This window comes from Rhipicephalus sanguineus, chromosome 9 (assembly GCF_013339695.2).
Source record: "Rhipicephalus sanguineus isolate Rsan-2018 chromosome 9, BIME_Rsan_1.4, whole genome shotgun sequence".
NCBI classification, from domain to species: domain Eukaryota; kingdom Metazoa; phylum Arthropoda; class Arachnida; order Ixodida; family Ixodidae; genus Rhipicephalus; species Rhipicephalus sanguineus.
Window position 1 is genome coordinate 20,568,000 of NC_051184.2, and position 111,698 is coordinate 20,679,697.

Sequence of the window (111,698 nt, forward strand, 5' to 3'; positions counted from 1 at the left end):
CCCATGTGTAGGGTAGCCAACCGGCTTTCCTAAGCGGGTTAACCTCCCTGCCTTTCCGTCTCTACTATTCTTTTTCTAATAAACGTTATTCTATGTTCCTTGTGAATTTAGTCTTTTTTTTAGATATTGTTTTGAGTCGCGAATATTATGGTCAAAATTAAAACAATATTTTTGACGCTTACAAGCTTCCGATTTACAATACGCGAGAGAGCGAGAAAGTTTTTTTTTACTAACTGAGAGGGTAAGCATAGAGGATTCAAATGTTCAAGTAATATACTATGAGATACGAAACAGACACCAAAGTGGGAAAACGCGCACTAGCACACAAACTGAGGAACGCTGGCGACAGTGCGCGCATGAATGAACGACGGGAAAAGTGGAGTTGTGTATAATAAGCGCAATAGCAATAAACGAAATGCGCGTTACAGTTTCCCTGGTGGCGCAAGCTCGCATCGTGCAATGCAAAAGAAGAAAAAGCAAACGGTACTTTTTGAAATGTAATCTACTTTGAGCCAAAAAAAAAAAGAAGCATTATATAAACAGCGAATGGTCGAGACCAATTACTAAAACCTGGATATATGAAATTTTCGTCTATTACAACACTTATTGTAACAGCCCCATGGAAACTGAGCGTAAAAAACACAGCCCTGTACGAAGCGCATAACAAATCTTCGTCCGTATCGAACAGGCGTAACCCCTTGAAAATTAAGAAAAGCTACAGCGCTGTATATAATGCGCACGTCAAATTTTGTCGGCAGTCGTACCCTCCCTTTGGAAATCGAACAGAACACTATATAGCATTATACAACGTGTATATCGAATTTTCATCTACAACGAACAGTTGAACCTTGCCTTGAAAATTTCATGCAAAAGTACAGCACTGCAGTACATACAACACGTACACATAACTTTAAGTCATTTCGAGCAGTTCTAAGATCACCTTGGAAATCCCACGGAATATCACAGCACTGTACAACTCATATATAAAAAACGTGTACACCGTCACTTTCAATATGTCGAACACTGAGCCGCGCTGCAACCCTAAATGCTTTTATCCTAACGGTACTGCGATTATCTATCGCTTCGATGGAAATATTCATGCGAAAAAACTAAAATAGGACAAGTAAGCCTTAGAATACGAAAATTGTATAGACCGTGGCCTGTAAGGCATCTTCAGCATAAGGCAAACGTATTATTAAAGGGGCCCTGCAACACATTTTCAAGTAACCATCGAACGGCTTCATTAAAGGAATCTATTGCCTCACGAATCAACCGCCGCAAAACTTTTTGGAATCCACCAACTCGAGCAGAGTTGCAGAGATTTGTCGCACGCTGTAATTGCTCTCTCTCTTCTCTCGTCCCGACGAGCGCGCCGGAAACTAAGCAGGGAGGGATGGCACAGGACAAAGAAGTTACGCCACGCGCACGTCATGAAGTTGAACACTTTTTTTGTAGCGTTAGCTACACTGGCCTAGCCGAGCCAGTTTCGCGCGGCTCCTCAAGAGCCGTGCTGCGCATGCGCGAGGATCAGTGATGTCACACAGCTGGTGCATCGGAGCCGGCACCTCCCGCGCACTCCGCCGCTTCCGCGCGCGACTCGCTGCCGCCAGTCTGCGCTTTCCAGAGGAGTGACGTCGTAGCCGTGGCAGACGTATTGGCGCCGGCGCGCGCGCAGCTATTCGCATTCGCTGTGCAGTCGCCGTCTGACACTGCTCTGGAGCCGCTTGATAGCGCCTCTGACTGGCGCTTACCAGTGTGGTTTAGCCATGGAGAAGGAGAGCGCAAATGCTGCTCAACGGCGCAGAAGAGCGGGGAAGCTTAACTCATCGGATCCCGAAGTAGTTGCCTGGCAAAATAAATATACATGTGCCACATAATATGTATACCGTGTGCGTGTCATTGGAGCAGCAGTAAGCATGATAATCAAGCTAATCCTAGACAATCAGGAAAGCTAAGAACAATCAGCTGAACCTTTGCTAACGCTTCGTTATCCAGGCATAGCCGAGCTTAGCCACGGCAATTTTTTTTCCTCTGAACTAGCGGCTTACTTTCAGTGTGATCGCGAACGCGCGCGCGGGCACGTGGCGGCCAGGGGCGTAGCCAGGGGGGGGGGGGACAACGGCGCGTGCCCCCTTTTTTTTCTGCCATGCGATACACAGCACAAAATGACACTCGGCCCCACTTACCTGCCCGGACCCCTCGTAGGCTCAACGGCGTGCCCCCCCCCCCCCCCCCGAAAAAATTTCTGCCTACGCCACTGGTGGCGGCCTCCCGCGGCAGACACGGTGACTGTGCAGCTGGCGATGCTCAAATCAGCCAATGGCCGTGAATATGGGTATGTGCCTCCGTCATTTGGGTTTATGACATCATTTGTCGAGAGAAGAGGGAACGATTTCTAGCTGACTTGGAGAATTAACTGCGAATTCCAGGCCGCGTGCTGCGCTGTAATGATTACCCGGCGTGTTCTCAGGAGTCTCGACTACCGATCAGCAGTGTTTTCTGACCACGCGGAAAAATTGTTGCAGGGCCCCTTTAAAATACTTCTAAGCGGGCACAGAGTTGGACAAGCGCTTGTGACAAGCAGTCATGCAACGTTATGTCTCCAGTGACACGTTATACTCTGCGTCGTGGAAGCACCTTGTGGAGGAGGAGGAGGAGGAGGAGAGGTTGAGGAAAGGAAAAGGCGCAACTTCTGCAACCCTAATTGGGAGCACGGCTCAGCGCCACACCTTGAACAGAGGTGTGCCTCTGTGAACTTAGGTGTGCCTCTGTGAACTTAGGTGTGCCTCTGTGAACTTTTCAGTGAAATTTGAACTCTGGTCACAAACTCTCAATTTCACTGTTATCTTTTTTTACTTCGTTTTCGTATTTACGGCCTTATAAAAATTAACAACATACAACCACTGATGCTTCGACGACAGAAGGCGAGACCTCAATTCGTTAAACTACTTTACACAGACAATTTGTCCTTTGAACCAAGATATCTATCGCAGCTATTAGTTATTGACCATAACTACACGTAACCGCAGGCATGGTGCATTAGAACCTTACTCTGCAAGAGAGAGACCATAGATATTCTTTTTTTTCCTAGAACTATAGCCGAGTGAAATTGCATAATTGAATCCACATCATAATCTTGCATGGTTCTGTTTTGTTTTGCCGGTGTTATTTTCATTTTATATACCCTTTGTCACCCTCCCTGCTTGAACCACGCGTTTGCCGTATTCGATAGATAAAATAAATAAATATTTATTTATTTGCTTATATTAGGGTGATGACTTTTTTTTATTTCAGTATTTTTCGCTGCACAACAAATAAATTGAAATAGCCGAGGTATTTTTTACCGCTACCTCTCCACAGCAACCCATGCATAACAGAAACAGATATTGGTAGTGACAAAGTGATTATGTTGTCTTGACAGGTACTATCAAACAAGGCGTTGAATCTCAAGGGAATTGCATGACATTGAAAAATACGAGCAAGGTGTGTGTTTGAAAATTCGGATGGTTGGCAGGCGCAGCAAGGATCTGCAATGGCGGATTCCATTTAATAAGGTTCACTAACACAGCCGTGCAATCCGGTAAACCTCAGATAAATAAATAGTCGCCGTTCATCGAAGCGTACAACTTAGATCTCACATAGTTTCATATCGTCATATTTTTGAAAAATATTGAATGCTGGAGTTCTACGTGCCAAATCTACGATATAGTTCTTTCTTTAGCTCGGCTGGAAAGTGGTGGAAATTGGAAGTGGCTTATGAGACAGGAAATGCTTAAAGGGACGGACAACTGGGCAGAACGTGCGACTAGATCCTGGTAGAAATGAAAAGACCATGAAATATAGTGACAGATTCCAGCACCATTTTCGCGTTGTCAGTAGGATTTATATTTTTAAATCGTGCTTAAAAGTAACAAGAACCGGTATGTCGCGCAGCCTATAGCCGAAGAGGCTTGAAGCAGGATTATGAAGACGGTCACTTTGCTGTACGTAGTCTGATGCTGTCATGCGCGCCATAACTGGTCCTCAATGTTAGAGGATGTATGTTATTATCTATCCCCGCTCTGTTCTGTGCTGCCTGCGAGGTAAAAGGAGTTGCACGGTGAGAAGCGGCGTTGCCTCGCGGCCGCCAGAAGCCCATGTCCAGCCGCGGCGCATGCGCGCGGAGTGCATGCATACGCAGTAAACCACCGCGCTCGAACACAAACCGCTCTCGCGCTCACTGTTTGCAGCATGTGTTGCCAATATTCGCCGCAGAGAGAAAAATTCTCGTTAAAAATGTGCGACGGTGTTTTCCACGTTACCATTTCGTGGCCAGATACTCTGACCAGTTAGCTTTCCGTTGCGCTAAAGAAAATAGGTGCCCTAAACATTGGTTGTCAGTCCATATAACCGAAAGTCGCCTGTGCTAGACAGCAACATATGCATGGCTAGAAAACAATTCGTGCAGCTACGCACGTATTAGTGGTGTGAAGACAGATAGCAACGCAGCTGGTGACCTTCCCTCTCCTCACCTTCACTTCCCTTTCCCATTCATATACTATACTATACAAGACTTTACTCTCTCCCCTCCTCCTTCCCTCCTCGCCCTCACATCAGTACCCTCACTTCCCTTTCCCACTCCCTTGTTATAACGTACTATACATGGATATACATTGCTCTACCCTCTCCCCTCCTCATTTACCTCCTCCTTACCCTTACTTCCATTTCCCACCCCCTTGATACTATACGTGGCTATATGCTATGCTTCCACTCCGCTATGCACAGCCGGGCCGAGTTTTCTGCGTTCGTCGGCCACGGACAGAACTCAAGCATAAACCCAAGGGGATTTTACAGATCCGCTGCTAAAAAACAGGAAATGTTGGCAAATAAAGTTTCGCTTTGAAGAAGTCATAACGAGGTCAAATCGGGGCTCCAGATTAATGAAATCCGTTATAATATCGCCCGCCAGCATAGGTCGGCAAACTCACTCAAGAGCCGACTCACTCAGACTACAAGATCTAGCCCTGAGTCTGAGTGAGTCCGCGTGAGTAACATATTGGTGAGTTCGAGTCCGAATGAGTGTGGTTGAGGAAAATTTTGGTGAGTCTGAGTCCGAGTGAGCCCCTAAGAGCAAAATATATTTCTTGAGAGAGTCTGAGTGAGCTTCACATATTTTGCCGACCTTTGCCCGCCAGTCATGGTAACGCTGCTTCCATGTTATTTGCCGCTTCCTCATTAGTGTTTTCCTGTATCGACATTCCTAGCCGCTAGACATGGTCATGAAAGAGGATGGTGAGGGCACAAGCCGAACGAATAGAACGCTCCAGGTTACCATACCTGAACGGCGCTAAATTATGCCGCGTGCCGGCCTCCGATACTTATCGCCGCTCGCGGCATAAAGGATAGACGGCCCGCATCAAGTGGTACCGTACAAATTCACGTATCCAGCCTTCTCAGCCGGCACTGTGTACATTTAAGGACAAGAGCTAAACGCTAAAACCGGAAAAAGATATGTCCCTTTCACATATTTTGCACTTCCAATGAGCGTGAACCCCCGCAAGTACGTATCATTGACCCCGCGGAAGAGGGCTTCGTTAACGGTCTTCTATACAGCACACGGTGCTCTAACTCGTCAGACAATTTTTCTCAACACACAATTATAATGTTCCGCGGTGGCTTACCACTCTCCCATTGCACATAGTACTCTAAATTGTCAACCATTGCTCTTAAAGGGACCGACAACTGCCCAGAACATGAAGTGAGATGACTCCACTGATGGAAAGATTGTCCGTCGCATTGACTCGAACCAACCCTTTTTTTTTTTCGTGAGAGATGGATTCATATTTTTATTTCTTAATTGAAATTCGCGAAAAATGAACTGTGGCGCCTCTGGCGGCAAAAACATGAACGATCCGATGAACCCGGCCACGTGTCCGTTGATTGCTGTATACGCGGTCGACGATTTTTTTTTTGTTAGTATTGAAATATTGTTCGTTTCTTCATATTAAAAAGTATTACTCCATAAAAATGTACATATAGGCTTGCGTTAGTAGTATGCATTAAAGTGGCGCTGCCTTCGCGGGACGTAATTATCCCATGCTTGTCAGCGCGTACTGAGCAACGTTTCAGCGTGCTCATGCAACCGTGCACGCAGTTTCCGCAGGTCGCTAAGATTGTGGAGCGACATAGTTGTCTACACTTCGTCTCAGAAATGACGCGCGCTGCTACTCGGCGCGGCAGCGCATATGCGCAGTGATGTTTTCGATGACTTGGCTTGGCTCGTGCATCTAGAGGGTAACGATGTCGGGACAAGCCACCCATGACACAGGCGCAGGCAACCTTGGACGCATGTGCACAAAACGCGGTACAGATACAGGGAAGGTGTATAATGTCACATCGTCTCATTGTAACAGCTTGTTATTTTCAAAAATAGTTGAGAAGCTATAAATAAAGGTGGTTAAGCATATATTCACAGGAACTCTTGCGAAAGCCGAACAACGATAGCTTTCACAAATCGCGAGAAGGGCTGGCGGCATCGCTATCAATTCTCAGCGTTGCTGGAGGAAAGGTGCGTCCGTGTTTAAAGCCTTTCAGATCGAGAAATACTGCTTGTAAAATAACTACGTGCTTTTGGGAGTGACTACTGAAGCTACAAACACTGCGAAGGGTGAGCTTTCTGTCGCGCCGTAAAAAAAAATGTGTCGAGAAAAATCAGTTGTCGGTCCCTTTAACACTGCAGTATCCATTATATCAACTATATTATTTAGTTGCTGCTTTCATTGTTTCATGTAGAAACAGCTGCACACTGATAGCTCTCACGCGATGTCAAGGACGCGCAACTATTTAATATACTGGTTACTACAACATGTCGACTGCAATGACGTCAACACAACGTACTGACCGCTGCGGTTAACCTGCGCTTCAATGTGGCAAAGATGCGACAGGAGCGTTATTGGCTTTTGTGAAAGAATAGCGACAGAACCCGTCTGCGACATGATAATATTCGCGGGAAGTCGCGAACCGACAGGCATCCGCCGTGCTGGTAAAACAGCATGGCGGCTTCGATGACGTCAGCGCAAGCCATTATTACCTCTCCCATAATCAAAGCACTATTTCTCTAAATAGTCACGTTAAAGAGACAGGGCGTGCAAACACGGACACAAGAGAAAAATAGAAGTCGAGACACCACAAACGCCGTTTGCGGTGTCTCGATTTCTTTCTTGTGTCCGTGTTTGCACGCCAGCTGTCTCTTTAAGGGGGTATGGTATAGGTAAACAGGTTGTCCTGGTTTCAGCTTTATATATCAGGAACTGTACATATTTTGTTGTGAAACTTTGCATGCTCAATAAAAGAACTTGTGGCCTTCAGTCAGTGCAGTTTTGACCCTGTAGCTTTTCTTACTTGCTTCCGGCTGAGCACTAAATTTCAGACTGGTGCACAAAATTAAATGTACCTTTTCTTAAAAACCAAAAGCAGTATGACCGTGAAATTTTGCACACTTATTCAACATGATATTGCTATTAATCCCAATCTATAAAAATGGGCTCATACATTTATCTCACAACATAAAAAAACATTGTCCTCACTTGTCACGTGCCGTGTGGGAGACTTTCCAATGAATCTTTTTTTTCTTAATCATAACTTAAAGTTTTTCAAATGTTAGGTTCAGACAATTTAGAAGAAATTTAGGTGCAATCTGAGAGAGTTTGGGCGCGATCGGTCGGATAGTTTTCCAGAAAATGTACATATAGTTTGTAAAATTTTCAAAAAACTTATCGTAAGAAAAACACGATATTACGTTTAAAAACACGCGCGGAACGTGCTAACAAAGTACAGCAATATTTACGCTAAAAAAGCATTTTGGTGAAAAAATTTGCGATCAAAAAGTATGAAAATAGCAGGAAGTGAATATATTAAACCGATATAGCCATAGTTATTATTTTTAAAAATGCATACGCGCAGAAACAATGACGGAAAAGAGCCCGCGTATCCATTAGGTGGCGCGGTCTTTGCCTTAATTTTAAAGGGCCTAGAGCACTCCAACGCGTTCGCCAATGCATGATTTTGCTCCTCAGAGTGTGTATTATTTTTTAGTAATGAAATAAAAAAAATCACTTTTTCGGTAGATGTGCCCTATCATACGCCCTTAACATGAATCCTTACCAACTAGCTCAGCTCTCTGCTATTCTAAGCTCTAAATAGCTCCTTTGGTGTCATGCAGGGCTGCAACAGTCGAAATAGGATTTGGAGCAATTCTTGGAGCAGCAAAATGTTGCTCTTGGAGCACAAAAATTCAAATTTGGAGCAGGTTACGAAAAAAAAACCTGAATTTTTAGCTCGAAATCCCAAATTTGGAGCAGTATAACAAAGAAGTCTTATTTTTAGAAAAGACAACAAAAATATGTAAAAACCATTCAACATCAGCTAATTCGTGCACAGTGCACGTGAACACTGCTATTTCAATATAAGCAGTGTATAGAGCCAACCCACAGTGCGAACAATGACTAAGTCCACATTAGCATTTGCAGGAGCTGTCGAATAATTCGACGAGCACTGGAAATGCCAATGTGGACCTGCGAACCTGGCAACCTGGAAATTTGGGAGATTCGTCAAGCAGGAGCAAGTGGGGGTAGCGAAAAAAGAAAACTGGCATACGCTTTTGTCTGTTGTTTCTCAAGGCCGCAGAAACGCCATACACAGCTGCTCCAAATGATTGCCAATAATTTTGTAGACGTCAGCGATCATACTAGTACTCGTGATTACACGGCGCGTGCACGAATGAGTCATTAAGGAACAAAATGTGCTGTGTCCCTGACAGTTAGTACTAATAGCCCCTTCTAAATCTCAGTATGCTTTTTCGCAAGACACCAGTGTACTGCGGCAAAAGTGGCTTAAAAATTTGCAGTGGCTTAGCTAGGCTATGCCAGGATATATGTAGCGTTAGCAAAGGTTCAGCTGATTATTCTTAGCTTTCCAGATTGTCTAGGATTATTAGCCTTCTTCTGTTCATTCTTTGTACGCTGAACCGCTAATTGCCAGGCAACTACTTCGGGATCCGATGAGATAAGCTTCTCACCTCTTCTGCGCCGTTGAGCAGCATTTGCGCTCTCCTTCTCCATGGCGTTACCCACCTGCAAACGCCAGTCAGAGGCGTTATCACGCGGCTCCAGCGCTGTCAGACGGCGACTGCACAGCGAAGTCGAATAGCTGCGCGCGCGCTGGCGCCAGTGTGTCTACTATAGCTACGACGTCACTCTTCTCGAATGCGCAGACCAGCAGCGGCGAGTCGCGCGCTGCGGTGGCGGAGAGCGCGTGAGATCGCGGTGGCGGAGAGAGCGCGGTGGCGGAGAGCGGTGAGCCAGCTGTGTGACATCACTGAACCTTGCGCATGCGCAGCACGGCTCATGAGGATCCACGCGAAATCGGCTCCGGCTAGGCAAGTGTAGCCAACGCTACAAAAGCGTTCTGCACGCATTAAAACAAACACCAGGAAATTTGAGAACTACTGTCCTTTTCTATTGCTATAGCAACAATATGGACACTCTCGACGAGTTTTTGCCGTCATCTCCCGTATAAAGTCCAAGAGAGAGAGAAAGAGTTTTATTTGAAGGCAGAGAGGTCGGCCTGAGCTAGTGCGCTCTAGCCTGCTACTCTGCACAGGGGAAAAGGGAAAGGGGGAAAAAGGAGTGATGAGGGGTGATGATGGGGAAAGGAAGAGATATGCGTATATACAATAATACAATAACCACGTGACATATTGGTTTCTCTATAGTCTTGTGTCCAGTTCACAGCCTTGATAGCAGTTGGTGACTGTGTCTGGTCGCACATAGCTGACAAAAATTGATAACATATCCCTGTGCATAGTATGTTCTACCGCGGGTAAAAGCGCGCGAATGCGGGCGACGAACGCGGCTGAAGCAGATATCAAACGAGCCAGTCCATCTCCATCGCTCGGAGGGCGTATGCGATAACACCACTCCGCTCGGGAAGCCTGCCATCAAAGCATAGAGGAAACGCCCCGCCCGTCTTGAACGAGCATGAAAAGACGCGAGAGGGGGCGGAGGGGGGGGGGGCTGTCGCTCGAGTAGCAACTTTGAACTTTATTTCTAAGGCCGCGGTCGCGATCGCTCGCGCGCGCGCGCGCTATCTCGGCAGACATGAGCGGGCGGCTCGTATATCCTGCTACGTGCTGCGCTCTCAATGCGAAGACACTGTGCAGAAAGAGCATCTTTCCCTGGAGCGGCCGTATTCTCTTACACCAACGTTTTGTAGCGTTACTCGAGATCGGATACAAAAGAGTTTGCTGCCAGCCTCACTTTGTATAACATTACAATTTGTTGCTATCGCATTCATTGCTTCGTCCTTGCGGTGAAACCGAGTTTATTTTTTTTTCTTTCGCGAGGGATTAGGGTTAGGGTCTGCGCGTTTGTATTGGATGACGATGCCCACACTGCAGATGACCAACGCGGCCTCCACTTCTTGCTGAAATTTGCGCAACTCAGAAAATTTTAAGTTGGTCGGGCATTTAGGCGCAGCGTGACGCAATTTTAACCAATTTCACGGTGTTGGCTCAGCTTGGCGCAAAAATAAGGAATTGTATCAAATTGGCGCAATTGGCGCAGCTGTTGCACCCCTGGTCATGGGAGATAGTGTCAAGAAAATAGCAGCCATAAGCAATGTGATTTGTTATATCCACGGATGGACAAAAGAAAGCCAGGTAGAAGGTAGTGACCCAAAGTAGACGAAAGAGAAGCTTTAATAGAGGGCGTGAGGCGGAAGACAGTTTCTGCTGCTGTCAGCCATGAAATGTTGCAAGTGATAATAAAAATATTTTTTAGCGCAAAAGCGTTTCTTCGCTAGGTTGGCGGACGCCGGCTGGGTGCGGCGAAAGCGCGCACCCAGCCGGCGTCCGCCAAAACCGCGTCCGGAAAGCACGACTTCTCCGAGCGTAAATAACGCCTTGCAGACACTTCATTCCCCCTCACATTCAGATTCATTTTACCTTACTGCCTTTCACGGTTCTCCCAATACTTGAGTATCTCCCTCTCTCTCCACACTCGACGTACCTGTTTTTATTGTCGATAAAAGTGATGCTACACTCTAGGGAAAAAAAAAAAGGTCACTTGACTCTTTTTGGTGAGTCCTGACCTGGCACGTATATGACTCTCTTTAAACAGACGCCTGAACTGGCTTAGGATATCACTATACTCTCGTCGGAGAGTCGAGTGACCCACAAGAGAGTTAACGTGACTCTCTAAAGAGGGTCATATACGCGGCAAGTCAGGACTCACCGAAAGGAGTAACACGTGCTTTTTTTTCCCCAGAGTGTATTTTCTGCCCTCTAGCTGTCAATTCGCATATTTGATTCCACTGCCAGACCAAGCTCCCAACAACCCGTTGGCCAAAAAAAAAACAGTCATTAAATACGCCATCTTTACAATTGCAAAGGTGCGCGACATACGAAATATGAGAACTTACAGCCAAAGTCTTCAAAATATCTCACGAAAAACCTCGACACCAGTCCCGTTCCTCCAATTTTCGATGAACGTAAGCGTGGGGGAGGCGAAAGCGCCATGCCTCCGACGAAATAGAAATTTCGCGGTATTTGTCATCGAAACGGTTCCCTGCCCGAACTCCACGTGTGGCGACGATATATCCCGATGACAATAAGAGAAAAATGGTAATGACCGTATCCCGTTCTCCCTTTCTTAAAACAGTCACGAAGCTACACCCGCCCGCCCTTCTCATCACATACACCGTAGAGCGACCACCTGCCCGCCTTGTCGGTCACGTGACAGCTCTCCTCCCTCCCTCCCCCTAGCGGCGGCCGCCGCAAACACGCCGACACGTTCTCCGTTGCGGCCGGCGAAGATACGAAGCAAAAGAGAAGCAGATTCTCGACTCCGCCGCAGATTCGGGCGGGCTGCCACGATCGCATTGTCGTGGGGAGGCCAAGCGCGCGAGTGCACAAAGTATAATCGCAAACGAAAGCCTCCTGCCACCGCAACGACACGACCAAAGAACGAACGGCGGCGTCCGCTAGGGCGCGCTTCGCGCGCTGTCCATGGAAATCAGCTGTCAGCCGCAAGCGGCGAGTTCTTTTTTTTTACCGTGGCACGGTCCGCGGGTGGATTACCAATTTAAATGCAAAAGGTTTCTTCGGCGCGCCCGCCTATAAGCTCGGCGACGGCGACGACACTATGCCGCCGGCCTGCCACGTTATTTATGTGCGCGGCGTGCGTTCGCCTTCTGTCCTTAGCCAGGCTAGCACCAAACTCTCCCGCCTACTAGCTGCAGTTCCTCCGCGCCCGAGTCGTCGTCGTAATTCGGTCGGAACAAAAGCGTCACGCGCCGGTGTGCGCGTCCGCGAGGAATAAAAGAAGGCCTCTCTCTCGATCCGATGGGCGCGGCGTCGACAGACATGCGGCTTCATCGTCGCGCCAAGTGTATTATGCGGACATGCTTCTTTCGAAAAGCGGATTATTTATCGCGCCCGGCTGCGCCCATTTACGTACATATAAGGTGCCTCATCTCAAGCGGTCGTGGCGAATCGTCAAGAAGCATTTATTCCTCCTATAGTCTGAGATTCGGTTTCGCGCCGAGTATTTTTACGGGCACGGAATATCGTATACGTACACCGTAAGGTCTGGTATATATATATATGCGGGCATCGGAATTGATTCGAGAGAGAGGGTACTAACAGGAGACATTCATTTATCTTCAAGTTATGGAATACGATGCAGGTGACGCGTGCTTTGGTGGTCAACTATAATTTATTTTCTTGCGACAGCAATTATATGGACACTCGAGGCGCATATTAGCCGTCGCCGTCATGTTCCGTATAAAGTCCAAATCTACAACACCTCCCCGCGCGTCGTGTGTTCTATGTGCGAGCGAAAGCTTGCGGGGGCTGCATGCAGACGGGCGCGGCTCTAGCAGACACTGGCGTAAATCATGGGGGGGGTCAGGGGGTCCTGACCCCCCTTGTGTTCAGGCTTGGGGTGACGCCCCCTGCAAGTGTCCCCTTCTTCAGATTTATTTTTTAAACATCATATTTAAACTGCTTGACGTGAAGTATAGCGCTCTTAACTTTTTTTTAATACCGGTTTATTTCGTAGTACGTGTGTACCTGTGTTCAATACTCGTCAGCTCTGTAAAGCTGTATTTAAATTGTAACTACCATTCGATCGGTTTTCAAGAACACTCAATAGCACAATGCAATTACGTGAGGCGTGAACACATGCTCGTTTCTTATTTTCTTAAAATATTATTTCTAAGCATGCTTTTTTAAATTTTGTATAATTAAATATGAAACCTAGATTTATAAAAGCACAATGGCCACCGTGGCCAGGAAAGCGTGTGTGTCCCCCCCCCCCCCCTTGTGGTTTTTCTGGATTTACGCCACTGCTAGCAGAGATGGAACGCGACGGCCGGCTACGTCGGGCGATGGAGCATGACCGGTGAGGGAGGAGGGCTGCCTCGATCGGGCAGCAACTGCGAACTTTGATCAAAAGGGCGTGGTCACGCGTGCTATTTCGACAGACACCAGTAGACGGCCCCCAGCCTTGTACTTGCTGTGCCCACACCGCTTACTTTGCGTTGAGGCACGATTGACAGCACGAAAACCGCTTTTCTCCCTGGAACGGCCGTACTCCCATACGCCAGCTTTTTGTAGAATTACGTGAGATTTGAACCTAAAGCGCTCAGCTGCCATTCCAATTTGTTGTTATCGTATTCACTGACTTGCCCTTGCGGCAAAGTTTTTCTTTAGGGTATAGCTAGAGCGTCGAGAGAGCTTACCACAATGTGCGAAATATTTCGGCCAGTGTCATTTTGTTCCAAGAAGGGTCCATTCATATGGGGCACTTATCTTCTGCGGAGGTAAATGGAGCTAGGCTTTTTAATGAATACTGAAGATGCATGCCCGGCAGCAAGCTTAGAACATGCTACTCGAGATTGGTATGACGAGAACTGAAGCGATACTTATAATTGAGAAAGATGTTTGTTAGTTAGGTTGGCGGAAGCGCTTCCCCAAAAGGCGTCCGCAAAAACCATGCCCGGAAAGCGAATTACCTCTCCCACCGGAACTGAAGCCCAGCTGGCTGCTCCTCAGCGACACTCGGTGCGCGCTCCACTGCCGCAGAAACCTCCTGCAGCCGCGGCATAGGAGAGGGGAATCCCCGTAGCACAAAGGGAGGTACCGACTCGAAGGGTTCACATATCGCGGCCACCGACGTAACGTCTACAAAGGGAGCGCGCCCTTGTCCGGCGTATCAGTTGGCCTTCAACGCCACTCGGCAACACCACTTTGCCGCACCCCTCCGTAACAACAACCTTGCCAAGTGAAGCGCTTTCGTGCCCTCATTTCATAAAATATACTTAGGAATCCTCTGCAAATCTTGGTTTACTTACTGAAAGCATCTCAAGGACCCCGTGCACAGGGTTTTACAAGATGGGTGAAAAACAAACAATTCAGTTGTCGAAAAGTAACTCAACGCCGACATTGAAGTGAACAGTGCTGACTTGAAGGACGACGTCCGAGAAAACTTGTTCCAGTCGATACACAAAGTGCGAGACACATGCAGAAATATATAAAACAGACCACAACATTAAACAAACCAAAGTATTGCAGTGAGACCAGTGACTCAACTAAGACTAAAGGTGCCTTCGTCGCATGAAATCGTTTTGGAATATATCCCGTGAGAAAGAAAAGGCTAAAAAAAGAACACTCCCATTCACTCCTCCTCCTCCTCCTCTTCCTACTACTGCTACTACTACTACTACTACTACTACTACTACTACTACTACTACTACTAAATGAAAGAAGAGATATGGTTCGAGGGGCCGTCTCTTTTTTAGACACAACCAATCAAATCAAACTACTACCTAATACGTTACCTAAGAAAAAGGTTCGGGATTCAGTCAGGCACACCTGCACTGGAAGTGGACGCTCTACCTCTCTGCTAGTACTGCTAGAAGTAGTACTGTCACTACTACTGCCACTAGCACTACTGCTACTATTGCTACTACTGCCACAACAACAACAACTACTACTACTACAACTACTACTACTACCACTACTACTACCACTACTACTACTACTACTACTACTAAGCGAGAGAAGAGGTATGGTTTGAGGGGCCGTTTCTTTTTAGACACAACCAATCAAATCAAACTACTACTACTATTAATCAAGACGAGGCAGAAGCGAGGGTCTGCCTCGCAGTGGCGCAGCCAGGGGGGGGGGGGGCACACCGGGCCCGTGCCCCCCCCCTTGATTTTTTTTTTGCCATGGCATACAGAGCTCAAAATCACACTCGATCACATTTGCCTGCCCGACTCCCAATTCAGATCAAGTAGGTGCCCCCCCCCCCGCAAAAAATTTCTGGCCACGCCCCTGCTGCCTCGCTTCTGCCTGAACTGAAAGCTGAACAGAACTGAGCAAGTTTCAATTACCGAGCCGCCACGGCAGATATACAGAACATAAATAATCAAATCACATAAAACCTCTGACATTATTTTGACTCACCAGAGTTGAGATTACGGACCGATATTCGAGGAACCAAACCTTGACCTTCGTAATCTCTTCTAGTAATCCACGCATTGCCTCGTGGTTAACGAAAACCTAGAAATAAAAAAAATAGTTATCCTACCAAATAAATCTAACCTAGCTGCTTTCAATTTAAACAGCCGGTTCTTTGAACACAGAGGCGTGCGCAGGGTTCTACATTAGAGAGAGAGAGGGGGGAAGGGGGGGGGGGGCAAGTTTCAATGCGACAACCTTCCTACCTCCGCTGGTCGAGTACGAAAGAAAACAGGCTTCTCATTGGATGAAAAATATGGTCTCCGGCTTTTTGGAAGTAAAGGCAGGAATTAAACAGTTCCTGGTTTGCAACATCAGTGGGACTCGGCAACCATTATCTTCGAAAACCTGCGTGGTCATAACCCTGTATATTAATTAAACAGTGACGGCGCAATTCTGACTGAATAAAGGTATGTGGATGACATGGCGCCCCCTTTAGGTCATTAGGGAGGGGTGCCTCATGCCCCCCCCCCACCACCTCCCCCCGTGAGCACGCCTATGCTTGAACGCGATTTATATGAGCCACGAGTATACAGTAACTTACGTTTTGTCGTCTGCGTCGTCGAAGTCCGCTGCTGGAAAGCAGTTCAGTTTCGTCAGCCATGCTCTTTGTCTAAAGAGCTCAAGTATCTGCGATGAACAGGGGGGAAAGGCGGTCACGTTCAATCAATACACAATTTCGCTTAACACAGTTCGCTTCCGTTAGGACTCACCTGGAAAACTGCTTCCTTTTCACGTCCTTGTCGACAAACTGTGGCCCGGATGCGAAGTAAAAAAGAAAATGCCGCTACCGCTTGAAGACGTATTCTAGGGCGAGCAGTTATAGTAATAAAAACTAACAGTACGCTGGGGTGTTACGCGACAAAACCACGATATGATTCTAATGAACGCCGTAGTAAGGACTCCGGGAAATTTGGTCATCTGGCGTTCTTTAACGTGCACTGACATCGCACAGCACACGGGCCTCTTGCATTTCGCCTCCATCGGAATGCGACCGCCACGGCTGGGATCGAAAACACAACTTCGGGTCAGCAGCCAAGCCACTCGGCGAACTCCTCGGAAGATCACTTTCAGAAACATTGGCGGGAGATTTCGCGAGAATCGGAATTCGTCGACCACACGCAACAATGACAAGTCTTTTTCAAAAAATTAAATGCTGCGTATTTTAAGTGCCAAACCCACGATATGATTGCGAGGCACGGCGTGGCGAGAAACTTCGGATTAATTCTGCCACCCGGGATTATTTTTTTCCCGCATCTAAATCCAAGTAGACAGTTTTATTTTTTTTTACTTCGTCCCCATAAAAATGCTGCCTGGAATCGAACCCGCGTCCTCGAGCTTGGAGGCGCAACATCTTAGCCGCAAAGCTACCATGGCGGAGCTACCATATAGATGCAGACTTCACATCTGCGCAGAAAACGACGGCAACGCAAAAAAAGTCACAGTTTCGCCGTAAGGGCGAAGCAATGAATGCGATAGCAAGAAATTGGAATGTCACACGAAGAACAAGCAGCTCGATACTTGCAGTGCGCTGCTGAAGCACAAAGAATGACGCCCGACAAGAACGCACAGGTATACACAGGACAGGCGTGAACTAACAACTGTCACAGTTGTTACGTCTTTGTGCTTGAGCAACACTCTGCAAGTGTCGACAATGGAGAATCAGACGCTGTTAGATATTTCTTTTTCTTTAAAAATGCAGCGCGTAGAGTGACCCCTCTGCGTCTCCTGCCACACGGGGGCGTCTGACGCAAGGCGTGCCCAGTGTCATTTGTTTTTTTGTTCCACATCACGAGTGGCTACAGAAAAGGGCCACTTTGCCGTGCGCGTCTCAAGGGCTATTTTCAAATTGAAAGAATATGTAGCAGCGTTGGTGTAATTGAAAACATGCTCAAGCTCCTCCGAGATATGCTATCACCAGCGGTAAATGATGTATATAAACAGCACGCCGTTATTTCGGTTTGTGGTTGAATTTGAAGAAAAATGTTTTTGCGCTTGGCAAAAAAAAAGCCTTTTTCTTGAAACTCAACCACAAGCCATGCATGCGCCGGCGAAATAACGGCAAGCTATTTATATACATCATCTACCGCTGGTGGTAGCATAGGCGTGTCGACTGTTTTGACATTGCTGCAGTTGTGTCTATTATTGTATTAAGTGTCGGCTGTTGATACTTGTGCCGTGTTACGAAACCGGTAATAAAGAAAAAATGGCTTGAGGTTCAGTTGTCTACCGCAGCGCGATGGGGAGCGAGGGGTCGCTGGTTCGAATCCCCGGTCAAGTGCTTGAGAACTTTTTTCATCTGCTTTATTTTATTTAAAGTTATAATCCGCCGAGAGTGTCCATATAATTGCTGTCCCAATAAAATTTCTAAGGATGAGGGACGATAGGAATTCATTGGAGAATTTTTTGGACCCATAGAAGCATATGGTATTCATATGTGCATACATAACAGACGTACAGAAGGGCGTGAGAATTTAGGCTCCCCACCTTAAATAAAATGCTACAAAGCAAGCTTTTAGTCTTTTTGCCCCCAGTGAAATGCGGCCACCGTGCACTGGGTCGAACCAGCGACCTCGATCTGATTAAAGCACCACGACCACGGCGAAAGTAAGGGGCGACGAAAAGCAAACAATTGGTGAAGCTTGCGCTAGGTAGCGCAAGGCTTGAAATAGCGAAACTGGACGATTCTGAAGTCTAATACGATTTATTCTAGCTTGTTGCTAGGCTTTAGCTAGGTTAGTCACGACACGTATGCCCAAACTCCAGAACCGAGCATGCGTAGCTTTCATAGAACGACCCTTTCTTTATCTCTCCTTTTTTCTCCCTCACTCTTTCTCTGCATCTTTCTTTCTAGCTTTCCTTCTATCCTTTTATTTCTTTATTCATATTATTTATCTCATTTTTTCTCCCTCAGTAAACCAGTGGTGAGTAGTGGGAGTTGCCCAATATTTGTGGCACATAGCCGTGAGGACAGCCATTTCTTCGGCTAACTGTTGCCTACTTCATTTTCAGTGGATAAGTGGTGAGTAGTGGCATTTACCCAATTTCTGTGCACATTTGCTGGGCTAACTGTTGCTAAGGAGTCCTATTTCTTTGGATAGTTGGAATAGCATACTGCATTCGCATACTTTCAGATGCGTCCCAAAATATAGTATACTAACTGTTGCCTTCTTCATTTTTATTTGCCAATGGTGAGTGGTGGGATTTACCCAATTTCTATGGCACATTTGTTGGGCTAACAGTTGTTCAGGGGTGCTTTTTCTTGCGCTAGTTACAATAGCATACTGTATTTGCATACTCTCAAGCGTATCCAAAAATAGAGCATACTAACTGTTACCTTCTTCATTTTTATTGTACCAGTGGTGAGTAGTGCGATTTACCCAATATCTTTGGCAAACATTTGTTGGGTAACTGTTGCTCAGGGGTACTTTTTCTTGGGCTAGTTGGAATAGCATACTGCATTTGCATACTGTCAAGCACGTCCAAAAATACAGTATGCTAATTGTTGCCTTCTTCATCTTTAGTGGGCCAGTGGTGAGTAGTTAGTTTTACCCAATTTCTGTGGTACATCTGTTGGTCTCTCTGTTGCTCAAGGGTGCTTTTTCTTCGACTAGTTGGAATAGCATACTGTATTTGCATACTGTCGAGCACATCCGAAAATACAGTATGCTAACTGTTGCCTTCTTCATATTTAGCGGGCCAGTGGGGGGTAGGCGGATTTACCCAATATCTTTCACATTTGTTGGGCTAACTGTTGCTCAGGGGTGCTTTTTCTTGGGCTAGTTGGAATAGCAAACTGTATTTGCCCACTGTCAAGCACGTCCAAAAATAGTGTGCTAACTGTTGCCTTCATTTTTAGCGGGCCAGTGGTGAGTAGTGCAACTTACCCAACTTTTTGGCACATTTGTTGGGCTAACAGTTGTCCAGGGGTGCTTTTACTTGCGCTAGTTGGAATAGCATACTGTATTTCCATACTGTCAAGCACATCCGAAAATATAGTATGCTAACTGCTGCCTTCTTCATTTTTAGTAAACCAGTGCATGTAAGTAGTGGGATTTACCCAATTTCTATGGCACGTTTGTTCGGCTAACTGTTGCTCAGGGGTGCTTCTCCTTGGGCTAGTTGAAATAGCATACTGCATTTGGACACTGTCAAGCACGTCCAAAAATACAGTATGCGAACTGTTGCCTTCCTCATTATTAGCGGGCCAGTGGTGAGTAGTGGAATTTACCCAATTTCTGTGGTACATTTGTTGGTCTATCTGTTGCTCAGGGATGCTTTTTCTTCGACTAGTTGGAATAGCATACTGTATTTGCATACTGTCGAGCACGTCCGAAAATACAAATGCTAACTGCTGCCTTCTTCATATTTAGCGGGCCAGTGGAGAGTAGTGGGATTTACCCAATATCTTTTTCACATTTGTTGGGCTAACTGTTGCTCAGGAGTGCTTTTTCTTGGGCTAGCTGGAATAGCATACTGTATTTGCATACTGTCAAGGACGTCCAAAAATACAGTATGCTAACTGTTGCCTTATTCATTTTTAGCGGGCGAGTGGTGAGTAGTTGGATTTCCCCGATTTCAGTGGTACATTGTTGGGCTATCTGTTGCTCAGGGGTGCTTTTTCTTCGGCCAGTTGGAATAGCATACTGTATTTGCATACTGTCGAGCACGTCCAAAAATACAGTACGCTAACTGTTGCCTTCCTCACTTTTAGCGGGCGAATGGTGAGTAGTTGGATTTCCCCGATTTCTGTGGTACATTTGTTGGGTTGTCTGTTGCTCAGGTGTGCTTTTTCTTCGGCTATTGGGAATTGCATCCAGTATTTGCATATTGTCAAGTGCGCCCAAAAATACAGTATACTAACTCTTGCCTTCTTCATTTTAGTGGACCAGTGGTGAGTAGTACGGTTTACCCATTTTTTGGTACATTGTTGGGCTAACAGTTCTTCAGGGTGCTTTTTCTTGGGCTAGTTGGTATAGCATACTATCAAGCACGTCCTAAAATACACTATGCTAATTGTTGCATTCTTCATATTTAGTGAGCCAGTGGTGAGTAGTGGGATTTACCCAATATCTTTTTCACATTTGCTGGGCTAACTTTTGCTCAGGGGTGCTTTTTGCTGCGCTAGTTGGAATAACATAGTGTATTTGCATACTGTCAAGGACGTCCAAAAATACAGTATGCTAACAGTTGCCCTCTTAATTTTTAGCGGGCCAGTGGTGAGTATTTGGTTTTACCCAATTTCTGTGGTACATTTGTAGGCCTACCTGTTGCTCAGGCGTGCTTTTTCTTCGACTAGTTGGAATAGCATATTGTATTTGCATACTGTCAAGCACATCCACATATACAGTATGCTAACTCCAGCCTTCTTCATGTTTAAAGGACAAGTGGTGAGTAGTGGGGTTGGCCCAATTTCTGAGGTACATTTGTTGGGCTAACCGTTGCTCACGGGTGCTTTTCTTCTGCAGCTAATTGGAATAGCATACTGTATTTGCATGCTGTCATGCACGTCCAAAAATACAGTATGCTAACTGTTGCCTTCATTTTTAGTGGACTACTGCCTGCTGAGTAGTGGGATTTACCCAATTACATTGGCACATTATTTGGGCAAACTGTTGCTCAGCGGTACTTTTCTTCTTGGGCTAGATGGAATAGCACACTGTATTTGCATACTGTCAAGCACGTCCAAAAATACAGTATGCTAATTGTTGCCTTCTTCATATTTAGCGGGCCAGTGGTGAGTAGTTGGTTTTACCCAATACCATTGGCACATTTGTTGGGTAACTGTTGCTCAGGGGTGCTTTTTCTAGGGCTAGTTGGAATAGCATACTGTATTTGCATACTGTCAAGCACGTCCAAAAATACAGTATGCTAATTGTTACCTTCTTCATTATTAGCGGGCCAGTGGTGAGTGGTTGGTTTTACCCAATTTCATGGGTACATCTGTTGGTCTCTCTGTTGCTCAAGGGTGCTTTTTCTTGGACTAGTTGGAATAGCATACTGTATTTGCATACTGTCAAGCACATCCGAAAATACAGTATGCTAACTGTTGCCTTCTTCATATTTAGCGGGCCAGTGGTGGGTAGTGGGATTTACCCAATATCTTTTCACATTTGTTGGGCTAACTGTTGCTCAGGGGTGCTTTTTGCTGGGCTAGTTGGAATAGCATACTGTATTTGCATATTGTGAAGCACGCCCAAAAATACAGTATACAAACTCTTTCCTTCTTCATTTTAGTATACCAGTGGTGAGTAGTAGGATTTACCCATTTTTTGGTATATTTGTTGGGCTAACAGTTCTTCAGGGTGCTTTTTCTTGGGCTAGTTGGAATAGCATACTGTCAAGCACGTCCAAAAACACACTATGCTAATTGTTGCATTCTTCATATTTAGCAGGCCAGTTGTGAGTAGTGGGATTTACCCAATATCTTTGGCACATTTGTTGGGTAACTGTTGTTCAGGGGTTCCTTTTCTTGGGCTAGTTGGAATAGCATACTGTTTTTGCATACTGTCAAGCACGTCCAAAAACACAGTATGCTAATTGTTGCATTCTTCATATTTAGCAGGCCAGTTGTGAGTAGTGGGATTTACCTAATATCTTTGGCACATTTGTTGGGTAACTGTTGTTCAGGGGTTCCTTTTCTTGGGCTAGTTGGAATAGCATACTGTTTTTGCATACTGTCAAGCACGTCCAAAAATACAGTATGCTAATTGTTGCCTTCTTCATTATTAGCGGGCCAGTGGTGAGTGGTTGGTTTTACCCAATTTCTGTGGTACATCTGTTGGTCTCTCTGTTGCTCAAGGGTGCTTTTTTTCTGACTAGTTGGAATAGCATACTGTATTTGCATACTGTCAAGCACATCCGAAAATACAGTATGCTAACTGTTGCCTTCTTCATATTTAGCGGGCCAGTGGTGAGCACTTGGTTTTACCCATTTTCTGTGGTACATTTGTTGGGCTAACTGTTCCTCAGGGGTGCTTTTTCTTGGGCTCGTTGGAATAGCATACTGTATTTGCATATTGTCAAATGCATCAAAAAATACAGTATACTAACTCTTGCCTTCTTCATTTAGGTGGACCAGTGGTGAGTAGTTGGATCTACCCAATTTCTGTGGTATATTGTTGGGCTGTCTGTTGCTCAGGTGTGCTTTTTCTTCGGCTATTGGGAATAGCATCCTGTATTTGCATATTGTCAAGTGCGCCCAAAAATACAGTATACTAACTCTTGCCTTCTTCATTTTAGTAGACCAGTGGTGAGTAGTAGGGTTTACCCATTTTTTGGTACATTGTTGGGCTAACAGTTCTTCAAGGTGCTTTTTCTTGGGCTAGTTGGAATAGCATACTGTCAAGCACGTCCAAAAATACAGTATGCTCATTGTTGCATTCTTCATATTTAGTGAGCCAGTGGTGAGTACTGGGATTTACCCAACATTTTTGGCACATTTGTTGGGCAACTGTTGTTCAGGGGTGCTTTTTCTTGGGCTAGTTGGAATAGCATACTGTATTTGCATACTGTCAAGCACATCCGAAAATACAGCATGCTAACTGTTGCCTTCTTCATATTTAGCGGGCCAGTGGTGGGTAGTGGGATTTACCCAATATCTTTTTCACATTTGTTGGGCTAGCTGTTGCTCATGGGTGCTTTTTGCAGTTGGAATAGCAATATGTATTTGCATACTGTCAAGGACGTCCAAAAATACAGTATGCTAACTGATGCCTTCTTCATTTTTAGCGGGCCAGTGGTGAGTAGTTGGTTTTACCCAATTTCTGTGGTACATTTGTTGGTCTACCTGTTGCTCAAGGGTGCTTTTTCTTCGACTAGTTGGAATAGCATACTGTATTTGCATACTGTCAAGCACATCCGAAAATACAGTATGCTAACTGTTGCCTTCTTCATATTTAGCGGGCCAGTGGTGGGTAGTGGGATTTACCCAATGTCTTTTTCACATTTGTTGGGCTAACTGTTGCTCAGGGGTGCTTTTTCTTCGACTACTTGGAATAGCATATTGTATTTGCATACTGTCAAGCACGTCCAAATATACAGTATGCTAACTCCAGCCTTCTTCATGTTTAAAGGACCAGTGGTGAGTAGTGGGGTTGACCCAATTACTGTGGTACATTTGTTGGGCTCACCGTTGCTCACGGGTGCTTTTCTTCTGGAGCTAGTTGGAATAGCATACTGTATTTGCATGCTGTCATGCACGTCCAAAAATACATATGCTAACTGTTGCCTTCATTTTTAGTGGACCACTGCCTGGTGAGTAGTGGGATTTACCCAATTACATTGGCACATTATTTGGGCAAACTGTTGTTCAGGGGTGCTCTTTCTTGGGCTAGTTGGAATAGCATACTGTATTTCCATACTGTCAAGCACGTCCAAATATACAGTATGCTAACTCCAGCCTTCTTCATGTTTACAGGACCAGTGGTGAGTAGTGGGGTTGACCCCATTACTGTGGTACATTTGTTGGGCTCACCGTTGCTCACGGGTGCTTTTCTTCTGGAGCTAGTTGGAATAGCATACTGTATTTGCATGCTGTCATGCACGTCCAAAAATACATATGCTAACTGTTGCCTTCATTTTTAGTGGACCACTGCCTGGTGAGTAGTGGGATTTACCCAATGTCTTTTTCACATTTGTTGGGCAACTGTTCCTCAGGGGTGCTTTTTCTTCGACTAGTTGGAATAGCTAATGTATTTGCATACTGTCAAGCACGTCCAAATATACAGTATGCTAAGTCCAGCCTTCTTCATGTTTAAAGGACCAGTGGTGAGTAGTGGGGTTGACCCAATTTCTGTGGTACATTTGTTGGGCTCACCGTTGCTCACGGGTGCTTTTCTTCTGGAGCTAGTTGGAATAGCATATTGTATTTGCATGCTGTCATGCACATCCAAAAATACATATGCTAACTGTTGCCTTCATTTTTAGTGGACAACTGCCTGGTGAGTAGTGGGATTTACCCAATTACATTGGCACATTATTTGGGCAAACTGTTGCTCAGCGGTACTTTTCTTCTTGGGCTGGATGGAATAGCACACTGTATTTGCATACTGTCAAGCACGTCCAAAAATACAGTACGCTAATTGTTGCCTTCTTCATTATTAGCGGGCCAGTGGTGAGTGGTTGGTTTTACCCAATTTCATGGGTACATCTGTTGGTCTTCTGTTGCTCAAGGGTGCTTTTTCTTGGACTAGTTGGAATAGCATACTGTATTTGCATACTGTCAAGCACGTCCAAAAATACAGTATGCTAATTGTCGCCTTCTTCATTTTTATTGGGCCAGTGGTGAGTAGTTAGTCCTACCCAATTTCTGTGGTACATCTGTTGGTCTCTCCCTTGCTCAAGGGTGCTTTTTCTTCGACTAGTTGGAATAGCATACTGTATTTGCATACTGTCGAGCACATCCGAAAATACAGTATGCTAACTGTTGCCTTCTACATATTTAGCGGGCCAGTGGTGGGTAGTGGGATTTACCCAATATCTTTTTCACATTTGTTGGGCTAACTGTTGCTCAGGGGTGCTTTTTGCTGGGCTAGTTGGAATAGCATAGTGTATTTGCATACTGTCAAGGACGTTCAAAAATACAGTATGCTAACTGTTGCCCTCTTTATTTTTAGTGGGCCAGTGGTGAGTAGTGGGATTTACCCAATATCTTTGGCACATTTCTTGGGTAACTGTTGTTCAGGGGTTCTTTTTCTTGGGCTAGTTGGAATAGCATACTGTATTTGCATACTGTCAAGCACGTCCAAAAATACAGTATGCTAATTGCTGCCTTCTTCATTATAAGCGGGCCAGTGGTGAGAGGTTGGTTTTACCCAATTTCTGTGGTACATCTCTTGGTCTCTCTGTTGCTCAAGGGTGCTTTTTCTCTGACTAGTTGGAATAGCATACTGTATTTGCATACTGTCAAGCACCTCCGAAAATACAGTATGCTAACTGTTGCCTTGTTCATATTTAGCGGGCCAGTGATGGGTAGTGGGATTTACCCAATATCTTTTTTCGCGTTTGTTGGGCTAACTGTTGCTCAGGGGTGCTTTTTCCTGGGCTAGTTGGAATAGCATAGTGTATTTGCATACTGTCAAGGACGTCCAAAAATACAGTATGCTAACCGTTGCCTTCTTCATTTTTAGCGGGCCAGTGGTGAGTAGTTGGTTTTACCCAATTTCTGTGGTACATTTGTTGGGCTAACTGTTCCTCAGGGGTGCTTTTTCTTGCGCTAGTTGGAATAGCATACTGTATTTACATACTGTCGAGCACATCCGAAAATACAGTATGCTAACTGTTGCCTTCTTCATATTTAGCGGGCCATTGGTGGGTAGTGGGATTTACCCAATATCTTTTTCACATTTGTTGGACTAACTGTTGCTCAGGGGTGCTTTTTGCTGGGCTAGTTGGAATAGCATAGTGTATTTGCATACTGTCAAGGACGTCCAAAAATACAGTATGCTAACTGTTGCCCTCTTCATTTTTAGTGGGCCAGTGGTGAGTAGTGGGATTTACCCAATATCTTTGGCACATTTCTTGGGTAACTGTTGTTCAGGGGTTCTTTTTCTTGGGCTAGTTGGAATAGCATACTGTATTTGCATACTGTCAAGCACGTCCAAAAATACAGTATGCTAATTGCTGCCTTCTTCATTATAAGCGGGCCAGTGGTGAGTGGTTGGTTTTACCCAATTTCTGTGGTACATCTCTTGGTCTCTCTGTTGCTCAAGGGTGCTTTTTCTCTGACTAGTTGGAATAGCATACTGTATTTGCATACTGTCAAGCACCTCCGAAAATACAGTATGCTAACTGTTGCCTTCTTCATATTTAGCGGGCCAGTGATGGGTAGTGGGATTTACCCAATATCTTTTTTCGTGTTTGTTGGGCTAACTGTTGCTCAGGGGTGCTTTTTCCTGGGCTAGTTGGAATAGCATAGTGTATTTGCATACTGTCAAGGACGTCCAAAAATACAGTATGCTAACCGTTGCCTTCATTTTTAGGGGGCCAGTGGTGAGTAGTTGGTTTTACCCAATTTCTGTGGTACATTTGTTGGGCTAACTGTTCCTCAGGGGTGCTTTTTCTTGGGCTAGTTGGAATAGCTTACCGTATTTGCATATTGTCAAGCGGATAAAAAAAATACAGTATACTAACTCTTGCCTTCTTCATTTAGGTGGACCAGTGGTGAGTAGTTGGATCTACCCAATTTCTGTGGTACATTGTTGGGCTATCTGTTGCTCAGGGGTGCTTTTTCTTCGGCCAGTTGGAATAGCATACTGTATTTGCATACTGTCGAGCACGTCCAAAAATACAGTACGCTAACTCTTGCCTTCTTCATTTTTAGCGGGCGAGTGGTGAGTAGTTGGATTTCCCCGCTTTCTGTGGTACATTTGTTGGGCTGTCTGTTGCTCAGGTGTGCTTTTTCTTCGGCTATTGGGAATAGCATCCTGTATTTGCATATTGTCAAGTCCGTCCAAAAATACAGTATACTAACTCTTGCCTTCTTCATTTTAGTAGACCAGTGGTGAGTAGTAGGGTTTACCCATTTTTTGGTACATTGTTGGGCTAACAGTTCTTCAGGGTGCTTTTTCTTGGGCTAGTTGGAATAGCATACTGTCAAGCACGTCCAAAAATACAGTATGCTAATTGTTGCATTCTTAATATTTAGCGAGCCAGTGGTGAGTAGTGGGATTTACCCAATATCTTTGGCACATTTGTTGGGTAACTGTTGCTCAGGGGTGCTTTTTCTGGGGCTAGTTGGAATAGCATACTCTAATAGCATACTGTGGGCTACGGACTAGTCAAGCCGCCTATAGGCAGTTTTTTTCCGTTGTCCTCCATCTGTAAAGTACACGGTGGAAATAAAGATTTGATTTAATTTGATATTTGCATACTGTCAAGCACGTCCAAAAATACAGTATGCTAATTGTTGCCTTCTTCATTATTAGCGGGCCAGTGGTGAGTGGTTGGTTTTACCCAATATCTTTTTTCGCGTTTGTTGGGCTAACTGTTGCTCAGGGGTGCTTTTTCCTGGGCTAGTTGGAATAGCATACTGTATTTGCATACTGTCAAGGACGTCCTAAAATACAGTATGCTAACCGTTGCCTTCTTCATTTTTAGCGGGCCAGTGGTGAGTACTTGGTTTTACCCATTTTCTGTGGTACATTTGTTGGGCTAACTGTTCCTCAGGGGTGCTTTTTCTTGGGCTAGTTGGAATAGCATCCTGTATTTGCATATTGTCAAGTGCGCCCAAAAATACAGTATACTAACTCTTGCCTTCTTCATTTTAGTAGACCAGTGGTGAGTAGTAGGGTTTACCCATTTTTTGGTACATTGTTGGGCTAACAGTTCTTCAAGGTGCTTTTTGTTGGACTAATTGAAATAGCATACTGTCAAGCACGTCCAAAAATACAGTATGCTCATTGTTGCATTCTTCATATTTAGTGAGCCAGTGGTGAGTACTGGGATTTACCCAATATCTTTGGCACATTTGTTGGGTAACTGTTGCTCAAGGGTGCTTTTTCTTCGACTAGTTGGAATAGCATACTGTATTTGCATACTGTCAAGCACATCCGAAAATACAGTATGCTAACTGTTGCCTTCTTCATACTTAGCGGGCCAGTGGTGGGTAGTGGGATTTACCCAATGTCTTTTTCACATTTGTTGGGCTAACTGTTGCTCAGGGGTGCTTTTTCATCGACTAGTTGGAATAGCATATTGTATTTGCATGCTGTCAAGCACGTCCAAATATACAGTATGCTAACTCCAGCCTTCTTCATGTTTAAAGGACCAGTGGTGAGTAGTGGGGTTGACCCAATTACTGTGGTACATTTTTTGGGCTCACCGTTGCTCACGGGTGCTTTTCTTCTGGAGCTAGTTGGAATAGCATACTGTATTTGCATGCTGTCATGCACGTCCAAGAATACATATGCTAACTGTTGCCTTCATTTTTAGTGGACCACTGCCTGGTGAGTAGTGGGATTTACCCAATTACATTGGCACATTATTTGGGCAAACTGTTGTTCAGGGGTGCTTTTTCTTGGGCTAGTTGGAATAGCATACTGTATTTCCATACTGTCAAGCACGTCCAAATATACAGTATGCTAACTCCAGCCTTCTTCATGTTTAAAGGACCAGTGGTGAGTAGTGGGGTTGACCCAATTACTGTGGTACATTTGTTGGGCTCACCGTTGCTCACGGGTGCTTTTCTTCTGGAGCTAGTTGGAATAGCATACTGTATTTGCATGCTGTCATGCACGTCCAAAAATACATATGCTAACTGTTGCCTTCATTTTTAGTGGACCACTGCCTGGTGAGTAGTGGGATTTACCCAATGTCTTTTTCACATTTGTTGGGCTAACTGTTCCTCAGGGGTGCTTTTTCTTCAACTAGTTGGAATAGCTAATGTATTTGCATACTGTCAAGCACGTCCCAATATACAGTATGCTAAGTCCAGCCTTCTTCATGTTTAAAGGACCAGTGGTGAGTAGTGGGGTTGACCCAATTTCTGTGGTACATTTGTTGGGCTCACCATTGCTCACGGGTGCTTTTCTTCTGGAGCTAGTTGGAATAGCATACTGTATTTGCATGCTGTCATGCACGTCCAAAAATACATATGCTAACTGTTGCCTTCATTTTTAGTGGACCACTGCCTGGTGAGTAGTGGGATTTACCCAATTACATTGGCACATTATTTGGGCAAACTGTTGCTCAGCGGTACTTTTCTTCTTGGGCTGGATGGAATAGCACACTGTATTTGCATACTGTCAAGCACGTCCAAAAATACAGTATGCTAATTGTTGTATTCTTCATATTTAGCGGGCCAGTGGTGAGTACTGGGATTTACCCAATATCTTTGGCACATTTCTTGGGTAACTGTTGTTCAGGGGTGCTTTTTCTTGGGCTAGTTGGAATAGCATACTGTATTTGCATACTGTCAAGCACGTCCAAAAATACAGTATGCCAATTGTTGCCTTCTTCATTATTAGCGGGCCAGTGGTGAGTGGTTGGTTTTACCCAATTTCATGGGTACATCTGTTGGTCTTCTGTTGCTCAAGGGTGCTTTTTCTTGGACTAGTTGGAATAGCATACTGTATTTGCATACTGTCAAGCACGTCCAAAAATACAGTATGCTAATTGTCGCCTTCTTCATTTTTATTGGGCCAGTGGTAAGTAGTTAGTTCTACCCAATTTCTGTGGTACATCTGTTGGTCTCTCTCTTGCTCAAGGGTGCTTTTTCTTCGACTAGTTGGAATAGCATACTGTATTTGCATACTGTCGAGCACATCCGAAAATACAGTATGCTAACTGTTGCCTTCTTCATATTTACCGGGCCATTGGTGGGTAGTGGGATTTACCCAATATCTTTTTCACATTTGTTGGGCTAACTGTTGCTCAGGGGTGCTTTTTGCTGGGCTAGTTGGAATAGCATAGTGTATTTGCATACTGTCAAGGACGTCCAAAAATACAGTATGCTAACTGTTGCCCGCTTCATTTTTAGTGGGCCAGTGGTGAGTAGTGGGATTTACCCAATATCTTTGGCACATTTCTTGGGTAACTGTTGTTCAGGGGTTCTTTTTCTTGGGCTAGTTGGAATAGCATACTGTATTTGCATACTGTCAAGCACGTCCAAAAATACAGTATGCCAATTGTTGCCTTCTTCATTATTAGCGGGCCAGTGGTGAGTGGTTGGTTTTACCCAATTTCATGGGTACATCTGTTGGTCTTCTGTTGCTCAAGGGTGCTTTTTCTTGGACTAGTTGGAATAGCATACTGTATTTGCATACTGCCAAGCACGTCCAAAAATACAGTATGCTAATTGTCGCCTTCTTCATTTTTATTGGGCCAGTGGTGAGTAGTTAGTTCTACCCAATTTCTGTGGTACATCTGTTGGTCTCTCTCTTGCTCAAGGGTGCTTTTTCTTCGACTAGTTGGAATAGCATACTGTATTTGCATACTGTCGAGCACATCCGAAAATACAGTATGCTAACTGTTGCCTTCTTCATATTTAGCGGGCCATTGGTGGGTAGTGGGATTTACCCAATATCTTTTTTCGCGTTTGTTGGGCTAACAGTTGCTCAGGGGTGCTTTTTCCTGGGCTAGTTGGAATAGCATAGTGTATTTGCATACTGTCAAGGACGTCCAAAAATACAGTATGCTAACCGTTGCCTTCTTCATTTTTAGCGGGCCAGTGGTGAGTAGTTGGTTTTACCCAATTTCTGTGGTACATTTGTTGGGCTAACTGTTCCTCAGGGGTGCTTTTTCTCGGGCTAGATGGAATAGCATACCGTATTTGCATATTGTCAAGCGCATCAAAAAATACAGTATACTAACCCTTGCCTTATTCATTTAGGTGGACCAGTGGTGAGTAGTTGGATCTACCCAATTTCTGTGGTACATTGTTGGGCTATCTGTTGCTCAGGGGTGCTTTTTCTTCGGCCAGTTGGAATAGCATACTGTATTTGCATACTGTCGAGCACGTCCAAAAATACAGTACGCTAACTGTTGCCTTCTTCATTTTTAGCGGGCGAGTGGTGAGTAGTTGGATTTCCCCGCTTTCTGTGGTACATTTGTTGGGCTGTCTGTTGCTCAGGTGTGCTTTTTCTTCGGCTATTGGCAATAGCATCCTGTATTTGCATATTGTCAAGTCCGTCCAAAAATACAGTATACTAACTCTTGCCTTCTTCATTTTAGTAGACCAGTGGTGAGTAGTAGGGTTTACCCATTTTTTGGTACATTGTTGGGCTAACAGTTCTTCAGGGTGCTTTTTCTTGGGCTAGTTGGAATAGCATACTGTCAAGCACGTCCAAAAATACAGTATGCTAATTGTTGCATTCTTCATATTTAGCGAGCCAGTGGTGAGTAGTGGGATTTACCCAATATCTTTGGCACATTTGTTGGGTAACTGTTGCTCAGGGGTATTTTTCTGGGGCTAGTTGGAATAGCATACTGTAATAGCATACTGTGGGCTACGGACTAGTCAAGCCGCCTATAGGCAGCTTTTTTTCCGTTGTCCTCCATCTGTAAAGTACACGATGGAAATAAAGATTTGATTTAATTTGATATTTGCATACTGTCAAGCACGTCCAAAAATACAGTATGCTAATTGTTGCCTTCATTTTTAGTGGGCCTGTGGTTAGTAGTTAGTTTTACCCAATTTCTGTGGTACATCTGTTGGTGTCTCTGTTGCTCAAGGGTGCTTTTTCTTCGGCTAGTTGGAATAGCATACTGTATTTGCATACTGTCAAGCACATCCGAAATTACAGTATGCTAACTGTTGCCTTCTCCATATTTAGCGGGCCAGTGGTGGGTGGTGGGATTCACCCAATATCTTTTTCACATTTGTTGGGCTAACTGTTGCTCAGGGGTGCTTTTTCTTCGACTAGATGGAATAGCATATTGTATTTGCATACTGTCAAGGACGTCCAAATATACAGTATGCTAACTCCAGCCTTCTTCATGTTTAAAGGACCAGTGGTGAGTAGTGCGGTTGACCCCATTTCTGTGGTAGATTTGTTGGGCTAACCGTTGCTCACGGGTGCTTTTCTTCTGGAGCCAGTTGGAATAGCATACTGTATTTGCATGCTGTTATGCACGTCCAAAAATACATATGCTAACTGTTACCTTCATTTTTAGTGGACCACTGCCTGGTGATAGTAGGATTTACCCAATTACATTGGCACATTATTTGGGCAAACTGTTGCTCAGCGGTACTTTTCTTGGGCTAGATGGAATAGCACACTGTATTTGCATACTGTCAAGCACGTCCAAAAATACAGTATGCTAATTGTTGCCTTCTTCATATTTAGTGGGCCAGTGGTGAGTAGTTGGTTTTACCCAGTATATTTGGCACATTTGTTGGGTAACTGTTGCTCAGGGGTGCTTTTTCTGGGCTAGTTGGAATAGCATACTGTATTTGCATATTGTCAAGCGCGCCCAAAAATACAGTATACTAACTCTTGCCTTCTTCATTTTAGTAGACCAGTAGTGAGTAGTAGGATTTACCCATTTTTTGGCATATTTGTTGGGCTAAAAGTTCTTCAGGGTGCTTTTTCTTGGGCTAGATGGAATAGCACTGTCAAGCACGTCCAAAAATACAGTATGCTAATTGTTGCATTTTTCATATTTAGCGGGCCAGTGGTGAGTAGTGGGATTTACCCAATATCTATGGCACATTTGTTGGGTAACTGTTGTTCAGGGGTGCTTCTTCTTGCGCTAGGGTGAATAGCATACTGTATTTGCATACTGTCAAGCACGTCCAAAAATACAGTATGCTAGTTGTTGCCTTCTTCATTTTTAGCGGGCCAGTGCTGAGTGGTTGGTTTTACCCAATTTCTGTGGTACATCTGTTGGTCTCTCTGTTGCTCAAGGGTGCTTTTTCTTGGACTAGTTGGAATAGCATACTGTATTTGCATACTGTCAAGCACATCCGAAAATACAGTATGCTAACTGTTGCCTTCTTCATATTTAGCGGGCCAGTGGTGGGTAGTGGGATTTACCCAATATCTTTTTCACACTTTTTGGTCTACCTGTTGCTCAGGGGTGCTTTTCCTTCGACTAGTTGGAATAGCATATTGTATTTGCATACTGTCAAGCACGTCCAAATATGCAGTATGCTAACTCCAGCCTTCTTCATGTTTAAAGGACCAGTGGTGAGTAGTGGGGTTGACCCAATTTTTGTGCTACATTTGTTGGGCTAACTGTTGCTCACGGGCGCTTTTCTTCTGGAGCTAGTTGGAATAGCATACTGTATTTGCATGCTGTCATGCACGTCCAAAAATACACTATGCTAACTGTTGCCTTCATTTTTAGTGGACCACTGCATGGTGAGTAGTGGGATTTACCCAATTACATTGGCACATTATTTGGGCTAACTGTTGCTCAGGGGTACTTTTCTTTTTGGGCTAGTTGGAATAGCACACTGTATTTGCATACTGTCAAGCACGTCCAAAAATACAGTATGCTAATTGTTGCCTTCTTCATATTTAGCGGGCCAGTGGTGAGTAGGTTTTACCCAATATCTTTGGAACACTTGTTGGGTAACTGTTGCTCAGGGGTGCTTTTTCTAGGGTAGTTGGAACAGCATACTGTATTTGCATATTGTCAAGCGCGCCCAAAAATACAGTATACTAACTCTTTCCTTCTTCATTTTAGTAGACCAGTGGTGAGTAGTAGGATTTACCCATTTTTTTGGTATATTTGTTGGGCTAACAGTTCTTCAGGGTGCTTTTTCTTGGGCTAGTTGGAATAGCATACTGTCAAGCACGTCCAAAAATACAGTATGCTAATTGTTGCATTCTTCATATTTAGCGGGCCAGTGGTGAGTAGTGGGATTTACCCAATATCTTTGGCACATTTGTTGGGTAACTGTTGTTCCGGTGTGCTTTTTCTTGGGCTAGTTGGAATAGCATACTGTATTTGCATACTGTCATGCACGCCCAAAAATACAGTATGCTAACCGTTGCCTTCTTGATTATTAGCGGGCCAGAGGTGAGTGGTTGGTTTTACCCAATTTCTGTGGTACATCTGTTGGTGTCTCTGTTGCTCTAGGGTGCTTTTTCTTTGAGTAGTTGGAATAGCATACTGTATTTGCATACTGCCAAGCACATCCGAAAACACAGTATGCTAACTGTTGCCTTCTTCATATTTAGCGGGCCAGTGATGGGTAGTGGGATTTACCCAATATCTTTTTTCAAGTTTGTTGGGCTAACTGTTGCTCAGGGGTGCTTTTTCCTGGGCTAGTTGGAATAGCATAGTGTATTTGCATACTGTCAATGACGTCCAAAAATACAGTATGCTAACCGTTTCCTTCTTCATTTTTAGCGGGCCAGTGGTGAGTAGTTGGTTTTACCCAATTTTTGTGGCACATTTGTTGGGCTAACTGTTGCTGAGGGGTGCTTTTTATTGGGCTAGTTGGAATAGCATACTGTATTTGCATATTGTCAAGCGCATCAGAAAATACAGTATACTAACTCTTGCCTTCTTCATTTAGGTGGACCAGTGGTGAGTAGTTGGATCTACCCAATTTCTGTGGTACATTGTTGGGCTATCTGTTGCTCAGGGGTGCTTTTTCTTCGGCCAGTTGGAATAGCATACTGTATTTGCATACTGTCAAGCACATCCAGAAATACAGTACGCTAACTGTTGCCTGCTTCATTTTTAGCGGGCGAGTGGTGAGTAGTTGGATTTCCCCGATTTCTGTGGTACATTTGTTGGGCTGTCGGTTGCTCAGGTGTGCTTTTTCGTTGGCTATTGGGAATAGCATCCTGTATTTGCATATTGTCAAGTGCGCCCAAAAATACAGTATACTAACGCTTGCCTTCTTCATTTGAGTAGACCAGTGGTGAGTAGTAGGATTTACCCATTTTTTGGTACATTGTTGGGCTAACAGTCCTTCAGGGTGCTTTTTCTTGGGCTAGTTGGAATAGCATACTGTCAAGCACGTCCAAAAATACAGTATGCTAATTGTTGCACTCTTCATATTTAGCGAGCCAGTGGTGAGTAGTGGGATTTACCCAATAACTTTGGCACATTTGTTGGGTAACTGTTGCTCAGGGGTGCTTTTTCTTGGGCTAGTTGGAATAGCATACTGTATTTGCATACTGTCAAGCACGTCCAAAAATACAGTATGCTAATTGTTGACTTCTTCATTTTCAGTGGGCCAGTGGTGAGTAGTTCGTATTACCCAATTTCTGTGGCACATCTGTTGGTCTCTCTGTTGCTCAAGGGTGCTTTTTCTTCGACTAGTTGGGATAGCATACTGTATTTGCATACTGTCAAGCACGTCCAAATATACAGTATGCTAACTCCAGCCTTCTTCATGTTTAAAGAACCAGTGGTGAGTAGTGGGGTTGACCCAATTTCTGTGGTACATTTGTTGGGCTAACCGTTGCTCACGGGTGCTTTTCTTCTGGAGCTAGTTGGAATAGCCTACTGTATTTGCATGCTGCCATGCACGTCCAAAAATACAGTATGCTAACTGTTGCCTTCATTTTTAGTGGACCACTGCCTGGTGAGTAGTGGGATTTACCCAATTACATTGGCACATTATTTGGGCAAACTGTTGCTCAGCGGTACTTTTCTTCTTGGGCTAGATGGAATAGTACACTGTATTTGCATACTGTCAAACACGTCCAAAAATACAGTATGCTAATTGTTGCCTTCTTCATATTTAGCGGGCCTGTGGTGAGTAGTTGGTTTTACCCAATAACTTTGGCACATTTGTTGGGTGACTGTTGCTCAGGGGCGCTTTTTCTAGGGCAAGTTGGAATAGCATACTGTATTTGCATATTGTCAAGCGCGCCCAAAAATACAGTATACTAACTCTTGCCTTCTTCATTTTAGTAGGCCAGTGGTGAGTAGTAGGATTTACACATTTTTGGTATATTTGTTGGGCTAACAGTTCTTCAGGGTGTTTTTTGTTGGGCTAGTTGGAATAACATACTGTCAAGCACGTCCAAAAATACAGTGTGCTAATTGTTGCATTCTTCATATTTAGTGGGCCAGTGGTGAGTAGTGGGATTTACCCAATATTTTTGGCACATTTGTTGGGCAACTGTTGTTCAGGGGTGCTTTTTCTTGGGCTAGTTGGAATAGCATACTGTATTTGCATACTGTCAAGCACATCCGAAAATACAGCATGCTAACTGTTGCCATCTTCATATTTAGCGGGCCAGTGGTGGGTAGTGGGATTTACCCAATATCTTTTTCACATTTGTTGGGCTAGCTGTTGCTTATGGGTGCTTTTTGCAGTTGGAATAGCAATGTGTATTTGCATACTGTCAAGGACGTCCAAAAATACAGTATGCTAACTGATGCCTTCTTCATTTTTAGCGGGCCAGTGGTGAGTAGTTGGTTTTACCCAATTTCTGTGGTACATTTGTTGGTCTACCTGTTGCTCAGGGGTGCTTTTCCTTCGACTAGTTGGAATAGCATATTGTATTTGCATACTGTCAAGCACGTCCAAAAATACAGTATGCTAACTCCAGCCTCCTTATTTAGCGGGTCAGTGGTGAGTAGTGGGATTTATCCAATTTCAGTGATGCTACCGAGTACTTCTGATTGGAGCAATTTTTGGAGCAGCAAAATTTCCGTTTTGGAGCACTTTGGAGCAGCAAAATTTTCATCTTGGAGCACTTTGGAGCAGATAATTTTGCATCTGGGAGCACTCTGCAGCAGCGAATTTTACATCCTGGAGTGCACTACAGAAGCACATTGCAATAACATTCAAGCACCGGAATATTACTATGGGGCTCTTATGAAGGCTAGAAATATTTCGATTCATTGCAAATCTCATGGAAAAAATCATCTCAGAACTCCATACTTCACTCGCTAATGAAAAAATAAGGGCTCATGCAGTTGAGTGTTCTGAATTAACCTCTTCGGCGATTATTTTCGACACTAGCAAATAAACAGAATACCAGATCAATAAGATTGCGCTTTATGAAATAACACTCTGAATACATCTATGTGGTTATCAGCAGACATTGTAGACAAACGCAGTGATGTACAGCAGTGCCTCACTGCCAAAGAGCCACACTGTCCCTAATGAATTCCCCTAAGAAAACTCCTAGGCGAAAGTCAGGTTCTTTTTCTTCTCGATCGACGGGTTGATCCTCTCCTCCCTCTCTGCAAGCTTTAATTTTGCACCTCACCTGGTTTTGCGCTAGCTCCGTGATCGGCAGACCGATTACGGAAGCAGTGTAAAGCGACGATGTCATGCGATGGCGTCATCACATGACATCACGATATATGACGCCATGATGACGTCACAAGTTTTGACGATCTATGACGTGATCATGACGCCATCACATGATGATTATCTTTTGCATCAATCGACTGACGCCGCCGACAGTCAATTTTCGTGTTTGATAAAGCATCTGAGGCTTTCGCATTAATATTGCGTATTGAACGTTAACAACCTGGCCTTACATACCAAACTGTCCTCCACCATGTCACCTCCTTGCCATGCACGAAACGGCTTCGCTTATCATCCACTTCACAGAATGAAATGGCTCCTCAACTTTTTAAAAATGTTTGTTGTGATAACAATTATATGGACACTCTCCGCGGATTTTTTCCGTCGCCATTGCCGTAATTTTCTGTATAAAGACCAAATTAATAACATCACCACGCGCATTCTAGCAGCGGGTAAAAGCTCGCGAGCGCTGGCGACGAACGCGGCTGAAGCGGCGATTAAACTAGCCGGCCGTCTGTCTCCGTCGCACGGACAGCGCATGAGATAACATCTTCCCGCGTGCGGGCCTGCCGTCGATTGCTCATCAAACAGAGAGGAAACGCCCCGCCCGTCTTTCGTAAGGTGCATGAAAGGACGCCAGGCGAGCGGAAGGGGGAAGAGGGGGGGGGGGGACCGCATCGTTCGAAGGGCGCAGTCGCTTGCGCGCGCGCTATCTCGAGGCATCAGGAGGCGGCTCGTAAACTTGCTGCGCTCTCAACGCTTACTTTGTGTTTAGAGAACTCAGAGCAAGAAAACGCTTCGGTTCCTGGAGCGGCCATAGTCCCTTAAAGGGACACTAAAGAGCAAAACGATTTTTCTCGCATTAGTAAAGTAGTCTTCCACGATACCAAAAACACCACGCTTGCTGCGAGAAGACGCTTCATAAGCGAGAAAACGCGCAAAAAGAAAATACAGGTGGCGACGCCACCTTCGAATTCCCGCACCATTTGCCGTGACATCACATATTTTTGACGGTGCCTGCTTGGGCCTACGTAATTCCTAATCGTTTAAATCGAAGTACATTGTTCTCTTAGGAGGCCAGTGACTTGACATAACGAGTTTGTGGAACTTTCGTCGAGCCAGTGGCGCCAAAATACGTTAAATGCTTTTTGAAACCTTTTACGTCACGAATTACAAAGTTCGGCGCGAAATTAAAAATGAAACTTTGAACTGGTTTTCTCCTCTAATAATAAACCTATGGTGGTGAAATAAACTACACAAGAGTTCTCTGAGCACACTTTATCAATATAAACCAATTCATTGTTTCTCTTTCGTGTCCCTTTAAACCAGTGTTTTGTTGAGTTACGCGAGATCGGATCCGAAAGAGTTAGCTGCTAGCCTTACTTCGTTTAACAATACAATTTGTCGGTATCGCATTCATTGCTTCGCCCTTAAGCGAAACTGAGTTCTTTTAACCGTCAGCTATTGACCCCCGAAAGCGAGGGGCGGACGTGTAACATGGGGTAGCCGCTTCACCGTGGGCCGTCAGCGACGGGCCCGCTACTGACAGCTGCGCACTTGCGGCTGCTCCGACCAGGAGATATGCTTTTATTAATGAGATGTCATATTTAAAATGCAAGCAAAAAAATCACAGCATATCCACGGAGTGAATGATGATGAGTGGGCGAAGCTGCGGAGGTTCATCGGTAAACCGTGAATCTTCCGTGAATTCTGCCCAGTACATCATCACCGACGTGAGATCGGGCGCGTTTATACTAAAGGTTCGATGAGTTATAACGACTTGCAGCTCACTTTAATTTTACATGTACGCTGTGAATTTTCATTGTTTAGAAAACCATTGCCTTAGAAAACATCTGGCGTCTTTCGTTAAGCAGCTGGCGTCTTTTCGTTTTGCTTTAGAAACATCTGGCGTTCTTTCGTTTTGCTTTTACAAAACATCTCGCGTCTTTCGTTGGTTTATTTCATCAATCAACGGCGTTTTGAACAAAATTTTTATTGTTTAATCACGCACAGGAGAAATCTCACCAGGCACTACCTTGGAGGTAAACAATGGCTGCTAATGGGAATGAGAGATAGAAGAAGTCGGCTTTTAGCTAACACTTACACTTCTACTTCTACTAACGTTTCCTACTGGAACATGCCAATGACTGCTAATGGGGAATGAGAGACAGAAGAATTCGGCTTTTAGTTAACGCGCACGCTGCGAATTTTTTATTGTTCAACAACGCACAGGAAAAATCTCCCACCGGCACCACCTTGGAGGTCAAAGCGTAAGACTGGTTACGCACTACGACTACGACTACGACTACGAGGGACGAACGGGTGCCGCCTTAAGGAGCTTCGCCCCTAAAATTCGAATTGGAACCCTAGCACGTGAGCTCGAAAGGACAGGGCCACTTAGGGGGTATTTACTGCAGAGTGATTACAAACTCGGACGTGCTGGTATAAGAAATTACGAAAAAGCTCTTCCGAATGAAGATCCATGGATAAAGTACATCTGAGTTAAAGTGTGAACGCGTTTCCACCGTTCGCGTGCTCTTCAATAGACGCGAAGCAAGGAAAATTCGATATTGTCCCATATATCTATTGCGAGCGATCCCAGATTTCATTCCGCGATGTCCGGAAACAGAAGATGACAGACATTTTAGCAGCACACATGTAGTTATTACTGAACATTGCTTTCCTTACGTGCCGTGCGACGCTTGAAACGAGCTATCAGCAGCGTTTCTATAGAACAGACGACGTCCGCCGATGAATCGCCGTCGCACTTTCTCGCTACCGAGAGGCCTCGACGTCACGAGCCTCTGCGGAGAGCGCGTTTTGCTGTCGAGCCGACTTGCAGAACAGAAGCTGCGTCGGCACCGTGCATGGCATCGTGGCTTATTTGGGACGCACGCGCGAGCGCTATTTATTCAGCGGAATAATTCTTGGTCCATGGTTGCGACTTTGGCAGCCCCAAGATCAAGCTGCACATGTTCTGACGCGCCGGCTGTGCGATTGCCGGTGATAGACGCCCCCAAATCCAAGACTTTGGCGCAATTTGGCGCAATTTTCGTCGATATTATCAGGATGGCGCAGTAAATACAATTTGGCGCACTTTGGCGCAGTTGGCGCAGGAGTGGAATCACTGCAATTTCTTTAGAATATTTGCTGCGCTAACTGTTGCTCACGAGCGCTTTTCCTTGGGCTAGTTGGAATAGCATACTGTATTTGCATACTGTCTAGCGCGCCAAAAAATACAGCACACTAACTGTTGCCTTCTTCATTTTCAGTGGACCAGTGGTGAGTAGTGGGATTTACCCAATTTCTCTGGCACATTTTTGGGCTAAATGTTGCTCAGAAGTGGTATTACTTGGGCTAGTTGGAATATTATACTGTATTTGCATACTGTCAAGCGCATTCAGAAATACAGTATACGAACCGTTGCCTTCATTTTATTACCCAATTTCTGTGGCACATACCCGTTTATGATGATGATAGTTTTCTGGGTCGAATCTCAAGGAACGATTTGCTAAAAGCTTCGCTATTAAATATGTACAAAACACATCTATAAAATGCGGATACAAGCTAGAGATGGTTAAACAAACCCCAACATTACACAAATGTCACGCGATACCTAGTCAAACAAAAATTTAAGAAAGAAAGACCCGTACCCCATCTACAACCCGTGAAATATAAAATATCCCTCTAGACTACCTGCACATTTCAACCGTGCAAAAACACCCCGCTGTGTCAAAGATTGCCAAAAGCTCTACTCTGACTTCGTGTCAGTCACCAATTGTTACTCCTCTGCCCTCACCAACAGTCCGTTTCAGCCAACATTCATAAAACTTGTTATAGAACGTTTATAGAACTGGTTCTAGAAACATTGGTTTCAACCCTAGCTGCCATGCAGTGCCATCTTCCATTTCCGTGAAGCCACCTCGCACACCGAAATTCGCGTATAACCCGCAACCCGACTTTAGCTCCGAATTGTCCTATTTCTTTGTGCGGATTATACGCTAGAAAACACGGTTATCGTCAGCAAGAGTCGCCACATACCGGATAGCGACGTATTCAGTCTCAAAACAAAAAAAATGCGGAAAATTTTCACTAAGTTGCGCAAAGCTTGGCACAGCGATGCTCGCTGTTCCTTTGCTCGTCATGGTCCAGCACGGGAGTCACAACGCCGCCGGCGATTGGATCCAGCGTGCTTGGCCGAAGCGGCAGCGAAGAAACGGTGGCAGGGTGGATCCGGAATACACGCAAAGCTTGCCACTCTGTGGGTGCGTTCCAATACTCACCGTAGACAGCTAAATAGACAACTAAGTGGTCAGTGGCCATCTTAAGTCCCATTCCAATTCTCACGTATACATATAGCCGGCAAAATATACAGCTTCGAGAAGACAGCATCGGAAAAAAAAACGATGCAGGCTACTTTGCTGTTCAAGCAAGATGGTGGCCTCAGCGAAATGCTTGCGTAGCTCGGATCTCGCCGGTATGGTCGTCTGTACACCAGTAGGCGCTTTTCCATGCGCTCAATGTAAGCTACGTTAATTTTTTCATAGGTCTGAACACGAAAGAGGATAAAGAAAGAACATTTACGTTTGTTTTTCTTAGCTTTCTCTTCTCGACGCGAGGTAGCATCCCGTCGCGTAGACGTCTTCTAGACGCGTTCCATTTATCGGACAACATGAGCTCGATGCTGTCTTCTAGGCTGCCAGCGTAGACTGTCTACGATGTTTTACAGAAGTGGAACACAGCCTGTGTTGAAATCGCTGTCCCTGAGCCACAGTGTAAGAAACTGTGGCGGTTGTACGGCGACGACTCGGCCGCGGCTGCTTCTCGGCGCGGCGGAGGCTTGGCGGTTGCTGTGGCAACGGCGCAGCAGGGTTTTTTTTTTTTAGATGCGAAAGCAGCTCTTTTACTAGCCTGTGTAACGCTGTCACTCCGTCCGCACAAACGCGAGGCAACGCGCTTCCCTCGGCGCAGGTGTTGGAGCGGTGCCAAGTAGGTCACGCCGCAGCTGGGCGTTGACGTCACGCTCCCCTCGCGCGCTTCCCTCGCAGGTGCGCGCGTACGTCCTCTCTCTCCCTCACCCGCCGGAGCGCCCGCAGCTGCCGGCTCCAACGCCCGTTCGCCTCCCGTGTCTGCGTTCCAAACAAACGTTTACACCAGTAAACGCTACACCGAGTTTCGCTTCAAACGAATCTTTCAGCGCTCACCGCAACACCCGCGTTAGCGCCGTTCAACCCGTGACGCCACCCGTGCGCAACGCTGCTGCTTCGCATTCCATCAGGGTTCCCTTCGGAGAGATGGTCCAATTTTTTTTTGTTAACGGACATCTTACTGCCAGCTTTGACAGCTTCGCTGTTAAAAATAATTATTTCGTCCAACATCGGCAGCTACGCTTATTACTATACAGGGAATGAGTGTCGTACGGTAAGGTGATGGCCACAACGCTTAACAGTTCAATGATATGAACACAGCAGAGGGGGGAGCCATGGGCTACTAATAAGTGACGTAAATTTAAGGACGCGGGTACAGTTACTTAGGTTCCTCTCTTTCTTTTTGTCCACTTACTCCTCTACCAGCCCCATTGAGTCACCATATATATATATATATAAGCACTTAATAATAATAATAATAATCCCACAGCAAAAGACAATGTCCCCATGATGCGTATAAAGGATGCGCGTTTTATTATCGTTTTCGTAAACGTACCGAATACGTAATTGCTGCCGTCTCACGGTACAAATGCGCTACGAAATCAACTAATTCCCCGACGTCACTGGGTAATTCTTAACGCGACCACAGAGCACCCTACAAAGCCATAGGTGCTACAACGTACAGCCAGGCTGTAAAGCGATCAGGAGATTTAATAATAATAATAATAATAATAATAATAATAATAATAATAATAATAATAATAATAATAATAATAATAATAATAATAATATTATGTTGCGATTTAGCGTTAAATACGAGAAGTGCGTCAGCTTCAATTACCTCTGATCATCTTAAATTACAATTACAACCAGGGTCGGCCAGCATTGAGGGTGTTATATGTGAGCAAAGACGGCAGGACAGCCACAAATAACTGGTCGGCTTCACACAAACTCGTGCACTTCTGTACGATTTTTTTTAACGCACTAAAATGAAACACAACCACACACACACACACACACACTTAAGCACGCACGCAAATGAAAACAATCTCGTATTAGTAAGCTGTCCATTCACAGCATCAAAAGGCCCTCTCTTGCCGCGGGAAGACGCTTGCTAAGCGAGAAAACACGCGAAAAGAAAATGCAGGTAGCTACGCCACGCACTTTGAAATTCGTGCGTTAGCTCGCTGTGACGTCATAGATATTGACAGCGTCGAGGACTAAATAACTGTTTCTCGGTAAAAATAATTACGCTGTGTTCTAAGGGAGCCACATCGAGTTTCAGAAAATTGTATTAATGCTGCCAAAATACGTAAAAAAAACGGCTTTGAAAAATTCGTGTCTAACACTGACATTGAGATGCGGTACGAAATTCAGATATCAATCCTTGCCCATTTTCACTTGCAATAATGAACCTTATGCAAACGACCATGGGAATTCTCCACGAATTTCTTCTGCCTGAACGCTTCTCAGCAGAAAGCCTTTTTTTTTTTTTTTTGGGGGGGGGGGGGGGCGTATCTAGGGACGTTATCCGTACCATTGCCATGCATTGTCCGCGCCTGACCTTTCTCACCATTTTCTTTGATGAAGCAGCAAAATGAACTACCCCGGAAATGCTGCAGTGTCATATGGCGCGCGGCATCATAAAATGAACAAAAAAAAACATGGCGCCCGCTAGAATTTGCTGGCGCGAATTGGCGGGAATTTGAGTGCTGTGTCATACGGTCGTCGCTACGTGGAACTTAATCCGGAGAACACTTTATCGTTAAAAGGGTATTATTTTCTTGTGCGCGCACCGTCCGTGAAACGACAACGCGCTGCGAGTCGCGAAACCATTCAAAACAGTCTAACGTCCGCGACTCACTGAACGCGCAAGCGACAACACAGCCCTAAAACTCTTTCTCCACGGAGGCGGACCGACGTTAATTGGGCAACCTACGGCTCAAATATGCTCTCAGACATAACCTATACACATGTTTTCAACGCAACGAAGTTTCTCGCACACTCAACCTGCGATATTTGCTCGAAGACAATAAGAACAATCAGATCAGCGCGACTCGTGCGCGCACTCACGATCGGTCGTACTGCATCGGAGTTCGTCGCTCCCGCAGAGTAGTCTCTTCCGTCAGTGCTCCGTTCTTCGCGAGCGTAGCATCATCACATTTCAAACGTGCACGATGAACAAACACTTAAAAATAACGGCAGCGTAACGCTCGAAATGACAGCCGGCAGCAAGACCACTGGAGGGGCATCGACAAAAGGCGGGAATAGCAAGGAATCGGTGGCTTACTTGCGCACGCGCAGGCAGAGGCTGTCCGTCACCGCGCGCGCCGTATCGTAGTAAAAGCGATTGCGTCACGCCGTCATTTTCCTGTAGATTATCGCGTTATCTTCAACTGAGTTGTTGAGCTGGCGAGGAGATAGCACGTTTTAACGACTACTGGGCCAGTAGCCGTAGTATAATGACGCATCGAAATGTTGTTAAACGGCGACGTAACGCAGTCGCCGCGGAAGTACGCGTCAGTTCCGGTTTCGGGTTCCGTTTATGAAATCCGAAACTGGAACAGTACGCTGTCACTGCGTTGTACGGTAAATGTATGTCATCGTTTTTTCCGTGAGCTTAGGCTTCATGTCTTAGTTTACTGGGCTGCATGCCGGAAAAGAAATAAAACGGAGGAAGGGGGGGGGGGGGGCACGTGTGTTTGCCAAGAACATAACTTTAATAATCTGGAGTTTTACGTGAATATGAGGCACGCCGTAGTGGAGGGCTCCAGAAATTTTGACCATCTGGTGTTCTTTAACGTGCACTGACATCGCACCATACACGGGCCTCTAGCATTTCGCCTCCATCTAAACATAAAGCCGCCATGGCTGGAACTGAACCCGCGACCTTCGGTGTAAGCAGCGGAGCACCGTAACCACTGTACCACCGAGGCCGAAAGAATAGCCTCTGTCGCATCTCCTCGCGAGTGCGCTTCGTCGTCTGCCGAGCCATGTAATAATACTGGTGTCACACGGTTACTTTTGATCGCGATCGAACCTGAACCTGATCGAATTTCTCGAACGTGATCGACACCTATACGCAAGCTGCAGTGGGGAGCAAACCACTGCTGGAAATTTTGATCCCGAAGCGGGCTTAATCGCGATGAGCAATTTATCTGTGACACCGGTATAGAACACAAAAACTATAGAGTGAATATAGTCTATAAAATCACTCTGGATGACTGAATGATATGAGCCTCTAAGGCCGCTGGCGGTAGTGTCTTATATTTATCATTACTTAGTCGCAAAAAAAAAAACTATCACATAAATTTAAAGGAATTTAGGATAACAGAAAGGAAGGAAATTCTGCACAACACGCTGCTCAGAGGACAATCGAAGAAAAGTCGACTGGCATTGTACCATGTATGTAGCACGAAGTTAGGGAACGTTGAAAAGGCGGTGTTTAAACGCGCGCTGACGCATTCTACGTTGCTGCATGTAACCAAATGAATGACGACGACACAATTCTCTCCGTTCGTCATTTCGTCCCCGAAATTTTTGTCCATTCTTATGATCCCTGGCGTAAGACGATGCGAGACAACCGCTGCCTACCCAGTAACACTGCCAAGTTATTGGGTATTGGGGTGACCCGACCTCCTCCCTCCTACTTTGTTAATACTATGTACGCCAACGACAATGAGCTCATTGTCGTTCCTGTGGGTGTAAACCGTTGTTTAATCGCACGCATATCATCTTCAGGCACGTTGACCAAAGGTCTCGTGAAATCATAGAAGCCTTTCACATTAAGTACAACAATGATGTTTGCATTTCCACCCCATCCATCTGTCTGCATGACTGCGAATTTAGCCTGCTTGAAAGAAGTGACAATTATCTGTAATGCGATGATGCGCGCGCAGTCGGATTACGTGTATTTATTCTTTTCTGCTCAATAAACCCAACAGTTGTTAGTCCAGCGCCTGTCCTGTGTGGTCCTCATTCTCGTGTCTTCGTCTTTTTGCGCTGTTTAAACAATGAAGTTAAACCAACTAGCCCAATTTTACACACTGTAGCATTAGGAGTGTTCGGACGCCATTATCGTCAGAAATCTGCGTGGCCACAACCATAGGCGTGCGCAGGGTTCCCCATTAAGAGGTGGGGGCGGGGGCGGGGGCTGTCACCACAGCCCCCGCCCCCGTTGGTCGAGTCCGAAAGAAAGCGAGGCCATCAATGGATGCAAAAATGAAAATGGGGCGATGATGTTGTTCTCACAAAGGCCTGCCATTGGTCCCCGGCTTTCCAAAGTAAAGGAAAGGTGGCAAGTAAACAGCTCTTTGAATGCAACATGAAGGGTACTCGGGTGCCATCATCTTCACAAAACATGCGTATCCAATACCCTGCGCATTAAATAATGACGTAAAAAATAATGACGCGAAAGGTAAAAAGGTATATGGGGCAGAATTGGCGCCCCCATTTAGATGATTAAGGGAGGCGTACATCTTTTTGACTTCACTAAAACGAGTGCGCAATGCGCAGCAGAAATGGTGCTGGAAAACCTTCAGAAAGCGCGCGCTCGCCCCCCGTTTCCAGCAAACAGAAAGAACGAGCACTGAGCGTCACGCGATCTAACGCTCGGTGCTCTTTTTCAGTACCCAACAGGAGGAGGATTTAGGGGTTGCGACATTATGCTCCCGATGCCGGCAAGGATAAAAAAAAAATGACGCCGCGAGCATAATAATGATGAAGGTTGGGGTTTAACGTCCCAAAACCACGATACGATTATCAGGGACGCCGTATTAGAGGGCTCCGGAAATTTCGACCACCTTGGGTTCTTTAACATGCACCTACATCTAAGCACACGGGCCTCAAGCATTTTCGCCTTCATCGAAAGTGCAGGGCGATGGCGACCCCCCCCCCCCCCTCCTAGTCGCTAAACAGTGGACAGACTAAAATCCTCTACTAGGGGACGCCACGTCAGCCCACGCATATGTTCACTTAGGCGCGCCTGTCCTACCATTGTTTATTGGTCAAGGTTGTGCCTATAGTGTACTAAGGGTTTTGACAGCAATGGCAGCCGAGGGCTGTGTTGTATTCCAAGAACGGTTCACTTCCCCTTTAGCCCTGGAAAGCCGGTGATCAGGTAAGGCGTTGTGAGCAGCACTTCATTTGTTCATTTTAATGTTCGCATCCATTGCGAAGCTTTTTTTTTTCGGACTCGTCCAATGAAGGGGGGGGGGGGGGGCGAGTCCGCCCCCCCCCCCCCTCCTCTGGCTACGCCAATGTGCCCGCGGACGAACACGTATATACTTCTATTGTCAGTGAACTTACCTTTGCAGCGGGAAGGAACAAAGACGGCCGGGCCTCGGCTCTCAGGGGATGTCCCCTAACGCCGACGCCGAATTGCGACATGCAATTGTGACGCATAGGTCAACATGGCGTCGGTAACATACGGCAAATTCGATGCGCTGCAACCACTGGATCTGCTCGCATGTCGCCTTGCAACACATCGCCACAGCTTTTTCCCCAAAGCTTTTTTCGCGTTTTTGGTTTTGTGTGTGTGAACCCCATGCGCCAAAGCTAGCTTTCTTTCTTGTTATGGTTTTTATCTTTGACCTGATAGTTGTTTATCACATTTGTTTTTGCCTTTTTGGTGTACGATAAAACATGGCCGCTTTCTGAAAGTAAACTTCAGTTTGATGTAAGCGCTCGTCTTGTCTTGTTCTTCTTGTGTATCTTGTGTGTATTGCGATTGCAAGTGCCAGCAATCACTATATTTGCAGCCAACAAAGCAACTAGGGTCATTCACGGTGCTAGAGAGAAGAAACTTCGAGATACATACCGGAGGATCGCGCAGTTCACGCCAACATATGGAGCGTGTTGTAGCACAAGCAGACGACGCTCGCTATCCTCCGAAAGTTTGCAAGCGTAGTATTAAATTGTGATTATGCATTTTGAGACAAATTATAAAGTATGTCAAGCATTACGAACGACCTTTGTTGGCAACTAAGTTGAAAATATTATTCATGACGTCAGTGAGAGCCAATCAGATCGGTCGCCTGTGTGACGTCGCTCACCCACTGGAAGTTTCAGGGGCTTTAACCGCTTTAACTGGAGCGGTTAAATGGGGGGGGGGGGGTGCGGTTAAAAAACTGTTTTGTGTGAGCCGTTGCGTTCTGTAGCGATGATGCTCATGTGAACGGCTCAACGCAATTTGTACATCGTCAAAACCGTTTCGGGGGCCCTCTAAACATTGAGAATGCTTCACGCACTAATATGTGGCTTTAATTTGCTCATAAAATTTAATTCAGTGTTTTGCTCGTGTTTGAAATTTACCGCGTAAGAGAAAAAAAAAAAGTTTAGCCTAGCACCGCCATCTGTTGTTTATCACAGTCACTACACCACACAAAGCATTAGCCTCCAAGATTGTGTACGTTGATCTGCGCGCCACTAGATTGCTAAATTCCGAAGTTTACAACGTGGCCTCAGAGATTGGGCCGCACAAACAAGCTGCCGACCCCACGTGCGACGTTTGTGCATTGGATGGCACAATCTTTCGCAGTTTACCAGTAAATGAGCTCCCAATCGCACGCACAGCCATTCCGGATATTACGGGATTCCTAAATTGTCAAATTACACCACCCCACGTGCCACGTTTGTGCATTGTATGACACAATCTTTCGCCGTTTACAAGGTACGTGCACACTGGCGGGAAGCATGCCGCGGCGGCGTCCCGCCCGTCGGCGCCTCCGCGCGGCAAGCAGCAACACGCTGTCCACATTGCCGGCGCGAGAATCACGAGACAAGAACGGGCATGTCGAGGAGCGCGCACCCGCCGGCTTGCTGCCGGCTCGCGATTTCTCCCAGAAAGACGGAGAGGAGCTGCGCGGGTGAGGAGAACATGGTCTAGTTGCTATGACGACAGCCCGTGTGAGAAGGAAGAGGAGGTAAAGCAGGCGCTGATTGGTGGTTTGCTTGCGCGGCAGCCGGCGGTAGCGGCGAAAATAGGTCCCCGAGCGATCGAGTCGGCGGGAGAAAGGTTTTGACGCTCCGCGGGAGAAAGAGAGAAAAGCGGCATCGAGCGAGCGGTGAGCGGCGGGCGGGAGAGTGCCGCGCCGCCAGTGTGTTCGTACCCTAAATGAGCTCCCAATCGCACGCACAGCCATCCCGGACATTACGGGATTCCTAAATTGTCAAATTACATCAGCTCCTCAATGATAAATAATTGCTTGGGTTTTACGTGCCTAAAGCGCGATATGATTGCCGGGTAAGTCGTAGTGGGGGACTCCGAATTAATTTTGACCACGAAGGTCTTTAACGTGCACCTAAATTAAACCGCGCCGTGGCAGATGATCGAACCCGCGTCCTCGTGATTAGCAGCATGACACCTTACCTTCCGGGTTCCATGGCTGGTGAGTTCCTAACTCAATTAGGCATTTCGTCAGACGGTTTTCAACAATCCCAGCTAGCTGGCAACGTAGCAGAATATTTGCCTTAGATATCTCTACAACAGCCACAGAGGAAGGGAAGATTACGACAGCAATAAAAGAGATAAATGATGATTAAATAGGTCGTATAGCTTAGAAGTCAGGGTATTACGTGAGAACACAGAACAATTAAAATAAGCAACAGCTGATATTAACGCGTATGACTGTCCATGTGTCTATATATATTCTCCTAAAGCAGCTGATATGCGATTGAATCCTCACATTACACATATGAAACCATGTACTAGTAGAGCAGTTCACTCAGGCTGCACATGAACAATGACGTCTAATCAGAAAATGGCCATATGCTTTCTCGCCATAGGCTTTCTGAAGATAGTCTTCAAGAGGAATTAGATTAGACATGGAGTTCCAGTCATGGCTGCTAAATGTAGTAGTTATTCCTCAGCCCCATGCATTTCTTTTTTAATTGCCACATACAGTGCAGCTAGACAAGATCTCGGCAACATTCTTAATTATTGTGCATACTAATTTCGTAATCTTATCTTTCAAATTGCGCATAAGGTGCGTTTTTGACTACTTTACATCAGCATATAGGACAGCACCCTCAAGTCTTTTTGAAAAAGCAGTATTTTACAGCTACGTCACCCGCCAGATATATCCTGCCAAAATCTGCACCACAGCTTCCATCAAACCCTCGCACAGCTTTCAAATACCACGCTCCTTGCTACTGCTAAGTGCCTTGTAAATATTTACGGGTACCTAGTACCATCAGAATATACAAAAGCGCAAACAGGAAAGTAACCGGAACACCATTTCAGAATAACTACAGTATGGGAGTGTGAGTGTCAATCTGTGTTTTCATATATGGGGTGGCCACACGTAGAGATTTCGTGGCCCAAATCTGGTCACCACTGGTGTAGCCAGTGGGAGGTTGGGGTTTCAAACCACACCGAGATATTTCAGTTTTGCATGTGCATATATACAAACACATACAAATGTATGCACAAACATATATAAAGTATGGTACCCCCCCCCCCCCCCCTAGAAAAGATTTTATGGCTACGCCACAGCAGGTCACTCTTACAAACATCGATAAATGTACAAACTCATTAGTCCATGCTACTTGCTTTCGACTTATTTCCATTTTAGTTTGTTCCAACACACTCATTGAATGTTCACCTACCTTGTTGTTGAAACACAACAGTCTCAACATTGTCAAAGCCCCTGCCGAGCGCTGCAGTATGGGGTTGTCAAAATGTCACCATGGAACACTAATGCAGTGCGAATTAGATGAGAACACAGGAAGAGCGTGTAAATACGTACATGGCGCAAACTTTCGACAACATTCTTTTTCATGTGCCATGCTTTGCTCACGTCACACCTCAAAGAACAGATTCGTAAGCGTAATCACTTGTATACAACTATGAGTGTCAGCATTTTCCTTTGCTGTGCTTGTTTCGAAATTGCTAACACTGGCAGTTTGTAGTATACGGTTTATTACGTGTAAACCTGTTTCGAGATATGCAGCGCAGAATCGAGAAACAAATACAGATGGCAGCTGGAAAAGAAAATTGTTTCAAGTCAGCACCACGTCTGTGTTTACGTATTCTTCTCGTGTCCTCATTTTGTTCGTGCTGCATTGTGCAGTATTCCACAAAGCCTTTAGCTCTGGGCCACACTGGCAGAGTTCTTCAGCTCTGTTCCGATGAAGTCAGCCAAGGACTGCAGGTACTCATGCCAGTGGTTTGAGTCAGCCACTTGTCATTGGGGCGATTGATGAAATAAAAGTTCAGGGGCCCCTGCCCTATCGCGAAAATTGGTGCAAGCGAAGTTTGGTGTGTGCATGTGCCAGACATACTACGTTTTTCTATCACGTTGCGCAATATTCCCTCCTAACTGTTTCCTTCCATGCCGGGAATCGGACCTTAATCCACGTGCTTAGCAGTGCAACACTTCAGTTGCTACAGGTAACAACGGTGGTCATGTGTTCATATCCAGGCAACAGTGTGGCAAAATAAAATGACAAGTCACCTCGATGAAAGATCAGATTGCCATCTCAGAAATGGCTCATCAACGACAAGCCCACTATTGAGAGGGCGTCAATTATTAGAAAACTGCGCATTCAAATACGCATGTGACCTGCACACCTTCAAGGACCGCATTTCTGCACACTTGACGGCACCGGGTTGATCGCGAACGCTGCCGCCACTGAAATCTGCAAGTTATAAATGCTTAAAAATCCTCAGGTATTTATGTACCAATCATGGAATGGTACGATTATGAGTCAAGCTGCAGTGAGAGACTGCGGATTAAATTTTACCCTCCAAGATACTTTACTACGCCCCTAAATCTAAGCACACGAGTGTTACTTCATTTTGTCTGCCACTGAAATGCACCCGTCGCAGCTGGGGAATGAATCTGCGACTTAGCTCTTAGCAGTGCATTACCATGGTCACTAGCCAAACCACAGTGGCAGATGAGGGACTGGCAAGATGAGAGGATTGGTACAGTGGTGGAACGGATTGGAATACGTAGGTCAGCAGTCTCACAGTATGGCCTTGTAGCTAGTGAGGTCCTATTGGTACTGTCATCAAATTTACTCGCTTTGATGTCAGTGCAAGCAGCCTATGTGACGACAGCTAAACGCGTCAATCGTGCGATCACTTCAAGGGTGAAGCAAGCACAGGTGGGTGTCCCTCTGTGAAAACTAGCAGAAGCTTGTTGTGCGTTCGCTTCAACAGTGAAAATCTACGAAGATCCTTTACAGAGATGTCTCTTGTTAACTTATCAGTCCACATTGGCTTGGCAATATTCTTTAGCGCTATTTGAAGGGCTCACAGTGTGTGTCCTCCTAGTGTTATTCTTATTGCATCGACTCTTGTGCTTTAATTTCACGCATACCAAATGTCTGACGTGACCAAAAAGCGTCAAGACACCATCACCAGGCGTGCGATGTAATTGGTAATTGAGTGCACCACACTAAATGCCTTTTGCTCTGGAAGTTGTCTTCTGAGCCAGCATGCAGCTTGATGCACCCAAACGTAACATACCAAAGAATGTGGAGGTGCTTTTAAGCCCTATGCACTTACTCCACACTTGCAGGCTGTTATTAGAAACAATAATTTCCCAAGTCAAGAAGACAGCAGCATTGGCTGGTTCACATCTCAAAGAAAAAAACATGACAACCACAGAAAATCGGCTTGAGGTTTCAGACATAGGGTTGCTGTGTTTATCCAAAAGCGCAGTTTATTCAGGTGCCACTTACACAGTGCAAAAAATGACTACACAAGGCCACAACACAAGCCTGCCAAGGTACACCATGTGCACCTTCAGCAGATTCAACTAACGGCTCTCAAATCAACCCTTGTCCTTGTCTACAATACTCTTTGGAAAACAACAGTAGAGCAACATTACCACAGCACTAACCTACTGTCAACACAGTATAAAAATACTTTTGTTCTGCACAAGCTGCGTTGAATGGTGAGCTATGTTAAAACATGCCTGCAATCCGAGAACGCTGGGAGCAAACGGTTCTGACTTATTACAGACTGCTTTTGCATTTGTCACTCGAACTTTCTGTTGTGTTATGTATTGTCCCATATGAACACGATCTTACGCTTTGTTGCACATTAAATTGCAGAAAATATGTACATGAGGTAGTTTTCAAAAAGAATGCTTATCACAGATCACGATTGCTTTTGGAGCTTTCCACAGCATAATCTTGAGTAAAAGAAATTAGAGTAGAATGGCACACAGTCTTTAAATTGTGCTTTTAAAAAATGCCGGCTCTGTAAAAAACTCACTACCGTACGTGTCTTCATGACAAGGTGACAAAAGATTTGTGTAAAACATCGCAATGCAAAAAATACGTAGCTATACTAATATGTACGTATACTACGTAAACTATTACCTATCACAGATCTTGAGGTACGGCCTCATTTTCATCAACTAGTGTATGCTCTCAGCTACAAACACAAGCAACACAAGCGGCAAAATAGCACCTCTACTCTGCCAACTCAAGCATGTGAGGCAATACGTAACGCTTGAAAAAAAATGTCGCCCTTTCGACCACCTCACCGAAGTATTCCTGCGAGAAAGTGACGCTCAGCGTCATGTTTTCCGTGCTGCTTACGTACACAAAGACTTCAGTCGAAGGAAGCTCCACGACCCCCATCTGAACCTGCGTTTGACAGAAATATCGGCTGTTTTGCTTCAGCTGCATTCTGCCCCCGTGACAAACGACCTCAGTCTCCACGAACCTTTCCAAACTTCTCGGGCACTTCACCTCGAGCAGCCTCGGAGAGCAACACTTGCACGTGATGATGGCGTCAGGACTCGCGCCAATAAACGGCTTGCCCCGAAGAATGGATAGGCCGCAGTCGTGAAGTTGAAGGCCTTTGTGATGTGTGTTCTGGTTTCTGTATGCCTCTTTCGCAATTGGCTCAAGAGTGATGCCTCTCTGCATGTCCTCGGTCATCACGCGAGTTTCCCTCATGAGCAGCCTGAGTAACGGCCGCAAGTCGTGAGGGCCAGCCTTTGTCCGAATCGTGTTAACGCGTGTAAACACGCTGTATGCAACTGATGCGGTGATCATGCCGACGCGATGCTCCAACCAAAGCTCGCTGCCGCTCTGCTCTCTGGTGGCACGTTCGATTGTCTCAACGTCCTCGTGACAGTGCTGCTCGCAGAGTTTTTTGAATATGAGCTCCACCGACAGCTCTTTCTTGGCTTGCTTTGCCGTGTCTGCAATGGCACGGATTGCAGCTTTCAGTGTGTTTGGTGTAGCTCTGGGTTGAGATTCTTCTTTTGATTGTTGCCTCCTTTGTACACCTGAAGTGCAGTGAAAAATAACGATGAAATGTGCAAAAATTTAAGTAACGTTGTTGCAGAAACCTGCCTCAACATATCTCTATCTGAACCTAATTGCCACCACCATTGCAAATAACACTGTCATCATCAATGTCATAATTTATGCTCACTGCAGGAAAAAGGACTCTTCAAGAAATCTCCAACTGACCCCAGTTTTGTGCCAGCTCACCAAAACCTTCCTATGCCTCTGAAATTTCAACACCATTTAACATGCAGCCATTCTTCATTGCATTTCTCTTTCACACTATAGCTGACAAGCAGATGAGAGTGGACGACTTGCCCACAAAAACAGCAAAAAGGCTGCGAAATAACAGAGACTGTCAGGGGCGTAGCCAAGGGGGGGGGGGGTTGGGGGGGTTCAAACCCCCCCCCAAAATTTTTCAGTTTTGCTTGTTTATATAGGCATGCACACGTACAAACGCACGCACGAACATACATAAAGTATGGTTGAACCCCCCCTGAAAAAAATTTCTGGCTACGCCCCTGGAGACTGTCACACGGTCACTCAAATCCACGTGACATAAATTCAGCATAACATCTCAATGTAAACTGGAACCTGCACTATCTGCATGACTGTTGCCAAACATGGACTCACACAATCACTACTGTTGCATTACAAGTTGAATGACCATCACCAGTGCAGCCCGTTGTAACAGTCGACATTCACTGACACTGCAGCTTTTCCAGTAGCCAACTCCTTAATGCATTTAATGTTTCCACGACAAGGAAATGGCACTTGTGAGAACTGTTCCCAGCTGTCTACAGGTATCTGTCATACCCTGTCCATTTGCATTAACTTAGCCCCGTAGTAAACAACAAAAGCATTGTCCCAGAAAGATATCATTGGAGATATAAAGCTTCAGTTGCCTTCCAAGCCTTGTCAAAGTCTTCTCAAAGCCTTTTAAAAATGCAGGCATGCTGGTTGAACTTGGAAAATCTGAAGCACTGTTTTAACAGACCTCACAGTGGATATATACATAACTAGATAAGCACTGATATCCAATTTCAGTTGACCCCGAGAGCTGAATTACAGATGGGTTACTGCCTTTGTGTTTGATCGAGATCTTGATTAATTCAAAGCATTCATTTTTGAGAAATTGAATGATGCATAGCTTTTACGGTAAACATTCATAAATAGCATTTATAAACTAGAATATCACCAAGCACGGGACAGGATTGACACCACATCTGTGAAGGTGCAAAACCAACTCCCCATGGTGTCATTACTGCTCATGATTCGTAAGTGCCGGTACTACTAAGAAGCTAAATAATTCATCCGCATTTGAACAAGGCAGGAAATCAAGTGCAGCCACTTTTTCCTTTTGCATACTCCTACAAAAGAACTCCTACGAAAGAACTCGCTGAATCGAACTCTACAAGTCAGTGCTATGTGAAGGCATCTGACATCCTGCATGCAGCCACAATCCACTGAAACAACACCACCTGACAGCACATGGTTCTGCAACTGCTGGCGCAACACATCCCAACACAAATGATCCAAGTTGACTTGGCTACCCAAGCTAGTCTTCAATTCTGATTGTTTCGCCGAATGAGAGACCGGTTGGCACAGAACTAGTGTAGCGGGCTTTTCGTAATCGTAGTTCATCACTCAAGTCAGACATCTTAATTATCACTAATACTACTTACATTCAGGGGCATGTTTCGTGGGCACTGGAGGGGTGGACTTGTGCAAATGGTTTCGGAGAGGCCTCCTTGAGATATCCGCCACACTTGGGGCATCGTCAATCGTGAGCTGCATGAAAAGGTTTATGCTTGTAAGTGCTCCAAGACTAATTCAAGTAGATGTTAATCAAAGCTCTGTCACCCTACAGGTGCCCACTAGTATTGTGAACTTGCGTACAGTGCAGACAAAGACATGGGCACAGAAAGAACCAAGAAGATGACCACTGACTTCTAGTGGATACACAGATATCCACTTCAGCGGCAATATGTACAACTGTAGACATCAACTGCAGAGGCTCGTCGCACGTCACGGCTTGAAATGCGATGTGCACATTTGTGCACGCTTCCCGAGTGGACAATTGGCACTAATTTAACGTCACTGTGCTGTGTGTATTGCTGCACAGAATAACTTTGCTAAGGACACCACCACGTTTGACGAGCCACTCGACGTGCCCTGTTCCGGAAGCCACACAAATTTTTTTTTTGTTTCCTCGGAATATGATCGAAAATCGATTGCGCATTTCGAGCCTGAGAGTTGATTATTTTTATGCAAAAATAGAACATGAGTGACTTCAGGATAAATAGCTATTTAAATACACATTAATTATTATTAATTACTGAAAAAAGGCACAAATAAACATTTTACCACCTCCTCTTTCTTGCAATAGAATGTCAAGCACCTTTCAACAAAGTTGTGTAAATCTGACAAATTTACAGAGAGTCCATCATAATTCCTGCCTCAAGGATTCATATATAACCCTGCACACAATGTAATGAATGCCACCAGCCAACACACGATAGCCAACTTAAGTGTGCACCGAAACTAAAAAAAAAAAAAACGAAACGCAACCATCCTGAGAAGGATGAGGGTGAATGTGCTATCTCAAGAATGCCATCACTTTATCGGTTAAAGGGGTACTGACGCCAATTTTCGAAGCTGAGTTTACTCTGTCATACAAATCTCCTGCATACAGAGACGGCTCTGAGCAAATGTGAAGCTCAATAAATGCTAATAAGATATCTTATTTTGATATTAAAGTCAATTTTCCCATGGTGCACCCACTGACATCGACACTAGCGTGAAGTCAGGCTACAGTGTCAATTCTAATGACTTCACGCGCCAGTATGGCTAGTTGTGATGATGTCGGGCGCCAGAACCAGTGTGTCAGAACAGAACGAAAACTGAAATCGAAAAACGAAAAAAACATTATTTTTGACTGGAATGAAAACGTAACCGAAACTTTATCTATTATTTCGTTCCAGAGTGAAACCAAAATTTTTGTATCGTTTTTGGGTTCACGGGAAAACTTGGCCATCCGGAACAACAGAGGTCACGCAACGTGAGCAATAATGCATATCTCAGGGCACAGTATTAGCGCATACCTCAGGCAGGAATTCCAAAGTAAAGATGTATTGAAATTGTGCGAATAAATGAAAAACAGTGGCAACCAGAGACGTTTATATTAACGCAAGTGGGCTTTCATGTGCCTGTCATGCAGGCCAACCTGGAGAGGGCATTCTCGGCGTTGAAGTTTGTCTTACAAAACAGCGGTCTCGCACATTAGAGAGTATGCTCGATGACATGCTGCTTCTGAGGTTGTGCTCACTCGCTTGACACAAAGCATAGTGCCAGGTCAAAATATTCGTAACTGACTTTTGAGAGAATAATTACTACGACTTAAGGGTACTGGTGGCTAGTTGGTAGGAATTCGTGGTATAGTTACTTCTGCTCTGAAGAACGTGGGAATAACGTGTTTTACCCCTGTCCTTTCTTATGAGCAGCGCAAGTAACTATATCGCAAATCCAGTGTTTTTTATCATAACTTTAAATTTTTGCATACAAATAAAAACTGTTATGAACTGTTACGGAACATTTTTTTTTCGTTCAGGGACAAAAATGGAACAGACCTAAAACCGAAACGAAAAACATTTCGTTCCGACACCCTGACCAAAACATAAAAAATGGCCGCTTGCACGTCACCAAAAACATTAAACTTGTGCGTCACCAACGGAGCCACGCAGCGGAGCGGCTGTGGAAACGTCGCAATATCTTGCGCGAGCACGCGACAAGAAGCTCATAAAGTGTCGTGACGTCAGGGTACAGTAGGAACCGAAACTAGCTTTTAAGAACATGTTGTAATTGATTTTACAGGGTGCACTCACGTTTACCAGTACATTTTCTAGGCTCTTGAGGACCTGGTCTTTCATTTGACGCAAAAAAAAACAACTGAAAATTTTCGTGTTAGTAGTACCTCTTTAATCCATATGATGGCTTAGTAACCGAGTCGCCTTCAGCAATTGCAGCAGCTTCGATGATAATTCTAGTGCTATCATTAGGACGCCTAGCCAGGATACTGGCTCCCTCAAAGAATGGGACACAGCTGCAGTGTGCACGGTGGGTACCAAGAAACCTTTGTTGCCCTTTTTGCATTTATATTGCTGCGTTCTTGACAATGACCTGTCTGTCCCGCCTAAGTCAGACCGCAGTGTGCCTGGCGTGAGACAGACAGGTATTGTGAAAGAGTAATTCACTAATATGTAAGAAAAAGCTTCTTTCTCTTTAGCATACCTTTAGAACCATATTCTGGTGACAGGTCTTGACGAAGCCAATGAGAGAAGCCTGAAATCAGTGCCAATCAGCAATTCCTTTCAATTGGCTCTGTACTTTTTTCTTAATATTGACTGGCTATGAGCAGCTAACTCTGGCAATTAAGCAGCCAGAGCACCAGTCCAACAACTAAGAGGGAAAGAAAAATAATATTGCAATAGGATTGTCGCATTACTCTGGCCTAGAGAGCAATGACGGTGACATACGTACCAAGGCATGTATGTCTATATGCAAAGAGAGCTTTCAATGCATACATATTATTTTTGCGACCTTGCTTTATGAGACTGCACACGTTATCTCTTTTATCATGCTTTCACTTTCGCACAAAACAAGCAAACGTTCTCAAATTGCTATCATGTCACGAGTGCAGCAGACAGCATGACAGGCTAATAGTACAAGTATGCAATGCATGCAGCACGTTCTCAAATTGTTCCATAATTCTTTCTCTCTATCAAGTCATCGTAACATTCCAGAACACACAATGATGATTTGTGAATAGACGGTCGATTGTTGAATAATTCATTCGATCTAGTGATTTATGGCCATGTGATCAGCACTTGCAACCACTGGAGCTAAGTTGTTGTTTTCTTTTGAAGGCACAGGGTTGCCCGACAAAAAGAGCTTCCATCTGCAACAATCTGCCACGTCTGACCGAGCATTATTGGCGACCGACTGTTGCGACAAACAAATTTAGTTTCAAAATAACCAGGAATGTTCGTCTCAGCAGGCAGTATCTCGTGACATTGTCATCAATATGATGCGTCTAGTGGCTCCTCGGGCTCTCTGTGACAATTTGCTGGTAATGCGAGTATCGTCACATAAAATACGTTCACGTGATGCAACACAAGTTAGTGCAGAGGTTCGTTCTTTCCTCTCCTTCCTCACTCATCACCGCGTGGTTATGCATCTGCACCTAAATCCAAATGTGCAGTGTTTTTGCATTAAAATGTGGTCATCAACAGCCACGTACAGAATCTGTGACCTCGTGCCCAGCAGCAGAATGCCATCGACAGTGAACCAGTTTAACACCTGCCAGTGTCGTAAATCGAGAAAATTCACAAGGGGGGACATACCTGACCATGGCAGCCATTTTGTTTTTATATATACGTTTTACTTTTAATCATACAAAAATTTTAGTTGCACTTCTAAATACTATTTAGGAAATGGGCATTATTTCTTTTTAATAAAAAGATCATAGTCAAGCCATCAGATTCATATTTCATCGTCAATGGCTTCCATCAAATCATCGACATAAACAATGGTAGTTGATTGGGCATTCTTCATTTACTTTGAATTTAAAGCCCAGCATAATAAAAAATTTTGCAGCACGTCCACCCGTAGAATTTTAGAAAGCTTGTACTCTACAGTGCCTTTTGAAACAAAAGGTAGCTTTCACTTTACTACTTCGTTTCTGCTCTTTGGAAGAGCTTCGAATTTTAGAGTTGGTTTTACGGATAGTGCGCTATACTTCACAGTCAAGCAATCTAAATCTGATGTTTGTAAGATAAATTTCAAGGTGTGCATCTGAAGGGGGGGGGAGGACACTTGCAAGGGGTGTCCCCCCAGCCTGAACACACGGCGGTCAGGATCTCCTTGACACCCCCCCCCCCCCCCCATGATTTACGCCAGTGCTACCTGCCTTCTATGAGGATCAAAAGACCTTGATACTTAAGAGGTGCTGGAAAAAAATTACACCATCTCCCACTCAAGGGAACCATGAGGGGATGCAAAGCAGCACTGGGGGTGCACACCAAGATTCCGTTACGTTCACTCGGCATTTCCGTTAGTGTGTGAGGTTGTATTTAGTGTTTGTGCTATCACTACGCTGTGTTTGTGCGTTGCTTTCCGTTAGTGCCAAGTGAAGGAGTGACACCCACGTTGACGTTACAACTCATCTGAACGGGAGCGAAGCGAGAATGACGGAAGCCGACCGAGCGCATGCGCTTATATACACATGAAATGGGGGAGGGAGAGGAGAGAGTGGGTTGCAGGCTGTATTTGGCTGCACCATGGCTGCAGCGCGGGGGAGGAGAGGAGAGAAGGCGACCGAATAACTGCGTAAAGGAGGAGAGTGGGAGAGAGAGTAGGCGCATGCGCAGTGGAGTGCGGACGCCACCACTGCCGCCAGACACAGCCCCAAGCAAAAGCTGCTTCGCATCAAAAACATGGCTGATCGACAATAGGCACATGCTGGTTACAATGGTATGCAATGTTATGGAGACTGACAACCAATTTCACTAGGGACAAAAATGTTATGGTGCAATGAAAAGCTCATTCTCGGAAGCGTCTATACTTGAAGCGATTACTTTTAAAAGAGCGTGAAAATTCTGTGAGCATAATTTTTTCTATTTGAGCTATCCCTGCAAATGTAGGAGTCCAGACTCCAGTATCACTGAGAAGTAAAAGCGATGCCTATAGTGTTCCTCACAAATTAAGAAAGTAGAACGATAGTTGGCTTTGATAAAAGTGAGTTGAAGATTCTTAAGCATTGAAGTTTTCACTTTCCCAGCCACTTTTGGAAATAAACGGCTGCTGCAAGAAGTATGCACTGCTGTAAAGAACGTTCCGAAGTATCTGTAGCTTGTTTCCACCTAAAAGGTGGTGTCTAAAACATGGTGTCTACGAAGTGTTTACGGCCGTCAAATTGATTTCGGTACATGAAGATTGGCATCTGTCAACCAGAGAGAACCATCGCTGTGGTGCGATTGGACACCACCCTCCTTATGCCCATGCCTACATCATGACTTTCGCACACCATCCTTATTCTGTCAACTGACAAAGCCATGTAAACGCATCCATGCTTAGCACGTGAATTCCCAATAGCATCGCGTGCAATTTCATTGTGTCCACATTCAAAAGCATATTGTCAATTCACCTTGGCCATTTGGAACTGTACCTTCTAGCTTATCCATGAGAACTAAGCCTAAATTTGCACAAACAAGCACCTAACCACAATGTTTCCATGGACAATGGCAGGGCTTATCGCCATCACGATGAGGACTACTAATTAGAATTGTCTCCTTGCATCACACGAAAGCAGCGCTACCTTTTATACTTCAAAGATTTAGGTCAGCATTGTATGTTACACAACATAATGTGGCAATAGAAAAAAATGGATTGCACTTCGATATTAGATAAAGGCACAGCAGCCACATACACTATTGAAATGTCATATGGTAGACAAGGGATCTTACTTTTCATATTTTCGCAATGTGGGACACCAAGCGCGATGTTTTCGAAACTGAATGCAACGACTTAGAAATACAGATCCTATTTTAACAAGGAAAACAGTGCTTGCTTCAGTCATCACGAGACACAATATTTCATTGGCTGTTATTCTTAAAGGGACACTAAAGGCAAATATTAAGTCGACGTTGACTGCTGAAATAGCGGTCCAGAAACCTCGTAGTGCTGCTTTTGTGCCAAGGAAGTGCTTATTTTGAAATAAAATCACGTTTTTAGTGGTCCGCATCGCGTTAGCGCGCTTCAAATCTCCCGCCTGAAAATACGACTCTCATACGTCACTGCTGCCGTGCCCAACGTTGCCCGCTTTTACTGCGCGGCCGCCGACACTAGTAGCAGCCGAGCGGAAGTAGCGGGACCCACAGTAGCAACAACGGCGCTGCGGCAAAGACTTGCTCGGATGGGCACATTCAAAGCCGTCACCAAGTTGCGGTTGGTCTCGTAATCCTCAGTACGAAAGTGCAGCGAGCACACACGCGGAGGTTTTGAATGTTTAGCACACTGGCGCAATGGCACCACTTCGAGCGTAAGGGTTCATTCCGCGGCACCCAGTGAAAAGACACACCGGTTTCCTTGCTGCAGCACTGGCGTTGTGCACCATTCGGGCATCCGGCAATATCACACGCATGCGGCATTTTGTCGAACTTTCTGTCAGAGCGACTTACACGAGCGCGCAAAACACGCACGGCAGTACGCGATCCCGAAACTACCACTGAGACGGGCGAGGCACAGTTCGGCGAAAACGGAACCTTTGAACCATGTTTGAACCACGCGCGCCGTTCCCCATGGCAACGCCACGGAGGTTTTGTTTTCCATGAATCAATCGGAAACGAACAAACAGCATTTTATTACGTCTTTTGTTGCTCGGAATGTTCTTTTTTTACTGCTGCTAGTTTGATTACTAGTGATTTATTGTAGGCCGACTTCCCTACGTCATCGGGATCACTTCGAAAATGTCCCACTCGTGGCGCTCACCATGTGATACATTTAGCTTAATTTCTCGGTAAGTAGGGCACTGCTGTTGATAATATTGCCGTTTTAGAAGTTGTCATACATTGGGCTTTCACTCTGACATAAATTGTTATTTGCCTTTAGTGTCCCTTTAAGGGCTGTCTATTCTTTAAGGCTGAGAGATAGGCTAGGTTCGAGCAGTCTACAAAAAAAAATCATAAATAAATAAAAAGCAGCAGAAACGCACACTAGGAAGCAGACAGAATGAGCACTGCTTTAGCGATAAAACAGTCAGCTCTTTCTGACAGGCACCTTTCTTGTACTAAAAAGCACAATGTGCAACCACCTTACCAAGTCACGAAGTCAAATATGTTTCGCTAACGTGTCACTGGGCTCTGCAGCAAAATTGAGAGCCCAGCTGAATGTAGCTCTTACAGTCTCTGGTGCTACTGTCATTGGCCCAGACACATCACCTTTCCCACTACGGCTTCTTCCTTTTTTCTAGACTCCAGCGACATTCCCTGTTCAATTTAACATGTGGAGCAGAGCACAGAGACAGGCACAAAAGGAAGGAACGATTCGATAGGACAACTGCTGCACTCGCAACTAGCTGCCCTTTCAGCTAGTCTCCCTGCACTGCATCGCATGTTAAATGAACTGTAACCAACTTGCCCAACTTTGAACTTTACTGAATTCCCTGTTCAGCGATTTGTGATCACCTGAAGAAGCCTGCGTCTTCCCCCGAACTTCTGCCACGGTGCAACTGCAATGTAACTGTGATAGCACTGTGACACATGACAAAACTTTTCCTGTGGCAGTAGCACTCAACCTCCTTCTGTGCCTGGTCTAGAACTTCAATTGGAAAAGGGTGACCAGTCTGGGACAGTGTCGCACAGCACCAGCAAATGTGGAAGCCGTTTAAAGTTGCGATTCGAAATTTCATTGCAGTCAGCTTTCAAATGTGCTGTCCCACGCTACAGCTAAGAGAGGAGTGCCAATCCCAATGGCACCATAAAAAGCAAAAGAAAACGACGTTGGGCTAGTAGTGTTGCATGGTCTAAAGTGTCGTTCTGTCTTTGTCCGTGTTGTATGCGCTGTCCCTCACTTCAGAACATAAAGAGGTTTGCCCAAAGCAGCATTCGCAGAAAGCTTGGACTACATGCAGCTCTGTGCTCAGAGCTCAGCGCATACGAATCGTTACAAAACAGCTCTTGAATCGACCGTTTTAGACGTGACAGTAGTCGGAGACCCGTCTACACCATGACGGTGTTTATTAGAACAGCAAAAACCCAAAAAGAAGAACAAGAGGCATGCACCAGGAGCTCCGAGAAATCTTCCTTTTCTTCGTTGCTCTGAATCTCCAATAGACCGTGTCACATCTTCACTATACATGAAGTTATAAATACACACCTTGTCAATGCGAGGAAGATCCAAGGTTTCTTTAGACTCGTTTCTCTTGTTCTGTTCTTCTTTCTTCACTGACACATGTGGCCCTTGGCACTGCACTGATGGCTGGGCCAGCAGTTGTCGTGCGTGCAGGTGCAGCAGTACGGCCACCACGTGCCCGCACTTGTAGCTGCTGCAGAAAAATGAAAGTGAGCACTAAAGTTGAGTAACCAAAACACAGCATGTAGAATGAACACTACATGGCCACAAACAACTTATAATGTGTAGCATTTTTATGGCAAAACAGTAGAAAAGTTCCATGCGAAGACAGACAACACCTTTAAACCCGACACCCACAAGAGAAAACACGGTCAAAACGAATATTTGTGCATGTATTGTTGACAAGACAATGCACATTAATGTATATATGCGTACATTCACTTTAATTATATAGCAACAATGCAAACACCACGCCGACCATCATATAATGCTACACATATCATAGCTTTCATTCAAGGAGGTTCTGCTTAATGTTTTACTCGAGTAATGTGAGTGGTACCATCGTGATTTTCATTATGCGGCTACTCGTCCCGCGGTTCTATGTAGAAGCATAGCTGACACATGAGCAAATGGCTGAGAGCAAGAAACTACGTGACAATTTGATGCCCTCTGACCACGTTCTGTGTCGTGATATCATGACGCACATGCACCTCCTCGGAAATGGAACTGTAAGTTTTATAAAAAAGGTATTATAGCAAATCATTTAGAGCACTCCAAAGCTTGTTAGTATTTCTTTACGAGGTCTTGAGATAAAGAACCTTCATCTAACCCAAAAGAAAGAAATGTTGTCCAAGAACTCCTAAAAGTACCTCCCAACAGTTTTGGGGTTGGAGACGGGAGATGACCAAGCGATTAAAGTCTGACTAAGGTGATATGTACTACTGCAGACAAAAGTGCACAAGGTTTTCTAAAAGGCTGGATCCACACTTATGCTGAGAACATAGCCTGTCACTAAAAGTTTTGACCTGAAGTAGTTTTTACAACCTACACAGTTATGATTGTACAACATGGTTCCCATCACTTGCTTTTCGCACCCTAAGACACTTTATGGGCCCTTAGTGTTTAAGTGACAAGTTGCCATGGGAATAATCTCGTATCACACTTTTACATTATAACGAGATAGGCTGTAGTGTGTGGTGTACTTAGTATAAAGTTTGCTTTAAATGGCCCACACCAGGCACTGAACTTACAAGGCATTGATCGTTTCACAGTCATAAATGTGCTGGTTTCTTCTCAGAACTCACCTTATTGTGCAAACAACACTCAAAAGGTTACATATCTTTCTGGAAATGTAAGGCAACCTTCACAAGGGTCTCTGACTGTGCTTTTCAAGGCCGTCTGGTATTAACGCGCTATAAATGTAAAACAACCTTCACAAAGGCGTCGCACCGACACTTTTCAAGGGGTGAACAACCCAGTGTTTTTAAAACCTACATCATACAGGGTTTGTCCGCAAACTAGTAGGTCAGATTTTTTTTCCCACCAAAACATCGCAAAGGAGGATGTTACTAAGCTGGTTGGGTGGTGGGAGGACTTAGATACCAGTGCACCAGTCGTCTCCAAGCCTTCACGGAGTGTAGATCGAGTTTATGGTGAGCCCCTTTCGAGCTGCCTTGTCATCTCCACAATGAATCGTTTGTTAGGGCAGCATTACGCAGTGAAGTTCTGCTTTAAAATGGGTAAAACTGTGCATGAGACCCATGACATGACCAAGACTGCTTATGGGAGTGATGCCATGGGTCGATCAAGTGTTTTCAGTTGGACTTGTTTCGGGTGGGAAGAGAGCAAGTTGAAGATGAGCAACAGTCGGGACGCTTTTCGACGCCAAAAAGTGATGAAAACTTAGTGAAAGTTCGAAATCTTTTGAACCCTAACCACAGATGGAGTGTGTGGATGATATCAGAACAATTAAACTTGCCAAAAACTACTGTGCACGAAATTGTGACCGAAAACTTGGGATTGAGAAAAGTTTGTGCCACATTGGGGCCAAATCACGTCTTGTGATTTGTCAAGAACTTCCTGATTGTGTTCGTGACGATCCAAATTTTCTCCACAATGTTATCATCGAAGACAAATCGTGGCTTTTTGAGTACGACCTCGCGACAAAGTGCCACAGCTCTGCCTCACCTCAACCAAAAAAAGCCCGCGTGAGCAAGTCGAAAATGAAATTGATTATCTTTTTTTACTGCAAAGTAGTGATTCACAAAGAGTTTGTACCACCCGATCAGACTGTGAATGCTGCATCCTACGTGGAAGCACTGAAAAGACTCAGAAAACGAGTCGCCTGCGTGCATCCAGAAATCGCTGGATCATGGAGACTCCATCACGACAATGCGCCGAGCCACACCGCCTTTGCTGTCATGGACTTCGTGACCAATTATGGCATCACACAGCTTCCCCAGCCACCCTATAAATCATATGTTGCTCCCTCAGACTTCTCCAAGGGGGTGTTAGAATCCGTTGCGGAGGCGTGTAGGCTGTTGGAAGGCACTCTCGGTAAGTCAATATTCTATTACAGAAGGAGGCACTCGGTCGATCTTCTGGAAGCGAAGCGAGGTGGTGGGCAGGGGCGGGAGCAAGGTGCCTAATGTGAACTCTAAGCACCTCTAATGTAATGTGCACTGTGGCTGTATGATCTTTGGCAAATTGCGATGGTTGCGGCTGTTGATGTGCAGCGTGGTAATCGCAAGAAGGCGGAGCTCTCGTCGCCAGCTTTGAAGCAGATGACTCTACTCATGCTGCACGAAGAATACAAAGATCATGTTAAACTTTACACGGATGGCTCGACAACTGTTGGAGGATCTGCAGGAGCTGTGATCTTCCCAGCAAGAGCCGAAAACATCCAGTTTCGAACGTCACACAAGACAACATCGACAGCCGTGGAGCTCTCGGCACTCCGCAGCGCACTCCGCAGGATTTATCGAGAAGCACCACAAAAATGGAGCATTTTTACTGACTTGAAACCAGCTCTGCAATGTCTTCGAACTGCTCTATGTCGTGGGGCTCAAGACCAATTGGTGCTGGAAATAAGACAACTGTACCATCAACTAATAGACGAAGGACATGCTGCAACTTTTCAGTGGTTGCCAGGCCACTGCTGCATCATCGGTAACGAGCATGCTGACGATGCAGCTAAGAATGCTCATGAAAATGGAGTGATGGAACCTATCCCACTATCAAGAAGCGACGCAGCAGCAAAGATTAATACGCTTGAGCATGATGTCGCAAGGTCTATGTGGAACACGCCCGGTTTTCTCCACACCCGTCTTCACCGCCTGGATCCATGCCTACGACTCACTATTCCATCTCGCCTACCCCGATCCGAGACGACCCTTCTCTGCCGCATGTGGCTTGGGGTGTCTTTTACGAACGCCTTTGCTTGCCACATCGGAATGACAGACAGTGCTGCATGTGACCATTGTGGTACTGACGAAACCATTGAACATATTTTATGTCAGTGCCCTCAGTACAGCTCTGAGAGACAGTCCCTCTCATCAGTGTTGGCTCGCCTCGACGACTAGCCGCTTTCTGAGCAAGTCAATCTTGCAATGTCGGAAAGATCGAGCTTCACGCCAGAAAGCAACGAAGACGCTGATGAAGTTTCTGCGAGCAACCCGCCTCGTTGACACTTCTGTGTGTGTGTGTGTTTGTGCTGCCCTCCCTCCCTATCCCATTCCTTTCTTTCTTACTTTTCTGTCTCCCCTTACCCCTTCCCCAGTGCAGGGTAGCAAACCAGATATGTTTTCTGGTTAACCTCCCTGCCTTTCCGCATTACCTCTCTCTCTCTCTCAGACTTCTTCCTCTTAAATGAATGAAAAGGGTCACGAGAGGATGGCAGCACGGCTCGGTCCAGGCCATTCAGGAGGTCGTAACGAGGGAACTGAAGAGCATTCAAATTTTTGCATTCCAGGAAGTCTTCAATGATTGGCAGAGTCGCTGTAAACGCTGTGTTGATGCAGAAGGGGCCTATTTCGAAAACTTAAAGGGACACTAAAGAGCAAAACGATTTTCCTAATATTAGTAAAGGATTCTTTCACGATACCAAAAACACCACGCTTGCGGCGAGAAGACGCTTAATAAGTGAGAAAACGCGCATAATCAAAATGTGGGTGGCGACGCCACCGTGAAGTTTCCGCACCATTCGCCGTGACGTCACATGTTTTGACGGCGCCTACTAGGGACTACGTAGTTCCTAATCGGTAAAAATGAAGCACATAGTCCTCTGAGGGGGCCATAGACTTGACATACCAAGTTTGGGGTAACCTTGTTGAGCCAAAGGCGCCAAAATACAAAAATACACTTTGAAATCCGTGACGTCACGCTGGGAGATTTCGGCGCGAAATTTAAAAATGAGATTTTGAACTTGTTTTTCTCCTCTATTAATAAACCTATGATGGCGAAATTAACGACATTAGAGTTCTCAGAGCACAATTTATTGATCTACACCGATTCATTGTTTCTCTTTAGTGTCCCTTTAGGTCGATGTGTCAGAGTTGGGAATAATTTTTTTTTTTAATTCAGTCCTGCTACTTTCTGGACAGACCTTGTAAGCTTGTTATGAATAAAATAGCATAATTAAGACCAATTGCTGGTGTTCCTTACAGAATGTACACATAGACTTTTTCCCAAAGTACACATTATGAACTGATAGGACGTACTAGCATTGACGGCTCTATTGCCTTAGATTTTCCTCACAGTGTGTTTCTAAACTTGTAAGTTCAATTACTAATAAGCTAAAACCCCTTCACAAATGTGTCTCAACACAAAGCGCTGATGAATGGTTGGGTCAGTGCACAAGGACCAACTATGCTGACAGAGCCGTGTTCAGTGCCATTAGGAAAAACAAATACTAATGTCATCTTCATAACCATAATGTATACTTAACTGACTGATATCAATAGTGCACGAAAACCTACCGGCTTTGTAGATGTTAGTTATAATATATTTAGACATTACAATCAATGCTTAGCTTATTTTTTACACGTAATACTTGTCATTCTATCTTTTGCTGTCTACTGCGTTTTTTAATAATGCTATACTGTGCCTCCATGAGCAGTTTCTTTGTTACGTACGTTATAATTAGCTACAGTACTGTTTCTTGCCCAATGCTAAATGTTATTTATTTTTAGTCCTCAGAAACTTCTCCGGCTACATTTTGTGGCTTTTTGCTCAGAGTTCTCTTGCCCTCCTGCAATTTGCGAGGAATAAAAACAAATTTAAAGCAAAAGGCTGGCATACTTAATTAAATTACTCATGCTGAATATGGTCCAAAGGTAGTTAGCTCTTGCAGACGTCCTGCTTAACGAAAGGCAAAAATAGTTGATGGCGTGATGAGCTGGTTGGACCAGCCTGTAGGCCACATATTTAGTGAATCTGTACTTTGAGCATCAGCTAATTAGATTATCAGCTATTTTCGTGCGCGAAACCAATAAGCTTCAACATTTGGGCATGCAAAGGCACGCCCAAACGCCAATCTTGTGAATTGCGCTGCGACATAGTTACACATCGGGACCAAAAATGAAGATAACCCTCCATCGGAATTCAATTACTCCCAAATTACAGCACAGCTATAGTACCGCCACAAACACCAAACTTGTGCGATCTGATTTCCTGGTTGTACGTGAATCTCATATAATGGTGTTAATTGATTTCAGGTTTCAGTGAGAGTTGGTGATTCGAAGGCTGTTTTTACGTTACGTCTCACCCTGCTTTACAAGTGCAAAGGGCCTCTGTCACATCATTTTGTTCGAGCGTCACCGCAACCCTGTGCGGTGGGCTCAGGGGGCCGCTGGGGTGTAGCACTCGGGCATCGATGCTGACGCGGTCACCACGGATTGCCTCCACCGAGCACTCGATAACGTCTCCGGCTTCATACGCCGCCTCCCCGTCGCGCAAACAGCTCGATCTCTCGCACGCTTTGTTCACGTACTTGCAGATGCTCGACACCGGCACGGCGACTGAAAAACGAAAGAATTAAGGCACTTAAACACCAGTGACGCTTTAATTCGCACGCATAGTTTCGCTTTTCTTACCCGCGACGTGATCAGCGGTTTCGATTTTGCAGCTGGCAGCCATCGGCAACACCCGCTGTTGTTTGGCGTTTCAGGAGAACACTTAACGCTGACGACAGGCTTACAAATGCGCGAGTTCGCTGACCATTGTCATATTGCACGTGGGCAGCTCCCAAAGCACGGCCGGATAACTTGATCGCCCCCCACCAATGAGTCACCGGAAGCAAAACCAAAACGGAGCAACGCAGTTTGCTTTGCAGTCGATGTCGCGCGTGCCAGCGGCTAGAGGGCGTTCGCGACGCTTGCTTGGCTTGCTCGCCCGCCAGTCCAGCCTGGCCCAACCCAGCGGCGTCGGCGGCGTCATCATCGGGTCAACGCGTGAACAGAGTCAAGGCCCGCCCTACAAGCTCTGCTACGTCCTCATGACGTCCTTGGCTCGTGCCTTGACGTGCCGCAGAGCGCGTAGTGCTACACGCGTCTTGTACGTTCGCGCACACGTTTACTACGTGTATAAATGAATGTCGGGTACGATTCAGCGTTAGCGCAGTTCCCCGAGGGATCTTTTTATCACATTGCAGAAAGAACTGGTTCAAGTTCGAATCGGGCCTTAAATCACTAGTAAACAGTTTCTGGTCGACGGGTGTGAAAAAAACAAATGTATATCGAAAGGCATTGGCCGTGCGGTCATGCCGAACGTCATACGAGTGTTCGCGTTTCCAACGATTTACTTCTTGTTACAATGTTGGCGCTAACGTGAGCGACGCAACCGAAAGATCGCTTCGTTTTTCACATTGCGAATACCGCATACCGCCCTGACCTGGGCGAGGCGAAGAGGAGAGAAAGTACGAGAGGGCACGGGGCGGCGGCCAGGCCAGACATGCCGGAAAGGTAAAAAAACCAACATAACAAAACGCGCTTTGGACGGTAGCCCCATCTATTGGTTAAGGAGGACGACCTAATGCCCTTCGTGCACCGTAATCGAGAAAGGACTTCATCTCGACGCACATTAAAGTTACCACAAAATTCATCCGTTACCGTCAGACAAACTTATTTCGGTTCTTTCTCGGAAATAAGAGAAATGCGCTAATAATGCGCGGAAATATTTGCAGAATCGCGTTTGTCGCGCCACGTCGCGGTATTCTATGTAAACGCTCTCGCAAGGCAAGAAGTGGTGAGAGTGGGTGTTTTGAGCGACGCTTCCCAGATGGCGACAGCGTAGCCTATCCGGCGGCGTGTTTCCTGTCGGGCTCCCTCCGGCATAGATTTTCGGGGAGAGTCGGCGGGTAGTCGGCGGCGCCGCCGGAGAGGAGCGGCTTCGGAAGGCCGTGACGTCACGCGCGGCACACCGATCCCAGCATGCTCAGTACACTGTGCATGTCCGCCATACTGTGCCAGTGGCTGGCGAGACGGTCACCGAGTTGGCCTGCTGGGTCGCTGCGAAGCTTTTGTTGTACGGCCTGATGCAGTGCTCGCCCTTCGAAATTAAGGATAAGTTGTTGAAAGCATTAGACGAGGACAACAATGTAAGCCCCGCACGTTTCGTCCCTTCTTTTGGTTGCCTCTCCGCGGTATGTGCAAGCGTCGCCGCTGGCAGAGCCCCGGAAAAAAGACAGCGGTGCCAGGCCAAAACGCAAGCGTTAACCTGCGGGCGGCTACTAAATGCAGCGATACACGAGCGGTTAGGCCTAGAGTCGATTTCGTGCCCCCGCTGGCGCGTCGGGCAGCGAGCCGGCTGCGGTGCGCCGTGGTGCTTCCCGTTTGGCGTTGTGTCCTGGTCGAGCCGAGCGGCGCACCGGGGCTCGGCATCACCGATGACGCGCCGGCGGCCGTAGACATCGGCTCCGGTGTGCCGTTCTCGTCGGCCCCTTGGAAACGTCACAAGTCATGCGCCGTAGGTGCAGTCCGTGGCGGGTTTTACAACTAAAACGCTCTCCTTCTGGGGTTGCACGGGAGGAGTCTAAGCCTAACCGTCGTTTTATTCCCTCCTGTGATCGGCCCGCTCGTGGACGCTTTGTTGGCACGATGCGATCCCGGGGCTCTAGCAGCGGCGCGTTTTTTCGGTCGATGTGGCTGTGCGCCGGCAGGCCGCCCTTTTCTTTGCTAACGCGTTTGCGCGAGCCTTTCTCGTTTTTGTGCCCGGCGCCGGCGCGCTGCGAAAAAAAGTGTGCGTCTGTCACGCTCGTTCGGCGGCCTGTGTCTCTGTCGTGGTTTGCTGCGGATTTCCTTGTGGCGCATGGTTTAGAACAGTGTGAGGCTAGCGCGTCCTGCCCGATGCTCCCAGCGTGTGAAATGGCCCTGGCGACGCTGCTTCCTGCACAGAGAATGCGTGTCCGCCGTTGTAACAGATTGCTGCGAACGCGCCCGACGTTTTATTTCAACGTATGTTGTCGTAGCTTACGTTGTTGCGATGCAGCGTCTCTCCTCGGGTGATGTCGGTGCAAACTGCATGTTCTGCATAAATTGCGCGCTGGAGCAGCAGCCGCTTTTCCATGTAGCACGCGCAGCACCTGTACCTCGAGCTCCGTTTGTGCGTTTCACAAATCTGCGGAACTATGCGTTTAATGCTACAGCGCAGCCTGCAAAGCGCGCGACGCGGTCACGACAAATATTTACACCTAACCATACTAACCTTGCCCGTAACTGTTAACACTAAATTTTACAACAGCAGTGAGATGTCCCCCGTACGTGAAATGATCTGTGAGCACTCTCCAAATCTGTTTCTATGCTATACCTACCGAATTGCTTTGTTTGTTAATGTTGAGGGTATTCATTTATGTGAATAGCAAAACGCTTCATCACATATAGAAGCATTGCCAGATTTTCACTTAAGCCCATACAAAGCGTCGTCCCACTTGTGGCGGAAAAGCTTGGCTTTGCACGTCTTGTGAATTAAAGCAGCCCACTGTTTCCAAGCTGTGTAAAGATGCACGTTTGGAGGACGATGTCCTTAAGGTTATTACCTTTCTACAGCTGGGATTCTCTTGAAAGAGGTCATCGCTTGCCTAGTTGTGAAAGGTTCGGTCCCGGGGAGGCGAATACTAATGTGCACTTTTCACTGTACCTAATTTTTCTAAATGCCCGTAAGGCAGCAAAATTTACATAGCAATGGCTTGTGAGACGATTGCTATCCTTTGCAGGAGCCATGCAATCTGGTTTCGTGTACCACGGAGGCACAAAAGCTTTTGCATGAACCGCTTATAGAACAGTATGTGCCCCAACATTTGTCACATGAAATTGATAAAAAGGAGACCTAGCTGATGGGCGAGAGACCTGTTTACCGGACGGAGTAACTAGTAAATGTTAACGTTTTCCATTGGAACACATAAAATGTGAGGGAAACTGCAAAAGGGTCTGCAGCTGCTTGCTCTCGTTTTAGAGGGTTTGCGGACTGAACAGTTCATTAAATGGCAGTCAGATTTTAGGGAGGCAATACCCCCAGCTGCTTCCATTTTTTTTGCTCTATGCAACGACTTTCATTCGCCTTCCATTACTTATAAAAGTAGCACATCTTCGCTCTCGTATGGGACGTGATTGCAAATGACGGTGTCCGGTCTTCGTGGCCATCCGCACCCACAACCTTTCTGGGCTGCTGCGGCCTTAGACACACGGGGCATGCCGTTTCGCCGCAGGTTGGTTTTGACTCTGATAAATTGATACATGCAGTCGGAGCAGCTTTCTGTACTGTTGTCCATCACGGCACAAATAACTCTTCAGTTATGTCAGATATGTTGCAATCGGTTGGTTAGTTGAAACCAGCTGCTGCTTTCTTGCTCATAAGCCTGTGTTGAGAATTATGTTGAATAGAAAGATGTTACAGTTCAGCATCATGCTCCATAAGTTGCTACTTGGTTGTTTCGATAACAGTAAAGTAAGGTGGTGCACAAAGGAACATGGGCTTCTAAATATGGCTTGATGGATTTTACTGGAACTTCACTGAAATGCCTAGGCTACTATGCTAATGAGTTCTGTCGTGTATGGAGGCATGTTTATAGCATTGTTTTCTCTTTTCAACCCTGCTACATGAAATGTAAATAACTCATTGCTGTTATGTCTGCTCCCAAGATTCAAGTCATCCGTGTTTCTTGGCATATTTTTTTCGGGCAGCCCGTCGTTGTTTTTCTTCTTTCTGAAGTCCAGCACACGCACTGTACTTGACATGCAGCGTTCTTCGGGTAATCGCTCGTGGCCAAAGTATTCTGCCACCTGTTGCAAACATCCTCAATGAGCTGCTTGCTGTGAAAGCTTCATTTGTTCAGGTGTTACCACTGTTTCTCTTTGTCTCATTGTTTGCGCATTGTCGGCTCCGGACTAGCAATTTTCTTGAGGCCGGCATTAGTTTGGAAACACCTACGTTTCACTGTGACTGCAGGTACTGGAGCGAGTTTGCACGTTTACAGGTGCATCGGCTGAGGTACAAAAGTAGGAAAATACGTTCGATATTATTGTAGACGTTTTGCTGGGGTGCATGGATTAGAACGTTTGTCGATGTGGTACATTGGATCGACTGGCACAAGTGAGGGTCAATTGAATCCCTTGTGGAATGCTTCATTCTGCTGTGGGCATCAATTATACCGATGACAATATGTACGGCATTGATGTGTTCCTGAAAGGCAGTGTGCCATGCATAGTGTGGCCCGAGATGTTGAGTTGTTAAGCGTCAAATACACACACAATGGCCGAATGATCACAGTGACAACATGTGATTGCATGATTGATTAACTGCTGTGCAATGGAACTGTTGTTGCATTCTGCAATGAAAGGAACAGAAATTACATTGTACTGGTTGTGCTGCTGCAAACATGTTTGCATCAGCAGATATATGGGTAGAGTTGGTAGTGGCAATAGCAGCTCTATGCATTAGCATCGTTTCCCAGGGTGTCGCCGCAGGTATGTCTCTACTAAGAGATGTCTCTTAGACGGCCGTGGAAAGTAAATTTACGTTTACTTAACACTCGGTTAGCAGGAGAGCTGGTACATTGTCGGAACCACCGTCATTTTGTCTCGACTTGTTTTGAATGCGAAGGAGGCAAACCTTGAACATCTGGAATGGCAAAGGAGGAAGGAGCTTCTCTGGTCAGCCCTGGGGTCATTCGGGGAAGCCAGTGATAGGCTTCGAACAACAGGTGGCTCTGGGTGTCTTGGCACAAATGGTGTGCTGAGAGCCACTGATTGAGAGCTCGTCTATTAGCTACACTTGAATTCTCGCGTGTTGGAACTTTCTAGCAACCCATGATAATTAAACTGAAGCTTATGGGATCTTCAACTGCTCGCCGTGATCCTCGAATCAGCACTTTGTCCTGTCTTGTCTATTTCCCTTTGTCATTATCACATGCTGAAGTTCCATTATGGTCTCGAATGAGAGCAGACTGATTCCGGGGCACTCTGGATCCAAGTAGGACGTAGCTCGTGTTAGCGGACAGTGAACTGCTTTTCAGAGCAGTGAGATTGAAGCAAGTCAATGCTGAAGGGAACTTAATGATGCTAGCACAGCCGCCCGTGATAATCATCGTGAACAAAGCGATGGTACCCATCCCCCAGAGCCACCATGGGACAGTTCCCATTAACCATTTCCGTAACTAAGTCGATTACCATCATTGATAGATGTTACCGTGTACTTCAGGTTGTGGTGACATATTTTCATTGCACATACTCAAAGCAGCGAAGCATGGTGAAAAATTGCAACGTGGTCTTGGCCAGTCATTAGGGTCGATTTCACTTTTTTATTACTCAAAAGGTAAATTAGCAGAACAAGAGGCAATTGACACAAGAAAAGGAGACATACGCAAGTGCTACACTCAACGGTTTAAGAGCGGAGTAAAGTTCTGCATATATATCCTCCAGTCGCACATGTGCATAGAGAATACAGAAAGACACACAGCCCTTCCCTGCTATTAAATAGTTGACTGTAACGCTTGCTTGTCTCCTTTTCTCGCATCAGTTGTCTTTTGTAGCACTAATTTACCTCTTCAGTTGTGTAAATCCGATTAGCCCAATTCTAATACAGTGCTCAGTGATTGAAACGCAGTAGTCGGAGTGCATGGCTGCTGGCAGTGAAGGTGAGAGCTTTAGTGACTCATGGTGACTGCATCTGTTAGTCGTTCAGTCTGTGGTTCTCTGTAGCGCCGGTGGAGTGCTGAGACCTTCGTAATGCATGCCTGCCATCTCCAACAGCTTTGCATGGTGTGGCTCATATGCAGTGTTTTGAAGCCATGGCAAGCAGCGTTCCGCCGGTGCCACCAAGAATCACAATCTGGTTGTCTACCGGATGCGGTCACCATGTATAACGAACGCTCACTGCCAGCAACAGTGCGCTCCGAGTATCGAGCTTCAATCGCCGAGCACTGTGCATTTCATTTTTGTGGTTCCATGCTACTGTACCACACATCCTGTGTTAATCATTGCTCATATTTGTTGCAGGTGGTCGACATGGCTGCAGTCATCGAGGTCATCGGCATGCTGGAGCGTACGCCCATCACCAAGGACACGCTGGAGCGTACACGCCTTGGGAAGTACATCAACGAGCTGCGCAAGCGCACAAGCAATGACTCCCTGGCCCGGAGGGCGAAGGAGTTGGTGAAAAGCTGGCGGCGCCTGTTGCCCTGTGACCAGCAGCAGACTCCCAATGGCGGGGGCCCACCTGTCGTGGTTGTGGGGCCGGGTCCTGGTCCGGGCATTGGGCCCGGACCAGGACCCGGCCTACTCACGGGCCCGCGTCGTAGTCCTAGCTGTTCTAGTGTTTCCAACAGCCCAGTGCCACCGTCGCTCCTGGCAGCTGCCGCGGCAGTGACTACGGCTGGCGCTGGCCCCGGCCTCGGGCCTCGCCGCAACGGTGGCTTCAAGCCCGTCAGTCCCGCATGCTGCCCGTCTGCACCGTGCTCCCCGGGCTCGCCGCTGGCCCACCCGCACCCACGCAGCCCGCCACCCTTGGAGCCGGTTGCCAAGAACAATGTAGCCAACAAACGACTCAGGAAATCTGTCGCATCCTCGGATGGACCGGGTAAGTGTCCGGAAACACGCAGTGCTGCAGGTGCCGTGTATGATGGCTGGCACTGTCTTTGTACAAGAACAGTGATATGTAGCAAATGGGCAATAGTGAAATGTAGTATATAGGAGAAATTAACGGTTGTTTTAAAGGGGCCCTGCAACACTTTTCGAGCATGGTCGTAAAATGCAGTCGATCGGTAGGGGAGGCTTCCGAGAACGCATGAGCCAAACATTATAGTGCAGCATGTGCCTTGGAATTTACAACTGATTTTCAAAGCTGGCCTGAAATCGCTTGCTCTTTTCTTGACAAATGATGCCATAATCCAAAACGGCCCCGTCATAAACACAGTCTGTGGCCATTTGTTGATTTGTGCATCGTTAGCTGGAAATCTACCGCGAGTTGCTGGGACGTATTTTGCGCTGCACTAAATAGTGCTAGAATTAAATATAGTATAGAATTACATCTGTGCGCTCACAATCACACTGAAAGTAAGCTGCGCGTTCAAAGAAAAAAAGAAAGTGCTCAAGGTCATTGTGTGCACTGACGAATGGACGTAACCGGTTGTCCCCTTGTCATACCCTCCTGCGTAGCTTTCAGTGCGCTCGCTGGTATGAAAGGAGAGAGAGAGCACCCGAAGCATGTGACAAATCTCTCTAACTCCGCTCGTACTTCATTAATTCTAAACATTTTTGGGGCAGTCGATTCGTGAGGCAATAAACTCCTTTAATTATGCCATTCAGTGATTGCTTGGAAAAGTGTATCAGGGCCCCTCTGAAGTGTAGAAACTGGAATGATAATGGCACGAAAAGCAGCTTGCTGCAGGCGGGAGCTGAGCTTGCATCTTCCTCATTATGCGTGATGCACTGCCATCTAGTTGTCACCTGTGCTTTCCTCGGCTTTCTTGGCATTTTATGTATGTGTTGCTTGAACGGCCTTTGTAACCCTGGCCGCCTTCATAATTGGTGTGACCAACATCAGAGTTGAAGGACCCGAATGAGTGTGGCGTTCCGTGGCCAGGGCTTGGCCGGATACTGCCGAGTGCGGCTGTCCAGGAATGCCTGTGAGCTGGATGGGGACTTGGCATCTCCAGTGATGTGCAAAATCCACTTGTTACATTTGTCTGTGCTGTCCTCTGCTGTTTTGGTAGGGGCCAGGACAATCGGTGTTGCCAGAACCAAAGCCTCCGAGATGAAGAGGCGTTTTGCGACTTTTCTTCTAGGGAAGGGCGCATGCACCATAGCATCGGGGAAAAGGCGGATCAATGAACACCTTGTATTTTAGTTTGTCAAATCTAGACAGTTAATGTCAAGGCTCTAGCTATGAAAAGGCATTCTTGAGAACGTAGGCCACTTATCGATCGGCCTGTTTGTATTTTCGTGCTGCCCATTGGTAAGCACATAGGTGAGACAAGGATTGCACTTGTTTTCCATCCTAACTGGTAGTATTAAACAATGCTCTGAACATATTGAAGCATGTACAGTACGGTCCACTGTTAAGCGGAACACTCGAATGAGCAACTTTCATTTTGTTGGCCCCCTCGCGGCTAGTGGATGTGGAAAGATTGTTCGTGCACGTTACTAGTCTATCATTAGGGTTCATAAATGTCGACCACCTGAGGTGTTATCTAGATCTAAGCCACTAGGCTTTTGCAGGAGAGCGAAATCCGGACATACCCAAAAATCAAGTGTTACCTTTAACAGTGGACCTCTCTGTACGTGCGGTACTTGCAATGTGGGAGTGAGATCAGCCAGTGTTTCCTGTTCGTGCAGTTTGCTTAACCTATTGTAATTAACGGACTGGTACTTAATACTTGGATCGTAAAGCAGTTTGACACTGCAGCCATGCATTGCGTTGTCCTTCCTGAATTCCTCGTAGGGAAGACTAAAACGCTGAAATTTTGTACTTAAAACTTGCCAATTACATTGCTGCGACGTGTCCCATACTTGGTTGTGATTGTTGGTTTAAGCATTCCATTTTCGCGTGCAACTGCACCACTCTATAGACTGCTTCTGACAGGTTGATTATATTTTAAGTCTAACCAGATTTTTCTCGCAGACAGTCTTCCTTTCTACAGGCTGAATGTTTTGGTCAGTCCTTTCTGTCACATGCTAGCTTCTCTTCAGCATACACTAGTTGTGTAATAAAGCATCTTAGTCCACCAGCAGCTGCACTTGGTCTGTAATGAACAGTTGCTACAGTTCGCCAATAGTGGTTTGGTTGACCCTACCTACTTGACCGAGCAGTCGATGCCTTGATGTTCATTTATTCAGGACTTAAGACCTTGTGCTATGATCTGCCTTTCTGCATATCACTCTTGGGCTGCTGTTCAGGCAAGACAGGTGTTGACTAGCCTGCAATCGCTCATTGGACATACACATACTCTGTCAGCCAATAGCGCGACGTTTTTCTCAACATGGGGTCATTCATTTACATCAATGAAGGATTGACCATGACCGGTACACATTCCGTGCAGGTTAATTAAAAAGCTTCGTGTATCTGGTGAAAGTTCTGTTGCCCGTTACCGGGTGCTTGCTCCTCCTTTCAAGGTCAATATCTGAGTAATAGTTTTGAAACGTTGCGGCTGCAACCAGTGCCAGTACCCACACGCATTTAAACCATCATATGCACAACAGCTGTAGTACAACCTTAAAAATAAAGTTCTTGGGCCTTGCGTGTTGAAACTACAACCTCATTATAAGGGGGTACAACCTTCCGAAAGGTAATGACTAGGTACAGTAGAGCGCTGTTGTCACATTTAGGGGAGCTGGAAAACGAAACCAAGGCCCTGGGAAATGCAGCATCTAATTTCGTCGCGCATGTAATTTTTTTCTCAGCCAAAACTCAAGGGAGAGCAGGTGAAATGCAAGAGAGGACATTATGACAACCATAGAGTTTCTCACAATAATACCTAGAGGGAAATCTGGCGCCACTGTCTATGCGAATTTCTTAAGGGGCGCTGTTGCCGCGATGGGGAATGACTGTACACGTGCCTGCGAGGCTTGCATTGGCTGGTGTTGAGCGAGGCTTCGGCTAAAAAGCGGATATGACTGCGCATATAAAGCTTCTCTAAAAGAAAACTTTTATAAGCGTATCTCAATCACGCGTAGTATATTCTAAGATAAGTCCACTCACCTTTATGGCATAAACGAACAGCGAAAGAAACGGATGACGAGCAGTCGCAGAGTGAACGCTGGCTTTGTCGTCTGCCTTCCAAGTTTAACAGCCATTCTTTAATTCTCACGCTTCGTGAAATCGTACATCAACGCATAAGTTTCCAAAGGTAAATAAAACTCGTTTCTGTGCAGTGATAAAAAAAGGAATAGCTTACTACGTGCTCCTTCAGTACGAAATCAACCATTTTGATGCAAGGAACACGTTGAAGGCAGACGCGTCTAGGTTTGTCCGGGCTCTTCATGAATGAAGCCAATCCGAGCAAAGTCCGAAGCTCACTTATACCGTCATTCCCATGCATACAACAGCTCACTAGCGCCACATTTCCCTGTAGGTAATTGTGAGAAACTCTATGATAACCATTTGGTGTATTTGTCAGATGGCAGAAATGTAAGTGCATAACAAAGACAAAAGGCTGATTGCACACGGTCTTCTGCTTCCTTTAGTAATGGGGAATTCCAGTGGCAGATTTAGAGTGGTCGACTAACTCTGCACTGGAGCACTCGCGCACATGCGCTTTCGGAGGTGGATGTGGGCTAGTGCTCCTCGCAACTCGCCTTCATGGGTGTTCTCAGGCAGCACTTTGCATTGGTCACATGGTACACCACGCTCTGTGCACACAGGGGGCCGCTTGCGACTTCCAGTCGAATTCAACGCTTTTTTCGGAGTATAGAACGCTGCTTCGTGGAGTGGATCTGGGGGCGGAGCTGCTCCAGATCTGCCAATGGAACAGATTTGCTCCGAATCTGCCATTGAAATTCGCCATACATCACGCGCATGTATCTTCCCAAGCAGCAGTAAGCCGCCTTGGCTAAGTGCCGTTGACACATGATAGGCAAATCGTATAAATGGTGTTTTTACTGGTTACTGTATAGCCTGTACATGTAAAGCTGTAGCAGCATGAAAATTTAGCATTTTGGAGAAGTGCACTCCATTGATCAGAGTCTGGTAGATGTGGCACTTCACCAACGTGCCTGCGTTGCACAGCGAAGCATTCCTGGGGTATACACATGTCATTGGCACTTGTGCCGCATTTGTTATTAATGAGGAAATCCTCATCACATTTCCATTCCAGCAGACAGTGCAAAGAAAGTGGCTTGGTCTCCGCCCAATGGTGTACATCCCTGGGACCCCATCCCAAGTGGCAACTCCGCTTTCGAGAGCGTGCGCAACCGCATTGCCACCACCAGCACGACGTCTCCCCGACTGCCCAAGGTCAAGACAACGCAGCAGCTCATCGCCGACCTGAAGGCCAAGAGCGGGCTGAGCCTGGACGGCGGCACCGCCGCAGCCGCTGCGGTCGCAGCTGCGGCCGCCGCGTCGGCCACGCCCCCGCCCTCTTCCTCGCGGCCCAAGCGCTCCGGCAACTACAGCCTCCTGGGCACGGATGACGAGACGAGCCGCACCAAGTCAGAGTTGATGGACCGCTTCCTAAAGTCATCGGTCCCCAACGGGCCGTCCCCGGCCTCGCCCACGACTGCCAAGGGAGCGCCGGGCGAGGTGGCGGCCATCTTGAGTGCCCTGCCCGAGATCGGGCCGGAAGTGGAGCTCGAAGAGGAAGAGGTTCCAGTAGTGCCGCTCGAAGTGACGCCCGAGGTGGAGGAACGCTTTGCGACCCAGGAGTGGGCGTTTGTCAACGGAGTGTACGACCACGAGGGACAGTGGCGGGGTTGGCACGAAGTGACCACGGGGCGTTCGTACGGGGGGGACCTTCTTCACATGTTGCCTTATGTAAATATAGACTGGTGACCCAGGGGTCGCATAACGAAGGGGGGACATAAGGGAGGCATGTTCTTTTGGCCTGTGATCGACATGGATAAGTGGTGTGTGCACATGTGTGGTGCCACATTGCACATTGCCTTCCTTCCCCCTTTTTTTAGTCATGAACTGTGCTCGTGGACATCTTTCTCCTGCCACCACCTCCAGGTGGTGGAGGAGTTAATGGGGAGGGGGGGTGTTGCATATGAAACTGCTTTTTTTTTTTATTATTTTTGGTGCCCTCACTGGGATATAGACTAAGTTGCTGTTGTTGAATGTAAAAGAAAAAAAAAGTTATTCAATGTCACAATTTCATTAATATATTGGGTACATAAAACTTGCCAGCCGAGTGTCGCTGGCACATGCTTTTTTTATTACCTTTTTTTTTTTTCGTGTGCATGCATGGTCTGCTGCCTCTTGCATTGAGCCCTCTCCTAAGCAGGTGCATTGATTCATCGTCACGCTTTTTTGAAAATATAGTGCCCGCCACCGCTTTTTAGTTTCTTCCCTCAGGCATACGTTTTGGTGTAGAAAAGAAATGCACAGGTTGTAATGTGGTTGCCAAGTGCCATTAAGCAGCAGTGCCATTGGGGGTTTGTGTGTTGGGCCCTGTGGCCTCTTCTGGTCCCGGGGTTTTGAGAAGGAGGGAGTTTTTTTGGACGTGTGTGCGTGTATGTTGGGGAACGAAGTTTTGTGTTGGGCCGGCAGGGGCCGTTTGCCTGTTGGGGCCCCCGCTGCCACGTGTGGACCATCAAGAAAGCCGTGCGTCGTCGCACCATCAAAGGGGAAAAAAAACACCAGGTGCAACAAGTGCCTCGCTATTGGCTCTTGACCTTGCCGGCACATGTGCTTGGTTGCAAGGTGCAAAAAGGGAGTCTGTGCAAACTCGTCGGGACTGCTTCTCCTTTTTGTGTGGCAGTGTGTTTTGTAGTTATTCCTGTCGAAAAAAAAAGTGTGAATAGCTTGGGGGCTGAATCCAGGCAGAAGTCTTTTTTTTTTCCTAGGAAATAAAACTGCCATGTGTGCACATGGTCATGTTTCTGTAGCTGCTGGAAAAGATTATTCTTCCTACTGATGTGTTTCGGTGGGTGTGCGTGCTGTCTGGCAGCTTCCTAAAAGGAACACCGGGTGCGACACACCGCTGTACGTCAGCCGCCTAGCTCCTGATGTCCTAAAGATCTGTGCCTCCTAAAATGTTTCAAGTGCCTGTGTCAGCAAGGTGCAGAAAATGTTGCCGGATACGAGTCTTGATGAACCATTCTTCCTGTTACACGTGCAACATTCACAAGACCAGCACTGTTTCCATTGACACTTCGTGTTGAACACGATGAGTACGTACCACTTAGCTCAGTTTGAATTTTGATGGACCCTTTAATACATTCATTTCTTATTCTGTTCTGGCAACACTGCAGCCATGAGCTTTGCCATTATATGTTTCAAGGTTACTGCATTCATGCCTAAGTAATCTGTTATATGGTTACGAAGAACAAGATTTGTTCGTCAGTGATTCTGGAGCCGTCTCTGCCATTTATCTTGCATACGGTGTACGGAAAGTTTTCAGACACCATGAACTATTACTGTAATTGTAACAGTTGCTTTTATGAAAAGTCAAACCAGGAGGCAAATGACATGATGCATCCAGCACAATTGATGTGTATGGCAGGTAGCCATTTCCGGTTTTAAAATCTGGTTGGACGACTGCATAGTTGCCTACAAAATACTAGAGGTAACTCTGGCACCAGCATCTATGGGAGATGAGTGTGTGGTGGCTCTGCTAACAAGAGAATCTGGGCAGTATATGAACTGGCTTTCTGACTTCTCAAATCAATCAACTATAATTAAATGTGTGCAGTGACATTACTGGATTTAAAAACTGTTTACTTTGAATTTTAAGAGGCAAGGTGTAAGAACCTTTATTAACATGCTAGCCAATTGCATACACAGATTTTCATAATGCTCTCGAGTGCATTGAAGTTGCAAGCGCAAAGGTTCGCCAGATTACTGTCAATCTCTTCCACAGATACTGTACAATGACAGCACGAGTGTATATTTCGTAGGAAGCTCTATGGCCATAAACATAGCTGGCTAAATGTCTGATCACCCTTGAACCGGCACTGTGAGGTTCCTGCAATTCTTTTACTTGCACTAAGAAAACCTTGCACCCATAGGAGCATGTCTTGGTCCTGCACAGAAAGCCTCGCGTGCCTTTGAAATTTTTTATGTTGTACGCCCACGTTATCTGCATAACATGGCATTATTTACTGGAAAGTACTGTGTGTGGTGTCAAGATCTGCAAGCAAGGCAAATGACCATCGTTTGCGAACAAAATGGACAGAGCACGAAATTTTTGAATGCTGCTACTTGTAAGTGAAGAAGTGGTATACATTGGTAGTGTCGAGACCTTCACATTCGTTCAGAGAGAGATAGTTGGAAATAACTATATTACATATTTTACGCCTTTTATTATGGTGACAGTTTGAGTGCCACTGAAGAGCACTAGCTTCAAATTTCCGTGTCTTACCTGTCTGCTTTCTGTGTATAGGTGCCAACCAAATGACCGTGGTATGGCGTTAACTGAAACAGCGAGGAATCTGTCTAGTAATTCCTGAAAGATAATGAAGGAAAGACCTTTATTTCGATAAAGGGAACAGCTCTTGGCCACTTGGGGATTAGGCGAGAAAGGTCGTTTTTTGGCACATGTGGGCTTCTGTTCAGTGCAAGTTTGACTCCTTTGTGTGAGCTGGCTGACCTGTCCTACACCATTCAAAATGGCTCATTTTGACTACCATATGTCGTAGTGGCTTTCTGTGCATGAGATTTTATCAGATTTCCCAAGTTTTCACTGAGAGAGAAAATTCAAATTGTCACTTGACGGATTGATGAGTGGGTGGCCTCGGTCCATACATTCATCAGTGTACACGTCGACTGATATGAGATGTGTGCCATCTGATATTCTTGGCTAGTGGCCATAGTCAGGCATGCAGGGGCAGGGATGGTTTGGCGGGCTAAGATACTGTTGGAGTGGAAGAGCAGCACATCCCAAGAATATACGAGAAACTGTTCGTCTCTAAGTGAAATCCTACACAATGTGCAGGGTCAGAATGTTAACATTGGTATGTTAAATTACATGCACTGACTGAAAGTGTTACATCGTAGTAAAATTACATATTTGAAATGGCAAACAGATGAGCCTATCAATGGGCACTCGTTAACCAAGAAAGGGAGAAGGAAATTAAAGGGTCCCTGCAACACTTTTCTGAGTTATAATGGAATAGTCTCACTAAAAGTGCATGATGCTTTATGAATCGCATGCCACAAAAATTTTTAGAATCTGTCAAGTATGAGCGGAGTTACGAGGGTTCGTCGCATGCTTCAAGCGCTTTCTCTCTCCTCTCGTACTAGCGAGCGTGCTGAAAGCTACGCAGGGAGGGGGATTACAGGAGGGCAAGGAGATGCGTCCCTTCGTCAGCGCACATCAGGACCTTAAGCACTGAGTGTGATTGTAAGCGTGCGCGCAGGCACGTGGCGGCATCTTGCCGCGGCCGCAGTAACTATACAGCACAGGATGCTCGAATCAGCAGCCAACAGCCGCGGACTTGTGTATATGGCATCATCTGTAGAGAGAAGAGGGAGCTATTTCTAGATGACTGAGAATTGTAAATTCCAGGCCACGCGCTGCACTATAATATTTGGCTCGCATGTTCTCAGGAGCCTCGACTACCGATCGGCAGCATTTTCTGACCGTGCACAAAAAGTGTTGCAGGGCCCCTTTAAGAGATATTGAATGCCTTCAACAGTGAACGAAGTTCTGATTGTCAAAGATGCTTTTGTGTGTGGAAAAAGAAACTATTTTTATCCAGCAAAGCAATTTCCAGCTTACAAGATTGATAGATGCTGCTTCCTCCCTGATAGTGTGGCAGTTAAATTTTTGTTGAAGCATATTACTTGGAGGCCAGTGCAGGAGTAATGGGGCTTCAAATGCTAGGTAACTGACATTTTGGAGAAGCCGCTCTTAAGTGTGAGCTAAGCTTTAACTTCTTTTGCAAATTTTTATTTCATTACACTTTTCCTTGTGAGAATCCAAGGCCTTGAGTTAGAGTTATTAGCTTGCGTTTTATATTACTGGTTTACAAAGCCATGATCTGCACAGAAGAGCCGGCGCCATCCCCCTTTGAAAATGTCAACACAACAATCCAAGACTACAGCATAAGCACCACCTTTCAACTCTAAAAATATTTTATAAACGTGTTAGCCAATTGCATACATTAATTTTCGTGACACTCTCATGCACTTAGTGTTTTAAGACTTCCACTTTTTCTGCACAAATATGCCTTTATCACTGGTGTTAGGATGAAACCTGAAGGGGTGATAGCTCTACAGTAAAGAATGATATTGCAGTTCTGTTAAGTGCACCACTGAGATCTCTGGAGCGGAAATCACTACACCTCTCTGAAATACATCAACAAGTTACGAGTACAATGTTTGCGAAATCCTCGTAAATGTTGCAACTTCACGTGAATTGTGAACTCATCATACTTGCTCACTTCAAGATTTTCGTAAGAGATGCAGTTCACAGCACTGGGATACTTGGTTCTGGTGACAATTTGAGACTTTTTAAACTGTGCGCTTCAGTTCTTAAAAAATTTCAAGTTTTAGCAATTATTTTTTTAAACAAGGCCCTGAAGTCGGAATTTCACATGCAGTAGATAGAATTCAGCTTCCTTGCTTCAATGCAACAAATTTTCTTTCAAATCGCTTCAACCTTCACCTTACAGGCATTTCTGAATTTCACGTGTATTTTAACACAAAGTTACAGTTTCCTCATTAAAAGGTTGACCTTGTAATGCCCAACAGTAGGGAGTTTTTGAATAGGGGCCCCAAAGAAATAGCGTCGAGGCCACTACGCATGCGCGAGACCCAAACAGCGTTTGGGTTTTGCGTTGGGAATGCTATTTCTCGAATTTAGCGGGAGCCCCAAAACCTGCCCCAAAAGCTTTGCAGCAAACAAACATGATGGCACCCACTGAAGCGACGGATCTTGGCCAAGACTAGTGACTCTAGCCTATATGAGTTTTATTAGTGCGTACTTTGCAACCGAAATGGCGCTGCATGCTGAAGAATGTTCCATTTTACATTGTGGGCATAAGTCCTGCGCAAATGCTCTATGCAAAACGTGGCATTATTATGCATGCACCATATGCAGTACTAAAACTCATCATGAGCAGCATTAATGCTGGTACAGTAAGTTGTGGCTAGTTCAGATAACCACTTAGTCATTAATTACTACGATAATTAGCCTTTTTACTTAAGCAACACTACCATTTTTTTCAGACACACACTCTTAAGGCCAGAAATCAAGGCTTTTTTTTTTCATTCTAAATGCATTAGGACATTACAGGATTAACAGTGTTATACTATAGCTCCAATGTGGCTTTGTCCGTGTCTTGCATTGCCACACAAATAATGACCATTTCAGTTACTTCAAAGATACAGTGCAAGACAGTGGGCAACTACATAGTATGCTCGCAGGGAAAACACCTAATGTGTATTCAGCAGAACTGAAATCGTGTTTCTTCAACTGCAAAAACAGTAACAAAAAGCATGCAATCCAACACATGTATCAGAGGTCATTGAACCGACTTTGTATGTCAAAGTTAATCTGCAAGGAGCTTGCTTGAATTTAAATGAGGTGTTCCCCCTAAGAGCTGATGACCGTGCAGGAAGTGCTGTTACGTGGCTTCTGAAGCCTGCTATTCTATGAAAAAGAGAGGAGGCAGGCATGACTAATCAGAAAAGCATATGGGTGGGGGTGGAAAAAAAGAATAGAAAGGTGAATGTGTGACCTTTCGTACAAAACATTCACAATGCTTCTGTTACAGTATACACTGGAACTAGTCATTTGCATATAATTTGCATTTAATTACCTCTAGAGAGATGCCTGCAACAAGAGTATTCTTGGACAGATACGCACACTTCCGACGACTTTTAAAAAGGACTAGATCATGTCAGACAGAGTATTTTTTAAGAATCCCTCATTTCTTACGGCAAGAGGTTGGTTACTAAAAGAGAGAAAAAAAACGCAAGCCTTAATTCGTAAAATTTTGCACCGCAACCGCAGTGTCGTACTTTGAAAGCACTTTCCACAGATTTTTAAGGCGTTTATTTGTACCTGGCCCATCAAAATTTACTACAATCAGTATTCAACTCTATTCGATGTACTGTAGCGCATCTTAATAATAATTGTTGAGGTTTTACGTCCCAAAACCACGATATGTTTACGAGAGACGCCGTAGTGGAGGGCTCCGGAAAATACCACCTGCCACAGTGGCCTAGTGATAACCACTAGACCACCGTGGCGGGTTGTAGTGAGTCTTTAAGGGCAGAACAAAGAAGTACCCAAAGTGCTTCATCTACATCTTATATACTGCCAGTTTAATTTGTGCGCTGAAAGGCGGCACGGAATACCAACCTGCCAAAACTTGCATCCTTTCACAAAATGTTGCGCATTTCATACTTTGCCGCTGCAATTGCCTGGTGAGGGGCCCTTAGATGGTGCTGCCACGTGTGAAATGAAACACTTGCTACATTTTTTGTGCGAAAATAGACAGGTTTTATTGTACGTAGCGACACATTAGAAACAAAAACACAGAAAGGGTTCGTAATAGATACAAACACGAGCAAAAATATAAAGGAACATCACGCGAATAATACAACAGTTTGACCTGGAGTCACAATCTCCAGTGGGAAAAAAAGTGGGAAGACCTTCCTCAGTTTGCAAAGCAGACAAACGTCAGCTAGCTCGCTGGCGAGTTGAAGACAAAGTCACCAGTGATTATTTTGTCCGTCGGAAACAGTTCCTGCAAAAAAGCGCAGGAAATTGGCGAGGACTGCAGAGTATTGACAAGAGAAAAAAATGAAAGGTGGGTGAGAGACCAAGAAGAAAGATGAGAACAGAGAATGCCAACTGGGGAATGGTATTTATGAAATGGCAACACCTAGCAAACGAGCAAGGTTAAAGAAAACTAAACAAAATGGCAGTGGCCTCCAAGGCGTACTAAGCTACTAAGCATAAATCATTGTAAAAAGAATCCCAATGCAACATGGAACACAGACGTGAGTGTAGTAGATGCAAAAAATCTTTGAGTACTAGATAAGTATGTCGCAACAACTAGGCCTAACATGAGACGTCCCAGTTGTGCACAACAAGGTGATCCCGAGGAGCGGTGCTGGGTTATCATAATGCCCTTCCATGACCACAGCCAACATGCACAGGTAAGCAGAAAAAAATTTGCGTGCAGCAAAGCGTGCACTACGTGACAAGCTTGACTGCCATCATACGAACCTACACGAAACCTGCACACACCTGTTGTGACGTTGACGATCACGCATTAGTCATGATCCACCGATCGAAACCCTCGTGCTCCAATCACATGAATGCCTTCAACGGCTGCCAATAACCAGTGCAGGTGAAATTTGCAAGCCCTGCCAGTTTACACGTGCAGGCTTGCACGATGGAGATGATTGTGGCTTGCGCGTTTCAACAATTTCGGGCAGCCTTTGTGGTTAGAGAACACTCTCGCGTACGATGTGGTTACTTGACTCTTCATTAACAGGTGACATCCCTGACCAATTAATATTAAGGATGCAATTAGCTTCGCAAAACATTGTGTTACTCGGCATTGGATATGTTGAGGTGTATGACCAATGTTTCTGACACGGCAAAGATGGTGAGCTGGCAACAGCGCCAGGATTGTTTCCGTGCAGAGTCGCACAAAATTTCACACAGTGATCGTATCCCTGAACACGACTGCTCGAGAGTACCGCCGAAGATTCTACTTTCACTGCAGCTGGCTTGCAACGAAACCAGGTTTTCCCGGTTATGTGCAGACGGGAAAAAACGGTGCACCTACACGATTAGCCAGCCAATCGTGTGGGAAAGCACACGCTCTTTGGATAACATCCTTTGGAGTCAAGTACCACCAGCTGCTGGAACTTGACGGGGTGAAAGAGAGGAAGCAGCATGCGGAACATGCGGAACAATGTCCCAGATTCTCGTCACCGTCTTTTTGAAGATTCGCGAGCTGGACCTCACACACACAAACACCGGAAGAGAAACATCTACTTGAGTGGCCAAGTGACTGACGGCAATCCGATGGTGGCTCTTTGGACAACGTCCTTTGCCTTCTCCCATAAGAGAGGCAGGAGGTCGTAGGAACAATACCCAAAGTTCCTCTGGACAGTCAAGACAGCTAGTGCAAACGGACAAATAACGAACGCCGAAAGGAAGGGCTTCTTTGGCAACACATCAGCTAGGCATGCCCGCGACATGACTAGGTCAGAAAGGGGCCTCCGCACTACGATCGGCCTTCTTCTGAGACATGTTGCACGTGTCCTTCGAGGTGGGGGAATGACCAGCTGTGAAACACTGTGTGGTGAACTGCACCTATCGAAATATCTAATGCGCCATTCATTATATCGTCTCACTTTTCGAGCCCAATACAAACTGCAATCCAATCCACAGAAACCTGCCCATTCCCTCCAACTGCTAGTTTGAGCACCTCCACAATGATATACACATCTCGGTACTAATAGCGTATACCAAAGTGAACTGACGGACGACAGAAGAAAATTTCAAAACATTGTGCTTTCAACACAGTGTCACAAAGCATCACTGTCATGTGTTTCTGAGGAGTGGCACAATCTTTACAGTCTGGTAACGCAACAGGACTCACTACATTCGGGCAAAAAAAGTTCCATCCTCACGAAAAGTTACACGGAGAGATCCGGTGTCAGCAACATTTCTGTAAACGTAATGTGAGAAATGTGAAATTACCTACAGGGCTCTATACGATTTCATTTCAATAGTGATTCTACGTCATTTCGCACTTTCGAAACAAGATATGCCTTGCTTATGTGAGTATCTCGTAAAACTGTCAACTCCCAGTGCAATGTGCAGGACATTGGAATGATGTATTGATTGCCTGAAACAACAAGTAAAGTGCAATGTTCGCTTATGCAAAAAATATTATGCTTTTGAATTATGCGGATGCTGTAAGGTGATGAGCAATGTGCATAGGTAATTTTTGTGACTTTTTTCCTTCAGTAAATTTTAGTGTAAAAAAAGTGTATAAAAGTAAGTGTTTGTTAAGGCTACTACACTAGCTCAAGCTACGTCAAACCACGTCACACAAACAGTAAATTGCATTTCTTTAGAAAATGGTGCGAACTTTTTTTTTCTACAATACACGGTGTTTTAACACCAGGTTGAGAGCATTAGTGAAGTGCTTGGCCTTTGTGGAAACTTCAACACTCGGGCAGATGAGAGAACCGTAAAAACTGCCCCACGAGCATTTAAACAACCATGTCGAGACAGGGCAAAGACAAGCTTGACAGGATTCCTTTTGTACGTAATTGCACAGAAAGCATGAGTATGACCTTTGGTTGAGGTCTCTTTTTTTTTTTCAGCACCTGGAGCTTGAATGTGCTGAAAAAACAGTATTGACAACACGGTTCCCTCGGACTTGAGAAACATTGTAAATAAATACCCCCCCCCCCCTTTCCTTCTCTGCAACATCACCACTATTCACTTATGTCCACATAGACAGTCAAATCATTCATACACAGCAACTTTATCAGACAGCCACTGTTTTTCATACCCTCTTTGAAATGAACCTTGGCGACCTTTGTGACCCCTCCCCCTTCTAAAAAAAAAGCCTTTAAATATTCACTGTGAAAAAAAGCCTTTAAATATTCAGTGTGATGGACACACTTTCGAACCATTTCTGGAAAAGAAGAATATTGCACATTGCAGATATCAATTTCTACAAACCAAAGCAAATTGACATCACTGAATTGGCACATTAAAGTTCACTTTGTAAACGACAGCGCAGACGTACAAAAAGTGCACAACGGACAGTTGGCAAATATTAGCACATTTCTTTTTGTGATGGCTAACATACTCTCATTACAATGGCACAACATTTTGGAGTTTTTCTCGCTTAGCTGCAGCTTTTTATTTTACCTCTAAAGATCTCCAAGCTGTTAAGAGACAGACACCACAGCACGTCGTAGTCGGCAGTTGCGACTATCACATGCTGCTTTTTTTTAGCCTGCCGTTAGTATCAGCGAAGAATGCTCCTTCAGCACATGCGACTGAATGGCAGTGTATAAAAAGCAGCTTGGAATGGTAAAAAAACTAAACAACCAATACACAGGCATGCTGTTATTAACAACTTCGAGATCTTTGCCCCACACTGTAATGAACGACTGAAAGCTGCAGCTGCACAGTTAGTGCGACAGGCACATAGATGCTTTGGCCTGGAAAGGTGCAAAGAACTGGCGAAAACAGCTGCCTAATGATAGCACAGCGCGTATCAGTACCTGCTTCTGTGATTCAATCATCTTGCAGTGGTTCTGTTAGCTGGAAAAGTGATTGCCGTAAAGATGCACGCCAGAAAAATTTACAAAGATTGCTTTCATTTGATATTACTTCCGTATGATTCCCACCTCGCGACCAGTCAATAATGGCAGTATTACTGGTGGAGTACCATTTGGACGACCAATTACTTGTGAATGGGAAATGAAATGGAATAGAGCTGTTGAGCTGTTATATCATGTCAGCCACAGACTCCTTTATAGGTCTGGAAATTATTTTGAATGTCTGAAAGAGAGCATGGGCGAATGTATTTGCAAGATGAAAAGGTACGCTGACGGAAACGAAAATCAAACTGCGTTCCTCCGAAGAAGCTTGTACAATTTCAAGAGGAACGCCAAAACAGGTGAGAACCTTACAACATGCCCTTACTGCCAGTGGAAATCTGATACCCAAAACTAGCTGGTACTTGAAATTGAAGCTTGGCAGCACTTGCACGAATCCACAGGAAGCTGTGCCTTCCAACTGACAAAAAGGAGGACAAAAAGAAAGACTGTGCCTAGCACGCACCGGCAGTCTCACGGGGAAGGAGTGTTTTTTGGTGTTTCGACGTTTTGTCTGTTGCGGAGATCTGTGTCTTCAGTCTGCTGCTTCTAGAGCTGCTACTCCATTCACATCACCTGAGACAAGATAAATGATGCCATCCTTGACTTGTACTACCCACGCAACAGAGACAAGACGCAGACACTACTACAAATGCTGGTGCCCAGTGTTTGTGGTATCTTCATTTTCCTCTTTGCGTTTCATCTCTGTTGCTATGGTTATGCTAGTCGGGAAGAAACTAGCCAGTTTCGCGGCACTTCTTACAACCACACCATGAAGCAGCTGATGAATTGACAGCCCCCTTGCTGCTTTGACTAAAGACTTGCCCTGAGAGCTTAACAAAACAAGTGAACTGGTATGCACGCAAGAAGATTGTGCTTTATCCTTTGGGCATCATGCACTGGCTTTGATGCTCACAGCCCTAGAGAAGCGCTTTCTGATAAGGCACCTTCGTAGGTCCTTCGCAAGTTGCGTCATTCAAGCTGTCAAGCGCACAAATTGAGGTGCACATGCCTTTTTGGACATCAAATCTAAAAAGCCAAGCTTGCAATACCCTGCCAACAGCCTGTTCTTTCGGGAACCGTTGCTTCAGGCATGGCACGAGGGGCACCGTGGATGAAGCATTTAGGTGCTGGCTGAATGCACACACAATCGACAAACACATCGCTTTGAGCGAAACTTCGCCACAACCCTGACGTGGTGAAACGTGATCCCTGCGTGAAAGCAATGGACACGCAATACAGCTATATGTGGAGAAGAAAAAGAAGGGAGGGCTGGTTTTGAAAACACCTAGCCAACAGAAGTGCTTTCTGACTAATTGCTGAAAGGCACACTACTGATCAGGTGGCAAATTCACCGAGCACCACTATAAAAGCGGAAGATTGTACATGTAGACACGGCAGCTCGTGCCTACATTGGCTCTCTTCGGTCTCTGCCGAGGTGCACCGGACATTTGTTTATCAATTCTGCCGACTATTCGGCATCTTCACTTTGACTGCGCGTCAGGCGTTGCGGCGTGGGTCGCGCTGTTCCAGTTCGGCGAACTCCTGCAGAGCGCCTAGAGCGAAGCGTAGCCTCTCCTGGAGGGCCTCATCGCAGCCAAAGCGGGCGAAGGCAGCCAGTGTGTAGGCCACCGTGCGCCGCCGCTCGTCGACGTACAGGACCAGGGGACGCTCCGGTCGCTCGGCGCTCAGCACCAGTTTGGTGTGGTCTCCAAAGAAGTTGACCTGCAAAATCCGTCCAAAATCCAGTTGCAGAGCTCACAGGAGGCTGGCACATGCATACTTCAACAAAAACACTAATGGCTCGTTCACACTTGCGATTCGCCCCAGTCGCGTGACCATTTGCGACTGGCGAACAAAAAGTGACTCGAGCCGACCGATGTTCACACCTGCGTGCGACCTATACACGTCGCCACACAGTATTCACGTCTGCTCGCATCGCCGTTGCCTCGGGAAATAGGCTGTTTGCGCACCTGATTGGTTCAGAGGTCTGCGACTTCAGTCACGCGTCTGAAAAATTGAGCAGCGAGAGACTGAGCTAAAACAGTCTCTTTGTGCAACTAACTTGGTCACGCAACTGGTGCTAGCCGCAGGTGTGAATGAGCCTTAAAAGAGTATAGTGCAAAAAAACTACGACCACAGAAAAGGGAAACAGACAACGGACTAGCACTACTAACAAGTGTTTATATGAGTCACACTCACCGAGTTTAAATACATATTGTCATAGCATTGCGCATGCGCAACATCACGTTGGAAAAAAGAAATAATAAGTATAAATGTGTGATAGTAGCTACAGTACATCAGATGCAACAGACAGCCGTACATGTCTAAGGCAGTCTGTCATCTGCTTCCCTTTTCCGCGATCCTCGTTTTTTGTGCTATACTCTCTTAATGTTCACCGATAGCCAACTAGCCCAGCACTCTGTTCTGCTAAATACTTCGACAAGTCCCACGCAGCTAGAGGTGTCACAATGTTCCTGTTGGGTACTACGTTCACAAAAGCGCATGCCAAGACAGTGAAGAAAGAGGAGACGTCGCATATTCAGCAATGTTTGTGCCCTGTGGCCACATGTCATTGCGTAGTGAGTTCAGTTCTGTCACTATAGTTAATACCGTCTATTTTTACTCGAAATGTGAAAGCAGCACCGATCAGCCAAAAATTTTTAGAAAAAAAATAGATGTCCGCACGCGATATGTGCCGGTTAGTGGCACACCTCCGCCTAGAGAACCACAGCATGCCTGCCCTTCACCTGTGAAACACAGTCGCGCAAGGTGGTTTCCGCTCAAACCATAGGTACTTTTTCTCGGCTAATGCAAGTACTACGCATATTACGAATTAAAGGTCTGTCGTTACGAACTGAAACATTACGTTTGGCTAAGTAGCGATGTCAGAATCCCCGACAAAATTTACCAGAACGTTCAGATTTCTGACCAAAAACCAGCAACACAAACGTAGGTTTGTATGGAAAAGTCAGCAACCTAAAACACTCACGAAGTGCTTGATGTCAGGAAAATGAGTAAGCGCTATTGGATGGAACACTTACGCAAATTCTCTGTGGGAGGGACAGCGACGGCTGCAGGCGGGGCTGACATTTTTTTTTCTTAAGTTGTAGCCGAGTACAGTAAAAAAGCTCACACTAAATGCTATAAGACAAGCATACCAATCAGATTTTCTCCCTACCATCCTTGCAGAAAAAGAACGCGGGAGTGCTTTGTGCATGCACGCATCCCACAAATCTGTATCAACTAGGCTCGTGCGATTATTCGAGCACTTTGAATATTCGAACAAATATTACAGTATTCGAGTTCGCTTCGATTCGAATTTAATATACAGGAAATTTCGAAGTATTTGAAATGAATGAAAAGGTGTATATTAGTCCGCATGTAACCTCCCCTGTAAAGGTAGTTTCACTGCAGTAGAGTAGTGCTACACCATGAATACACCTTTTCAGGGGAAAATCCGCACTGCAGCAAAGCCCCTCTTCAAGGTTAAATGAACATACTATTACCATCACATCAATTCATCATTTTACAAGTTTAAAAGCTTGTTATACCGGCTTATATGCTCTTAGTAAATTTTAGAACGTAATGTATTTTACAGGTTATCATTTACATTCTACGGAAAGTCAAATTTTGCTACTATTCAACGTTGCTTCCACTTCCTTTGAACCAAAAAGAATAACATTTGCACCATGCCTTGTTTCAATTTAAAAAAAAAAATTGTGCAGGCTAGTTGGGTCATGACAAATATGCTCATTTTTCTTTATAATGTGTGGTATATACTATGTGACCAAATTACTATTCACTTCGAATTCACTTCGAGCCTAAAATTTACTATTCGCACATGCCTAGTATAAACTCTTGTCTCAAAATGACGGACCGCACTCACCTGAAGCATGGAGCAGCTGAGCTGCATGACAACCGCACGATCCGTGCGCATCCAGCGTTGGAGGTAGACAAGGGGTTTCTTCTTGCGGCCGGAACCTTTCGGCACATCTCCACCCTATGGTGAAGGAATCACCCATGAGCACAATAGTGATTCGCCCTCTTCACCCTCCCTTTTTTAGAGTGACTAAAACATGAAAAATCGTATCAAGAGAAAGACTTTTCTTTGTCAGGGTCACTGGTGACCCAACAAAAGCCTGTATATAGGTTTCAGTCAAGCCTTGAATTCACTGAATTTTTTTACACCTTTTCTTGCCTATTTTTTTATAGACACATAATAAACACAATAATAGACACATAAAAAACACAATAAAAAACAAGTATAAACACTGTGGGCAAATTGCTGTGGAAAGTGAAATTTTGCATGACTACCTATCTCGGAAGCACATATGGCACACAAAAGGCTTCAGGCAAAAGACTTGACAGACAAGAACAACCACTGGGTATAGAAACTTCCATAACAATGGAAAACCAAGGAGGTTAAAAAGGAATTGCTGGAGTGGAGATTACGCCTCAAGTGTGAGGTCGTGCCCCCCCCCCCAAGATGGCCGCCACAGCAGCCATCTTATTAGGGGCATGATAAAACACTAGCGCGCAGTGAAGAAAAGGGAGCAATTTCTTCCCATGAACTAGGAGTTCAATGTGGCAGAATTTTCTGGACAGATACTGCTCAACATGTGCCTATGTGTTACTGGCTTGCTCAAGAAGTCTCGAAGTCTTGGCAAGATTTTATTAGAGATCAAGTCATCAATACTCATCCCAATATATGTTACTTCTGCCGTGAACAATGACACTTTATTTTGTAATTAACCGTTATTTTGTAATTAACTGAACGTTTACATTAACAGAGCGAAACCACTTGATCTCTAAGCGGGCACCACCAGAAAAGAGCAGGTTTCTGATATTAATGGGGGGAAAACGCTGGCTTCACTTTCACAGGTAAGGCATTGTGAGAGCTTCCGCTGAGGAATTTCTTTTTAACCTCTTGGTGAAAACACACACCTAAAGCATAAATAACGAGCAGTTTGGGCTGAAAGAGCTCGGCAAGCAGCTTCCACTCCCTCAATATTACCTCTGTCAGGTTTTCTTCCATGTAGTGAGCGAAATACTTGAGCAGACCGTACTTCTCTTGCAGACTTGAAGGCAGGCTAGATGGAGCATGGGCCTCCATTGATCCGTGGCTGTCTCGATACTCAAGACGCCTACAGAGAAGCACCACAAAGCCAAGCCTTAGGTAAATGCAAAGTTGAAATGTGGGTGAGCTTCGTAATCATAAACGAAGGGCATAGGGCAAGAGAGTGGACATTCATGTTAGCATTCATCTGCGTTCGGCATTTTAAACCTTCACCATTGGCTTTTGATAACTTGGCCGAGTCCATGAACCTTGCCCGAAGGGAAAATTTATGCCAGCGTAGGCAGCACCCCCCCCCTATTTTTTGGCATGTCCGAAATATGCCGGTAGCACAAGTGAACCTGTGCAATGTTGCACTCTGCAAGCTGTCTATGCACTAACAAGATTCACCAGTACAATACAGCTGCCTCGCACTGCACTCCCCAAAGCCACGTCAACAGGACAGTCCCCATGAAAACACGAAAACTCTCTCAACGGGTTGAAATGGACAATTGAAGCCCACATGTTGAAAGGAACACAGGGCAGTCACATTGCTTTCAAGCACTAATTTCGCAACATTTCTTTTTTCACTGCACTCGCAAGATAAGCCGAGGAAGCAACATGGCATCAAACAATACCCTAATGGGAGTGCAGCAGGACACGACACGAAGAGGCAAAAGCACTCCAAACGCAAGGCAGGCTACTCACAGACGATCTGCCGAGAAGCTCAGGTGCGTGGCATCGTTGAAGAGAACGCCGACCGTACGATCGGACAGTTGGAAGCCAAAGCCAAACTTGTTGGAGTAGTCGATCCATTTGGTCACGAGGAGTGCTGAACCCGCCCATGGTGGTGGCACGCCGCAATCTGCAATTTCAGGACACGCAAGTCTGGTTGTTTGGATGATGCAAGATAGCCTGCTGCTACAACAAGCACCGCGGGAAGCGACCATTTCAGTAGCACTACAGCAGCCCACTACAATCTTCACGAAAAAAACTCCATAAAGTTAACTTTGGAGATATCCCGAAGTGCACTTTGATGTCACACTCGGGATCAACTTTAATGTTGTTTTCAAGGCTACACACTGGTCCTAAGCACAGGTGGACACAAGTATGACCCCAAGTGAGCGCTAGAGAATGCGCACGAATGTAAACGCAGATGCGTACCGTTTAGGGTTAGAAAAAGCAAGCATGAATGCTAGAAAATGAGCTTGAGGGATTTTACGTCTGCTATTATGTCAACCTGTTCTACCAAGCCAGATAGGATAGTACACAAATAAATTGGCACTTATTATTGAGGTCACTAAAGGAATGTCAGAAAATGACATTCCTTTCCCACTGGTCCAGGCACCAAGCAGATATTTTGTTACATAACAAGATTAATTTTTTTTTTTTTGGGGGGGGGGGGAGGTATTCTTTATATACAAAGTGGGATGAATTTAGCGATGGCAGGAAGTACAGCTGCGGTTTACATCCTGTCGAACTGCAACATGGCAGCCCTCTTTTCAGCTGCCAAGTGAAGACAAAGTCACAGGCATATGTAGGTGCGAGTAGCATTATCCACCTCTGGTTGAAAGCAACGTTCTTTCTCCAATTTGTATTCTTCATTCCATAAACAAAAATATGTACCAAAATAAAGTTTTACCAACTTTTTTAGAACTTAATTTCATTTTTTATTCACACATGTATTTCAATAATTTCCATCAAGAGAGGCAAAAAGCTGTCTCCTGATTTAGCCTACGTTCGAAACCTTCTTTAGAACGTAGTCTTGAACACTTCTTAAAAATTTTGAGACCCTGTTACCTTGCCTAAATGATACATTATGCAGGAAACAAACAATACAGTGAGTTCTGTCCCAGACAAAAGTTTGATGACGCATGCAAGGCAAGGGAGGGAGGGAAGCTACAAGTGTTACTAACACATAAATCTACTTACTGGAGACTGGCATTTCATCTAAGCAGGCTTGAAGTAGCCTGTACAGGAGCTGAGTGGTGCCAAGTTTGGAACTCCCTGCAAGCAAAGACGACATAGAGATGGCTAAGGTAACAGTGAAAGCATAATAACGACTACACCAAAGTGTAGTCGTAAAGGAATAAGCAGCACGTAAAGGGCAGTTACCCATCGGAAGACAGTTTATCCATTCATGATGTACAACTCAAACCCTACTCCCAAAGTTCTTGCATTAAGGCATTTCTGCCCAATTTAACTCCTAGCCACAAGTTCACTATCCTTTCGGTGACAAATGAAATCCAGTTATTATAGTACTACGCTTCGTTTCAACGTGACACCTACGAGAAAACAGTAGGGGTGTGCGAACATTCGAAATTTCGAATATTTTTCGAATAGCGTTTGCTATTCGATTCGATTCGCACTGGAATTTTACTATTCGAACTTCCTAAAAACAAGTACAGTTAACGTCGAATTGAAAATGACCCCTAGAGATTTTCAATATGCTTCACCTCATTACACTGCCGTATTGCGGCAAAGCTGCCTTTCTTATTCCGTTACGGTTGAACTTAGCCAAGACGCAGTCTACATCCGATTGGAAGTGGTCCCTAGATTTTCAATATGCTTCACCTCATTACAATGCCGTATTGCGGCAAAGCTGCCTTTCAAACTCTGTTACGGTCGAACTTAGCCGAGACGCAGTCAAGTCCGATTGGAAGTGGTCCCTAGATTTTCAATATGTTTCACCTCATCACACCCCCGTATTGCGGCAAAGCTGCTTTTCAAGCTCAGCTATGGTCGCAAATGGATTAACTCAAGGAAACGCTGGTTCCAACATGGAGATGAAAGATATGGCAGAGGTGGGGGCTCAATTAATGCTGTTTTGGACCTGAAATTTGGGCAGGAAGTCCGAAAAATCGGACGCCAAAGCTTTTAAGCATCCAAAATTTCAGATGTTCTTATATATCGACGTCTACGAGGCAGATTTGGAACTCCGGACTTGAAGGGAGCACACCCTTGTCCGCCACATCAGTTGAGCTTCCACAGAAGTTGAAAGAGGAGGAGAAGCTGAGGAAATGGCATCTTTGCCTATCGTGTGTAAAGTGTTGTCAGCAACACTTCGGTTGCACCAAATCATGTACATAAATACAATTTGGCCTCTACATTGCCTCATTCTTGATAAGACAACTATGAAACACTACCCTGTTCCAGCGCTTCATTAACCTAGCAAAAAGAAACACTTTCATGTTGCGATCTCATAAGAACACACTTGGGGATTCTCTGCAACTTTTTTCTGTAATATCACTTCAAATTATTCGAAAAATGGTTGAGAAATATTCGAAAATTATTCGAAAATTATTCGATTCACACTCAATCTTTATTATTCAAATTCGCTTCGTACTTAAAATTTTGCTATTCGCACAGCTCTAGAAAACAGACAAGCGAGGCACCACGCTGCGAAGAATGCGAAGCAAAGCACACCTTTACATGAGAGCCATATTTTCATAGAGCTGAAATAGCCAAGTCTTAACATACAGCATGTAGAGAGTCTATAGTCGGATACCACTTAAGAAGACAGGAGACCCAGATGGCCAAAAAGCGACTGCCCATTGCCTCCGTGGCTAAAGAAATAGTCCCACTCATGTTCTCGGCCATGCTCTCCGACGGTGGAGTCACCGGCTGTCTGGCTCATGACATCAGTCTAGAGTGCGCCCATTTGTACCGGCTCATATTCATGTGTCTTTGAGAAGGAAATGCCACTGCCTTCTAAAGTTGTGCTCGACTACAGAAAGGGCTCATGCTTCTCAGAAACCCTAATGCTCTCTTCAGTGCAAACCAATGTTCCAGCAGAAGCTCACGTTTGTCAGGGCAAAGAACCCGGCCGAGCGTTCCTAAGAGCCCACAGTCACCGAGCGGTACGGGGGAGTCGCGCGCCGAACCCTGCACGCCACTGTGGCCAGACGTCCGTGTAGTGGAGCGGCTTGCGTTCGCCGCAGGCTGGTCGATCCGTAGCCGCGAAAGCATCCCCAACAGCTGCCCAGACTGCTCGCGAGGTGGCCGCAGGAACGGATGTTCGAGCACTTCGTTCAGACTTGGTCGCTCCTGAGGTTCTGGCTGGAGCAGTGACACCAGCAGGCTACGAGCCACATCTGATAGTCCAGGCGGCAGTGTGTAAGCGCCACGAAGGATCCTTTGGTATGTCTCAGTCAGTGTTGATGTCTCGAAGGGTGGCCGACCAACCAAGAGAGCATACCTGTGTATAGAGTGCCATTCCGTTTTATGGTCAGTCACACTTCAATCACAAATTTCAATCAGTTCCTAATGTGTAAGTTGTGCCATCTATGTTCAGTAATGAATAGTAACTGTTTTCTAGAACGATTTCACTAAAGTTGCTATCTTAATTCATACGTTTAGTAGTAGCAGATTATTCTCGCATTAATCTTGTTCGCAGTCTTAAACCATTATGCAACTAAACATGTTGGTTAAGCATAGGTCACTTGCACTACCTCCTTGTGTTATCAAGTTTGTGCTAAATTAACGTGGCAGCACCTTAAAGATTTCCACAAAAATAATGTGCAAGGACTTCTACAAGAGGAAAATGTATAAACTGCTATTACAGGAAGATTCTTAAATTCCGATTTATTTTATAAATGCTGTCTAAGGCAAAACACAGTAAAGCAGTCATCGCAATACGTTTCTGAATCTGACAAGCAGCAACAAGTTTGCAGTCTCGTTAAACATGGCCCACAGAACACTGTAAGCACGGGCAGTCTCTTAATGTACAGGGTGAATCACATCTAAAATGAAGACCTCGTTAGAATTCAATGCCGGCAAAACTTGAATATTTATTCTACTTCACGAGGAAAATGTCCATTACATGACGTCTAAACACAGTGTCTATGTAAACACAGTAATAATCTTCCTAATTATGCATAAAACAACAGCTTCTATGAGGTCTTCAATACTAATTAGGTGTTCACCTTAGATGTGGATGATCCTGTACATTGTCCACAACATGCACACGCACAACACAAATGCGATGCCCCACTCACATGATGCAGCCCATGGCCCAGACGTCGGCTGCAAAACCGTGCCCTTCCATGCGAAGGACCTCCGGTGCCAGGTAATTCGGAGTCCCACAGACCGCCTGCCGCGGTGGCTCGTCAGCGACCCGCGCGGCCAAGCCAAAGTCGGCAATCTTGAGCTCCATGTTCTCGTCGAGGAGCATGTTACCGAGCTTGAGGTCACGGTGTACGACACCCTGGCTGTGAGTGTAGCGGACACCCTCCGCCAGCTGACGCATCAGCAGGGCGACCTCGGTCTCGGGAAGCTGCCCGCCACGCTGCTTGAGCAGGTGCACCAACGACTGCAAAATGGAACGTTGTGATGCCAAGGTTCAGCACTATATTAAACCATTCGATTAAACAACACCAGAATCCCCAGTATGCTTTCAATGAACCTGATGATTGGCCTTTCCCACAACATCTTAGGAGCCTGGCCTCAGCTCTTCGGCACAGAAAGTCGTACAAACACATCTGCAATACTTGAAGGCGACTGACTTAATGAAGCTGACCTTAGCTGTGCTGCGCCAAATTTGTGAATCACCTAGACTAATGCCTTCTCTCTGCCCCCCCCCCCCCCCCCCCCCCACCCCAATATTCACTCTGAATGCTTCCTTAGTGTCACCAACATTATCGCAACATAAGACAAGACTGATGTGCGTCACCTGGCTGTGCTCACATGCAGCAGTCACAGAGATGGCAGACACGAAGTTAGCCGATATGTTTTAATGTCATGGTGCATTTACCTCATCTGCCTTGTTCAAGTGCTCAAAGTAATTGGAGCCCTTGGATGCTTCTATATATCCTTCTGGGGGTTTAGACCTCCATTTAGGAAAAAAAAAAGCTGAGAACATTGAGAAGTCATAAATGTCTTATCAGTAATTCTTTAAAAGAGATCAAAAAAGGTAAACTGAAGAAACACATAAGATCAGCAATAAGCTACGCCTTGGTTAATACCCAAGTAGGATGCTATCCACCCACCTTTCTCGAACAGTACTCCAGAATGATGTAGATGTTCTCTGTGTCTCCAAAGAAGTCATGAAGTCGTACCACGTGCTTGTTGACCAGGGGTCTGTGCAAGTCGATCTCTCGGAGAATCTGTAAGCATCATGGTTAAGCATGAGCACTCATTACGGTTCTTTAGAAGGAAGCCTTTGCAAGAGGTCCCACCTAACCCTTAAGGGTTTACCATTTTCCAAACCAACAGTACCATAATGGGTTCATTTCTTTATAGCATGAAATGTTTCAGAAACTACTTAAACATAAGACTGACTATGCAAAGCTTGCATAGCAATATGTATGTAATTGTTTATCTGTGATTACATGCATCTACGTATATACATGTACAGTAGAAGACATGCTTTGATGATCCCTGGTAATCAAAAACCATTCGAAAAGTGCCGAAATATCAGTAAGAATGAAACCTAGTCATAAGCCAAAAAGTGACAATCACATTTGACATGTAAGCTGAGGTCGTCAAGAAAACATTAAGGTTTTAATGGTTCTTAACGACGTCAGCTCACATGGGAATGGAAAAATCCTTTTTCTCTGCAGCCATTGCTCCAATTTCTATCAGGTTTATTTAAAATGACAAAAATTTTTCAACCTAGGGACTGCAGAAAGCCGATTTTTTGTTTAGGCTGTTATTTTTTTTTTATTCTTAAAAAGTGTGAAAACTTAGTTATTCATTTCACAACGCTGTAACTCTGCAAAAAAAATGTTTCTATCACAGTTCTGTGAGCCGCACCTTGTAATACACCTAAAGGGGCCAAAGGTACATGCCCAGGAAAAAATCCTAACATTGCCCATGGTGCAGGGTTATGAACTTGTAAACTGAGTGCTTCAATTCCTTCCTTTAACTCACTTTTTTCACAATGAACCACCAGAATTACTTTACGGCACCATATTGCAGTTGATGTGGTGGGTTCACTGAACAAAATTTCCGGGCTACACAGGACAATATATTCCAAGAGGATATGCCTTGTAAACTCACTGTCCACAATTTGCCACTTGCAGTATTTAGCTATTTTTAAATCTAATTAGTGAATCTTAGTTAACAACCGATTCAGATGATTTTTAGCATTTACAGACCTCCACCGCACCTGAGAGTTTACTTTTTAAGAGATTTTCTACGTATGAGAATTTTCAAAATGGTTCTCTGAAACACCCGGCACATGCAAGAGCTTCGCAAGCTGGTAAAATAATTTCATTCGAACTACTATCACAGCTATCCCTTTTGTGTGGGTTAAAAGGGAATTGCAACACTTTTTGAACATGGTCAGAAAATGCTGCCGATCGGTTGGCAGTCGACACATGCGAGCCAAACATTATAGTGCAGCCCATGACATGGAATTTACAATTAAATCTCAAAGTCAGCTAGAAATGACTCGCTTTTGACAAATGATGCCATGTACCCAAAATCAACAGTGACATATACCCAAAAGCACATCGACACAACCATTGGCTGGTTTGAGCATCTGAGCTGCACATAGTTACCACGGCCACCATGATGTGTTCCAGGGCCCCTTTAAAGGAATGGGGGCCGTGTCAAGGCCAGAGTATGTGCATGTAGATTGATTGTGTTGTCGCGTGAATGCAGCTTTCACAGCTTACCTTCTCTTTTTGGCCAGGGCGACTGACTTGGCATCGAGGAATGATCTTCCCTGCGTAAACCTGCTGTGTCCTAACGTCGACAAGCTCGTGCACGCGTGCAAAGCCACCCTGTAAAAAAAGAAAATAGGAACAGCTGGAAGTGCCTGCCAGGTCAAGGTGACCACAGCCAAGGTTACCAAGAGGTCAAGGTTATCAAGCCCAGCGGAGTGACAGGGCCACAACAAGGGTCAGGGGTGGTGTGGGGGGCAGATCTAATACCCACACAATTATCGTTGTGGTGACATGCTCTTTAGTGCAACTTACAAATGGTTGTAATGGTTGTTTTGGGTTTCTTTTATTGTACATAATAATAAGGTTACGAATTGGTGTTACACAAACACACGGGGGGAGGGGTTTCATAGTCACAAACTGTACTGGGTATCTCCCGTTGTAATTTATTAGGGTATGTAAATACAAAGTAGCTATATGCAAACACACAAGAAAGCTTGTGTATTAAATTAGTCACTAGCCAACACTGTAAAATATTTTAATAAAAATAAATTATTAATCCTTTCCCTACTGCTGACGAGTATAGTCGTCATGAGATTTTGTACCAAAATGACTGATGACGACTATACTCATCATCAACAAAAATTGGTCCCACATGGAACCAATGACTACTATACACGTCGTAGTTGTGTTTCTTGATGCTAGACGGCCACACTTGTCCATCTTGTGCCATTCGTGTCTCGGCTTTCGTTTTGATTGCCATTTTTCATTGTATTGCCATGCGGTGAAGCCATCTTCGAACTATCTTTTTCACTCAATTAGTGAAATAAAGAAACTTCATTGGATTGAAATAATGGTCTTGTCTTCTGCAGAAAAAAAAAAAGCTCTAAAAATTGCACGAAAAAATTTTTGGGGCTAAAATTGGCACAATTTCCTTCATTTTTCATGGTAGGGAAAGGTTTAATAAAGAGGTAATGGTAAAACAATTACACTGAGTGCAAAAAATTTAGGGAAGTTTGATTTCAATACGTGAAAATGAGAGTATCCCAATATGACGCAGTAATTAATTAGTATTGGTAGTGTTGCTGAAAAAAAGTGATAACAATACATGCACCTCTATGAGTTTCCCCTTTTTTTCATTCATCTCATAGCTAAGGTCTCGGCTGTGCCAGGTTTGATGCCTTTAGGTAGCATGCGATGGCTTATTGGATCAGCTTATTGGATCAGCGATGGCTTGGATCAGCAGTGGGAGTGTTAGCCATTGCCACAAGTGGCAATGGCTAACACTCTTACGTTCAACGAAGTCAGCGCTTGGTCCGTCTCTTTCACTGTCCCGTGTGTCGCGCTGTTTCTCGTATCGTTGAACATGTACCAACCGGCCCAAATACGCACCTTATTACTCTTACGTTCACCATTCGTAAGTACCTAATAAACTGGATGGGGGCACAGCCACAGCGCAAGTGGCAGTGCAATGCACATGTGATATGGAGGTAACACAAGTTTGACCCATTAGCGACAAGTTGTCCTTTTTGTCTACTTTCTATTTCCATTACTGCAAGATTACTATGCTTCACTTAGAAACTACAAATAACACTCCCTACGCTTTCCTTGGTCAAACAGAAACAAGCCCCTCAATCGTGATTTCATGGATTATATGCATAATATGACAAGGAATGGAGCGTTTATAAACTATTATATATCGACAATGTGCTTGAGTCACGTGCGACAAAACCCTCTTAAAAATTTCTGCGCACTGAGCAAGGTGGGAGTTGTAATGGACGGTAAAAGCTAGGAGGCAGTGGCAAATTTCAGTTTTCCGATGGTACAGCAGGCGAAAATCGGGGGTGTACGAATATCAAAATTTTCAATGTGAATTGAATGAAATAATGAAAACCAAGTGTGGATTGAATTGAATATTTTAGAATGTGAATAGTACAACTTACCCTTTGCAACTAAAAAAATTTTTTTTTTTACCAACCAGACACGAAAAAGTAAGTTTGTTGTACAGCAAATAATGTATAGGAATTTCATGCAATGTACAGCACTACTGATTTACAGTACCACATATGCAGTTAATGTTTTCAAGAAGGATGGATATAGCTGCTTAACATATTCGGGGAGCAGCGACACCGTTGTGTATGTCACCATTCCTCCAGACAACGAAAACAGCCGCTCGCTAACAATAGTGCTGAATCTTGTGGTCGTAGCTTAATCCTTTAAGCGTGCTTTCTCAATTGGGAGGAGAAATGAGAACTGATCAGCACAATGTTCATTACAGGGGCTTCATAAGTAAACCCAGAGTAATGCTGCATTTCCCTATTAAGAAAGGCATTTCTTCTTAATTCTGCCACAACTCCTAATTTGTTTTGGTGGTTTTAGTCAGTATAATTTTAGTACTCCATTGAAACAATGTGCTCGGCCTCATACACAATGCCATGCTCTGGTGACTACACTTGAATACTGGCACAACATTTGCAAAAGCGCGCTAGAGGTGGGAGGCAATGGGGCAAATTAAACTAGTTTGTCTATCTGCGCATGAAATCCTGCGAAATTTAACACAGGTATGTAATGTCTTGTGCTGATTTCAATACTTCTTATGAAGTTGTGTGGTGTTCGAATATTTCGACGGATAGTAAAAGTGCCTTGTGAATTGAATACGGAACTGTTTTAATCAAATATTTGAAGTTTCAAATATTCACACACCCCTAACGAAAATTCGTCATGAAACTGGACTGCCATATTACCATAAGACCCAGAGTGATCACTTTGATCATCCTTGCCTACCAAAATGTCTGAAAAGATTTCACACCTCCAACAGGGTAGTCGATACAGTAAGACAAAGTAAAAAAAAGTGATCATAAATGTGATCTAAAGTTTGCACACGCAGGATTGTTCAGGACGTGCAAACAATTTCCATATCACCGGTCAGGTCTTGGTCAACATAGCCTATTTCATTATGCGAATTTTCAGGTTCTACACCTTTGCAATATTGATCGGATTTTAAAGAAGTTTATGTTTAACTGCACACAGGTGATGTTCTGAAATGTTTTAGAACTATTCAAAAAATGTGTTTAAGACGACTCATACAATTAAAAGAACAAATCAAACAGAACACCACTTTATTTGTTATTATTCATAACCTGCAGAGTATGCAACTAGCATTTGCCCTGCGTATGCAGTTCATACAAAGAAAAGGACTACTCAATGGCTTGGAGAAAGAGAGGTAGGCCTATGATGCAATCACCAAGTACGAATAAAGACCATTAATACATGTATTACTGCCAATCATTTTATGAGGACTTTGCATCATTTTCTCCCCATATATGTGGTTGAGAAAATGAAGGAAAAAATAAAAAGTAACTAACACAACTCGTGATCCATGACATTTAACAAGACAGAAATAAGCACATACCACATTACTTGCTTTTTTTTTTTTGATGTTCCATCCATATCAGTGAGCATGACTAAGTCATAATAGAAGTCACACCATGGTTCAGGACGGCAAACACTATGGCACCTTTTTAGTCTGCGCAGCATCGTGAAGTGATAGCTGCGCAGATGTCATAGATGCGACCGAACACATCCTACAACCCGCGTCTGTACTTATATAGTCCTAAAAAATGGGGCTCCTCTTCGGTACCAGTGCAAAGGCAGCTAACGAGCAAAGTTTTCTCAAAATAATTAGGAGATATCCGTGAAAAAGGACGAGTTTTGCTATTCGCACGTTTGGATACAAGATCCTTTTAACCAACATCCTGCACATAAACAACGGGATGATTTTGGAGCCCTGTTTAGGAATATACATTCGAGCACTTGCTATCTCTCCTCCATCTCCCCTCTCCCTAATGCAAAGCTAGTGCTTCGGCAGGCTTGAACCTGTACTGATTTTCGAGAAACTAAGGGGTTTCTTCGAGCTTTTTATTATTCTCTTTTTCTTTCCTAGCTATCGCAGAGATATCATTTGATTTGCCGTGTTTTCCGTTGCCCATACTTTTTCGCAGCTACAGATAGTCCAGCTACTGAGAGCCTGAGTACACTTCGCTGTATAGTATTTGCCACTTTCAATTAGGAAAACTGAAACATGCGCTTTTACACGTCTACTAGCTCCATCAAGGCAACCGGTTGGTTTCGGACAGCAATTGTATGGACTTGGGGGCAAATTTGAACATGAACATATACGTCCAAAATGATGGAAAACAACGATGAACGAGTTTCAGACCACACTGTATGTGACCGAGACGCGATCGCTGAAACAGCAGTATTTTTATCAAACAACTGCTTCCAGGGCTCGAGAGCCAATCGTCGATGAAGCGAGGAACAATCCGTGCTCGCTGGACTCGGGAACGACGCCAAATCCCGGAAGATTAGATTAGGATGGGACGTAGGTATACAAGCTAGGCGTGGAAATGCTTGTTTACGCTATCAGCTGCTGTTTATACCAGTTCGTCGACTCGCGGCGCCTGTTGCCGCAGTAACCAAAAACTACGCCTTCCACGCTGCGCCCCTTTGTTGGGCACGGGATAGCACGGAAGAAACGCGATAACGTGTGCTACGTGAAAACACAACAGGTGCACCTAACACCAGCTACGCATGCAGCAGGTGTCTCGCACTTTTTTTCTTTCCACCGCCCGGGCACAACAGGCATCGCCCTCAGAGCGAACAAAAAAAAAGGGGGACGCAGGTGGGAGACAGTCACGAGCGCAGCGTCTCGGCTTCCACGACGCCGTGTGATGCGGGGATGCGAGATCCGCGTCGGCGTTATATGTACTGCGGCGTCGCCGCAGGCTCACCTTTCCGAGCAGCTTTCCCTTGCGGTATGTGACGCGGGTCTCAGGGTCCACGATGTAGCACTCGTTTTCGACGACGTGCTGGGCCCGAAGTCGAGTCGTTGCCGGCGGCTCCAGCACGGCGCTCATTGTCGTCTTCGCCGCGCGTCGTCTAGGGCATGTCTCTTTTCCTCAGTCGCCAGAGACCGCCGCTTCAACAGCAGGAGGGGACGCAACAGCACCCACCACAGCCGCCGCTGCTCTCACACGCGCACGCATGCCAGTGCCTCCGATCCCGCATGTAAACAATGCGAAGAACACAACACCCCCCTTTGTGCATGGGAGCTACGGCGAGGCCACTTCGATTTGCCGTTCGGCGGGGGAACCGGAGGAGAGAGAGAAGCGAGGGAGCTATCCGGTATTTTTTCGCGACTTGCCCTGCTGGCTCCGCCCACCGAAAGGGCCCCCAAGGAGGGTAATTTGGGCGAGGATACGGCGAACGCTCTCTCTGCGTTCGCTTTCGACGCTCTCAGCTTCACCGGCTGAACTACATCGAAAGCGCCCATTAAAAGGACGCCTCGAATATATGTAACGCGCATCTGCTGCTGGCGTCCGGATTTTATATCGGTGCGACTTTTCGGTCAGGTAGTGAGCTCGGATGCTCTCGCGAAGATTTTGCGCTCAGTTCACTGCCCCGCGGGCCGCGCGCTGCGTGTTACTACCGTAGCGTAGGCGGTAATAGAGAACGCAGATGACAGAGCCGGATTATGCGCATCGCGGCGCCAGAGAAAACGGAAGAGGCGTTCCTCCTCTGGCGCATTCTTTCACCGTGGTCTGGCTGGCCGCGTTCGAACTACTACATGAGTCAATTTTCTGTCCCAGCCGTTACGGAACCAGCTCGCGTTGGTGGGTCGTGACAACTTATCTCGCATGTAATTTCCCCGACATAGCAACAGTTGCTTCGGAAAGTTGCACCGCGGAACACGCACACGCGCCGGGGACAGTCGTCGACTCGTCGTGTGTGGGAGTCTTGGCAGGGGGTCCGCTGCATGAGCTCAGCAGCACGTAGTACAGATAGGAACAACACTATATATGGCACCATTCCAAAGAGGCCTTTAAAGTTTTAAACCCCTGCACCCCCCCCCCCCCCCACCACGCGCAAATTTCACACATACAAACATACACATCAAGGCCATCGGACCTGCACCCACCGAAATAAATTTCAGTCCTTGTATATATGGGTACATTTATTTATTTAT

General features: G+C 45.4%; 3 protein-coding genes across 5 annotated transcripts; 1 reads left to right on the forward strand and 2 right to left on the reverse strand.

Annotated features, from left to right (window-relative positions):
* Nucleotides 1-53,800: 53,800 nt before the first annotated feature.
* LOC119404718 (uncharacterized) lies at nt 53,801-70,902 on the reverse strand. Of its 2 annotated transcripts, none has more exons than XM_037671365.2 (5): nt 70,642-70,902; nt 70,314-70,566; nt 64,574-64,739; nt 56,326-56,431; nt 53,801-54,639 (listed from the first exon to the last, which is right to left on the reverse strand). In XM_037671365.2, the coding sequence occupies exons 1-5, from the start codon at nt 70,682-70,684 to the stop codon at nt 53,813-53,815; spliced, it is 1,395 nt and encodes a 464-aa protein (XP_037527293.1). In that variant the 5' UTR covers nt 70,685-70,902; the 3' UTR covers nt 53,801-53,812. The 2 variants fall into 2 exon arrangements, with proteins under 2 accessions (XP_037527293.1, XP_037527292.1); XM_037671364.2 differs by having other exon boundaries at nt 64,574-64,742; nt 70,642-70,898.
* Nucleotides 70,903-71,878: 976 nt separating this feature from the next.
* Nucleotides 71,879-83,875, forward strand: LOC119404720 (mediator of RNA polymerase II transcription subunit 26). Of its 2 annotated transcripts, none has more exons than XM_037671366.2 (3): nt 71,879-72,143; nt 77,038-77,617; nt 81,852-83,875. In XM_037671366.2, exons 1-3 carry the CDS (start codon nt 72,081-72,083, stop codon nt 82,523-82,525), a joined length of 1,317 nt encoding a protein of 438 aa, XP_037527294.1. In that variant the 5' UTR covers nt 71,879-72,080; the 3' UTR covers nt 82,526-83,875. The 2 variants fall into 2 exon arrangements, with proteins under 2 accessions (XP_037527294.1, XP_037527295.1); XM_037671367.2 differs by having other exon boundaries at nt 81,855-83,875.
* An 8,445-nt stretch (nt 83,876-92,320) lies between these two features.
* Nucleotides 92,321-110,821, reverse strand: LOC119404721 (serine/threonine-protein kinase PLK2). Its single transcript, XM_037671368.2, has 10 exons — nt 110,464-110,821; nt 105,686-105,793; nt 104,054-104,170; nt 103,064-103,377; nt 101,870-102,264; nt 99,999-100,073; nt 98,775-98,931; nt 98,028-98,157; nt 96,900-97,013; nt 92,321-94,735 (listed from the first exon to the last, which is right to left on the reverse strand). The coding sequence occupies exons 1-10, from the start codon at nt 110,587-110,589 to the stop codon at nt 94,511-94,513; spliced, it is 1,761 nt and encodes a 586-aa protein (XP_037527296.1). The 5' UTR covers nt 110,590-110,821; the 3' UTR covers nt 92,321-94,510.
* Between the last annotated feature and the right edge of the window lie 877 nt (nt 110,822-111,698).

What these genes read in the sequence shown, in the direction of transcription:
- LOC119404721 (XM_037671368.2), bottom strand. Translation starts at nt 110,589, where the DNA reads ATGAGCGCCGTGCTGGAGCCGCCGGCAACGACTCGACTTCGGGCCCAG. An exon ending in TGGAGTACTGTTCGAGAAAG is followed by an intron (nt 103,378 to 104,053) that starts GTGGGTGGATAG and finishes TCCATTTTGCAG; the next exon opens with TCGTTGGTGCACCTGCTCAA. An exon ending in AGATGAAATGCCAGTCTCCA is followed by an intron (nt 98,932 to 99,998) that starts GTAAGTAGATTT and finishes CTGAAATTGCAG; the next exon opens with ATTGCGGCGTGCCACCACCA.
- LOC119404720 (XM_037671366.2), top strand. Translation starts at nt 72,081, where the DNA reads ATGCAGTGCTCGCCCTTCGAAATTAAGGATAAGTTGTTGAAAGCATTA. An exon ending in CATTAGACGAGGACAACAAT is followed by an intron (nt 72,144 to 77,037) that starts GTAAGCCCCGCA and finishes TATTTGTTGCAG; the next exon opens with GTGGTCGACATGGCTGCAGT. An exon ending in CGCATCCTCGGATGGACCGG is followed by an intron (nt 77,618 to 81,851) that starts GTAAGTGTCCGG and finishes TTTCCATTCCAG; the next exon opens with CAGACAGTGCAAAGAAAGTG.
- LOC119404718 (XM_037671364.2), bottom strand. Translation starts at nt 70,684, where the DNA reads ATGGCTGCCAGCTGCAAAATCGAAACCGCTGATCACGTCGCGG. An exon ending in AACCGCTGATCACGTCGCGG is followed by an intron (nt 70,567 to 70,641) that starts GTAAGAAAAGCG and finishes TTCGTTTTTCAG; the next exon opens with TCGCCGTGCCGGTGTCGAGC. An exon ending in CTTTGCACTTGTAAAGCAGG is followed by an intron (nt 64,743 to 70,313) that starts GTGAGACGTAAC and finishes ATTTTTCTGCAG; the next exon opens with CAGCTACAAGTGCGGGCACG.